Source organism: Ovis canadensis, chromosome 8 (genome assembly GCF_042477335.2).
Source record: "Ovis canadensis isolate MfBH-ARS-UI-01 breed Bighorn chromosome 8, ARS-UI_OviCan_v2, whole genome shotgun sequence".
Taxonomy (NCBI): Eukaryota; Metazoa; Chordata; class Mammalia; order Artiodactyla; family Bovidae; genus Ovis; species Ovis canadensis.
In genome coordinates, this window is record NC_091252.1 from 10,509,602 (window position 1) to 10,631,497 (window position 121,896).

Consider the following 121,896-nt stretch of genomic DNA (forward strand, 5'->3'; position numbering starts at 1 on the left):
AAAAAAGGAGTTGTCTTGTTTTTCAGACTTGTATTTGTAGTGCTGAACAACTAAGAAAGAGTGGTGTTTTAAATTGCCTTTCCTTTTGTATTTTTTGGCGTATGTGTCTTAGTCTATTTGAGCTGCTATAATAGACTACCTACCATAGACTGGATGGTTTATAAGCAACAATTATTTCTCACAATTCTGGAGGCTGGGAAGTCCAAGATCAAGACTGGCTGATTTTGTGTCTGGTGAAAGCCTTCTTCCTGGTTCAGAGACAGCTGTCATTCCCCTGAGACCTCACATAGCTGAAGGGGAGAGGCAGCTCTCTGGAGTCTCTTTTCTAAAGACAATAATACCATGTATGGGCTCTTCCTCCATGACCTAATCACTTCCCAGGGGCCACCTCCAAACGCCATCACATTGGGGATTGTTTCAACATATGCATGTTGGTGGGAAGAGGACACAAACATTCAGTCTAGAGCAATATCTAAATCAATTTTAATCAACGCATAGTTCTTCTCTGGTGTGTGGCTATCAGATTTTTCTTAAGACATATAGTTGCAACATTCAGAGGAACTCATGTCTGGTACAAAAGAGAAAGGGAGAGGAGAAACAGTCCTGGAGAAGAAAGAAGGTTCTGGTTGTTGGTAAAGACAGAGAGAAGCCAGAGTCTTTCATTCATGTTAATTTACTTAGTTAACAGGACATTTACTAAGCCCCACAACGTACCAAGCATGAATCTTGATGAGGAGACAGAGATGAAAGCTTGATCCTGCTTGCAAAGAGCGCAAAACCTGGGGTAATGAGAATTAATACCAAAGTGTGATAAGTGATTTAAACAGAAGCCCTCTCAAAGTGTCACAGAGAAAACACATCTAATTCAGCATTGAGAATGAAGTGTATGGAGGGTTGGGAGGCTTAAAAGGCATCCAAGAGAAGATGTTGATACTTGACTGCTGTTGTTGTTCAGTCGCTAAGTGGTGTCTGACTCTTTGCGACCCCATGGACTATAGCCCACCAGGCTCCTCTGTCCATGTGATTTCCTAAGCAAGAATATTGGAGTGGGTTGCCATTTCCTTCTCTAGAGGATCTTCGGGACACAGGGATTGAAACTTCGTCTCCTGCATTGCAGGCAAATTCTTTACCATTGAGCCACTTGGAAAGCCCCTGATATTTGACTAGATCTTTTTAAAAATTTATTTTATATTATCTATTTTTGGCCACACTGCAAAGCTTATGGGATCTTGGTTCTCCAATCAGGGTTGAACCCAGGTCTTTGGCAGTGGAAGCACAGAGTCCTAACAACTGAACCATCAAGGAATTTCCTTGACATAGATTTTTTTTTTAAAAAACTGTAATTTAAATTTTTTTTTAATGAAATGTTTAAACATTGGTTGTCACCCAGATTTAACAAATAGTAATAAGGATGTCATTAATTTTCTACACTTTCCACTGTCTAAAATATTTCCTAAAACAAAAGCTTTTTTGCAATGAGATGCTATAAATGTTTTGGAGAGAGGTAACACTTGATGTATAAGCTCTAAATCTAAATAAATCATTTGGATCTGTAATCTCATCTGACCACCACTCCAGGCCCCAGCAGGACAAGTATTTGAAGGCTCATTTTGTAAATTAGGAAAGAAATGCACAGAGAGAGTAAGTTGATAGGAATAAATGCTCTAAGAACATATGATTTTATTAAAAACACATATTTGTCAATTTTCCTTCAGAAGCAGCATTAATGGTAGTGGCTCCTCAGCATGAAAAATCCATCAGAGGTATTTTTTTCCTTATTAAAGGAATCATAATAGTGACATTTATGGCATTTATAGCTGATGTGCTATAAGCAAGGTACATTTTGGAACATAAGCTTCTTAGAGCTGTGAGATTGAGATAATAATGTTCATTTCATGAGACAAGAAAATTGAGGCTCGTGGAGGCCTTGGCCACCAGTCACCACCCTCAGTGGCAGTTCTCTGGTCCTGGAGCCACATTCTTCTCACTCTACTATGTTGCTCATTTTTCACCAACTGGTGCCCAAGGTGTGTTTTCCAAGCTAGGTGGCTGAAGGAGCAGCAATCTGTGGCTCTGCCATCCCTAGCTTTGGGCTGTAAGACTTGTGCATCGTCGTGAATCCTAGGGTCTGTTTGCCTTGCAGCGGGTGCGTTCACACACTGCTGCTGCTTGTTAGTGATGTGCTTGTGAACAATTTTTTCTCTCTCCCTTGCTGGCATTTTTTCCACCCATTTTTCTTATTTCCACTACTCGTCAGTTTATGGCCCCGAAGCTGTCAGGACTCTGTCCGTCTTTCTTTTTATTTCTTTATATATGATTGCACTGGGTCTTCATTGCTGGCGTGGGCTTTCTCTAGCTGCAGCGAGCAGGTGCTATGCTCTAGTTTCGCTGTCTGGGGCCTCTCCTTGTGGTGGCTTCTCCTGTTGCAGAGCATGGGCTCCAGGCAGATGGGCTTCAGTAGTTGCAGCATGTGGGCTCAGTAGTTGTGGCCCACGGGCTTAGTTGATCCGCGGCATGTAGGATCTTCCCAGACCAGGGGGTCAAACCCATAATCCCCTGCATTGGCATGTGGATTCTCATCCACTGAACCACCAGGAAAGTCCGACATGTGGATTTTTAACCACTGGACCACCAGGAAAGTCTTCTGTCCATCTTTCTGATCTTTCTTCCAAATTCTTTGCACCAGCAGTTGGCCTAGGACACCCTGTCCTGTCTTCAACAGGGAAAAGCCGCCCTAAAAAGTTGCCATATCCCAGAGGAAAGTGTGGCTTCCTGAGCTGTTTCTTGGCAAAAGACTCTTGCTTGTCCAGCTTTGGGCCAGTCCCAGGGCCTGTGGGTTCCAGGAGAGGTGATGAAAGGCTATGACAAACACAGGCCCTGGCAGATGGCGCACGTGCTGCCCGCTTGAGAAGGCAGTGTGCTAGCAGTTCTGCCCTGAGATGCTGCTGCTGTACAGCCCCTGCCTCACCTGCTGGGTGAGGCCTTCACAAGTACCAGCATCTTCAAGGACCTTTACCCCCCACCCACCCAGTCCACTGGGAGTTGCCAATTTGAAACTACTGAAAGGCTCTAAGTGGAATCCAGAAGAATTAGGTAAAAATAATTCTTGAAAAGCATCCTGATGGAGGAGCCTGGCCCCAGAGAAGGCTACAACACTGGATCCAAGGGTTGGCTCTGATATTGGGATGTTACAGAAAACTCTGACTCAGTCTGATTTAAATAAAAAGGAAATGTATTATTTTTCAAGACTAGAAGTAGGATGATCTCCAGTCCCTGTGTGATGTCACTAAGGAGCCTGAGTTCTTTCCGTCTCCCCTCTCCCATCATCTTCAGGGTTGGTGACATCCTATCATCAATCCTGCTATTTCCCCTCATGTCTCCAAGATGCTTCTCACTAAGGCTGCCAGGTGATCAGAGCTAGAGGCTTCCCTCGTCATCACCAGTAGGTGGAAATCTCTCCCAACTATGGATCATAAATCTTCTGCTTTAGTCTCATCAACCCAACTTAGGTCTCCAGTCTGGTCTTAATATGGGTTGCCACAAGAAGGCCGTGTTGATGGGGTCAGTTCAGTTCAGTCACTCAGTCGTGTCTGATTCTGTGACCCCATGGACCACAGCATGCCAGGCCTCCCTGTCCATCACCAACTCCCAGAGTTTACCCAAACTCATGCCCATTGAGTCAGTGATGCCATCCAACCATCTCAACTTCTGTCATCCCCTTCTCCTGCCTTCAGTCTTTCCCACCATCAAGGTCTTTTCCAATGAGTCAGTTCTTCACATCAGGTGGCCAAAGTATTGGAGTTTCAGCTTCAACATCAGTCCTTCCAATGAACACTCAGGACTGATCTCCTTTAGGATGGACTGGTTGGATCTCCTTGCATTCCAAGGGACTCTCGAGTGTCTTCCCCAACACCACAGTTCAAAAGCATCAATTCTTTGGCACTCAGCTTTCTTTCTATGGGGTCGCACAGAGTCGGACATGACTGAAGCAACTTAGCAGCAGCAGCAGCAGCAGCAGCAGCAGCAGCTTTCTTTATAGTCCAACTCTCACATCCATACATGACTGCTGGAAAAACCATAGCCTTGACTAGACAGACCTCAGACCTACCTAATTCAAAATGGAAGATACTAGGTACATGTGGCTACTGAGCACTTGAAATGTGCCCAGTCTGTATCAAGAGAGGCTCTAAGCTGGGAGGGATTGGGGGCAGGAGGAAAAGGGGATGACAGAGGATGAGAGGGCTGGATGACATCACCGACTCAATGGATGTGAGTTTGAGTGAACTCCGGGAGATGGTGATGCACAGGGAGGCCTGGCATGCTGCGATTCATGGGGTCGCAAAGAGTCGGACACAGCTGAGCGACTGAACTGAACTGAACTGATTGGATCATAGAAAAAGCAAGAGAAGTCCAGAAAAAACAGCTGCTTCGCTGACTATGGTATAACCTTAGTCTGTATGGATCACAACAAACTGTATAAAAATTCTTAAAGAGATGGGAATACCAGACCACCTGAGAAACCTATGTGTGGGTGAAGAAGCCACAATTAGAACCAGGGATGGAACAATGAACTGGTTCCAAATGGGAAAGGAGTGCGTCAAGGTTGCATATTGTCACCTTACTTATTTAACTTATATGCAGAGTACATCATGAGAAATGCCATACTAGATGAAGCACAAACTGGAATCAAGATTGCAGGGATGAAGAAGAATAACCTCAGATGTGCAGATGACACCATCCTTATGGCAGAAAGCGAAAAGGAGCTAAAGAGCCTCTTGATGAAAGTGAAAGAGGAGAGTTAAAAGTGACTTAAAACTCAACATTCAAAAAACGAAGATCATGGCATCCGGTCCCATCACTTTATGTCAAATAGATGGGGAAACAATGGAAACAAGGAGAGACTTTTTTTGGGGGGTTCCAAAATCACTGCAGATGGTGACTGAAGCCATGAAACTTTTCCTTGGGAGAGAAGTTATGACCAACCTAGACAGCATTTTAAAAAGCAGAGATATTACTTTGCTGACAAAGGCCCATCTAGCCAAAGCTATGGTTTTTCCAGTAGTAATATGGATGTGAGAGTTGGACCATAAAGAAAGCTGAGCACTGAAGAATTGATGGTTTTGAACTGAGGTGTTGGAGGAGACTCTTGACAATCAAACCTGTCAATGGTTAAGAAAATCAATCCTGAATATTCATTGGAAGGACTGATGCTGAAGCTGAAGCGCTAATACTTCGGCCACATGATTCAAAGACCTGACTCATGCTGGGAAAGATTGAAGTCAGGAGAAGGGGACAACAGAGGATGAGAAGGTTGGATGGCATCACTGACTCGATGGACATGAGTTTGGGTAAACTCCGGGAGTTAGTGATGGACAGGGAGGCCTGGTGTGCTGCAGTCCATGGGGTGGCAAAGAGTTGGAAATGACTGAGTGACTGAACTTCCAGAACTTCCAGAACTTCCAGAACTGGAGATGGAAAGATATCTGAATAAAATCATGGTTCTTTTACGAAGATGTCTTTTCTTTTTGAAATTTTACATAAATATGTATATAATATATCTATCTATGTATGTAGATATTTAGCAGAGAGGATGAATGAAGGACAAACAGTGTAGGGCTATACATTCAGGGAACTATTTATGGGAAAATGTGCTGTGCTATGTATTGTGGGGGAAAGAAATTGCTGATTGAGCAGGGGAGATAAGATATGTAGGCATGTGAGTGGTGCAGATAATAGCAACTGTATGATTTCAGACTTTGGAGAGTTTCTGTCTAGTGTGACAATGGAATGCCAGTGTGAGCTGGGCCTTGAGTAGATGGGGTTTCAAAAAAAGAAGGCAGTTGGGGAGAGTTACCTGGAGGGCATTCTAGGTGGAGGGAAAAGCACAGAGAGAATGCTGAGGCAGGGAAATATGAACTGGAATTTTAGTTTAGCTGAAACTGAGAGTTAAAGAGAAAGACTGGGTCACACTGCTTCAAAACTTACACTGCTGGGTAAATACTAGCACCAGATTTATTTTAGGATGTCTGGTGAAAACATCTGTTAGAGAGGTATGGGCAGCTCCAGAACATATATTTGCTAACACATCTTTAGCAAATGAGCTTAATTAAGCCACTTCAAATGTCTATTGCCCTTAGGAAGCATTCACAGGTCAGGTCTGCACAGCTTAGTGCTTGGATGTGTGGACTCTGGCACAGACCACCTGGGTTCTAATCCCACCTATACAATGTATTAGAGGTGAAATTGTGGACAATTTACTTCACCTCTCTTTGCCTCAGTTTCCCTATTTGTAAAATGTGAAAGATAACATTGTACTTAGTTCCTGAGGTTATTGTGAGGATTAAATGACTTAGATTAAATGAGTTCCTCTGAGCACTCAGCATGCACATAGTATGAGCTTGAGTTCATTAAAAGGGCGATTGGTTGAGTATTGTTGACTACACAGAACCAGGCAACTAGGAAGCTATTGCTAAAATAACTACTTTTTTCCAAATTTGTTTATAGATAAGTAATAGCTCTGTGTGGGCTTCCCAGGTGGTACTAATGGTAAAGAACCTGCCTGCCACAGGAGGTGTAAGAGATGCAGGTTTCATCCCGGGGAAGATTTCCTGCACGAGGGCATGGCAATCCACTCCAGTATTCTTGCTTAGAGAATTCCACGGAGACAGAAGCCTGGTGGGCTACTGTCCGAAGGGTTGCACAGAGTTGGACACGACTGAAGAGACTTAGTAGGCATGAACAATAGTTCTGTGTATATAAAGATAACGCACAAAGAACATCCCCAGGAAGAAATACCATTGTCAGGTCAGTCTGACACAGTCAGGCTAGTTCCACATTTCCTGCCACACTTGCTAACCCAGCTTTGCTGATGTCCACAGAAATTGTTGCAGAGTTTACAAATAAATCTCCAAGTATCCAACAAAAGCAGTGCAACACATACTAATTAGCTGTAAGAGCTCTTAATGAAGTAGGTGTCTTTTCAAAATGCAGCACTGAATTGGGCTTCCTTTTCTTTTAAAACTGTACCTCCACCTACTTCTCTCCCACCTTCTTTCCTTTTTTCTGGGTGTGAGAGGTAAGGAGTAGCTTCTGAAGTCAGATAAATTGCTCAGATCTCCTAAGGTGAACCTGGTTTGCCCCAGCTGGGTTTTCTGCCACTGTTTGGGTGACTCATTAATAGTATCCTTTTCCCTCTCAGAAGTCTGTTTTGCTTGCTTCTGTCTTGATTTTTATTTGTTATTTAAAGAGAAACCCAGGTTTCCCTTGTGGCTCAGCTGATAAAGAATCCACCTGCAATGCGGGAGACCTGGGTTCGATCCCTGGGTTGGGAAGATCCCCTGGAGAAGGGAAAGGCTATCCACTTCAGTATTCTGGCCTGGAGAATTCCATGGACTGTATAGTCCATGGGGTTGAAAAGAGTCAGACACAACTGAGCGACTTTCACTTAAAGAGAAAGTCTGTTTCTTAAGACAGTTTAAAGAGAACTCAGGAAGTAGAAATATGTTATTCAAATTGGTCAACTCAAAATTGTATGTATTTATATCACTGTAATCCATCAGACAATCTGGATATCCTTAGAATATTTGTTAAAAATATAGGTTGTTTGTACACATTGCAGTCCTGTCCAACTCCTTGTGACCCTATAGACTGTAGCCCACCAGGCTCCTCTGTCCATGGGATTCTCCAGGCAAGAATACTGGAGTTGATTGCTATGTCCTCCTCCAGGGGATCTTCCCTACCCAGGGATGGAACCTGATTCTCTTATGTCTCCTGCATTGGCAGACAGGTTCTTTACCACTAGCGCCACACCCATATATGTGTGTGTGTGTGTGTGTGTGTGTGTGTTAGTCACTCAGTCGTGTCTGACTCTTTTCAACCCCATGGACTTCAGCCCACCAGGCTCCTCTTATATATAAAACAATTGGGGATTTACATTCATTCTATAAAAAGACAAAAATGTATGGTTCATGTCAAGTATAATGTGGGTATTTCCCATTTTATTTTTATAGTTTTTAATTTTGTTGTTAACAATTTCCTATCCTTGTGAGATTCTGAGATGACCATTTTTTTTCAAGCTTTGTGGTAACTGCTAAAGTTCAACTTTGAACCGACCTATAAAATTTAGCATTTTAGCTCTCTATGACTCTTGTCTAACAGAGTGTGGCATAAATGAGATATTGACACCAGTGGAAACTTTCTGTGTGGGAATATTGAATGCCATTTGATCTTTCACTATGTTAAAAAGTTGGATCTTCCTGGACCATGTATCAAACCCACACCTCCTGCCTTGGCAGGTGGATTCTTCATCATTGATCCACCAGGGAAGCCCGATACATTCTTCCTAATTTTTTTCCATTATGGTTTATCACAGGGTAATGACTATAGTTTCCTGTGCTATGAGGTAGGAGGACCTTGTTGCTTATCCATTCTATATACACCAGTTTGTATCTGCTAATCCCAAACTCCCAATCCACCCCTCTCCCTTCCCTCACCCCCTTGGCAACCACCAGTTTATTCTGTTTCCTAGATAGGTTCATTTGTATCATATTTTAAATTTTATTTTACTTTTTGACCCAGTGGCATGGCTTGTAGGATCCAAGTTCCCCAACCAGGGATCTAACCTGCGCCCCCTGCAGTGGTAGGAGTTCTAACCACTGGACCTCCAGGAAATATCCCACGTGCCATATATAAGATTCCACATAGAAGTGATAGCATATGGTACTTATCTTTCCCTTTCTGACTTTTCTTCACTTAGTATGATAATCTCTAGTTACACTTAGAATTCTTGGTTTCGGATACTAAACCATAGAGAAATCGCAGAGAGGGACTCTTATATACTAGGGTATCTGAGAGGTGTTCTTGGAAGCTGGGAGGGAGATTTTAGGGGAGCAAGGTATGGATTGATATGGCAGCCTGGGCTTTTGGGCTGGCAGGAAGGCGTACTGGGAAGGGCGCAGGGTGCCGGTCCGCGGGGGTGGAACGCGGAAGAGATCCAAGCCCCCCCCGTCCCCCGCCCCCCGCCCCCTTCCTCCGCACTGCCCCCCGCCCCCTTCCTCCGCACTGCCCCCCCCCCCCGCCCCGGCCTCCCCGCCCCGGCCCTTCGCCCCAAAGCTCAGCACAGCTTCTGGGGCCTCCGGCTGTCCCCGGGCTAGCGAAGCCGGGGTGCTGCGGGCTGCAGCCCCTTGAGGTGCACCGGCGGCTGGGGATGGGAAAATATGAGCACGGCCGCCCCGGAGCCCTGCTGGAGCCGCCCCGGGATGCTCAGAGCGCCTGCCCAGGCCAGCAACGCTTTTCTTGCTGCGCATCGGCAAGCTGCCCGAGGGCAGAAATCGGGATATGAAACATCTACTGATTTTCGACTCTTGGCGGCAGCTGCCATGTTCCTCGAGAGTCACTGAGTCCCAGACAAGATACTCCAAGCTCAACACATTTGTAATAGACGACGGCTTTTTTTTTTTTTTTTTGCCAGAAAAGAGCTCCTCACCACCAGGCCCCGGGCCAGCTCCCTCCCCGAGACTGTGTTCCCGCCTTAGGGCAAGTTCTTCCCTTCGAGATCCGAGCCTTCACCCTGCGCCTGGACGCTGAGGTTGTGATTGGGGTTCTTGTGCCTGTTTCAGGATAGTTTTTGGTGGGTGAAGAGAACATGAGGGTTCTGCCCACCTCCCCGGGGAGACAGGAGTAGATTTGCGGGGGGGGGGGGGGGGGCGGGTCTCCAGGCCTCTTTCTCCCGCCACGATGACCCTGGCTTTTGGGAATACCGTCCCATGACTACTGTGGGTTTTACGAAGTATCATCAGTGGACAGTAATCTGAAAAGTTAGTTCTGCATTTTAGGCTAAAAGAGAAAAGTGTAACAGTCACTTTTTTTTGGTAAGCGCCCGGAGTGCCCGGAACCCAATTCTGAGGCCCCGCTGTGACTTTCCATTGTTGGCGCGGCCCGCGCCCGCGGGCGGCGGGGCTGAGTCATTCCGAATTCTTCTCTTTGTGTTTTCGCTCCGCGAGCGCGGGGATGGCTGCTCTAAGAGTCATCTTCTTTGCTCAGACAAAAGAAATTTAGCCTTTGATGGTTCTGATTCACGAGTCAGCTAAAATATGAGTCAAACTCCAGTTTCCTAAGAGCTGGAAATGACTGCTCCGCCCCACCCTAAGGAGGAGCGCCCACAGTTCTTGTTTCGCCACCCAGTGGCTCAAATCTGGAGCACTTCTTTGGTGTCCAGGGCAAACCGATCTGCGCGCAGTTAAGTGGTTTTCAAGGCAGTGAAACTACAGAGGAGTCCAAGCTTCTGAAGAGAGGTGTGTGTGTGTGTGTGTGTGTGTGTCCAAGCTTCTGAAGAGAGGTGTGTGTGCGTGTGTATGTGTGTGTCCAAGCTTCTGAAGAGAGGTGTGTGTGCGTGTGTATGTGTGTGTCCAAGCTTCTGAAGAGAGGTGTGTGTGTGTGTCCAAGCTTCTGAAGAGAGGTGTGTGTGTGTGTCCAAGCTTCTGAAGAGAGGTGTGTGTGTGTGTCCAAGCTTCTGAAGAGAGGTGTGTGTGTGTGTGTGTGTCCAAGCTTCTGAAGAGAGGTGTGTGTGTGTGTCCAAGCTTCTGAAGAGAGGTGTGTGTGTGTGTGTGTCCAAGCTTCTGAAGAGAGGTGTGTGTGTGTGTGTGTGTCCAAGCTTCTGAAGAGAGGTGTGTGTGTGTGTCCAAGCTTCTGAAGAGAGGTGTGTGTGTGTGTGTTCGCGCGCGCGTGCATGCTTCAATAATCAGTTCTTTAAAAATATAAAACTGTTACAGTGAAACTGGTGGACATTATCCCGGGATATGGAGCAAAGAAGATACCTAAACTGAATGGCAGCCTCCACGGTATCCTGTTTTTTTTTTTTTGGCAAGTAAATATGGGTCATTTGGCATGGCCTGTGGCTGACAGGAATATCAACAAGGGCCACTTTGTAGGCCACAGAAACCACTTTACGCCCAGGGTGAGGTGTAATGTTTGAAAGTGGTGACGCTGGTGGCGGCGGGGTGGGGGTGGGGAAGACATGGAACTTTCCAGCCGAGAGCTCCAGTGCCAGCGTCTCTGAGTTTGGCGTTGGAAAGACAGGGGATCAGTTCCGGGGCTGACACTGAGGCTTTGTTTTTGTTTTTCTTTTAAAACTATGTTTTTTTTCCTGATTAAACAATCAATTTTTATTTTCAAAAATTTTAAATAAAAATGCTCAAAGGAGGAAAAAAAATAATTACCTGTCCAGAAATAACCTCTGTTAACATTTTGGTGTGTGTTCAGATTTTTTCTTTCCTATGCCTATTTTATTGAAACAAAAATGGAATTGCTATATTCAACAGAAATGAAAATATATGCCCCCCGAACCACCATGCATGAATGTTCATAGCAACATTATTCCTAACTGCTAAAAAGTGGAAAGAATTCAGCTGATGACTAGATAACCAAAAAGTGATCTATCCATTTAATGGAATATTATTTGGGACTGAAAAGAATGAAATGTGGATGCATGCTGCACCGTGGATGAACTTTGAAAACATTATGCTAAAAAGAAGCCAGACACACAGACAGCACTTAGAGACAGAAACTAGATTAGTGGCTGGCAGGGACTGGAGCTGGGGGAGATGGAGTTTCCTTTTGGGCTAATGAAATGTTTTGGAATTAAATGTGTGATGGGCACACAAGCTCTGTAATGTACTAACAACTCTTGAACTGTACACTTTAAAAAAGATGAATTTTATGGTGTGTGAATTGTATCTCAGAAAGCTGTTATTAAACAAAAGTAAATGGAATCACACTATACCTCATATTATGAACATTTACCTAATATTCCAAAAGACTACTCTTCTGTAATATTTCTATTTTTAATTATCAAAGTAATGCACAGTTATTTTTTTTTTTTAATTAAAGAATGCAGAAGAGTGAACAGAGGAAAGGGAAGTATTTCTCCCTTGGCCCATCTTCAACAGCTTCAGAGTACCTGCTTAAAAGTTACTTTTATCTAATACTCTTCTGTTTATAGGACCTTAGGTTCAGGGCAAGCCCATTGTTTTTATTTTTAATTTTTTCTCTCTAATTCTGCTTTCATTTTCCTCCCCTGTGTCACCACTCACTCTGCGATCCTTACATGTTCTACATTATGCAAGTATCTCTGGAAAATATCACATTTTGGTATGGGTTTTTAATGTTTGGAAGTGGTTATTGTGCACTTATGCACACTTTCTGAGGTCTCTGCATGTTCTTGGGTGATGTTATTCCTCAGTAAAAGTCACCACATTTTATTTCTCTATTTCCCTAATGAGGCACACCTGGCTCACCTCCAGCTCTGTCGCAAGGAACAGTGTGGTGTATAGGTTCCCTTCAGGACTTGAGCAAGAATTACTCTGGTACAAATAACCTGATGTGGGGCAGTGTACTGGGGCAAAGGACATATTCTTATTTAATTTAAATGCAATCATTTTGCTTTCTGGAATGGATACACCAGTTTATATTCCCTTCTCCCTGTGGACAGTAATTTCTCCTCACATCCTTTGCCAACACTTAATGGCATCAAACTTTCTAATTTTTATTAATTTGATGGTTTGGAAGGAATATCTTAATTTGCATTTCTTTTCTGTTTCTATGATTACAAGGGAATTCATTAATTAGAAAAATAATCTATTTCTTTATTTTTAGACGTATTTGTTTCATTTTGGGCTGCACTGGGTCTTCGCTGCTGCTCAAGGGCTTTCTCTAGTTGTGGCGATTGGGGGCTGCTCTCGGTTGCAGTGCATGGGCTTCTCATGTGGTGCTCCTCTTGTGAAACATGGACTCTAGGGCTCACAGGTTTCAGTATTTGCAACACTCAGGCTTAGTCGTTGTGGCACACTAGGGCTTGGTTGAATTCTCTGCAGTATGTGGAATCGTTCCTGACCAGGGATGGAACCTGTGTCCCCTGCATTGGCAGGAGGATTCTTATCCACTGTACCACCAGTGAAGTCTTTTATTTATTAAAAAAAAATATTTATTTGTTTGGCTGTGCTGGGTTAGCTGCTGCACTCAGGATTTTTAGTTGAACGCTTAGTTGCGGTATGTGGGATTGAGTTCCCTGACCAGGGATAGAACCCATGCCCCTGGCACCGGGGGTACAAAGTCTTAGCCACTGGACCACCTGGCTGGACCACTGGACCAGTCTCTGCAAGGGAATTTAATCAGCTCTTCATATACTTGTTTGACATCTTGTCTTCTATTAAGTGAATTGCCTATTCATTGCTCATTTTTCTGTTGGGTTTTCTCACTTTTTCTTGTTGATCTGTAGGAGCTCTTTGAATATTCTAGATATTAATCTCTTCTATGGACAAGATGTTGCAGTCTCCTCTACTCCATTATCTGTTAACTTTGATTGGTATGTTTTGCTGAAAGAAGTACTTAATGTAGTGAAGACCATTTAATTTTACTCCTAGGGACTTCACTGGTGGTCCAGTAGCTAAGGCTCTATGCTTCCAATTCAGGGGGCCCAGGGTCAATCCTTGGTCGGGAAACTAGATCTCACATGTTGCAACTAAAGATTCTGCATGCCACAATTAAAAAGATCTCATGGGCCTCAACTAAAACCTAGCACAGCCAAAAAAATAAATGCTAAAAAAAGATAATTTTTCCCCTGTTCCTAAATGATAAAGATATTTTCCAGTATTTTTTTCTTTTCACTATATAATTTTATATTACTATTAACAGATCTTTTCGCATGTATATATCAACACATCCATAATTCATTTCTTAACAAAAATATAATAAGATAATGTGTTTTGTTAGGTAGCTCTTTTTCATCTTCAAACAAATTGTGGACATTTTCCTATGTCTCTGTTTCAGCATGCTTACTTTTTAATGGCTGCATAGTATTCTCTTATATGAATGTAGCATAACTTCTTTAATAATCTCCTGACTGATGAAAAACTGACAATACTCTAAAATATGCTTGGTGTTTGTTCAAGTACTTTTTAGGCTAGATTACCATAGGCAGACTTTCTGGTTTAATGAATATGTTTAATTTTGACTTACTACCAAATTACTCTCCAAAAATGTTGTAATGATTTGTATTTCCATTGACAGTGTTCAAACACGATTTGTTGTTGGAGTAGCTGTTATATAAATTAACTATTTTATTAGAGGCTGGCGATGTTTTCAGTGGTGTTGCTTCTGCTGGTTCTTTCAGCTCCTTTAGTCTCTAAGGCGGCTTCACTGCAAGGGAACCAGTGGTGGTGTGGTCCAGGTCGTGCCAGCCTCCGTTTTCATGTGTGAGCTGCAGCTTCCCTCTTCATCTTGGTTTCGCCACAGAAGGAGCAGGTGTCCTTGGTGTGCAGGCTGATTTTCTTCACTATCTTCCTGCAGGAGGGACTAGGTCAGCATTGTCCTGAACTGACAGTGGTCCTAACTTTCCTGGTACAGTTAGCCATATCACCTCAAACTAGGTCCAAGCCCAGGGGGGAACCAAGCATGATTTTTAAACATTAACTTAATTTTTATTTTATATTGGAGTGTGGTTGATTTACAATGTTGTGTTAGTTTCAGGTGTATAGAAAAGTGATTCAGTTGTACACATGCATATATCCATTCTTTCTCAGATTCTTTTCCCATATAGGTTATTAAAGAATAGTGAATCGAGTTTCTTGTGCTATATTGTAGGTTCTTGTTATCTATTTTATAGTAGTGTGCATTTGTTAATCTCAAATTCCTAATTTATTCCTCCCCCGCCACCTTTTGAAACCCTTTGGTAACCATAAGTTTATTTTCGAAGTCTGTGAGTCTGTTTCTGTTTTGTAAATAAGTTTATCTCTATCATTTTTTAAGTTCCAAATAGAAGCAGTATCATATGATGTTTGTCTTTGTCACTTAGTATGATGATTTCTAGGTCCATATATGTTGCTGCAAATGGTATTATTTCATTCTTTTTATGGCTGAGTAATATTCCATTGTTGACTTCCCTGGTGGCTCAGTGGTAAAGAATCCACCTGCAGCGAAGGAAATATGGGTTTGATCTCTGGGTTGGGAAGATCCCCTGGAGAAGGAAATGGCAACCCTCTCCAGTATTCTTGCCTGAGAAACCCCATGGACAGAGGAGTCCTATAGTCTGCGGGGTCACAAAAGAGTCAGTCATGACTTAGCAACTAAATAACAACAAAACCAATATTCCACTGGGTATATGTACCACATCTTTTTTCCCATTCTTCTGTTGATGGACATTTAGATTGCTTCCATGTCTTGGTTACTGTATACAGTGCTGCAATGAACATTGGGGGGCATGCATCTTTTCAAATTATGGTTTTCTCCAGATACATGTCCAGGAATAGGATTGCTGCTTCATTTGGTAGCTCTAGTTTCAGTTTTTTACGGAGCCTCCATACTGTTTTTCACAGTGGCTGTATGGCTGTACCAATTTGCATTCCCACCAGCAATTTAAGAGAGTTCTGTTTTCTCCACACCCTCTCCAGCACTTACTGCTCGTAAACTTTTTGACGATGGCCGTTCTGACTGGTGTGAGGTGACGCCTCATTGCAGTTTTGATCTGCATTTCTCTCATAATTAGTGATGTCGAGCACTTTGTCACGCGCTTTTCAACGGTCTATGTGTCCTCTTTGGAGAAACATCTATGTAGATCTTCAGCCCATTTTTGGACTGGCTTGTTTTTCTGATATTGAGCTGCATGCACTGTTTATACAAAATATACATTTTGGAGATTAAACCCCTGTTCGTTTCTTCATTTGCAAATATATTCTCCCATACTGAGGACTGTGTTTTCATTTTGTTCATGGTTTCCTTTGCTGTGCAAAAGCTTTTAAGTTTAATTAGGTCCCATTTGCTTATTTTTGTTTTTATTTTCATTATTCTAGGAGGTGAACTTAGGCAAACTGGGAGATGGTGAGGGACTGGGTTGCCTGGTGAGCTGTAGACCACGGGGTCGCAAAGAGTCGGACACTACTGGGTGACTGAATAACAAAGGTGGTGGGTTCAGAAAGATATTGATGTGATTTATGTCAGAGACTCTTCTGCCTATGTTTTCCTCTAAGAGTATTATAGTCTTTGGTCTTACATTTAGGTCTTTAATCCATTTTGAGTTTATTTTTGTATACGGTGTAAGACAATGTTCTAATTTCATTCTTTATAGGTAACTGTCTAGTTTTCCCAGCACCACTTATTGAAGAGACTTCAATATTCTTCAATATCATTCTTGTCTCCTTTGTCGTAGATTAATTGAGAATATGTGTATGGGCTTATTTGGGGGCTTCCTATTCTGTTCCATTGATCTATAAGTCTATGTTTGTGCCAATACCATACTGCTTTAGCTTAATAGCATAGCCTGAAGTCAGGGAGCCTGATTTCTCAAGTTTCTGTTTCTCTTTCTCAGGATTGCTTTGAGCTTCTCAGACATGGACGGCGGGCTCTAACCATCACCCATCTTTGCTGATAGCAGGAATGGTAGTTGCAGAGTCACTGTCGGTGTCCTTGGCTCCTCTGTTCCTCCCCCTTTTTAAATGTTTTCTATTTCAGGAATAGAAATAATGAATTATTATTTTTTTCCATAGAAGCAACTGAATCATATCAACATGCTTAGGTTTGTAGAAAACATCAAAAAGATTCATAGTGCTATAGAATGTGTAGCTATAGCTACACATCCGTTCATATCACACATGGAGCTGAGACAGTGATACAGAATTCCCAACTCGGTGTAATAGTTTGAGTCAGTGGGCTTATTTGGTTGAAGTTGGCACGGGGAGCCAAGATTGCTGGTGGGGTTCCTGTAAGCTGCAAAGACCTCTCCATTAACAGAGCATGTATCTTGGATCCCAGCTTTAACTAAGTCTTGTTGCCTGCATACTTGGGGGTATATCTGTGGATACTAAGTGAGGTAATCTATGTGACAGTGAAATACACATGCTGTCACCTATCGTATGCTGATGTAGCTGATGACCAAAAAGAGACCTCTGTGAATGCCCTGCGACTAATGACAGAACAACTCAAAGCACAGCCGACACCTAAAGTAGCTTTGTTGCAGGGGGAAAAAAAAGTGCATAATCACACATATTGGGCTTCACAGGTGGTGCTAGTGGTAAAGAATCTGCCTATCAATGCAGGAGACACAAGAGACACCAGTTTGATCCCAGGGTCGGGAAGATCCCCTTGAAGTGGGTATGGCAACCCATTCCAGTATTCTTGTCTGGAGAATCTCCATGGACAGAGAAGCCTGGCGGGCTACAGTCCTTAGGGTCGCAGAGTCAGACACGATGGAAGTGACTTAGCATGCACGCACATCATACATATTGTATGGGTAATTTATACAATATACCAATTGGAATTTGCTCTGACAGCATCCCAATACTTTTCACAAACAGTTCTTGAGCATTAAAAGGCTGTATATCCTATCTCGATCACTTTCAATCTCAGCCAAACTTCTGTGGGAAGCTCAAGTTTCAGGCTGTGGAGTGAAGGTGAAATTGTGAAATACTCAAAGTGAGGGGCTATCAATGGCTCTAATGCAACACGAGGCCAGTATGCACTTGATCCCCCAGAGGCAGTGCCCCTCGAAGGGCTAGCATATTTCAGTGGTTTCTGCTGAAGACAGCGTGACAGGAAGAGACTTAGCACAACATTTAGGACAGAAGGAGGATTCCCTGTCCCAAGCGCAGCCTATCCCAGCAGGGAGACTGTGAGAGGAAAGCGGTCACTTGACTACTTTTCTAGTTCCTCACCGAGAAGCACAGGACTGGCAGGGCTGGACGTCAGCTTCCTCCTCCCCCTACGTCAAGATAAAGTGAAAGTAAGCTGGCACTCGGAAAACTACTAGTGTTCTTCCCCATCAAGGCACACGGAAAAGGGTGGCAGGGAAAGGGGTTACATTTCGTTTGGTTTCAGTACTTCCTGTACTCAAAGCTTGCCATAGCAGAGCTCTAAGAAATTACTTTCTGTGTTACCCTCTTAAAGCACAAACTTTTATAACTGGTTTTCTTATGGTTGCTCTAAAAGAGGCATCTGAAAAGGTGTTGTGATCCACTTTACATTTCTATGACAAAGATTATTTATTTTTTAAACGGAAATTAGACGTTGACCTCATATCTAGTCATCTGAGGCAGTAACATGCTTTTCCTGAGAGGAAGAGGAACCAGGTCGTTTCCTATAGGGCTCTTCCTGCCTTTAACTTTAAATACTTGACCACTGTTTTCTGTTGGGGCAATTTTATTTAACAGTGATAAACTTCCCTCAGGGAAATAATTTACTTTGCAATAGGATCTAAATTCAAACATCTCTGATTTCTTGAAAATGAAACAAAGGCTGAAGCAGGAAGGACATTACAGTGGTTAACACAAACTGCTGACTCCAGCATTGCCTCTGTTTCCTTCGTAACTCGGCTTCCTGAGGTCAGCTGGCATGCTTGTTTGCCCTGGATTTGATTGTTAGGTGGATAGTGACAATCTCCCTAGAAGGTTTCCAAGGCTGGACCCCATTGAAGGAAACGGTTTGATAAATCAGGATGTGAACTTCCTGGGAGAAGGGGTTTGTTTTTGTCACACTGTGTTGCAGGTACAAGAACAAGCCCAGCACCTGATGAATGTGTGGAAAATACTTGCTGTATAGCTGGGAGAATTACTTTGCCTATATTGGGCTGAGCTATTCTCAAATACTTTCAAAACCATTCACCAATGACTGCCACTTACAACTTACTTTGAGGTTAGCATATCCTTTCTGTATTGAGTGTTATATTTATTCAGTTTATTTTTTGAGAAGAAAACAGTCTATTGAAAAAGTAATATATGAGTTAAAAAAATCAATACATGTAACAAAAATGTTATTCACTTGGTTATTTACCAAGTATTCCTTAAGCAGCTAAAATGTTGCTGTTCAGTCTCCCCAGCTCTTTAGGACCCCTGTGGTCTGCAGTACTGGGTAAAGGAATTGTTGGGTGGGCAGAGGGAAGTGGGGTGGGAGTGTTTCACCCTGTGGGAGCATCCTGGTTTGGGAGGTGGGATGTACTTGGACTAATAACCCAGCACAGGTGGGAAGTCAGGCAGAAGAGGTTCAGACTAAAGGCAGTGAGATTACTCGTCTATTCCAGGTGGAAACAAAAGCTGCAAAGCTCTTATTTGGGAGATGGCCAAAGAGATTAAAAAAAAAAAATTCCAGAGTCTTAAAAAGACTGGAATGGAAAATACAGGTGGTTAATTATAAACAGGGTTGAGGGTGAGGTGGGAGATGAGGGAGGAGGAAGAATAACAAATAACTTCAAGCCCGAGCCTCATGACAGGGAGATGAAACACTTAACAGGAGTGAGGATCGTGATGGGAATGGTTAGTTATTGGGGGAACGGGGATGGGGGAGTTAGGCTGGATTCTCAGGTGAAGTGAAGACAGCTCACTGGGGATGTCCATTAGGCAGTGGAAAGCCTGGTGGGGATTACACAGTAGCTTGAGTAACAGGTGTCTTGTTTTTTAAGTGATATTTTTATGTGACTAGGTTATACTATCGCTCGGAGAAGGAAATGGCAACCCACTCCAGTGTTCTTGCCTGGAGAATCCCAGGGACGGGGGAGCCTGGTGGGCTGCCGTCTATGGGGTCGCACAGAGTCGGACACGACTGAAGTGACTCAGCAGCAGCAGCAGCAGGTTATACTATCGCATTTCAAAAGGTGAAAATGAATCTCTTTTCCACCTCCCCACCCCGTAGACCATTTTTTTCTCTACAGAAGGAACTACTGTTTCTAGTCTCTTGAGTATCACTCTAGAAATATTTTATATATATGTGTATATATCTATCTGAAAGTGAAAAGTGAAAGTGTTAGTTGCTCAGTTGTGTTTGACTCTTTGGGACCCCATGGACTGTAGCCCGCCAGGCTCCTTTGTCCATGGGATTCTCCAGGTAAGAATACTGTATTGGGTTGCCATTTCCTTCTCCAGGGGATCTTTCTGACCCAGGGATCGAACCCAGGTCTCTTGCATTGCAGGCAGATTCTTTACTATCTGAGCTACCCTATCTGTCTGTCATCTATCTATTATTGTGCCAAGCAGCACTGCTTGCAGGATCTTAGTTTCCTAACCAAGGACTGAACCCCAGCCCCTGGCAGTGAAAGCACTGAGTTCTAACCACTGGACCATTTTTATGTCCCTGGGAGAGTTTGGTATTTTTAAAAGTATTTATTTGGTCAGGTCTTAGTTGGGGCACATGGGATCTTTGATCTTTGCTGGGACATGTGGGATCTAGTTCCCTGAGTAGGGATCGAACTCCGGCCCCTATCATTGTGAGTGCAGAGTCTTAGTCACTAGACCACCAGAGAAGTCCCTGGTATTTTTGCTTTTTAGAGGCTGGAGAAGGCTTTTGTGTGTCTTTGAGACAGAAGGGAAAGAACAAGAAGAGAGGTAGAGACTGAGGAAGCAAATTAAAGAGGAGTTACTGAAGCAAGGTCTAGTGGAGGTGGAGAAGATATAATCACTGATGCAAGCATATGTTTTAGTGGGAAGAGTGGACCCTTTTGAGAACAGGAAGGGCAGGCTGATGGCCGTAGGGTTTGTGATGCTGCGTTACTCAGAGGACCAAGTATCCTGCCCAGGTGGTGGTAGAGATGCATGCAGAGGTCGACCAGTGGTTTGAGGAAGATGGCAGAAAAGATGTAAAATAGCCACTGTGGGTACTAGAAGATATCACAGAACTGTCAGATCCCCCCCAAAAATCATTCCAAAAAGGTTTATTTTGATTTGTAAAAGAAATATCACCATAGCAACTTAAAGCTATTTACAGATTTAAAAATTAATTTACAGAATGTATACACATCATATTACATTAAATAGCTTTAGTTAAAATATTACAGGTAGTGTTGAACATACACAGTGAAACATAAATCAAGTTCTAAATCACATAAATGCCCTCAAAGCATGCTCAAAACCACTGGAAGATGGTCCAGGAAAAACTGGAAAAATAAGATTTAAGAAACCAACGCTAAAGATGATTACACCACCGGTTGCAGGTTATGTGAAGTAGAAGTCACTTTAACCTTGAACTGCAACCAGACACTTAGGTGTCAGACAGAAAAAAATGTTTTTTTTCTTTTTATATTTTAATTATTCTGGTGTAGCTCCTAGAACACAGGACTTGAAGATTTATACTCTGATCCATGTGAAGATAGGATCATCAAGGATGATGTTATATGTGGCTAATTAGGCATCACACTTTCTTTTGCAGGTTACATGCCAGGCAATACTCCAGTGTGCTGGGAAGGGAAGGGAGAGGGTGCATGGAAACCATGACTGTGGATCGCGCTGTCCCTGTTGGCTCAGGGCTTCATCCACACATTAACAGCCCCTGGGGAAGAATACTGTCCAAAGCCTTGGCGCTGACCCTGGTCTTGGATGCTGCCTAAGTGCTGGGCACTGTCCCTGAAGCCAGAGAGGGGACATGTGGCAGCTGCCTGGGCATGCTTCCCTCAGTGAAGTTGCCAGGCTGAATGATACAGTGGCTGCCAGCTCCGTGGAGAGGCTAAAGTTTGAGACCTACATGTCAGGGATTGCTGATGACAAATAATTTTTTGAGGAAGGTGTACAAAAACAGATGTTTAACAAGACCTGAGAATTATTATCCACCTTAATTAAGCAAAGGTATAGAAGGGTCTATTTCAGCTCATCTCTTTAGGTATGGTCTTATAAATAAATAGAACTCCCCTATTGCGGGTTGCCTGACTTGCAGCCAGATATGTGACCCTGAATTGTAAGTTCCAGCAAACGGGTTAATAATAATTAAAAATAGCTAATTTTGCTTATATGGCAACTAGTGACATTTCATGATTACAAGCCTTACAAATCTAATACAATTTTTCTAGTACAATTTTATCTTGTATATAGATTGCTTACACATTAAAATATCAAAGGCACTTTTAGGTTACATGATAAACAAAGATACATTAATAGAGACAGGATTATTTATTGGTTCCTTCAGTTTCTGTGTCCTTGGTGATCACTAATAGCCCAGTTTTGCACTTCACCTTTGGCGAATAGTGTGAAGAAAATGGCACCAAATACATTGATAGCAGCAGCGATGCAGAAAACAGTTTGCCATTCTCCAATAGTGTTCTGCAGAGAAAGAGAGGAAAAAGATGCAAATGCAAAAATATCTTGTATGTAGTTCACTTTTTAAAAAAGGTGGTGCCTCAAGACTGTTGTTACATAGCAGTAGCGTTATTCATAAAACCTGAACAACACAAATGTCCATCAACAGTGAACTTGTGGCATATGTATTCAATGGAATACTATACAGCAATGAGAATGAATGACCCACAACAGCATAGATACAGCTCACAAAATGTGAAGTCAAAAGAAGCCAAACACAAGAGTACTGAGTGATTCTATTGATATAAAGCCAATGAGACAAAGCTAATCTATGGTGTTAAGAAGTCAGGATAGTGGTTCCTCTTGGTGGGGGTGAAAGAGCTAGGAAGGGCTACCTGGCCACTGTGCAAGAGAGACAACGTTCTGTTTCTTGATTGGGTGGGTGCGGGTTACATGGATGTTTTAACTTTGTGAAGATTTGTCCTACTATGTACTTAGGATTTGTGCATTTTAAAAATGCATGTTATACTTCAAGAAAAAGTTTACTAAAAATAAAACATTGGTATGTCCTCGAATCACGTGTTACTAGGAAAGTATTAGTATTATGCCAGCATATCACCTCCTAAGTACTCACATGGAATGTGTTAGGGGCAGATCAAGTAAGGATGAGTTAAGATGGACTTTGAAGTTCAAGTTTGAGACCTGAATTAACAGATCCTGCAGGGCTCTTGAATGGCACACAACACACGATGTGGATGGCATTTATCAGTGGGAGATCAAAAAGATACAGCATGTAATCCAGTACAAAAACATCCAGTAGTTTAATCATTATGAATTATCACATTTTCAAGCAATAAAAATAATTTATGTAAAAAATATCCAGTAGTTATCTAAATCTCTGGGTCATGTGACTATCTTTAATAACCTTTTTTTTTTTTTTTTTGGATTTTCACAGTTTCAGTGTAACCAGAGTGCTACATTTGCAGCACTTAGAGAAGAAAAACAAAACAAGCAGCAGAACTGGCAATGAGGAAGAAAAAGGAAACCAGGAAGGTGGAAGCTGGCATGAAGTGATTTATTTAGGAAAAAAGGAAAAAGGAAAGGAGCACTCTGTGGTTAATTATGCTTATCTGAGATGAATGTATTTTGGTGAAAAAAATCTTAGAACTGCTTCTTAAATTTTAGGGATTATTTAGATATGGTTGCTAACAATGTGTTATCATCCTAGGGTAGAAGTCGGTCAGTAATTATAAATCAGAGAGACACGTTTAAGACAGTTTCTTAGGATTCCAAGACAAAGCTGCTCTGTGTGATCTACAGGATGAAATAACACTTCAGTGTTATCTGGAGGCAATGGGTGACTTAAAATCAATCAATAGTATCAGAAATTCACAAAGCTTCTAGTTTGCCTCTTCACAAAAAAATTCCACCAGTTTTTTGAGAATACTGTTTTGTCTGTAACAAAATTGAACCTCAGGCACGCTCTGACCTTTTATTTAATTCTTCTCCTTCTTAATTTTTGGCCATGTCACACAGCTTGTGGGATCTCAGCTTGCTGACTGAACCTGGGCCACAGCAGTGAGTGCCAAATCCTAACCACGGACTTCCAGGGAACTCCCTATTTCATTATTTATTTATGTTCTGACTCATTCCACAACATTTTTGTGGTTGTGCAGTAAACTTTAATTGTAAGTAATTACAATTGTAAAGGCAAATGTGCTTTTCCTTTTTGTAAAAAATAATGGCCTTTTGGACTTCCCTGGTGGCACAGTGGGTGAGAATCCGCCAGCCAATGCAGAGGACACAGGTTTGATCCCTGGTCTGGGAAGATTCCATGTGCTGCGGAGCAATTAAACCTCTGGGTCACAACTACTGGACTGGGTCCGAGCTCTAGAGCCCTGGAACTGCAACTGCTGAGCCCAGGTGCTGCAACTACCGAAGCTTGCACCTAGAGCCCATGCTCTGCAACAAGAGAAGCCACTGCAATGAGAAGCCCATACAACACAGTAAAGAGTAGCTGCTGCCTGCCACAACTAGCAAAAACCCACGCACAGTGATGAAGACCCAGCACAACCAAAAATAAATAAAAGTATTAAAAAAAATAGTAAATTACAAGAATGGCCTTCTAATAATATTAAACAAATGCTAAAACAACATATCTGAAATCCAGTTTATTTCCACTTTACAAACATTCAAGACTTGAATTCAGGAGTCAGTATCTTCCCAGCAGAAGTGCCAGGACTATTGAGAGTGTATGGAATTACTCATGATAGTGTGCTGACTTAGGTTCTTGTGTTGCCACAATGCTCCAGGAAGATAAGGCTAAACATCTGTGACCTGACCATGCTGAGACATTCCAACATTCCTTTCCATTAAGTGAGAGAAAATCATAACAAGGAGGCACAAATTCACTAGAGTAAGGAATTAGAAATGGTAGAGAGCGCCACCTGCAGTGAACACACACGTCTGAAGTCAGAGTATTTGGTAATAAGACAATTTGTAGGCATAGCCTGAAAATCCTAAGGATTGGATAGTGTTAATTTCATCACAGAGACACAAAATTAAGTCTATTTATAGAGATTTAAATAAGCCTCTTGAAGAATCCAATTTCACTAGTCCTTTAGATTTTCTTAAACAGTAGGAAAACTAGAGTTTGAAAGGGCCTTTGAGGTTGCTGAATTTGGTTTCTTATATAACTCAAGAGTCTCTGCTTAGTGGTCTGGCCTCAGGCGGCCTTCTGGCTTCAGGGCAGACCAGCCCCGGGTCCACGGTGTTTCCAGGGCAGTGCCTGGGCACTGGGGGCAGGGGTGGGGGGTGGGGATGGGCAGCCCCTCCCACACCCTGGCTCACCCCTCCAGTCTCTGTCCTCACAAACTGGTTGTTTCCTTCTCTGTGCCCACAGCACTCTACACACATCTTTTTCTGCCTTTGTCACACTGTACTTTTTTTTTTTTACATACAACCTTCAAATAATGAGCTTCTCAAATGTAGAATTTGCAATTTTGCCTTCGAATCCTTTGTATCTGTTACACAAATAAGCACTCAAGAAGTGCCAGTTGACATAGAGAATTGAGTATTGGCTAGATTGCTCTTTCCCCTTTTGATTCCCCCTCTTCTCCTGGTCACCTCTATCTCTCTCCTACCTCTTCTCTTCTCCATGTAACTCTGTGAACCTCTCTGGGTGTCCCTCACTGTGGAGAATCTTTTCATCATTAACCTAGATATTTTGTCATCGGTGCTGTATGGATGGAGAAGTCTTGAGGCTACTGTAAGAATAAGACTGAAAACCAGAGGCAGGAGGCTTAAGTCCAAAACCTGAGAACACCAGAGAACTTCTGACTCCAGGGAATATTAATTGATAAGATCTCATCCAAAAGCCTCCATACCTACACTGAAACAAAGCACCACCCAAGAGACAACAAATTCCAGAGCAAGACAAACCACACAAATTCTCCAGCAAAGTAGGAACATAGCCCTGAGCTTCAATATACAGGCTGTCCAAAGTCATATCAAACCCATAGACATCTCAAAACTCACTACTGGACACTTCATTGCACTCTAGAGAGAAAAATCCAGCTCCACCCACCAGAACACCAACACAAGCTTCACTAACCAGGAAACCTTGACAAGCCACTTGTCCAACCCCACCCACAGGGAGGAACCTCCACAATAAAGAGGACCACAAACTGCCAGAATACAGAAAAGGCAGATAAATACTCAGCAGGTAAAGTTCAGTTCAGTTGCTCAGTCGCGTCCGACTGTTTGGAACCCCATGAATCGTAGCACGCCAGGCCTCCCTGTCCATCAACAACTCCCAGAGTTTACTCAGACTCACGTCTATCGAGTCAGTGATGCCATTCCAGCTATCTTTCTGTTGTCCTCTTCTCCTCCTGCCCCCAGTGCCTCCCAGCACCAGAGTCTTTTCCAATGAGTCAACTCTTCACATGAGGTGGCCGAAGTACAGGAGTTTCAGCTTTAGCATCATTCCTTCCAAAGAACACCCAGGACTGATCTTCAGAATGGACAGGGTGGATCTCCTTGTAGTCCAAGGGACTCTCAAGAGTCTTCTCCAACACCACAGTTCAAAAGCATCAACTCCTTGGCGCTCAGTTTTCTTCACAGTCCAACTCTCACATCCATACGTGATCACTGGAAAAACCATAGCCTTGACTAGATGGACCTTTGTTGGCAAAGTAATGTCTCTGCTTTTCAATATACTATTTAGGTTGGTCATAACTTTTCTTCCAAGGAGTAACCGTCTTTTAATTTCATGGCTGCAGTCACCATCTGCAGTGATTTTTGGAGCCCCCCAAAATAATGTCTGACACTGTTTCCACTGTTTCCCCATCTATTTCCCATGAAGTAATGGGACCAGATGCTATGATCTTCGTTTTCTGACTGTTGAACTTTAAGCCAACTTCTTCACTCTCCTCTTTCACTTTCATCAAGAGGCTTTTTAGTTCCTCTTCATTTTCTGCCATAAGGGTGGTGTCATCTGCATATCTGAGGTTATTGATATTTCTCCCAGCAAACTTGATTCCAGCTTGTGCTTCTTCCAGGCCAGCATTTCTCATGATGTACTCTGCATGTAAGTTAAATAAGCAGGGTGACAATATACAGCCTTGACATACTCCTTTTCCTGTTTGGAACCAGTCTGTTTTCCATGTCCAGTTCTAACTGTTGCTTCCTGACCTGCATATAGGTTTCTCAAGAGGCAGGTCAGGTGATCTGGTATTCCCATCTCTTGAACAATTTTCCACAGTTTATTGTGATCCACAGTCAAAGGTTTTGGTATAGTCAACAAAGCAGAAATAGATGTTTTTCTGGAACTCTCTTGCTTTTTCGATGATCCAGTGGATGTTGGCAATTTGATCTCTGGTTCCTCTGCCTTTTCTAAAACCAGCTTGAGCATCTGGAAGTTCATGGTTCACGTATTGCTAAAGCCTGGATTGGAGAATTCTGAGCATTACTTTACTAGTGTGTAGGATGAGTGCAATTGTGCAGTAGTTTGAGCATTCTTTGGCATTGCCTTTCTTTGGGATTGGAATGAAAACTGACCTTTTCCAGTCCTGTGGCCACTGCTGAGTTTTCCAAATTTGCTGGCATATTGAGTGCAGCACTTTCACAGCATCATCTTTCAGAATTTGAAATAGCTCAACTGGAATTCCATCATCTCCACTAGCTTTGTTCGTAGTGATGCTTTCTAAGGCCCATTTGACTTCACATTCCAAGATGTCTGGCTCTAGGTGAGTGATCACACCATCGTAATTATCTTGGTCTTGAAGATCTTTTTTATACAGTTTTTCTGTGTATTCTTGCCACCTCATCTTAATATCTTCTGCTTCTGTTAGGTCCAGACCATTTCTGTCCTTTATCTAGCCCATCTTTGCATGAAATGTTCCCTTGGTATCGCTAATTTTCTTGAAGAGATCTCTAGTCTTTCCCATTCTGTTGTTTGCCTCTATTTCTTTGCATTGATCGCTGAGGAAGGCTTTCTTATCTCTTCTTGCTATTCTTTGGAACTCTGCATTCAGATGCTTATATCTTTCCTTTTCTCCTTTGCTTTTTGCTTCTCTTCTTTTCACAGCTATTTGTAAGGCCTCCCCAGACAGCCATTTTTGCTTTTTTGCATTTCTTTTCCATGGGAATGATCTTGATCCCTGTCTCCTGTACAATGTCACAAACCTCCGTCCCTAATTCATCAGGCACTCTACCTATCAGATCTAGTCCCTTAAATCTATTTCTCACTTCCACTCTGTAATCATAAGGGATTTGATTTAGGTCATACCTGGTCTAGCGGTTTTCCCTGTTTTCTTCAATTTGAGTCTGAATTTGGTAATAAGGAGTTCATGATCTGAGCCACAGTCCGCTTCTGGTCTTGTTTTTGTTGACTATATTGGGCTTCTCCATCTTTGGCTGCAAAGAATATAATCAATCTGATTTTGGTGTTGACCATCTGGTGACGTCCATGATAGAGTCTTCTCTTGTGTTGTTGGAAGAGGGTGTTTGCTATGACCAGTGCATTTTCTTGGCAAAACTCTATTAGTCTTTACCCTGCTTCATTCCGCATTCCAAGGCCAAATTTGCCTGTTACTCCAGGTGTTTCTTGACTTCCTACTTTTGCATTCCAGTCCCCTATAATGAAAAGGACATCTTTCTGGGGTGTTAGTTCTAAAAGGTCTTGTAGGTCTTCCTAGAACCGTTCAACTTCAGCTTCTTCAGCATTACTGGTTGGGGCATAGACTTGGATTACTGTGATATTGAATGGTTTGCCTTGGAAACGAACAGAGATCATTCTGTCATTTTTGAGACTGCATCCAAGTACCGCAGTTCAGACTCTTTTGTTGACCATGATGGCTACTTCATTTCTTCTAAGGGATTCCTGCCCACAGTAGTAGATATAATGGTCATCTGAGTTAAATTCACCCATTCAGTCCATTTTCGTTCGCTGATTCCTAGAATGTTGATGTTCACTCTTGCCATCTCCTGTTTTACCATTTCTAATTTATCGTGATTCATGGACCTGACATTCCAGGTTCCTATGCAATATTGCTCTTTACAGCATCGGACCTTGCTTCTATCACCAGTCACATCCACAACTGGGAATTATTTTTGCTTTGGCTCCATCCCTTCATTCTTTCTGGAGTTATTTCTCCACTGATCTCCAGTAGCATATTGGGCACTTATTGACCTGGGGAGTTCCTCTTTCAGTATGCTATCATTTTGCCTTTTCATACTGTTCATGGGGTTCTCAAGGCAAGAATACTGAAGTGGTTAGCCATTCCCTTCTCCAGTGGACCACATTCTGTCAACAGCTTTACAGACAAGCAAAAGCTGAGCGAATTCAGCACCACCAAACCAGCTCTTCAACAAATGCTAAAGGATCTTCTCTAGACAGTAAACACAGAAAGGATGTATAAACTCGAATCCAAAACAACAAAGTAAACGGCAACAGGATCATGCTTATCAACAATTACCTTAAATGTAAATGGGTTGAATGCTCCAATGAAAAGACAAAGACTGGCTGAATGGATGCAAAAATAAGACCCTTATACATGCTGTCTACAAAAGACCCAGCTCAAAACAAGGGACACATACAGACTGAAAGTGAAGGGCTGGAAAAAGATATTTCACACAAATGGAGACCAAAAGATAGCAGGGGTAGCAATACTCATATCAGATAAAATAGACTTTAAAACGAAGGCTGTGAAAAGGGATAAAGAAGGACACTACATAATGATCAAAGGATCCATCCAAGAAGAAGATAAAACAATTATAAATATATATGCACCCAACATAAGGGCACCACAATATGTAAGGCAAATGCTAACAAGTATGAAAGGGGAAATGAACAAAAACACAATAATAGTGGGAGACTTTAATACCCTATTCACACCTATGGATAGATCAACTAAACAGAAAATTAACAAGGAAGCACAAACTTTAAATGATACGATGGATCAGTTAGACCTAATTGATATCTATAGGACATTTCACCCCAAAACAATGAATTTCACCTTTTTCTCAAGTGCACATGGAACCTCTCTAGGATAGATCACATCCTGGGCCATAAATATTGCCTTGGTATATTAAAAAAAAAACCCTGAAATTATTCTAAGCATCTTTTCTGACCACAATGCAGTAAGATTAGATTTCAATTACAAGAAAAAAAAAACCCTACTAAAAATTCCAACATATGGAGGCTAAACAACATGCTTCTGAATAACCAACAAATCACAGAAGAAATAAAAAAAGAAATCAAAATATGCATAGAAATGAATGAAAATGAAAACACAACAACCCAAAATCTATGGGAAACTGTAAAAGCCATGCTAAGGGGAAGGTTCATAGCAATACAGGCTTACCTCAAGAAACAAGAAAAAAGTCAAATAAATAACCTAACTCTACACCTAAAACAACTAAAAAAGGAAGAAATGAAGAACTACAGGGTTAGTAGAAGGAAAGAAATCTTAAAAATTAGGGCAGAAATAAATGCAAAAGAAACAAAAGAGGCCATAGCAAAAATCAACAAAGCTAAAAGCTGGTTCTTGAGAAGATAAATAAAATAGACAAACTATTAGTCAAACTCATCAAGAAACAAAGGGAGAAGAATCAAATCAACAAAATTGGAAATGAAAATGGAGAAATCACAACAGACAACACAGAAATACAAAGGATCATAAGAGACTACTATCAGCAACTATATGCCAATAAAATGGACAACTTGGAAGAAATGGACAAATTCTTAGAAAAGTATAACTTTCCGAAACTGAACCAGGAAGAAATAGAAAATCTTAACAGACCCATCACAAGCATGGAAATTGAAACTGTAATCAGAAATCTTCCAGCAAACAAAAGCCCAGGACCAGAGAGCTTCACAGCTGAATTCTACCAAAAATTTCAAGAAGAGGTAACACCTATCCTACTCAAACTCTTCCAGAAAACTGCAGAGGCAGGTAAACTTCCTAACTCATTCTATGAGGCCACTATCACCCTAATACCAAAACCTGACAAAGATGCCCCCCCCCAAAAAAAAGAAAACTATAGGCCAATATCACTGATGAACATAGATGCAAAAATCCTTAACAAATTTCTAGCAAACAGAATCCAACAACATATTAAAACGATCATACATCATGACCAAGTGGGCTTTATCCCAGGGATGCAGTTCAGTTCAGTTCAGTCCCTCAGTTGTGTCCGATCCTTTGTGACCCTGTGAATTGCAGTACGCCAGGCCTCCCTGTCCATCAACAACTCCCAGAGTTTACTCAAACTCATGTCCATCAGGTCGGTGATGCCATCCAGCCATCTCATCCTTTGTCATCCCCTTCTCCTCCTGCCCCCAATCCCTCCCAGCATCAGAGTCTTTTCCAGTGAGTCAACTCTTTGCATGAGGTGGCCAAAGTACTGGAGTTTCAGCTTTAGCATCAGTGCTTCCAAAGAACACCCAGGACTGATCTCCTTTAGAATGGACTGGTTGGATTTCCTTGCAATCCAAGGGACTCTCAAGAGTTTTCTTCAACAACACAGTTCAAAAGCATCAATTCTTCAGTGCTCAGTTTTCTTCACAGTCCAACTCTCACATCCACACATGACCACAGGGATTCTTTAATATCCACAAATCAATCAATGTAATATACCACAGTAACAAATTGAAAGATAAAAACATATGATTATCTCAACAGATGCAGAGAAAGCCTTTGACAAAATTCAACATCCATTTATGATAAAAACCCTCCAGAAAGCAGGAATAGAAGGAACAGACCTCAACATAATAAAAGCTATATATGACAAACACACAGCAAACATTATCCTCAATGGTGAAAAATTGAAAGCATTTCCCCAAAGTCAGGAACAAGACAAGTTTGCCCACTCTCACCGCTACTATTCAACATAGTTTTGGAAGTTTTAGCCACAGCAATCAGAACAGAAAAAGAAATAAAAGGAATCCAGATTGGAAAAGAAGAAGTAAAACTCTCACTGTTTGCAGATGACATGATCCTATACATAGAAAACCCTAAAGACCTCACCAGAAAATTACTAGAGCTAATCAAGGAATACAGTAAAGTTGCAGGATATAAAATTAACACACAGAAATCCCTTGTATTTCTATATACTAACAATGAGAAAACAGAAAGAGAAATTAAGGCAACAATTCCATTCACCATTGCAACGAAAAGAATAAAATACTTAGGACTATATCTACCTAAAGAAACAAAAGACCTATATATAGGAAACTATAAAACAATGATGAAAGAAATCAAAGAGGACACTAATAGATGGAGAAATATACCATGTTCATGGATTGGAAGAATCAATATAGTGAAAATGAGTATACAACCCAAAGCAATCTACAGATTCAATGCAATGCCTATGAAGCTACCAATGGTATTTTTCACAGAACTAGAACAAATAATTTCACAATTTGTATGGAAATACAAAAACCCTCAAATAGCCAAAGCAATCTTGAGAAAGAAGAATGGAACTGGAGGAATCAACTCGCCTGACTTCAGGCTCTACTACAAAGCCACAGTCATCAAGACAGTATGGTACTGGCACAAAGACAGAAATATAGATCAATGGAACAAAATAGAAAGCCCAGAGATAAATCCATGCACCTATGGACACCTTATCTCTGACAAAGGAGGCAAGAATATACAATGGAGAAAAGATAATCTCTGTAACAAGTGGTGCTGGGAAAACTGGTCAGCCATTTGTAAAAGAATGAAACTAGAACACTTTCTAACACCATACACAAAAAAACCTCTAAATGGATTAAAGATCTAAATGTAAGACCAGAAACTATAAAACTCCTAGAGTAAAACATAGGCAAAACACTCTCTGACATAAATCACAGCAGGATCCTCTAAGACCCACCTCCCAGAGTAATGGAAATAAAAGCAAAAATAAACAAATGGGACCTAATTAAACTTAAAAGCTTTTGCAGAAGAAAGGAAACTATAAGCAAGGTGAAAAGACAGCCTTCAGGATGCGAGAAAATAATAGCAAAGGAAGCAACTGACAAAGAATTAATCTCAAAAATATACAAGCAACTCCTGCAGTTCAATTCCAGAAAAATAAACGACCCAATCAAAAAATGGGCCAAAGAACTAAACAGACATTTCTCCAAAGAAGACATACAGATGGCTAACAAACACATGAAAAGATGCTCAACATCATTCATTATCAGAGAAATGCAAATCAAAACCACAATGAGATACCATCTCACGCAGGTCAGAATGGCTGCTATCCAAAAGTCTAGTTGGAGAGGGTGTGGAGAAAAGGGAACCCTCTTACACTGTTCGTGGGAATGAAAACTAGTACAGCCACTACAGAGAACAGTGTGGAGATTCCTTAAAAAGCTGAAAATAGAACTGCCTTATGACCCAGCAATCCTGCTGCTGGGCATACACACCGAGAAAACCAGAATCGAAAGAGACATATGTACCCCAATGTTCATCACAGCACTGTTTATAATATCCAGGACATGGAAGCAACCTAGATGTCCACTGGCAGACGAATGGATAAGAAAGCTGTGGTACATATACACAACGGAATATTAAAAAGAGTACATTTGAATCAGTTCTAATGAGATGGATGAAATGAGCCTATTGTACAGAGTGAAGTAATTCAGAAAGAAAAACACCAATATAGTATACTAACACATATACATGGAATTTAGAAAGATGGTAATGATAACCCTATATGCGAGACAGCAAAAGAAACACAGATGTATAGAACAGTCTTTTGGACTCTGTGGGAGAAGGCGAGGGTGGGATGATTTGGGAGAATGGCACTGAAACATGTATATTATCATATGTGAAACAGACTGCCAGTCCAGGTTCGATGCATGAGACAAGGTGCTCAGGGCTGGTGCACTGGGATGACCCAGAGGTATGGGATGGGGAGGGAGGTGGGAGTGGGGTTCAGGATGGGGTACACATGTAAACCCATGGCTGATTCATGTCAATGTATGGCCAAAACCACTACAATATTGTAAAGTAATTAGCCTCCAATTAAAATAAATTTAAAAAATAAAAAATAAAATAGAAGAGAGGAAGAAAAAAAAAGAAGTTCCAGTTGAATATATGTTTGACTATTTCAGGGCTCACTAATTCAAGGTGGTGGTGGTTTAGTTGCTAAGTCATGTCTGACTCTTTTTAAAAAAATTTTTATTTATTTATTTATTTTGGCCTTGCTGGGTCTTTGTTGCTGCACGGACTCTCTGTAGTTGTGGTGAGCGGGGGCTACATTCTAGATGCAGGCCTCTCATTGTGGTGGCTTCTCTTGTTGTGGAACACAGGTTCCAGGTGCATGGACTTCAGTAGCTGTGGTGCACTGGCTTAGTTGCTCCGCAGCATGTGGGACTGTCCCAGACCAGGGATTGAACCCATGTCTCCTGCACTGGCAGGTGAGCTCTTTACCACTCGGCCGCCAGGGAAACCCTGTGTCTGACTCTTGGAACCTGATGGACTGTAATATGCCAGGCTCCTCTGTCCACGGGCTTTCCCAGGCAAGAATACCGGAGTGGGTTGCCATTTTCCTTTTCTAGGAGACCTTCCCAAACCAGGGATTGAACCCACATTGGACCTGTGTCTCCTACACTGCAGGTAGATTATTTACTGCTGAGCCACTAGGGAAGCCCACTAAGTCATAGGGCAGCCCATTCCACACAGTAACAGCTTTAAATAGAAAATTTGCTATTTATCTCCTCCTAACTTCTAAGCATCCCACTCCAGTACTCTTGCCTGGAAAATCCCATGGACGGAGGAGCCTGGTAGGCTGCAATGCATGGGGTCGCTGAGGCTCGGGCACGACTGAGCGACTTCACTTCACTTTCACAACTTCTATCTGCTTTTGTGGAACTGTTGAGAGAAGTCACCATCTTTTGAATATGTGAAGACAGCTATGCATGCCTGCTAAGTCACTTCAGTTGTGTCTGACTCTTTGTGATCCCATGTAGTCTGCCAGGCTCCTCTGTCCATGGGATTCTCCAGTCAAGAATACTGGAATGAGTTGCCACGGCCCTCCTCCAGGGGATCTTCCCAACTCAGGGATTGAACCTGTGTCTCCTGCACTGCAGGCAGATTCTGTACCACTGAGTCACCAGGGAAGCCCAAAGACATCTATACATTTTGCTAAATCTTCTGTTCTTCTAAATGTTCTTGATAATTTCAACTGTTTTTGTTCATTCACACATGATTCCTGATACCTTTGTGGTTCCACTTCTTGAATAATTCTACACTGCCAGATTTATTTGTTCAAACCAAAGATACAAGTCATGTATCTGCTATAATATCACAACTGTTAAGGACTTGTGCAGGTTCAGTTACAAGATTTTCATTTAACTTCGTTCTATTGTTCTGTCTAAAATTCAGAGTGTTCTTTGAAATATACTTTCCCATCTACTAAGGCATTTAGCTTTTCATTGCTGTAAATAACTGCACAAGAATAGGCATTCAGCATTTTCAATTCAGTTTAGTTCAGTCACTCAGTCATGTCCGACTCTTTGCGACCCCAGGAATTGCAGCATGACAGGCCTCCCTGTCCATCACCAACACCTGGAGGTCACTCAGACTCACATCCATCGAGTCAGTGATGCCATCCAGCCATCTCATCCTCTGTCATCCCCTTCTCCTCCTACCCCCAATCCCTTCCAGCATCAGAGTCTTTTCCAATGAGTCAACTCTTCACATGAGTTGGCCAAAGTACTGGAGTTTCAGCTTTAGCATCATTCCTTCCAAAGAACACCCAGGACTGATCTCCTTTAGAATGGACTGGTTGGATCTCCTTGCAGTCCAAGGGACTCTCAAGAGTCTTCTCCAACACCACAGTTCAAAAGCATCAATTCTTCGGTGCTCAGCTTTCTTCACAGTCCAACTTTCACATCCATACATGACCACTGGAAAAACCATAGCCTTGATTAGATGGACCTTTGTTGGCAAAGTAATATCTCTGCTTTTGAATATGCTGTCTAGGTTGGTCATAACTTTCCTTCCAAGGAGCAAGCATCTTTTAATTTCATGGCTGCAATCACCATCTGCAGTGATTTTGGAGCCCCCCAAAATAAAGTCTGACACTGTTTCCACTGTTTCCCCATCTATTTCCTATGAAGTGATGGGACCAGATGCCATGATCTTTGTTTCTGAATGTTGAGCTTTAAGCCAAGTGTTTCACCCTCCTCTTTCACTTTCATCAAGGTTTTCTAGTTCCTCTTCACTTTCTGCCATAAGGGTGGTGTCATCTGCATATCTGAAGTTATTGATATTTCTTCCGGCAATCTTGATTCCAGCTTGTGCTTCTTACAGTCCAGCGTTTCTCATGATGTACTCTGCATATAAGTTAAATAAGCAGGGTGACAATATACAGCCTTGACATACTCCTTTTCCTATTTGAAACCAGTCTGTTTTTCCATATTCAGTTCTAACTGTTGCTTCCTGACCTGCATATAGGTTTCTCAAGAGGCAGGTCAGGTGATCTGGTATTCCCATCTCTTGAACAATTTTCCACAGTTTATTGTGATCCACATAGTCAAAGGCTTTGGCTTAGTCAATAAAGCAGAAATAGATGTTTTTTCTGGAACTCTCTTGCTTTTTCCATGATCCAGCGGATGTTGGCAATTTGATCTCTGGTTCCTCTGCCTTTTCTAAAACCAGCTTGAACATCTGGAATTTCACGGTTCACGTATTGCTGAAGCCTGGCTTGGAGAATTCTGAGCATTACTTTACTAGCGTGTGAGATGAGTGCGGAAAATCCCATGGATGGAGGAGCCTGGTAGGCTGCAGTCCATGGGGTCGCTAAGTGTCGGACATGACTGAGCAACTTCACTTTCACTTTTCACTTTCATGCATTAGAGAAGGAAATAGCAACCTACTCCAGTGTTCTTGCCTGGAGAATCCCAGGGATGGGGGAGCCTGGTGGGCTGCCGTCTATGGAGTCGCACAGAGTCAGACAGGACTGAAGCAACTTAGCAGCAGCAGAGATGAGTGCAATTGTGCAGTAGTTTGAGCATTCTTTGGCATTGCCTTTCTTTGGGATTCAGCATTTTCAGCATTTTATCCTTAATTAAATATACTCAACTTTGATATAGATGTGCAGTTTCAAATGAACTGTTTAAACCTTTTTGGTTTATAAGTAAGTTATCTACTTACCTCAGGGGTAAGACTTCTGGCAATGATGGGCCCAATCATTCCAGGAATAGTGGCAAAGGTATTTGTGATGCCCAGGAGAATACCAGCATACCTGCAGAAACATTTTCATAGAGGTTTATTAATGTGTTACACAGGTGTTTTGGGAGGGTGGGAACTGAATTTGTCTGTACTCCCTGCAATGGAAGTGCAGAATCTTAACTACTGAACCACCAGGCAATTCCCTGTGTTACACATTTAAGTAGCTTCTGTCCATAGATAGCTACATTCCCATGCTGTACTCTTGTGAAATTTTATGTCTAAATGCAATGTCTTACTGAAATAGGACTAAATAGTTAGCTGCTGAAAACCTCGTATTTCAATAGTTCTAACATCATATAGAGGAACACAGCCACTGAAATGATCTCTTTTACAGTGAAATGGAGACGTGCTGAGATATGATTTTCATACAAGATGGTATCTAGATAGGAAGCTGCATGTATCTTAAAATTTTTGAAGTTAAAAAGAGAATTTGTTTCCTGATTACAAAATTTATGTCATTGTTAAAAATTTAAAATAAGAAAAATACTATGAAGAAAGTAAAATTATTTATAATCCTTCTATGTAGATACAATCAACAGTAACATTTTGGTAAATATCCTAATTTTTTCCTGTATATATTTTAATATATCTAATAACATAATATATTATTATAGAAATGGGATATCAAGCACAGTTTCACAACTTATTTGTTGAACTTATTACATGTCTTCCTGTAGCTAAATCCCTGCATATTGTCCCAGAAATAGACAAACTGAGTTTCATTTGAAACTGTGTGTAGATGACAAAAATTCCTATTGATAAAAATTCTTTTCAGAATCTTTATTGTCCTCAAAGCTGGTACTTCATGTTTTAAGAGGTAATCATTATCTAATTCAAGTTTGCTAATTTTAACCCCATAGTGTCCCTGAAAACTCATGTTTTATTCTCCTTTATTATTTCCAGTACAACATATATGCTAATTCAATACATGCTGACCAGAGAAATGGTGTGTGACCTGCAGTTGGTCAGGTCCCATGCCTGATCCTATGGGGCTCTGGCTGGACCGGCTGCTGGAGCTTTGTCCCCTGGAGACAAAGGGACAAAGTACCTTCTCCTGGGACTTGATTCCGAAGGATTATACAGTATGCAACATTTTGGATTACATGCTAGGGTTGCTGAACAGTATTCTAAGTTGTGTGTATTAACAGAAGAACTTGGGATTTTGTCTTGCAGATGGCCTTACAATTCTAAATTTTGTAGACTGAGGCATCATTTGATACAGTCCTATGTGGCTCAGATGGTAAAGCGTCTGCCTGCAATGCGGAAGACCCAGGTTTGATCCCTGGATTGAGAAGATCCGCTGAAAAAGGAAATGGCAATCCACTCCAGTACTCTTATTTGGAAAATCCCATGGAAGGAGGAGCGTGGTAGGCTACGGTCCATGGGGCTGCAAAGGGTCGGACATGACTGAGCGACTTCACTTTATCTCCCCTGTATTTCCTGTACACTGGTAGTATCTATGGGCTTCTTTGGTGGCTCAGACAGTAAAGAATCTGCTTGCAGTGCAGGAGACCCGGATTCAATCCCTGGGTCAGAAAGATTCCCTGGAGAAGGGAATGGCAGGCAACCCACTCCAGTATTCTTGCCTGGAGAATTCCATGGACAGCCTGGGAGACTACAGTCCATAGGGTCATGGCAGACTACAGACTTGAGATCCTAGAGGGTTCATTACATTTAGGTTTGATATTTTTAGCATGAAAACTCAATGGTGGTGGTAGAGTTAAACATTAGTTAATCAAGTAAATTAAATTACTTTTTATAAAACTCACCTGTGCTGTGTGCAGTGCTTAGTCACTCAGTTGTGTCCGACTCTTTGCGACCTCATGGACTGTAGCCCGCCAGCTTCCTCTGTCCATGGGGATTCTCCAGGTAAGAATACTGGAGTGGGTTGATATGCCCTCCTCCAGGGGATCTTCCCAACCCAGGGATCGAACCCAGGTCTCCCACATTGCAAAAGGATTCTTTAGTATCTGAGCCACAAGGGAAGCCCATGAATACTGGAGTGGGTAGCCTATCCCTTCTCCAGGGGATCTTTTCCACCCAGCAATTGAAACGGGGTCTCCTGCATTGCAGTTGGATTCTTTACCAGCTGAGCTACCAGGGAAGCCCAAAAGCCACCAAGTTACATGCAAAGGCCAATTAGAGATATTAAACTTTTTAATGAGATAATCAGTGATATTATAAAATAAAATTGTGGTCAAAATTAAAGAAGCTTGGTATTAATTAGACCACATAGTCTTATTTGGGATGATACTGTTTCTGTTAGGTTTAGGATCCTCAGTACCTCAGTTGCAGACCACTGATCTGAAATTCCTCACCCCATTTTAGACATGGAAAAGTGCCTGCTATGGACAGAATTGTGTCCTCCCCCAACCCATACTTCCAATGGGACTGTATTTGGAGACAGGGCTTTTAAGAAGCAAGTGAGGTTAAATGAGGTCATAAAGATAGGCTCCCAACCTAACAGGGTTGGTGGCCTTACCAGAAAAGGACGAAAGGCAGATTGCTCTCTCTGTTTCTGTGAGCTCCTATGGAGGAGAGGCCACGTGAAGACATAGTGAGAAGGTGGCTGTCTGCAAACCAGGAGGGCAGCCCTCACCAGAATACTACCCAGCAGGCACCCTGACCTCAGACTTCTAGCCTCCAGAATTGTGAGAAGATCAGGTTCTGTTTTTTAAGATACTCAGCCACATGGTATTTTTATGGCATCCTGAGTTGATCGACACAGTGCCTAAATAAAATATCCTGCTAAACCCAATTCAGTTATCTATAAACATCACAAAATTTTATGTTGAAAACCGTACACAGTGTACAACAACAAAACAAAAGAGCTCAGAACTTTCTGGCTTATGCCCTTTAGGGAGCAGATCTTAAATTAACCAACCTTGGCAGAACTTGTCCTTTTTTTTTTTTTTTTTAAAGCATTAACACCTTGGCAGTAGGAGGAAATGACTGCAGTGTTGCCAGGCCTTTTCAGTGACAGATATTAAGTGCAGATGAATGTTGTGAAATTCTAAATGTCAACACCAAGAAGCTCATTCAAGTATTTATATTACACTAGGCAAGAAAGGCCATGAAAGATTGATGAGAGCCTGGGGGAAAGAAACTGTTGTATGGACTCAGCCTGGATTCTGTGCTATTGGAGCCTTAGAATTCTGTGGGGTTAATAGTTAAAAATCTATTCAAATTCTTTGAAATCTGAGTAACAAAATTATCCATAGAAAATATATATCTTAGTCCACAGAAGAAAAGGTTTAGAAAATACCATGTCAATATATATTTACATGCTAACAGGACTGATTGCCTATTGAAAAACCTTATGCCAGGCAGGGTTCTAAGTAGTTTTTATATCTTATCCCACTTTAACAGTAAAATGAACCCCAAGAGGAAGGTTATCTTTACTCTATAGATAAGAAAGAAAGAAAGACTATAAAATGTTACTCAATTTGTCTGGTTCCAAATCAGTACTTAATACTGGAATGTTATAACCTATAATGCTGGGGCTTGTAGCAAAAATTTAAGCATGAGAAAACTGATCTTTCCTACATTGTGAATTCAATGATGACTGTTTTCAATAAGGCATTGTTACAGATATATAAAATATCCATCAACAGAGGAATGGATAAAGAAGGCATGGTACATATGTTTAATGGAATATTACTCAACCACAAGAAAGAAAGAAAGAATGCCATTTGCAGCAACATGGATGGGCATGTGGAATCTAAAAAAATGGTACAAATGAACTTATTTACAAAACAGAAATAGAATCACAGATGTAGAAAAGAGACATTGTTATCAGGAGGGGCAAGGAGGAGAAAGATAAACTGTGAGACTGGGGCTGACAAACATATACTACTATATATAAAAAAGATAACTGGTAAGGCTCTATTCCATAGCACAGGGAAGTCTACTCAATACTGTATAATGACCTACATGGGAAAATAATCTAAAAAAGAGGATATATGGATACGTATAATAGATTCATATACATATACAGCAAATTGATTCACTTTGCTGTCCAACTAATACAACATTGTAAGTCAACTGGACTCCAACATAAAGTAAAAAAAAAAACACTATAGTTTATTATTTTAACCTCCTTGAGGATAGAATCTGGGTGTGCCCAGGACACATACCACTTTGGTCAATAAATAATCTGTTGAATGCATTTTTAAAAATTATGTCTTATTTTCCCACAATTTATTGACTATTCTCAGAATCAGATGGAAAAGGATGAACTAAAATTGTTGATTATGAAAATACTCCTCAAATGTGTAAGAAATACATCACTCACCCTAATATCTTCTTTGGAACATAGTCGATTCTTATCACAGTTTCTAACCAATTATAATTCTAATGCATGAAGGAGATCCAAGAGTTCAAGCCATTTTAATAGTAAACACCAACTACTGCTGTCACTCACCCATCCATCCATTCACTTAACAAATAATTCTTAAATTTTATGTATTTATTTATGTTTGGCCGAGCTGGGTCTTCACTGCTGCGTGGCATTTCTCTGGCTGTGGCGAACAGGCACTATGCTTCACTGCAGCTCATGTGCTTCTCACTGCGGCGGCTCACTTAACAAAAAATTCCTAAGTATGTCATTTGTGTCCACCACTATAGAGCATCCTTGTGTCCAGTAATGAATTAAACATAGCTCCTGTTCTCAAGAAGCTTACAGTTTACTTAATGAGAAAGACTATGGGTCAAAAATGTAATACAACTTAGTCACCAGAATAATGGGCTTCCCACGTGGCTCAGGAGTATGTCAAGGCTGTATATTGTCACTCTGCTTATTTAACTTATATGTGGAGTACATCATGAGAAATGCCAGACTGGATGAAGCACAAGCTGGAATCAAGATTGCTGGAAGAAATATCAATAACCTCAGATATGCAGATGACACCACCCTCACGGCAGAAAGCAAAGAGGAACTAAAGAGCCTCTTGATGAAAGTGAAAGAGGAGAGTGAAAAAGTTGGCTTAAACCCAACATTCAAAAAACAAAGATCATGGCATCTGGTCCCATCACTTCATGGGAAATAGATGGGGAAACAATGGAAACAGTGACACACTTTATTGTCTTGGGCTCCAAAATCACTGCAGATGGTGACTGCAGCCATGAAATTAAAAGATACTTGCTTCTTGGAAGAAAAGCTATGCCAAACGTAGACAGCATATTATAAAGCAGAGATATTACTTTGCCAACAAAAGTCTGTATAGTCAAAGCTATGGTTTTTCCAGTAGTCATGTTTGGATGTGAGAGTTGGACCATAAAGACTTGGACATAAAGCACCAAAGAATTGATGCTTTTGAACTGTGGTGTTGGAGAAGACTCTTGAGAGTCCCTTGGAATGCAAGGAGATCAAACCAGTCAATCCTAAAGGAAATCAGTCCTGAATATTCATTGGAAGGACTGATGCTGAAGCTGAAGCTCCAATACTTTGGCCACCTAATGTGAAGAGCTGACTCATTAGAAAAGACCTTGATGCTGGGAAATATTTAAGGTAGGAGGAGAAGGGGATGACAGAGGATGAGATGGTTGGATGGCATCACCAACTCAGTGGACATGAGTTTCAACAAGCTCCGAGAGACAGTGAAGGACAGGGAAGCCTGGTGTGCTGCAGTGCATGGGGTCTAAAAGAGTTGGACACGACTGAGCGACTAAACAACAACAACAGGTGGTTCAGTGGGTAAAGACTCTGCCTGCCAGTGCAGCAGATGCAAGGGATGTGGATTCTATCTCTGGGTTGGGAATATCCCCTGGAGGCGAGCATGGCAATCCACTCCAGTAGTATTCCTGCCTGGAGAATTTCATGGACAGAGGAGCCTGGCAGGCTACAGTCCATAGGGTCACAAAGAGTTGGACACAACTGAAGCGACTGAGCATGCATGCATCATCATGGGTATCTTCTTTACTTTTCAGGTCTAAACTACTGTCAAGTCACTTATATTGTACTTACAAAGATCTCAAACCTATCTATCTTTATATATCTCCTATCTCCATTCTAGGCCATCACCACCTCCTCCCTGGGTTACTGCAATAGCCTCCTAATTGGTTTTCTCTGCTTATATTTGTTCACACAAGAGTGACCTTAAAAGTGACCAAAGAAGGTCATTTCTTACTTGCTTTGGATACAATTTAAAATACTTACTATAGGCCCCTAATTACTCCCCAGTGGCTTTCTTCCCTGCATCTCAGCCACAAGTGACCTCTCAGTTAAGTGAAATATAGAGTTTTGGACTGAATGTCTATGCGCTTCCAAAATTCATATGTTAAAGTCTTGACCCTCAATGTGATTGCATTTGGAGACAGGCTGTTTACGAGGTGATAGAGGTTAAATGAGATCATAAGGAGCGGGACTCTAATCTGACAAAGCTGATGCCCTTATAAGAAGAGTGAGAAAAAAAAAATAAAAAAAAATAAAAAAAAAAGAAGAGTGAGAGACACCAGAGCTCTCTCTCTGCACACACCCATGCACACGTACCCAGGGAAAGGCCGTGCGAGCACAGGGCAAGAAGCTGGCCCTTCTGCAAACCAGGAAGAGTCCTCACCAGAAACCAAGGTGTCGGCACCTTGATGGGAATTCTAGCCTCTAGAACTGTAAAAAAATTTCTGTTGTTTAAGGTACTCAGTCTGTGTGTTTTATTCTGGCAGCCCAAGCAGACAGAGACACACACCAATTTCCTCTTCCTGCCATGTAAATTCTCCTGTCAAGAACACTACTTCCTTTTTGCCTAACTTCTTGCTTATCGTTGAGGCTTTAGCTTAAATAAGTATCAGTTCCTCAGAGAGACCTTCCCTTGCTCCCTGGTCTGCCTTATGCCCCCTATTATATTCTCTTACTTTCTCTTCAGAAAGTTAGTTTGTTTCTTTCATGTCCACCACCCTAGACTAAGGGTTCCACAGGCCAGAGCTGGGCTGTTTTGGCTGACACTTAGTAGGTAGGCACGTGATAAGTATTTGCTGAAAGAATGAATTATCATCATAACTTACTACAATTATTTTTTATTGTTTCTTTCCCAAACTAGACTGATTGCCTTGTGAGCAGGAGCTGGGTTTTATTTTCTATAGTGCCATGTGGAGGGCTGAATGTACAACTGGTACTATATAGACATTTGCTGTATGCACTAGAGGACTGGGCCAGCCCTGGGCCTCATGCTTGAAAACACAGGGATACAAAGGATCCTTTAGATCCCTGATGATCTAAAGACATAGATTCTGGTTCACTAAGTCTGGAGAGATTCCTGAGAATCTTCATTTTGCACAAGCTCTCATGTAATGATGCCAGTGGTCCATGGACCACAGTCTGCATAAAGAACACTCTAAATCTTTCCTAGTTCTAACTTTCTATGATAAAACTATACACTGTATAAACTATACACTGTATACACTGCACGTACAAACTATGCACTGTATACACTGCACGTACGAACTATGCACTGTATACACTGCATGTATAATCTATACACTGTAGTTTATCAAAACACTGTCACTCGTTTAACTTACTTCCAGGGAAATCCTTTCCAGATTCCTTTTCTAATCAATCGCATAAGGGAACATATTTCAGTCCTTTAATTATCGCTATGCCTTGAATCCTTTTCTGTAATGAGACTTAGTCTACTTTGTAAATACCACATCTGCCTCAAGTCCTGAGGAGAGATGTGTTTGGGCCTTCAGGCTCCTGCTTAGGCCCTTCCGCTGAAAAGGCTTCTCACACCTTCACTCCTTCCATGTCAATGGGCTCTTAATTATTTCAGTTATGCTTGTATCCGATCTTTCAAACTGTCACTATATTTAACAAGGTTTTCTTGAGGTTAATTTACTTTTCAAGTATTCTTCTCTTTCCTCACTATGTTAAGCTCCTTTAGTTTTTTTGTTAATTAAAAGAAATTTTTTTGGTTGCCCTGCATGGCATGTTGGAGCTTATTAACAGCTCCCTTAACAGGGACTGAACTTGTGCACCCTGCACTAGAAGTGAGGCGCCTTAACCACTGGACCACTGGGGAATTCTAAAACTCCTTTAGTTCTAAACTCAACAACATGTATACTTAACATTTTCTAGCTTGTAAAGTTCACAAAATTCTTCCCTTGTTTCTCATAAGAAAGAGCGTTAAAGCAAAGTGTTGATTGACACACAGTAAGGTCAATACACAAATAGTTTTCTAGAAAGGATTTTCTCATGATACTGAATACGAAAATCTGTTTTCCAGGCTTACCTGGTGGCTCAGTGGTAAAGAATCTGCCTGTCAACGCAGGAAACACGGGTTTGATCCCTGGTCCTGGAAGATCCCAGTACCGGGAAGCAACTAAGCCCGTGCACCCCAACTATTATGCCTGTGTTGTAAAGCCCAGGAGCTGCAACTACTGAAGCCCATGTGCCCAAGAGCTTTGTTCTGCAGCAAGAGAATCCATCACAACGAGAAGCCTGCACATCACAACTAGAGTCAGCCCCACTCACCACAATTCGAGGAAAGCCCACACAGCAACAAAGACCCAGCACAACCAAAAATAAATAAATAAAATAAAATAATAAAAGAAGAAAATCTACTTTCCTTCTTCCATGCATGTAATTGATTGACAGCACTGCCGATGGCCCTGCACAGTACTGCCGGGGGTCAACAGGACAGACTTGGGCCCTGAACCCTCAGAGGTGACAGCACCAGAGCTCTTGCTTGGCTATCTTTTGTTTCAAATTGTTTCTTGGCCCAATATCCAAGTGTCACTTGTTTGTTTCCTCGGTTCCCCACTGTTAAGGGTATGTAGATGGAAGCTCCTATTTTTTTGAGTATGATCATGTACATCAACCACTCAACAACTATGGACTGGGAGTGCTTCTCCTTGTGCAGCAGTTGTGATATGGATATAAAAGATGTCTCAGTCTGAGAAAGCTCCCAAAGAGATTAGGGCAAGAAAAAGAGAACAGTTACATTCAGAAATAATTACAAATTAAGCTATGAACATGGAATGTCAGGTACATGAATCAAGGCAAATTGGAAGTGGTCAAACAAGAGATGGCAAGAGTGAACGTCGACATTCTAGGAATCAGCAAACTAAAATGGACTGGAATGGGTGAATTTAACTCAGATGACCATTATATCTACTACTGTGGGCAAGAATCCCTTAGAAGAAATGGAGTAGCCATCATGGTCAACAAAAGAGTCCGAAATGCAGTACTTGGATGCAATCTCAAAAACGACAGAATGATCTCTGTTCGTTTCCAAGGCAAACCATTCAATATCACAGTAATCCAAGTCTATGCCCCAACCAGTAATGCTGAAGAAGCTGAAGTTGAACGGTTCTAGGAAGACCTACAAGACCTTTTAGAACTAACACCCCAGAAAGATGTCCTTTTCATTATAGGGGACTGGAATGCAAAAGTAGGAAGTCAAGAAACACCTGGAGTAACAGGCAAATTTGGCCTTGGAATGCGGAATGAAGCAGGGCAAAGACTAATAGAGTTTTGCCAAGAAAATGCACTGGTCATAGCAAACACCCTCTTCCAACAACACAAGAGAAGACTCTACACATGGACATCACCAGATGATCAACACCGAAATCAGATTGATTATATTCTTTGCCAAATATGGAGAAGCTCTATACAGTCAACAAAAACAAGACCAGGAGCTGACTGTGGCTCAGATCATGAACTTCTTATTACCAAATTCAGACTCAAATTGAAGAAAACAGGGAAAACCGCTAGACCATTCAGGTATGACCTAAATCAAATCCCCTATGATTACAGAGTGAAGTGAGAAATAGATTTAAGGGCCTAGATCTGATAGAGTGCCTGGAATGAGGTTTGTGACATTGTACAGGAGACAGGGATCAAAATCAACCCCATTGAAAAGAAATGCAAAAAAGCAAAATGGCTGTCTGGGGAGCCCTTACAAATAGCTGTGAAAAGAAGAGAGGTGAAAAGTGAAGGAGAAAAGGAAAGATAAAAGCATCTGAATGCAGAGTTCCAAAGAATAGCAAGAAGAGATAAGAAAGCCTTCCGCAGAGATCAATGCAAAGAAATAGAGGCAAACAACAGAATGGGAGAGACTAGAGATCTCTTCAAGAAAATTAGAGATACCAAGGGAACATTTCATGCAAAGATGGGCTCGATAAAGGACAGAAATGGTATGGTCCTAACAGAAGCAGAAGATATTAAGAAGAGGTGGCAAGAATACACAGAAGAACTGTCCAAAAATATCTTCATGACCCAGATAATCACGATGGTGTGATCACTCATCTAGAGCCAGACATCCTGGAATGTGAAGTCAAGTGGGCCGTAGAAAGCATCACTAAGAACAAAGCTAGTGGAGGTGATGGAATTCCTACTGAGCTATTTCAAATCCTGAAAGATGATGCTGTGAAAGTGCTGCACTCAATATGTCAGCAAATTTGGAAAACTCAGCAGTGGCCACAGGACTGGAAAAGGTCAGTTTTCATTCCAATCCCAAAGAAAGGCAATGCCAAAGAATGCTCAAACTACTGCACAGTTGCACTCATCTCACATGCTAGTAAAGTAATGCTCAAAATTCTCCAAGCCAGGCTTCAGCAATATGTGAACCATGAACTTCCAGATGTTCAAGCTGGTTTTAGAAAAGGCAGAGGAACCAGAGATCAAATTGCCAACATCCGCTGGATCATGGAAAAAGCAAGAGAGTTCCAGCAAAACATCTATTTCTGCTTTATTGACTATACCAAAGCCTTTGACTATGTGGATCACAATAAACTGTGGAAAATTGTTCAAGAGATGGGAATACCAGACCACCTGACCTGCCTCTTGAGAAATCTGTATGCAGGTCAGGAAGCAACAGTTAGAACTGGACATGGAACAACAGACTGGTTCCAAATAGGAAAAGGAGTATGTCAAGGCTGTATATTGTCACCTTGCTTATTTAACTTCTATGCAGAGTACATCATGAGAAACGCTGGGCTGGAAGAAGCACAAGCTGGAATCAAGATTGCCGGGAGAAATATCAATAACCTCAGATATGCAGATGACACCACCCTTATGGCAGAAAGTGAAGAGGAACTAAAAAGCCTCCTGATGAAATTGAAAGAGGAGAGTGAAAAAGTTGGCTTAAGCTCAACATTCAGAAAACGAAGATCGTGGCATCCGGTCCCATCACTTCATGGGTAATAGATGGGGAAACATTAGAAACAGCATCAGACTTTATTTTTGGGGGCTCCAAAATCACTGCAGATGGTGACTGCAGCCATGAAATTAAAAGACGCTTACTCTTTGGAAGAAACGTTATGACCAACCTAGATAGCACATTCAAAAGCAGAGATGTTACTTTGCCAACTAAGGTCCGTCTAGTCAAGGCTATGGTTTTTCCAGTTGTCATGTATGGATGTGAGAGTTGGACTGTGAAGAAGGCTGAGCGCTGAAGAATTGATGCTTTTGAACTGTGGTGTTGGAGAAGACTCTTGAGAGTCCCTTGGACTGCAAGGAGATCCAACCAGTCCGTTCTGAAGGAGATCAGCCCTGGGATTTCTTTGGAAGGAATGATGCTTAAGCTGAAACTCCAGTACTTTGGCCACCTCATGCGAAGAGCTGACTCATTGGAATTAAGACTCTGATGCTGGGAGGGATTGGGGGCAGGAGAAGAAGGGGACGACAGAGGATGAGATGGGTGGATGGCATCACTGACTCGATGGACGTGAGTCTGAGTGAACTCCGGGAGTTGGTGACAGACAGGGAGGCCTGGCGAGCTGCGATTCATGGGGTCGGAAAAAGTCGGACACGACTGAGCCACTGAACTGAACTGAAACTATGATATCCAGCATAAAATTATAAACTGAGAAAACAAAGAGAAAAAAAAAGCACAAAGGTCTGGAGAGGCTTAATGAAGAACTAGGATGTGAGCTGGGAGGATTCATATGGATGGGGAGGAAAGGAAACGGACAAGAGGCTGAGAATGAATCCCAGTGGAAGGCATTGTGGAACACCAGACAGGACTCTGCCTGGAGCTAGGCACACAAAGACTCTGATCCTGCGGCGCCTTCTTGGACTTCTTATACAAAACAAGAAACTAGATTATTTAGAAGTATTTATTGATGGGATGGGAGACTGAGGATTAATAGGAGTAGGAAGATTCTGAGGTAGTTTAGGTGTGAAAAATTGGGTGTAGGGGGTAGGAGACTACTTGTCTTTCCTCTAAAAATAAATTCATATTCATTATTTTTAAAACATGAAGTGTACCAAATCCTCTGGGTTAAAATATTCACACAGTCCCCCCATCTACCTTGTGTCAACTGGCACAAAAGAAGTCTAGAAGAATGTGTCCCAAAGAATAGTTCCAGAGAAATAGCTATTTAAAGAATTTTGGGCTTAAAAGTAGGATCCTAGGGGAAGTTTTGGCTCTATCACTTATTAGCTGAGTGATACAAGATGAGTCACTTGACCTCTCTGAATCTGAGTTTTCTCAGTCATAAAATAGGTCATGAATGCCTTTCTCAAAGGGATGCTTTAAGAATCAAACAAGATAATGTTTGTGAAGATGGTTTATATGCTATCAAGTACTAAACAAATATATTTGCACATAGGTAAGATCATAATTGGACAAACAACTTGGTCTGGTCTTGGGCATTCATCCAACCAACCAAATGCTCACCATGGGCCAAGCTCCATGGTGAGCCCTGAGAACGTTAAGACTCTGAAGAACTCTGCCTTCACAAAGGTCCTATTCTAGCTGGGCGGTGTATGTAATGTTTTTACAGAGGTGATGATAGTTAAACGTTTAAATTTAAAAACAACTTCAAGCTTTAATTATTATGTAAACCGAAACTTTGTTTAAGGATTTAAGTCAGTCTTATGGCAGTCAAATTCATGGACACAAGAAAATAGTAGAAGGGGGCAGTTGCCAGGGATTGGGGGTGAGGGAGGAAGAATGGGAGTTAGTGTTTAATGGGTCCAGGGTTTCAGCTTGGGAAAATAAAAAAGAGTTCTGGAACACGCTTCTCTGGTGGTTCTGTGGTAAAGAATCTGCCTGCCAATGCAGGAGATGTGTGTTTGAGTCCTGGTCCAGGAAGATCCCATGTGCCTCGCTTGGGGCAGTTGAGTCTTTGTGCCACAACTACTGAGCCAGCAGACACCATAGAGCCCTTGTTCCACAAGAGAAGCCAATGCAACGAGAAGCCAGCACACTGCAGCCAGAGAGCAGAACTTGCTCTCCCCAACTAGAACAAAGCCTGAGCAGCAATGAAGAACCAGCATAACTAAATAAAGAAACAAATATTTTTAAAAAATAAGAAAAAAAAAGAGTTCTTGAATGGATCACGTTGATGGTTGCACGACAGTGTCAATGGATGCACTTAATGAAGGGATAATTAGGAAATACGCGACGGACGTGCACACTCTGTTATACTTAAAATGGATAACCAACAAGGACCTACTCTGAGGCACAAGAACTCTGTTCAATGTTATTTGGAAGCCTGGGTAGGAGGGGGTTTTGGGGGAGAATGGATACATGCATATATTTGGCTGAGTGCCTTTGCTCTTCACCTGAAACTTTCACGACATGTTTAATTGGCTATATCCCAATACAAAATTAAAAGTTAAAAAATAAATAAACAAATAAAAATACATTAGAACTTCTACAATATTTTAAAAATGGTATCAATAGTAAAGTTTATGTTATGCATAATTCACTACAATTAATGATTAATAATGATTAAATAATGATTAGTAATTTAAATAATAACTTAAAGTTACTCTGAACCAATCTTAAATCAGTACTCACGAAGGAGCAATGTCCAGATGGTTGATGCTAAATCCAGAAGAGCAAAAGCCTCCCAGGGTTGTTGATATGGTTAGGAATGCAACAGCCAAGGAATAATCACAGCCTATAAATCCTGCGGCAACCAGGAATATCGCAGGTCCAATCATCCCTGGAGTTAAAACGTTATAGAAAGAAAAAAAAAACAAGCCCCAGCATTAGTCTTCGCTTGCTCTTTAATATAGCATAAATCTGAGATTTGATATTACTGCCACCTACTGTAGAAACATTGTACTGCCTGGAAGATTCAGCTTCAATTATAGTTTCATAAATAAAGGAAATCAGTCCTGAATATTCATTGGAAGGACTGATGCTGAAGCTGAAACTCCAATACTTTGGCCACCTGATGCGAAGAACCGACTCATGTGAAAAGACCCTGATGCTGGGAAAGATTGAAGGCGGGAGGAGAAGGGGACGACAGAGGATGAGATGGTTGGATGACATCACTGACTCAATGCACATGAGTTTCAGCATGCTCCAGGAGTTGGTGACGGACAGGGAAGCCTGGCATGCTGCAGTCCATGGGGTCGCAAAGAGTCAGACACGACTGACTGAGTGACTGAACTGAACTGAACTGAAATAAAAAGTGCTGGAAAATATATGGAATTAATGCAACTATTATAAAAGTTAAAAAATCTCTTCATGCAATGTATTAAATTTACATGTGACCAGGACTCAGCTAAAGTTCTACAATGTTTGAGAAAAGAGCAAGAGAATGACTAAAACACATGGTTCCAGAGAGAGGCAACAGTGGATACAGAATATGATTTAAAATTCACATTACCGAAGGAGGTAAACTAAATAATAAACTTTGTTAGATAAGGTTAGAAAAATACTCCATCTAGGTTTTGACAACTGAAAGTGGTACACGGAGTTTATTATAGGCAGTTAAGCATAACATAAAAATAATATAGGAAGGAGCGTAACGAGCAGCTGCTGTGTTTTCTGTGCCTATAGCAGGACCATCCAGCAACTCTGTGATGATGGAAATGCTGTATTTGTAGATACTGCAATCAAGGAACTTATTAGTTGTCTTACATCGTTTTAAAATTCACTTTTCTTAAATCAGAGTCTGAAACATGATTATTTACGGTTCCTTTGAGTTCTTTGATTTATGGGTCCTCATTTGCTATAATGATGCTAGTATATATTTTTGATTGAAATTTAAAATAGAAAAGGGATGGAGACTTTCCCACTTTCTTTGCAAACAGAGTTGAAAACAAAATGATTTACAAAAATTCTGGGGAAGATATTTAGCAAAGCAAGCCATTTTTTTTTATAGCTGTAAGAGTATGGTAGAGATAACAGGATATTATAAATCTTAATCCTCAAAACGCATCATTCAAAAGGAACCATCTTATACAGACATGTACTACGTGTGCTAAAATATATTGTTTTGATACGTGAACAAATAACTAATATTATCACTTTTACTTTGCCTTTCAATGTAAACACAGTAAATAATTGCAAACCAAAACAACATGATTCATTTTTACGTACCTATAACGCTAAAAACTCTTCGAACCCACAGAGTTGAAAAATTCCATCTTGCCCTTAAATTGTCAGCAGCTTGACCCGACAGGATCATACATAACCAACAACCTAAATAAGGGACTGCAGATAAAAACCCATTCTGGAAGGAATAAGAAGATCCAAGATTAATTATGGAGGGAAAAAGAACCAAAATAACACACACACACACACACACACACACGCACAAACACACACACACACACACCCCTACCACCACATGAAAGCAAATACATAGCAGTATTCTGCTAATTTTTATATAATACAGTAAATAAGTTCAGTTTTTAGAAGGATTCTGGGATTCAGCTCAATGCAGTCCCAAAGAGCCTGTCTTACAGGGAACCAGAGCTCCCCATAGTCTAATTTGCTTAGGGTGATCTTGAATGCTATTTTGGGATTTGGGCTCTAGCTTCAGTGAGAGGATGTATTCCTATTAGCCTAGGGCTTTCTCCCACAGGACAGTCTTTATTTATTTATTTATAAAACATTTTTAAATTACAAAATAAAATTCAGAGAAAATCACATAAGTCAAATGCACAGCTTAATGAATTATTTTAAAGTGAGCACCATCCAGATGCTGTTAGAAACTGCTCTCTTCCGGCTTCTTGCTTGAGGATGCCCAGACCTACTTCAACTGCATCAGTGCCGGGCGCTGATGAAGGTGAAGTGACAGAAGAGGAGCCCAGGGCTGCTGGTGCCCCATCCGCCCCAGCCCTCCGCCCCTATCCAGGGTGACGAGGATACATGGAAGAAGTAGATGAGGAGTTTCTCATCAGACTTTGTCCTCTCTGTATTGTGTCCCTGTGACTCTCCTGGCAGTGGCCCTGGCCCAGCTCCCTCTGCTGATGTCTAGTGGTTTTAGTTCTGTCCTTCTGTCTAAGGCAGAATACAAGGGCCTCAAGCTCTATTCTTTTCCACGTCTGACATGGGGTTTGAATGTTGCGTGTTGTGTTTTTTATTTTGTTCTGAAATTAAAGTATGCAACATAAAGAAGCAGTTTAAAAAAACAGTGCCTGAAAAAAAAAATAAACAAACAGTGCCTGAAAAAAAAATTAAAACACAGTGACTGGAGCACTCGCACGTGCTTCGAGCAGAGGACAAATGTGCTGGGCGACACAGAGAGCTCTATTTTCCCCCTCGTCTCTTCCTCTACAACACCACCTAAACAAATGAAAAAACCATGAGATAGGAAACGGAATGTCTCATGGAAATGTGTTATTCATTCTGATTTGACTGCTTTTCAGGAAATCACCCATTCTGTAAAATGAAGAAAGCAAACTCAAAGAAAGTTTTCCTTTCTTCTATGCGGTTTTCCTTTAAGCACAACCTGAGGTGCCAAGCCGAAATGGCCCATTTCTGATAAAAACAAAGGTTTTTCAGAAACAGACACAGACTTAAGACAAGGACCTTATGGTAGCTGGGGATGGGGGGAAGATGGGTGTAAGGGATAGTTAGGGAGTCTGGGATGGACATGTACACTCTACTGCAGTTAAAATGGATAACCAACAGGGACCTACTGTACAGCACAGGGAACTCTGTTCAACGTTATGTGGCAGTCTGGATAGAAGGGAAGTTTGGGGGAGAATAGATACATGTATATGTTTGGCTGAGTTCCTTTGCTGTTCACCTGAAACTATCACAAGATTGTCTGTTAATTGGTTATACCCCAGTACAAAGTAAAAAGTTAAAAAGAGAACACTTTAGTCTGAGAGAGATGGGTATACCTGTTAGAGATGTACAAACACAAAAAAGGTAGAAAGATATTTTATCACTGATATTAAAATCTGGTAATAATAATTGTTTTTCCAAGAAGAACAATTATTATTATTCTTATATTTTGATTTGTTCTGTAGTTGGTTCTGGATTTTTGTTTCTTTTTTCTCTGTTGCTATAGTTGTTGATTTTATTATTTTATTATTACCATTATTATTATCACTAATTATTTATTATTAACTATTTTATTATTACTATGAACTCTCTTTAATCTTTTGAGAAATATTTATTTACTTTTTAATTTATTAATATTATTTTAACTGGAGGATAATTACTTTACAATATTGTGATGGTTTTTGCCACAGTTCAACATGAATCGGCCATAGGTATACATGTGGCCACCCCATCCTGGTAATAATATTATCTAATAAATAAATTCTATTTGTCTAATAAATAAATCCCATCTATCGAATAAATACATTCCATCTAGTAAATCTGGCAATAATTCTATCTAAGTATACTAATGGAATGGATCAGTAAAATTTGTTAATATTTTAAATTTAAGTGTACTTAAGAAAATATTTAATTTTTTATCACAATTTGTGATCTATTTTCAGATGTTGTATGCTTCTAGTTCCACTGCTTTGGTTGAATATTTTTCTTTTTTCTGGTATTGAGTAATTTCTTCTTTAAATTTATTCCATTTAGAATTCTGCATAGTGGGGGACTTCCCTGGTGGTTCAGTGGCTAATACTCCAGCTCCCAATGTAAGGAGCCCGGGGTTCAATCACTGGTCAGGGAACTAGATCCCACATGCCACAGCTAAGAGTTCACATGCTGCAACTAAGACCCAGTTCAGCCAAATAAATAAGTAATTTAAGTAAGAGATACTAAAAAAGAATTCTGCAGAGTGGGACCACATCTGTTGTTTGTGGCAGAACCTTACACAGGAATAACTATAACAAATAGAGAAGAGAGTTTTCTGATCTTGGCCTTGTCCTCTGCTGGGCTTAGACCAACAATCACTAGTTACTTTTTCCACTTAAAATTGCAGTGGTAAAAACTCCCCTGACAACCTTAAACTGCTAAAATCTTCAACATTTATACCACATATATACGTCCATGTGTGTCTTCCATAGTTATTAACCATTCTGTTCAAGGATATAGTCCCTTGTATTTATTTATTTAAAAAATTGATTCCAAAATGTTAATATTCAAAATAGGCCAACAGATACTGCTTCGATTCTCACTGAGTTGTAAGAAATAGGGACACTAGGAAAAAATGAGGAAAAAGTAAAAATGATGATAATTAACAAAACTAAACATATAACAAAGCAAGCTTATAACAAATGATCAGATCTTTAAACTTTTAAATTAATGAGATTATAATTTTAAATACAATGCATCTCAAATCAAGCTTTATTTTGAACACAGCTGTTTCATGAATGTAGTATGCTGACTTTTCAAGGAAAAACACATTGAAAAAAGAAGCTTCTATATAACAAGAGAATTATTTTCAAACTCTATTCACATTTCTTTTAATTTTGATTCAAAAAATGCCTTTTTTTGTTTGTTTTGTTTTGGTATGAAAATGTCAAGAAAAAAGATTCTAGTTTTTTTTTTTTTTTAAGATTCTAGTTTTAAAGTCTCTCATTACAGAACTAAAAGAAATTAATGAAAAATAAATGAAGGCAATTAAGTACATATACTAATTACCAGTCAGCTATTGATACTGCATTCTTTTTATAGTTCTCCTGGGAAACTTTCAAAAAGAAGCATCAAGTGGAATGATCCTTAAATTTGCATGCAATTTGTCATTACGGTAGGAGACTACAGTCAAACTCTATTAACAGAAAGCTTAGGAAAAATGAGGTTGCTTGCAACAAATCCATCCCAAGCTATGGGTAAAGCCTCAGTTCAGTTTAACTTCTGTTAACGCAATTGGTGGATATATTTCAGTATAATGGATTTTGTTTTTCAAAAGTAGCTGGAGGAGTTCTTCACAGCTTAGCCATCTAGGTGAAGTTTAAGGTTTGGTCCACGTGGCCAAACGTTTTCAGTATGCTTTGGAAGTGAGGTGACTGAAAGGTTCATTTTAACAGTGTTGATAGCTTTAGGTCCATGTAACCATTGCAGTTGTGCAGTCAGCCTTACTATCTTTACATTCACCACTGCTACTTTTTCTTCCAGTGTTTCCACTCTGCCTCAGTAATAGTTCTTAGGGGAATATACCGTATTTTATTTATCTGCTCATCAGCTGACACCATTTGGGTTGTTTCCCCCTCTTGGTTATTATGAACAATGATGTTATAAGCTTTTGTGTGCATGTCCATGTCTTTGCGTGCACATATGTCTTTAGGTCTCTTGGGTATAGACTCAGGAATGGAATTATTGGGTCATAATAACTTCATGTTTAACTTTTGGATGAACTGCCAAACTGTTTTCCGTGGCAGCTACACTTCACATCCTACCAGCAATGTATGAGGGATCTGCTTCCTCTGCATCCTTACCAACACTTGTTATTTCCTGCTTATTTTTTTTATTCTAATAGGCGTGAAGTGGCATCTCATTATGGTTTTGAGTTCCATTTCTGTATTGAGTAATAGTGTTGAGCATCTTTACATGGGCTTATTGGTCATTTTCATATTTTCTTTGGAGAAATGTCTATTTAAATCCTTTGCTCATTAAAAAAACTGGGTTACTTATCTTTTGATTATTGAGTTGTATAAATTCTTTACATATTTGGAATACTTAATCCTTATCAAGTATATGATTTGCAAACATTTTCTCCCATTCAGTGGGTGTTCATTCTTGATGATATCCTTTGAGGCACAAAAGCTTTTAATTCTGAAGCCCAACTTATCAGTTTTTTCTTTTGGTCATGGGTGCTTTTGGGGTCATATGTGAGAAGTTGTTGTCCAGTGCCAGGTCACAAAGATGTACACTTCTAAGAGTTTTATCATTTTAACTCTTAACGTTTATGCCTTTGATTCATCTTTCATTTGAAGACAAAAAACACTACCAAGTTTTCTTACAAATTATGCCTCTTTCTCTTTATGCTTTTCTTCAATTTCTTTAGAGACAAAATCCATCAACACAGAAATAATAGGAATTGTCTCCATTTGATGAGATCAGAAGGAACTGACAGTTTTGGGGAGATCTGTCTTATACAGCTTTACAACTACAGCTCTGCCAATGCCTGGACAGCACTACAGAGCAACCTCTGTACAATCATCTTGTGTCTTCCAACACCCCACTAGGCTGCCAGCAGAGTCCTGCCCCCATCCCTTTTACAAGGGAATACAGTATCACCTGCAGGGCTATGCTGGTGGCTCAGACGGTAAAGAATCTGTCTGTAATGCAGGAGACCAGGGTTCGATCCCTGGGTCAGGGAAGATCCCCTGGAGGAGGGCATGGCAACCCACTCCAGTATTCTTACCTGGAGAATTCCATGGACAGAGGAGCCTGGTGGGCTACAGTCCATAGGGTCACAAAGAGTCAGACATGACTGAGCGACTAACATACACACACACACAGAGTACCACCTGTATTTGTCATCTGAGATCCTGGCATGTTACTGGGCACTAGTAAGGTCTTCACAGTTAAAGGGGATACTAGCCAAGATACCCTGAATCAAGAGTTAACACACATAGAGCAAAGGAACAAGCAAGGCTAAAAAGAGAAGTCCTTAGAATTTAGTATACCAAAGTAAAATGGAAGATGCAAAATAACTGAGTTTCATATAGATAGGAACAAATTCTGTATATTCTCTATAAGAAGTAGATGCTTATTTTTTCTTACCTCTTGAATATTGAACCTTAGGACTTCCTTCATGTAAGTAGGCAATAAGGTCAACAAAGTATAAAAAGTCCAGTTGTAAGAAAAATGTGCAACGACAATAGCCCAAAGTGGCAGTGATTTCAGCATAGGTATCCACGGCACTGACTTCTGTGAAGAGAGCTAGAAAACAAACAAACACCAGGCGTAACTGGGATAAGCTATAGCTATGTTTGGGCTTCCCTGATAGCTCAGCTGGTAAAGAATCTACCTGCAATGCAAGAGACCCCAGTTTGATCCCTGGGTCGGGAAGATCCCCCAGAGAAGGGATAGGCTATCCACTCCAGTATTCTTGGGCTTCTCTGGTGGCTCAGATGGTAAAGAATCTGCTCGCAATGCGGGAGATCTGGGTTTGATACCTGGGTCAGGAAGATCCCTTGGAGAAGGGCATGGCAACCCACTCCAATATTCTTGCCTGGAGAATCCCCGCAGGCAGAGGAGCCTGGTGGGCTACAGTCCATGGGGTCTCAAAGGGTTGGACACAACTAAGTACAGCAGAGGACAGCTATGTTTAAATCTGTATCTTATCAGCTAAAATTTCATCTGAACACATTATCAATCTTGGCTAGTAAATCTTAGATTTCTGAAACAACTCTTTAAAAATATTAAATAGCAATAGAAACTCCATGATTCAGATTAGAAGAAAAAACACAAATGTAATCTTAGAGCTCAAAGGTCAAACTAAAAATGCCTTATAAGTGTCAGAAGTCCCCTGAAGTATTAATTTCTCCACCTTAAAAAGAGAGGACAGTTTAATAATCAAATTCAGAGGCTGACATAAGGGCCAAGGTAAGAGACTGGAAGTCCTATTAGAATTCATATTTCATTCTCCAATCTTTATTCAATTACAGTAATTTATAAGAACTGTGCAATAAAAGGTTTTTTATGTAGCCATCTGGAGTAATGGTCTTCAAAGCAGGGTATAAACATTCCAGGGGTAGCAAGATGATCCTCCACGGTGTGGAAAGGCATACTAGATCTATCTATACTCACTATACTCATTTTAAAACAAGAAATTAAGCTGTATTAATATTTAACAAATAGGTTGGCCCTGGAATGTGTCAGATAATCACATACTGTCTGATTTCCCCCAATCAAAAGGGGTTTAATGGCGTTCTTACTTGTTGGTCTGCCCTTGGTGTAGTATCACAGCACACTTTAGTTTATACCTGCCTTTCTTTTTTTAAAATATAAATTTATTTATTTTAATTGGAGGTTAATTACTTTACAATATTGCATTGGTTTTGCCATACATCAACATGAATCCACTACAGGTATACACGTGTTCCCCATCCTGAACCCCCCTCCCTCCTCCCTCCCCATATATCTGCCTTTCAAAATGGATTTATAGGTTTCATTAGCCAGTTTTAATGAAAACAAATCTACAGAATTAACAAGGACTTCCCTGGTGGTTTAGTGGTTAAGCATCCACCTGCCAGTCCAGTGACTTGGGTTTGATGCCTGGCCAGGGAAGATTCTGCAGGCTGCAGGGCGGCTAAGCCCATTTGCCACAACTACTGAGCCCACACACCTAGAGCTCGTGCTCTGCAACGAGAGAAGCCACCGCAATGAGAAGCCTGTGCACCACACCTAGAGAGCAGTGCCTGCTGGCCACAACTGGAGAAAGTGCACACGTACCAAGAAGACTCAGCGAGGACAAAGAAAAAGTCTTCAAAAGATTCATCTGGAGAAGGTAAACAGAAATCTAATAACATAAGCACGAGTGAATGCTTATGTTAAAGAAAGAAAATAGTAGAGTTGACACTTTTCTTCATGAGCCCTTTGTCAGCTACCACACCAAACAAAATGATGGCAGGCTCATCAATACTCCATATTCAAACACACTATTCCTATTAAACAATGTATTATTATTAATTTTGAAGTGACAAAAGGCTTTCCCTATTAAAATTCAAAATTTATGTATATATTGTTTATTTCATCTTACCCATCCTTTAAAGAGTCTGTCTTTATGCAAATTTTATAATGTAGGAAAGTACAGAAATGCATACAGATAACCATAAAAATATCCATGTGCTCAGACTGTTATCCCCCACATTGTATTTTTTAAAAATATATTTATTTACTTGGCTGTACCAGGTCTTAGTTGCGGCACTTGGGGTCTTCATTTGTGGCAATGTGGCTCAGTTCCCTGAGCAGGGATCGAACCTGGGCCTCCTGCATTTGGAGTACAGAGTCTTAGCCACTGGACCACCAGGTAAGTCCCCCTGCTTTACAGATGCATGATTAAGTAAAGTCGGGAGACCACTGGCCTGAGAAATCAGTTCCTGACATTTCTTGTATACTGAGACTCTGCTCTGTCTTCTTCACAAGCTGGAGCAATCTATGTTTCCACCTCTAGGGTGCACTATTACTTCAAAAAGGGGAAGAACCAGTATTAACCTTCTTGGGGCCTTTTTTTCTAGGGACTTTTGATCTGATTTGGTAGATATACTCTTGTGATTCCCCCCATGTATTAAAGATGTAGGGGATGTGGGGGAAGAGAAACAGAGGGGACAATTATTTTTATATAGCAGTGGTTCTTGATTCCATTTACACTTCAGAATCACCTTTGGCACTTCAAAATTACAGTTGGCTGTGTTCTACCCCAGACTTGCTGATTCAAAGCCAAAGTCAAACTTCTGAGTGGAGGACCAATGTGTATATTTTAAAAGGCTTCCCTGGTGATTCTACACAGCAGTGGTTCTCAAACTTTGCTTCACGTTAGAACAACCAGGCGAGCTAAAAAAACCCCAGAGCCAAACTCACACCTGAGACCAATTAAATCAGGTTGGGAGGTGGGTGGGAGATGGGTAGGAGGTAGGTGGCCATATTTTTGAAAGATCCTTGGATGATTTAAAAGTGTAGCAAGCTTTGGAATCCACTGTTGTAGTAATTGGGGCTTCCCCGGGTGGCAACTAGAGGTGAAGAATCCACCTGCCAATGTAGGAGATACAAGAGACTCCGGTTCTATTCCTGGGTTAAGAAGATCCTCTGAAGAAGGAAATGGCAACCTACTCAGCATTCTTGCCTGGAGAATCCCATGGACAGAGGAGCCAGAAGGGCTACAGTCCACGGGGTTGCAAAGAGTTGGACACGACTGAGCATAACACAGCAGCAGTTGTACTAATTAAAGAATTCTGCAACCTCCTCCCTGCTGCACTGCGCTCTATCACCCCTTGCTTGAAAATCTTAGGACAAAGAGGAAGGAAAAAACCAGTCTAGAGAATTTAGCATTTAAAGAAATTTGGAATATAGCTATTTTTACATGGCTTTGAAACTCACAAAAGAAATGAAATTATTCTTCTTTGTTGAAAAATATGAGCCTAAATGTATCTGATCTAAATAACCGAAATATATCTGATGTAAAATATGTAATAATTTTAAGACATGCTATGACTATGTATTTACACTTACTGATGGTGATGTTTTAGAAGAGTATAGGGCTCTGATAATAGCTTCTGTAGCTTTTCACCAGTATTTAGGCATAATCTTGCTTATATTAATACAAATGAAGGAAAACTGAAGCAAACTGAGCCATACCAGAATATTTTCACAGTCTAACAACTGAATTTTCTATAATTTGAGTTTTTTGGAGAATCACTCAACCATGACCAGCTATACATGGAGAGTGATGTCAGCAAGATGGCCAAATAATATGCCCGTTATTGGTATCCACTGTCTCCCACCCCCAACAACAATCTGGGATCCATCCACAGACAAAAGTGCTTTTCTGGGGGCAGTGGGATCTACAAACATATGCCAAGGGACCCGGTAAGAGTTTTGCATGTCTGTGCATTGGGTAAAAGACATAAGGATCTTGGTCCCAGCTATGAACCCTGAAGTAACTTGTCAACCAGCTTCAGCCTTTCTTGGCTGTGGTCTGGGAAGCCTTGGAAAATATTGACTTAGATTGTTAGCTTTAGACAAGGAAATCCCGACATTCGTGACAACACATATGGACCGTGAGGGCATTATGCTAAGTGAAATAAGATATACAGAGAAAGACAAATACCATATAACTTACAAGCGGAAGAGAGACCAAGCTCTGAAGCAAGGGAAGCCACCACAATGAGCAGCCTGTACAATGCAACGAAGAGTAGCCCCCATTCGCCACAACCGGAGAAAGCCTGCATGCCACAACGAAGACCCAGTGCAGCCAAAAATTAAATAGATACATAAGTTAAAAAATTAAAAAGTCAAAACTCATGGAAACAGAGAATCAAATGGTAGTGGCCAGGGGCTGGAGAGAGGGGGAAACTCATCTTCCAGCTACAAGATGAGCAGCTGCTAAGGTCTAATGTCAGCATGGCGACAATAGCTAGCACTACTCTATCACGTACTTGAAAGCTGCTAAGTAGATCTTACGTGTTCTCACTACAAAAAAGAAACAGTAGTCCACTGAGATGCTGCAGGTGTGACTAACCCCACTGTGGGCATCATTTTGTTACACGTGCATGTGTGTGTTAGTGGCTCAGTTGTGTCCGACTCTTTGCGACACCACAGACGGTAGCCCACCAGTTTCCTTTGGAATTCTCCAGGCAAGAATACTGGAATGGGTTGCTGTTCCTTTCTCCAGTTTTGTAATGAAGTATATCAAATCATCATGGTGTACATCTTAAACATACATAATGTTAATTATATCTTAAAAAAGCTGGGTAGGGGGAAAGACCAGTTGTAGGCCAAACATATAAGCTTGACATGTAGCAGGATCTCAGTAGCTATTTATCACATGAATATGAAGCCCACAGAGTCAGGAATTTGGAAATAAGAATATAATATGTAAATGTTAGTGTTCATTTGTAAACTGAGTATAAAATAACAGCTTTCTTTTCTCTGAATGAGAATTATGAAATCAATTTATAGTATTTCCACATTATAAGTTATATTTAAAGGGGGAAAACCCTTCATTTATAAAACATTCAAATTAATGATGAATTTTTAAATGTTTCTAGGAGAAACTACCCAATTAGCTGTGGCAGACATTAAAAAAATCCTTCAGGATTTTAAGAGAGCCCTGTCTAATAGAACTTCTTATGGTGACAGAAATGCTCTATATCTACACTGCCCAATTTGGTAAACATAGCCCTATTAAGCCTTTGCAATATGGCTAGTGTGACTGAGGAAATGAATTTTTAATTAAATTAATCTAAATTAAAATTTAATAACCACAAGTGTTGGTGGCTACCATAATGGACAACAAAAGTTGAAGGTAAGATCTTAATAAAGTACAAAACAGCTTTTTCTGATGTTCTAGAGAAGAAATTATTCTTTTGCTATTATCAGAGGTGACTTGTCAATCACGCAGGGTCACACACTCTCCTGGTTTCCCTATACTTAAATGTTGGCAAAGCACATTACAAAAGTTCTTAGCAGAGCTCCACATTCTTCTAAAATGCCACTGCTGATGAATGAAAATATACTGGAAAGGAAATTTTTCAGTTGTTCAGAGCATCTGCCCAGTCAATATTTTGAGAGCAAATTCTTTAAGATATTTGAGTAAGGGAATTGCTGAAGGAATAACCAATGAGATCTTGAATCTTGTATAGAGAATGTATCATTAAATAAGTAATAATAGCTCAAACAGCTTTTTAAAATACCAGTTGAAGCACAGAAGTACAGAACAAAAATGTATTTGTTGTCAAATGTGCAAAATCTTCTAGACTATAGGAAGGGTAAGGTCAATCAATAATATTTGAGTATCTTTTATGTGCAACTTCACACAAAAAAATGGTTTCCTGTCAAATGTAAGAAAAAACAAATTGGTTTAGAAAAAGCTGCATGAAACACATGTTCTAAGTTAGGGCAACTAAATATCTCAAGCCAAAGCCCTTATTTGCTTCATAAGACTGCAAAATTGTATACTCTTTCAAAAAGGTAGAAGAGAAGTAAAACAGTTTTAAAACATCCTGTTCTAAAGACTTAGTAAAGAAAAAAAAAAAAGAGCAAAAAAAAAAAAAACAGTACCAGATCTCTTGAGGAAAGAAAACGTCAATGGGTAAAGTGGTAATGTCTTAACAATTTATTAAAAATGAGACCGCTATATACTGTGTTCTTGGACTGGAAGAATTAATATTGTTAAAATGACCGTACTACCCAAACCGATGTACCAATTCAATGCAATCTCTATCAGAATAACAAGGGCATGCTACACAGAACTAGAACAAATAATTTAATAGCTTGTATGGAAACATAAAAGACCTCGAACAGCCAAAACAATCAAGAAAGAGAAACAGCTGGAGGAATATGCTTCCTGACTTCCAACTATACTATAAAGCTATAGTAATAGAAACTCAGTATGGTTCTGGCACAAAAGCAGACTCATAGATTGGTGAGACAGAATAGAAAGCCCAGAAATAAACCCAATTGACACTCATGGTTAATTGCTGCTGCTGCTGTTGCTGCTGCATCGCTTCAGTTGTGTCCGACTCTGTGTGACCTCACAGACGGCAGCCCACCAGGCTCCCCCATTCCTGGGATTGTCCAGGCAAGAGTACTGGAGTGGGTTGCCATTGCCTTCTCCAATGCACGAGGGTGAAAAGTGAAAGTGAAGTCGCTCTTACTCTATGACAAGAGAGAAAAGATAGTCTGCACAATGGAGAAAGACAGACTCTTCAATAAATGGTGCTGGGAAAACTGGACAGCTACATGTAAAGGAAAAAAATTAGAACATTCTCTACTCCATACACAAAAATAAACTAAAAATAGATTAAATATTTAAATGTAAGACTGAATAGAATAAAATTCCCAGAGGAAAGCATAGGGAGAATGCTTTTTGACAAAAATTGTAGCAATGATTTTGAATCTCTCTCCTAAAGTAAATAAAAGCAAAAATAAACAAACAGGATCTAATTAAACACAAAAGCTCTTTCACAGCAAAGGAAACCATCAACTAAACAAAAACAGTACCTACTGAATGGGAGAATATATTTGCAAATGATATCACTGACAAGGGGTTAATAGCCAACATATATACATACCTCATACAAGTCACCATAAAAAAATAAAGAATCTGATTAAAAAATAGGCAGAAGAACTGAACAGATATTTTTCCAAAGAGCAAATGCAGATGGCTAACAGGCACATTAGAAGAAGTTCAACATCACTAATCATCAGGGAAATGCAAATCAAAACCACAATGAGATGTTACCTCACATCTTTCAGAATCACTATCATCAAAAAGAACACAACAAATGTTGGAGATGATATGGAGAAAAGGAAACCCTTGTACACTGTTGGTGGGAATGTAAACTGATGCAGCTGCTGTGGAAAACAGTATGGAAGTTGTTTAAAAAAACTAAAAATAACGAAAAACAGAAGTTTAGATGACCATTGTATCTACTACTGTGGGCAAGAATCCCTTAAAAGAAATGGAGCAGCCCTCACTGTCAACAAAAGAGTCCAAAATGCAGTACTTGGGTGCAATCTCAAAAATGACAGAATGACCTCTGTTTGTTTCCAAGGCAAACCATTCAATATCACAGTAATCTCACTCTATGCTGTGACCAGTAATGCTGAAGAAGCTGAAGTTAAATGGTTCTACGAAAACCTACGAGACCTTCTAGAACTAACACCCCCCAAAATGTCCTTTTCCTCATAGGAGACTGGAATGCAAAAGTAGGAAGTCAACAGATACCTGGAGTAACAGGCGAATTTGGTCTTAGAGTACAAAATGAAGCAGGGCAAAGGCTAATAGAGTTTTGCCAAAAGAACGCACTGGTCATAGCAAACAACCTCTTCCAACAACACATGAGAAGACTCTACACATGGATATCTCCAGATGGTCAATACTGAAATCAGATTGATTATATTCTTTGCAGCCAAAGATGGAGAAGCTCTATACAGTCAGCAAAAACAAGACTGGGAGCTGACTGTGGCTTAGATCAAGAACTCCTTATTGCTAAATTCAGATTTAAACTGAAGAAAGTAGGGAAAATGACTAGACCATTCAGGTATGACCTAAGTCAAATACCTTACAATTATATGGCAGAAGTGACAAATAGATTCAAGGGATGAGATCTGATAGACAGAGTGCCTGAAGAACTATGGATCAAGGTTCATGACATTGTATGGGAGGCAGTGATCAAGACCATCCCCAAGAAAAAGAAATGCAAAAAGGCAAAATGGTTGTCTGGGGAAGTCTTACAAATAGCTGAGAAAAGAAAAGAAGCTAAAGGCAAAGGAGAAAAGGAAAGATATTCCCATTTGAATGTAGAGTTCCAAAGAATAGCAAGGAGAGATAAGAAAGCTTTTCTCAGTGACCAATGCAAAGAAATGGAGCGAAACAATAGAATGGGAAAGACCAGAGATCTCTTCCAGAAAATTATAGGCGCCAAGGGAATATTTCATGCAAAGATGGGCACAATAAAGAACAGAAACAGTATGGACCTAACAGAAGCAGAAGACATTAAGAAGAGGTGGCAAGAATACACAGAAGAACTGTACAAAAAAGATCTTCATGACCCAGATAACCATGATGGTGTGATCACTCACCTAGAGCCAGACATCTTGGAATGCAAAGTCAAAGTGGGCCTTATGAAGCATCACTATGAGCAAAGATTGTGGGGGTGATTGAATTCCAGGTGAGCTATTTCAAATCCTCAAAGATGATACTGTTAAAGTGCTGCACTCAATATGCCAACAAATTTGGAAAACTCAGCAGTGGCCCTAGAACTGGAAAAGATCAGTTTTCATTCCAACCCCAAAGAAAGGCAATGCCAAAGAATGTTCAAACTACCACACAATTGCACTCATCTCACATGCTGGCGAAGTAAAGCTCAAAATTCTCCAAGCCAGGCTTCAACAGTATGTGAACTGTGAACTTCCAGATGATCAAACTGGATTTAGAAAAGGCAGAGGAACCAGAGATCAAATTGCCAACATCCATTGGATCATTGAAAAAGTAAGAGAGTTCCAGAAAAACATCTACTTCTGCTTTATTGACTATGCTGAAGCCTTTGAGTGGATCACAACAAACTGTGGAAAATTCTTAAAGAGATGGGAATACCAGACCACCTTACCTGCCTCCTGAGAAATCTGTATGCAGGTCAAGAAGCAACAATTAGAACTGGACATGGAACAAGAGACTGGTTCCAGATTGGGAAAGGCTGTATATTGTCACTCTGCTTATTTAACTTATATGCAGAGTACATCATGAGAAACATTGGAGTGGAAGAAACACAAGCTGGAATCAAGATTGCTGGGAGGAATATCAATAACCTCAGATACGCAGATGACACCACCCTTATGGCAGAAAGCAAAGAAGAACTAAAGAACCTCTTGATGAAAGTGAAAGATGAGGAGAAGGGGGCGACAGAGGATGAGATAGTTGAATGGCATCACTGACTAGATGGACATGAGTTTTAGCAAGCTCCAGGAGTTGGTGATGGACAGGGAAGCCTGGCATGCTGCAGTCCGTGGGGTCACAGAGTTATTGAACTGAACTGAACTGGGAACTACCAAATGACCTAGCAATCCCACTGCTGGGTACGTACCTGAAAAAAAAAACAAACCTCCAATTGGAAAAGATATAGACATCCTAAGGTTTATAGCAGCATCATTTACAACTGCCAAGAAATTGAAGCAACCTAAGTGGCAATCAACAGGTGAATGGGTAAAGAAGACATGGTATATACACAATGGAATAGTACTAAGTTATAAAAAAAAGGAACAAAATTTTGCCATTTGCAGCAACATGGATGGACTTGGAGGGCATTATGCTAAGTGAAATAAATCAGACAGAGAAACACAAGGTATTACTTATTTATGGAATCTAAAAAATACAACAATTAGTGAAGATAACAAAAATGAAGCTGACTTACAGATACAGAGAAAAAACTAATAGCTACTAGCAGGGAGAGGGAAGGTGGGAGGGGCAATTTAGGGGCAGCGGGTAAAGAGGTCCAGTGAAGTGAAGTGAAAGTGAAAGTGAAGTCGCTCAGTCGTGTCGACTCTTTGCAACCACAGGGACCTATCAGGCTCCTCCGTCCATGGGATTTTCCAGGCAAGAGTGCTGGAGTGGATTGCCATTTCCTTCTCCAGGGGATCTTCCCAACCCAGGAATCGAACCCAGGTCTCCCACATTGCAGGCAGACGCTTTACCGTCTGAGCCATCAGGTATAAAATAAGCTACAAGGATGTATTATACAACATGGGGAATACAGCCGATATTTTATAACAAGTATAAATGCAGCATAGTCTTTAAAAATTGTGAATCACTGTTTTATAATAGGGCTTCCTTGGTGGCTCAGATGGTAAAGAATCTGCCTGCTATGCAGCAGACTTGTGTTTGATCCCTGGTTCAGGAAGATCCCCTGGAGAAGGGAATGGCAATCCGCTCCAACATATTTTCTTAAAGATTTATTTATTTACATTATTTTTTGGCCATGGTGGGTCTTTGCTGCACATGGGCTTTCTCTAGTTGTGCTGAGCTGGGCTACTCTCCAGTTGCGGTGTGTGGGCTTCTCATTGAGGTGGCTTCTCTTGCTGAGGAGTGCAGGCTCTAGGCACGCGGGCTGCAGTAGTTGCTGCTCAGTAGTTGTGGCGCATGGGCTTAGTTGCTCCCTGGCACGTGGGATCTTCCCAGACCAGGGATCAAACAATTGTTTTCCCATCTATTTGCCATGAACGGATGGGACCCGATGCCATGATCTTCGTTTTTTGAATGGTCAGCTTTAAGCCAGCTTTTCCACTCTCCTCTTTCACTTTCATCAAGAAGCTCTTTAGTTCTTTGCTTTCTGCCATAAGGGTGGTGTCATCTGTGTATCTGAGGTTATTGATATTTCTCCCGGCAATCTTGATTCCACCTTGTGCTTCATCCAGCCCAGCATTTCGCATGATGTACTCTGCATGTAAATTAAATAAGCAGGGTGACAATATACAGTCTTAACATACTCCTTTCTCAATTTGGAATCGGTCTGCTGTTCCATGTCCAGTTCTAACTGTTGCTTCTTGACCTGCATACAGATTTCTCAGGAGGCAGGCAGGTGGTCTGGTATTCCCATTTCTTGAATAATCTTCCACGTTTGTTGTGATCCACTCGGCCAAGAGGCATGTGAAATGAGTGCAACTGTGCGGCAGTTTGGACACTCTTTGGCATGGCACTTCTTTGGGACTGGAATGAAAACTGACCTTTTCCAGTCCTGTGGCCACTGTTGAGTTTTCCAAATTTGCTGGCCTACTGAGTGCAGCCCTTTAACAGCATCAAGCTTACAAATAGTTCATGGACTCCCAGTGCCTAAAGGGTAAAGTTTAAGCTCCTCAGTGGGACATACAGGATTCTCCATGATCAGGCTTCTGCCACTCTCTGCCTTTGCCTTTTACTTACATCAATACCTGATTCCTGGTGAGCGTCACTCTCTCTCCTCGGAATCTGCTTATACCACATCCTTGCCCAGGGATACCCACGCATCTCTCCCTTTCCCAGTGTGCCTAGTTAATGCCAACTTTTCTTTCAAGATTGCTCAGATGAAGCTTTTACCAGTAAGATAGAAACAAGCAGTGTCTGACTGCTCTCATCTGAGACGGTCTGCTTCTAACAGTTGGGCCACAGCACGCTCCCACTGACTATGATCCCTGGTCTGGGAAGATTCCATATGCTGCGGAGCAACTAAGCACATGTGCCACAACAACTGCGCCAGCCCTCTAGAGCCCATGCTCTGCAACAAGAGAAGCCACTGCAATGAGAAGCTCAGGCACCGCGATGAACAGTAGTCCCTGCTTGCCACAACTAGAGACAGCCCGCAGCCATGAAGGCCCGACACAGTCAAAACTAAATAAAATCTTTTTAAAAAATGATGGAATGAGACAGATAGACAACACCTTGATTACCTCTGAGCTCAGATGCAAACAAGAATGTATGAACCACACAAAAGAGCAAGACTCTCTCCTGGCTAATGTGACCGCTGCTTCTCTGCCAGTTACAGCCTCAGCCCCACCTAGATAAAAATTAGGATCCTCAGCCACAGAACCACTACTGCCTTCTCACAGCACCAATTCTGGAGCAAAACAGTGATTCTTTAAACCTTCCTCACAGGCAAGTAACTCAAGTCTAAACTGTAACAAGCTCCCTTCAGATCTCTCACTGAGATGCCCTTTAGTTCCTCATGGTGTGGTTTCTTCTTCTTTGCCACAAAGCAAGAAATCCCATGCTCACTTTGGCAGGACATACATTAAAAGTGGGACAATACAGAGAAGATTAGCATGGGCCCTACGCAAGGATGACATGCAAATTCATGTAATGCTCCATATTAAAAAAGAAAGAAAAAAAGAAAGAAATCCCTTTGTTCAACTACAGGTATGTTGCTGACAGTCCTTGGCAGGAGAGTATCATCACCAGGCTGGCTGAGGACTCCTGCCTTCTTTGTACCAAAGATGTACTATGTAAGCTGTAGACAGCAGTGTTGGCCTGAAGTGCTGTCCATTCACATCTGTCTCCCTCTGGATATCATAGGTCCCACGGGAACCATGTCATTTCTTCTCTCTGATTATCAATTTTTTTCCCCCTCAGTACCTTACAAAGAGGGGCTTCCTTACTGGCTCAGATGGTAAAGAATCTGCCTGCAAAGCAGGAGACCTGGGTTTAAACCCTGGGTCAGGAAGATCCCCTAGAGAAGGGGCTGGCTGCCCACTCTAGTATTTTTGCCTGGAGAATCATAATGACAGAGGAGCCTGGCAGGCTACAGTCCAGGGGTCGACTGAGTGACTAAGCACACACACACACCTGACAAAGAACCTAGGACATAGTAAGCTCTCAAAAAATGTTTAAGGAATGAATGAAGTACAGCAGATCCCAAACATCTATTGGATCTGGGATTAAAAGTGGAGCTTCATGTAACAAAGTATTTTATGACATTTTCAACTACAATGTCATCTGGTTTAAGAAGCTCTGGGAAACCTAATTCTCTTAATTCCTCTTGCTTCTGAATATTTCAATTTCTGAAGCATATGGAAAAACAGATTAACCTTAGGCTTGGATAATGGACAGATTCAGGCACCTTTCTCTTTAAAAAAAAATCTAAATAAACTAAAAAGTTTCATAAGTTAGTGAGGATAATGGTAAAAATGAAATTTTAGAAGAAGCAAGTTATTAATAATCAACGCGGAGAAAACATACCAAGTTTTTTTAAAAACTGGAAGCATAATTGACTTACAATATTATATTAGTTCCTCGTGTACAAAAGAACAATTCAAAATTCAATACAAACCTATTACACAATGTTGACTTATGTTCCCCAAGCTGTACAGTAAGTACATCCTTGTTACTTATTTATTTTATACCCAGTACTTTGTACTTCTTAATCCCCTTCAACTACCTTGCCTGGCCCCCACTCCCCCTTCTCCCTCTCTAACCACTAGTTGGTTCTCTGTATCCATGAGCCTGTTTCTGTTTAATATTTGTTCACTTGTTTTATTTTTCAGATTCCACATATAAATGAAAAGACACAGTATTTGTCTTTTTCAATCTGACTTATTTCACTAAAGCAAAATACCGTCCAGATCCATCCATGTGTTGTAAATGGCAAAATTTCATTCTTTTTTATGACCAAGTAATATTCTACTGTATATATAAATACATTACATTTTATGTGGCAAGATCCATTTACAGTGCATTAACTATTTTAACCTGTTCCTCAGTGGGGGGAAATGGGTATTCATTTAATTAATATCTGAGAGCACAGGGAGATCTCAAAGTAACTTTATTACATCAGTGGTACCTTCTAAATTTCTGCCAGCTTTTGGTGAAGACCAAGGGATGCCATATTTCTTAAAATTCAGCAGCTTACAGAGACCTTTGTAGTGAATTATAAAACTTAAAAAGAAACGTGAAAGAGTAAATGTTTAATTATTACCTGGTTTGCTATATATGGAGAAGCAATGGCACCCCACTCCAGTACTCTTGTCTGGAAAATCCCATGGAGGGAGGAGCCTGGTAGGCTGCAGTCGGTGGGGTCGCTAGGAGTTGGACAAGACTGAGCAACTTCACTTTCCCTTTTCACTTTCATGCATTGGAGAAGGAAATGGCAATCCACTCCAGTGTTCTTGCCTGGAGAATCCAAGGGACGGAGGAGCCTGGTGGGCTGTCGTCTCTAGGGTTGCACAGAGTCGGACACGACTGAAGCGACTTAGCAGCAGTAGCAGTTGCTATTTATAAAAATTGAACCCTGTGATATACAGGGTGGGCCCAGTGAGCTGAGACAAGCACACACAAGTCCCGCGATGCCGAGAGTGAGGCCGGGAGCCCAGACAAGCACACACAAGTCCTGCGATGCTGAGAGTGAGGCCGGGGAGCCCAGACAAGCACACACAAGCCCCGTGAAGCAGAGGCCGGGCACAGGGAGCCGAGGCAAGAGCACACAAGCCCCGCAATGCAGAGGATGGGCCCGGGGAGCCCAGACAAGCGCACACAAGTCCCGCGACGCAGAGGCCGGACCTGGGGAGCTGAGACAAGCGCACACAAGCCCTGTGATGCAGAGGCTGGGACTATGAAGCTGAGACAAGCGTACATGAGCCCACAACACAGGGGGTGAGTTCCGGGGGCTGAGGGAAGCCCACAGAAGTCTCCATGACACAGAGGGCACAGTTGGGGAGCCAAGGAAAAATCCACACAAACCCCTACCCAGCAAGCTTTGGCTAGCAGTGCAGGGCGGGACAGGGGAACAGAAGCATAGCAATGATCCCGGGGACAGTTGGGGGCTGGCGACAGTGGAGATATGCTGGGAGGGCCACTTTGAAGCAGCTGTGGAAATAGATGTGTCTAACACTGCCAGGGCCAGAAGGGCTGCCCAAACACATACTGGACCCATAGAGACTACTGGACACTGCACCGCCCTTCAGAGAGATGAGGTCAGCTCCATCAGCCAGGGCACATCACAAGCTCCCCCAGCCAGGAAAACATCGCAGGACGCTAACCCGACCCCACCCACGGGGCAGACCACAACCAAGAAGAAGTGCGACCTTGAGAACCTTTTTGTTTTTTTGTTTTTTCTTATAAGTCACCCTGCTTACTCCCCCTATATAGTCTCGCCTTCACATTATCCTTTTGCAGTGCTGTGGAATTTTCCTTTTTGTTTTTCTTGTTAAAAAACGTAATTCATTTTCAAGATTTTTTGTTTGTTTGTTTTTAAGATTTTTTTTCTTTTTCACCCTTTTTTTTTTTTGAATGAGTTTTTAAATTTTGTTTTTGACATATTCAACTGCTTTGCCTACCATTCTATACTGGCTATAGCTATTCCTGACTATACAGAGATCTTTTCCAAATACATCTATTTATCTTTGCTTTTCTATTTTTTCTTTTCTCTCTTTTTTACCCTCTTTTCCATCCCCTCTTTTTCTCTTTTCCTTCTCTTCTCCTCTTTTTTCCCTTTTTCTATTCTCCTTTTTTTTCTTTCACTCTTTCTTTTCTCACCAAGTAAGTTAAATTGTTGAGCTCTCTTTGCTATATTCCCCAGTTGGCACTCTGCTTGTGCTCAGTTTTCCAGATTGAGCATTCGCTAGCTCTGCCTTTTAATTAATTGATATCACTTTTGGTTTTCCTTGTTCACCAAGTCAATCTCCTGTACTCTTTTCTTTAGAATACTGTATGTGTGCAAGTGTGTGTTTATGTCCCATTATTTCTGTAATTACCTGCTTGATCTCCTCCCACTAGAACACAGACACAAGTCACCCCTAACAAGAAGTCAACACAAACCACCCGTCCAATCTTGCCCTCCAAGGGCAAAAACCAAAAGGAATAAGGATTACAACCCTAAGGCCTGAGAAAAGGATACATCAAGTGGGGCAAGTTAGGGAAAAAAAAAAAAAAGATGACAAGACAGAGAAATACAGCACAAATGAAAGAACAAAGTAGAAACTCACAAGACCAAATAAATGAAGAGGAAATAAGCAATTTACCTGAAAGAGAATTCAGAATAATGATAGTAAAGATGCTCCAAAGACTTGAAAATAGAATGGAGAAAAATGCAAGAAACATTTAACATAGTTAATACAATCACCAAGGACACAGAAGAAATAAAGAATAAGCAAACAGAGATGAGTAACACAATTACAGAAATTAAAAATACTCTAGAAGGAACCAAGAGCAGAAAAACTGAGGCAGAGGAAGAGATAAGTAAGCTGGAATATAGAATGGTGGAAATAACTGCTGAGGAGCAGAATAAAGGGAAAAGAATAAAGAGAATTGAGGATAACCTCAGAGATCTTTAGGACAATATTAAATGCACCAACATTTGAGTTACAGAAGTTTCAAAGGAAGAAAAAAAAAAGGCACCGAGAAAATTTTTGAAGAAATTATAATTGAAAACTTCCCCAACATGGGAAAGGAAATAGTCAATCAAGTCCAGGAAGTGCAGAGAGTCCCTCACAGGATAAACCCAAGGAGAAACACATCAAGACACATATTAATCAAGCTAACAGAGATTAAACACAATGAAAGAATATTAAAAGCAGCAAGGGAAAAGGAACAAGTAACATACAAGGGAAAGCCTATATGATTAACAGCGGATCTTACAGTGGAAACTCTGCAGGCCAGAAGGGAATGGCAGGATATATTTAAAGTATTGAAAGAAAAATCTACAACCAAGATTACCATAACTGGCAAAGATCTCATTCTAAATTGATGGAGAAATCAAAAGCTTTACAGATAAGCAGAAGTTAAGAGAATTTAGCATCACCAAACCAGTTTTGCAATAAATACTAAAGGGACTTATACAGCCAGTAAACACAAGAGAAATGAAAGACCTACAAAAACAAATCCAAAACAATCAAGAAAATGCCAATAGGAATATATATATTGTGGATTAAATGCACCTCCCAAAAGATACAGACTGACTGAATGGATACAAAAATAAGACACACATATATGCTACCTACAAGAGACCCACTTCAGACCTAGAGGCACATACAGACTGAAAATAAAAGGATGGAAAAAGATATTCCATGTGAATGGAAACCAAAAGAAATCTGGAGTGGCAATCCTTATTTCAGGCAACATAGATTTTAAAATAAAGAATATTATAAGAGACAAAGAAGGACACTACATAATGATCAACGGATCAATCCAAGAAGAAGACATAACAATTGTAAATATTTATGTACTCAACACAGGAGCACCACAATACATAAGGCAAACACTAACAGGCATAAGAGGGGAAATAGACGGTAACACAATAATAGTAGGGGACTTTAACACCCCAGTTACACCAATGGACAGATTATCAAAACAGAGAATCAATACGGAAACACAAACCTTAAATGAAACATTAGACCAAATGGACCTAATTGATATCTTCAGGACTTTCCATCCAAATGCAGAAGAATATACTTTCTTCTCAAGTGCACATGGAACATTCTTCAATAGACCACATCTTGGGTCACAAATCAAACCTCAGCAAATTTAAGAAAGTTGAAATCGTATCAAGAATCTTCTCTGACCACAACTCTATAAGACTAGATATTAACTACAGGGGAAAATTGCGAAAAACACAAACTCATGGAGATTAAATAATACATTACTAAATAATGAAGATGTTACTGAAGAAATAAGTAGGGAAATCAAATGATTCCTAGAAACAAATGACAACAAAAACACGATGACCCCAAACCTATGGGATTCAGCAAAAGCAGTTCTAAGAGGGAAGTTTATAGCAATATAGTCCTACCTCAAGAAACAAGAAAAGCACTGAATAGACAGCCTAACTCTACATCTAATGCAGCTGGAAAAAGAACAAAAAAAGTTAATAGAAGGAAATAAATCATAAAGATCAGAGCAGAAATAAATGAAAAAGAAATGAAGGAAACAACAGCAAAGGTGAATAAAACTAAAAGCTGGTTCTTTGAGAAGATAAACAAAATTGACAACCACTAGCCAGACTCATCAAGAAATAGAGAAAAATCAAATCAACAAAATTAGAAATGAAAAAGGAAAGGTTACAACAGACAACACAGAAATACAAAGGACCATAAGAGAATATTATAAGCAACTACAGGCTAATAAAATGGAAAACCTAGAGGAAATAGATTCTTAGGAAAGTTCAACAGGAAGAAACAGAAGTTATAAACAAGCAAAGTACAAACACTGAAATCGAAATGGTGATGAAAAATCTCTCCCAAAACAAAAGCCCAGGGCCAGATGGCTTCACAGAATTCTATCAAACATTTAGAGAAGAGCTAATGCTTACTTTTCTGAAACTCTTCCAAAAAATTGCAGAGGAAGGAACACTTCCAAACTCATTCTATGAGGCCACAATCACTCTGATACCAAAACTAGGTAAAGACAACACAAAAAAGGAAAACTACAGGCCAGTATCACTGATGAACATAGATGCAAAAATCCTCAACAAAATTCTAGCAAACAGAATGCAACAACACATTAAAAAGCTCATACACCATGACCAAGTTGGGTTTATCCCAGGAATGCAAAGATTCTTCAGTATACACAAATCAATCAGTGTGATACACCATATTAACAAGTTGAAGGATAAAAACCATATGATCACCTAAATAGATGCAGGAAAAGCCTTTGACAAAATTGAGCACCCATTTATGATAAGAGCACTTCACAAAATGGGCATACAATGAACCTACCACAACATAGTAAAGGCCAAATATGATTAAGCCCACAGCAAACGCTGTTCTCAATTGAACAGTGAAAAACTAAAAGCATTCCCTCTAAGTTCAGGAACACGACAACGGTGTCCACTCTCACCACTGTTATTCAACATAGTTTTGGAAGTCTTAGCTATGGCAATTAGAGAAGAAAAAGAAATAAAAGGAATCCAGATTGGAAAATAAGTAAAACTCTTACTGTTTGCAGATGACATGATACTACACATATAAAATCCAAAAGAAACTATCAGAAAATCACTAGAGCTAATTAGCAAATTCAGCAAAGTTGCAGAATACCAGGTCAATACACAGAAATCACTTGCATTCCTATATACTACCAATGAAAAATCAGAAAGAGCAATTAAGGAATCAATCCCATTCACCACTACAACAAAAAGAATACAATATCTAGGAATAAACCCACCTAAGGAGACAAAAGATGTGCATATGGAAAATCACAAGACACTGATGAAAGAAATAAAAGGTGACATAAACAGATGGAGAGATATTCCATGTTCCTGGGTAGGAAGAATCAACATTGTGAAAATGACTATACTACCTAATGGAATCTACAGATTCAATGTGATCCCTTTCAAATTACCAATGGCATTTTTCATAGAACTAGAACAAAAAATTTCACAATTCATATGGAAACACAAAAGACTGAACAGCCAAAGCAGTCTTGAGAAAGAAGAATGGAGCTGGAGGAATTAAGCTTCCTGACTTCAGACTATACTACAAAGCTACAGTCATCAAGACAGAATGATACTGGAACAAAAGCAGAAATACAGACCCATGGAACAAAATAGAGCACCCAGAGATAAACCCACGCACCTATGGGTACCTTATTTTTGACAAAGGAGGCAGAATATACAATGGGGCAAAGATAGCCTCTTTAATAAGTGGTGCTGGGAAAACTGGAGAGCTATGTGCAAAAACAGAAATTAGAACACTTCCTAACACCATACACAAAGATAAAATCAAAATGGATTAAAGACCTAAATGTAAGACCCAAAACTATAAAACTCTTAGAGGTAAATATAGGCAGAACACTAGATGACATAAACCAAAGCAAGATCTTCTATGATCCACCTCTTGCTGCTGCTGCTGCTGCTAAGTCACTTCAGTCGTGTCCGACTCTGTGCGACCCCATAGACGGCAGCCTACCAGGCTCCCCCATCTGTGGGATTCTCCAGGCAAGAACACTGGAGTGGGTTGCTATTTCCTTCTCCAATGCAGTAAAGTGAAAAGTGAAGGTGAAGTTGCCCTGTTGTGTCTGACGCTTAGCGACCCCATGGACTGCAGTCTACCAGGCTCCTCCATCCATGGGATTTTCCAGGCAAGAGTACTGGAGTGGGGTGCCATTGCCTTCTCCATGACCCACCTCTTAGAGTAATGGGAATAAAAACAAAAATAAACAAGTGGAACCTAATTAAACTTAAAAGCTTTTGCACAGCAAAGGAAACTACAAAGTTAAAAGACAACCCTCAGAATTGGAGAAAAGAATAGCAAAGGAAACAACTGACAAAGAATTAATTTCCAAAATATGCAAGTAGCTCAATACCAGAAAAACAAACAATCCAGTCAAAAACTGGGAAAAAGACCTAAACAGACATTTTTCCAAAGAAGACATACAGGCGGCTAACACATGAAAAGATGTTCAACATTGCTCATTATTAGAGAAATGCAAATCAAAACTACAATGAGATACCACCTCACACCAGTCAGAATGGCCATCATCAAAAAGTCTGTAATCAATGTAAATTGATTACAGCCACTATGGAAGATGGTACAGAGATTCCTTAAAAAACTAGGAATAATACCACCATATGACCTAGCAGTTCCACTGCTAGGCATATACCCTGGGGAAACCAAAATTGAAACAGACACATGCACCCCAATGTTCATCGCAGCACTATGCACAATAGCTAGTACATGGAAGAAACCTAGATGTCCGTTGATAGACGAATGGATAAAGAAGCTGTGGTACCTACATATAATTGAATACTACTCAGCCATAAAAAGGAACACATTAGAGTCAGTTCCTAGATGAACCTAGAGCCTATTATACAGAGTAAAGAAAGGAAGGAAGAGAAATATAAATATCACATACTGATGCATATATATGGAATCTAAAAAGATGGTACTGATGAATTTATTTTCAGGACAGCAATGGACAAACAGACAGAGAACAGACCCATGGACACAAGGGGAGGTGAGGAGGGAGAAGGTGAGATGTATAGAGAGAAACGTGGAAATTCACAACACCACATGTAAAATAGACAGCTAATGGGAATTTGCTCTATGACTCAGGGAACTCAAACAGGGGCTCTGTGACAACCTAGAGAGGTGGGATGGGGAGGGAGATGGGAGGGAGGTTTGGGCGGGAAGAGACATGGGTTGTACCTATGGCTGAATCTTGTTGATGTATGACAGAAAACCACAAAATACTGTAAAGCCATTATCCTTCAATTAAAAAAATTTTTTAAAAAAAGAAGAAAATAGATGACCAACAAGGACCTACTGTATAGCACAGGGAACTATATTCAATATCTTGTAGTAACCTACAATAAAATCTGGAAGTATATATAAAACTGAATCATTCTGCTCTACACCTGAAACATAACACTGTAAATCAACTATAACAACAACAACAAATCACTGACTCTTATTACTGTAAAATAGAACAGAATAAAAGAACAATCATACCAGCTTGGTGGGGGGTGGGGAACTGAAAATATCAATAATAATAACTTGATGGGGAATGAAAATTTTATATGAAATATTTTATGTTCTTTAAACCAAGAAAGTGATTATGAAGCCATTAATAATGCTAAAGAAAAGACTGTGTATTTTAATTTTTGCTAATGTTTTCAGGTTCTTCTTTTATTCCCACTAAAAGACAAATATTTTATCTCTAGGGCTTGAGAATTTACTGTATTAAATTATGACAGATTTGATTTCTGATTTGCTACTGTGCTCAATTAAGTGAAGCAAATCTTACTTTAGTGCATATAAATTTTTTATAAAGGTCTACTCTAGAGGAGCAAATTATATAGCACAGCAAATGTGCTGTCCTTGTTAAATCACACTCATTTATTTATTTATTTTTTTTTTTTAATTTTGTGTTATATTGAAGTTTAATTTTTCATACTATTTATAGCTGATAATATTTATATTATTCACAATCCATTTGTTGATGGGAATTATGATAAAATAAATAACTTTCCAAGTTTCGGATTGAAATATAATCCAATATCCACTGTTCCCCCTTATATTAATACTTAACTTTTTAGAAGCATAATTTGGCTCAAAATAATAAAATAGTCTTATTAAATTCATATAGTGGCTTTTCTTAATATACATTAGTTCTTAACTATTTGTTTTTTTTTTTTTTTTTTTTTTAATTTTAAAATCTTTAATTCTTACATGCGTTCCCAAACATGACCCCCCCTCCCACCTCCCTCCCCACAACATCTCTCTGGGTCATCCCCATGTACCAGCCCCAAGCATGCTGCACCCTACGTCAGACATGGACTGGCGATTCACTTCTTACATGATAGTATACATGTTAGAATTCCCATTCTCCCAAATCATCCCACCCTCTCCCTCTCCCTCTGAGACCAAAAGTCCGTTATACCCATCTGTGTCTTTTTTCCTGACTTGCATACAGGGTCGTCATTGCCATCTTCCTAAATTCCATATATATGTGTTAGTATACTGTATTGGTAATCACACTCATTTAAAATACAAAAAAACACACTCGTTTCCTAACAACAAACATTTAGAATGTTGCTGTCTTAAGATTCCTTTTGTAGATAACACATATTATTTTCCACTAAGAAGAAAGACAAAGAAAGTCACTTGAAAATCATTACTCTAGAAGATTTAAAATGAAAAGATTTCATTTTCATTTCAAGTTTCATAGATTTAAACTAGAAAGAATTAAAATATCTTGGGCAAAACAGTACTTTGTATATTAATTTGCCTAGAGTGTGCACAACAGAAATATTCATTAAAAAGTTGGTATCTTAAACCTGAAAAAAAAAGTTTCTGAAATTATTTTTGAGATGTGCCAAAGTTCATACCTGATTTTTTAATGATGAAAGAATATACTCCTTTTCATAGGGAGTGATTGTCTTGTGAGTTTCTGGTGTATCACTAACTAAGCAGATCCATAAAATAAACCAGATGATTCCAACAATGCCTTAAAATTGAAAAATAATAGTTAAATGAAATCAGAATGCACCAATGCAGCAATTTACTTATGTCTTGAAAAAAATTATGTAATTATAAACTTCACCACAATATGTGTAGCATTGTCACCACACAAATCTTTTTTTTGTTGTTGTTATGAGAACTTTTAAGATCTATTCTTTTGGCAACTTTCAAGTATGCACTACAATATCACTGTGCAATACATTACAAACCTAGTCTTATTTATTTTATAATGGGAATTTTGCACCTAAAGCGAACAACTTTTGACCACATGACTGCCTAACGGGGTCTACCAGACAAAATCTTTAAAAAACTAAATGTCTACAATCTATTATTTCCACAGGTATCTGCTTTTGTTTATTTGTTTTGATTGCAAACATATTTCCCAAATAAATGTTTAGGTGCAATCTTCTTTATTAAAAATGTGTATCACCCTGCTATTGAGATTGAGGAATGAAAGGCCCTGGGGCTAAACAAACAAACAAAAAAGATTAAAACTACCAAGTGAGAGTATCCTACTTTGCTTGAGAAGAAATATTTCAAAATTTACATTTTTATAATAAGTGACATAGCAATTTTTGTAGTAAGTGTAGCATTTAAGTCCTGGATTCAACAGCACTTTCTATTGAACAAATATTCCAAAATTAACAGCAAGTTACAGCTTAGCCAGATCATTTTAACCACATGAACTTGAAAAACAGGTTATCAGTAAGTGTTTCAGGGCTTTGTGGTTTAGGAAATGGTTACTTCAGTGAGTTGGCATACACATATTTTAACCAATTATTAAACCTCTATTACATTTCAGACCTCTCACACCATAATTTAGGTTACATTTTGAATAAACTTACCAAAGAAATAGAAGACATAAGTCCAATTCATATAGTAGCAAATTACTCCAGAAAGAGGAAGAGAAACTACTGTCCCAAGTTGTGCTCCTAGAACAACAAAACTTTGTGAACTTTGGAGATAAATGAACGAACAGGGGACAGGTTTACTGCTTAAGAAGGTGGATAATAGATTATGAGGAAAAGAGTGATCAGCTCCCATAGGTGGGGCTTCCCTGGTGGTCTAGGGGTTAAGAATTCGTCTGCAGATGAAGGGGTCACTGGTTTGATCCTTGGCCCTAGAAGATTCCACATGATGCAGAGCAACTAAGCCCATGCACCACAGCTACTGAGTACACAAGCTTCAACTGCTGAGGACCGTGGGCCTAGAACCCGTGCTCTGCAACAAGAGAAGGCACCACAGTGAGAAGCCTGTGCACTGCAGCCCCACTCACTGTAACCAGAGAAAGCCCACGTGCAGCAGTGAAGCCTCAGTGCAGCAATAAATACATGAATTAAAAATAAAATCTCATAGGAGCTGAGTTTGTCGTTTAGTCACTAAGTTATGTCCGACTCTTTTGTGACCCCACGGACTGCAGTCCGCCATGTAGGCTCCTCTGTCCACTAGATTTCCCAGGCAAGAATACTAAAGCAAGTTACCATTTCCTTCTCCAGAGGATCTTACTGACCCAGGGATAGAACTCCATTCCTACACTGGCAGGCAGGTTCCTTACCACTGAGCCTCCAGGGAAGCCAGAGGAGTTGAGTTAGTCACATGTAAATACAAATAATCCATTCTCTTAAGGGATCATTTACTAGAAAACTCATCATATGTAAAATAGATACATTAATATATAGTTACATTAGTTACAATTATATAGCTATTGCTGAATTAGAAGGCATCAATCAACTGAAGACCTATTATAACATGAGCTAGTAAATGCCACATTACTAGTAAATGTGTTAGAAAGCCAAGTGTTTGGGGGAAAGGCTCAAAGATGATCTCTAAACATAACCTACTGCAGCAAATCTGATGGAAAATGAACAAAGCTTTAAGTAATCTAATTTGCTCCAAATAACATACATTTGTATCAGATAAATAAGTACTAAAACTCATTTTAGTATTTAGTATTTAGTACAAACAGAAGACACCTTAGTAGGTATAGTGTAAGCTAAAAGAATCAGACATTGTTTCTGGTCTCAAGTTTTAGTCTTATAGAGTAAGTAAATATAAACAAATAATTATTACATGTTAGAAAGTGTTGAGTATCACAGAGCAATATGAAAGTTCAAAGGTAGGACAGATAACCTCTGACCTCTAGAGGTCAGGAAAAGATGTTAAGAGGTAGTGGTGGGACTTTGAAAAGATGACCAATGTCTGGTCCCATAAGAAAGAAGATAGAGAGGTAGAGGTAACAGGGTGAGTAGGAATGAAAGCAGGAAAGGGGCAAGTGGGATTGGGAACTTCAGCTGGTGAAGGAAAGGAAAAGAAAGGCTAGAGAAACAGGTTGAACCGTTGTTGAATATCTGCTCCCTGCCAGGCACTATGTGCCAGGGGCTAGGCTGGCTAAAATGAAGTGGTAATGACCACAAAGACTCTTGACCCCTCATTTGAGCTCAGACTTTATTTAATAGGCAAAATCACAGATAGTGCCTCTTCTTGAACTTCTTATCAGATTTTTTACATCGATCTCCACACAGCTGTAAGAATCTTCTTAAAAGAAAAAGAAAAGGAACCTTCTTAAAATGTACATGAGATCATATCTCTCACGCAAAATATTTCCCCATTGCCTTTTGGAGAAGAAAAACCCTGTGACCTGTAGGCCTTCATGTAATCTGGCTCTTGTCTATTTCTCTAAACCCATCCCACTCCAGTACTCTTGCCTGGAAAATCCCATGGAGGGAGGAGCCTGGAAGGCTGCAGTCCAAGGGGTCTCAGGGTCGGACAGGACTGAGCGACTTCCCTTTCACTTTTCACTTTCATACATTGGAGAAGGAAATGGCAACCCACTCCAGTGTTCTTGCCTGGAGAATCCCAGGGACGGGGGAGCCTGGTGGGCTGCCGTCTATAGGGTCGCACAGAGTTGGACAGGGCTTAAGTGACTTAGCAGCAGCAGACACCTACAGTGTTTCTCATTGCTTTGAAACTATGTTACTTCCTGCCTGTCAGTCCTGTACATGTTGTTCTGATTGGCTGGAATGCTTTCCTTTTTTGCTCTTTGCATGACTGGTTCATCTCATTCTTTAGATTTTAGCTTAAAAGCCACTGCAAGAGAGGTCTTTCTCAACCACTATATTTAAAAGCAGTCAGATTAAAAGTTTTCATTCCTCCAGTGAGCTGGAGAAATTATAATTCACATATAAAGCTCATGCTATCTTACCTATAGATCAAATGACAGAAAATAATGCATAGGGGAAAAAAAAAAGTGTCTGAAGGGAGGGATTGGAAGTCATGACATGTTTATGAGATGATCAAACCAGAAATCACAATTTAAGGACACAAGTATTCAATTTTCCAGCTTTTGGGGGATTTTGTTCTGTTAAAGCATTCTCTATACCAACATCTAAAAAGGCAACATGGTTTGAAATAAAGGATGGCAGATGGAGAAAACAACAATAGTCAATTATGCCACATTGCTATATGCTAGTGAGCCAAGGAAAACCATTAATAACTAAGTTGTATCCTCAAAACTTTATTTTTCCCCAAAGGAAACACTTGACATTACATGACTCTGGTGTATACCTTTCCCCCAAGGTTGATGTATAAATAACAAACTGTAGCAAAAATCTTTATAAAAATGGTTATCTCACCTGCATATGAAATACTCAGAAGCTTGCTTCTTTCAAGAGGGGGAGCCCATGAAGACCACATGGCATGCATGGCTGGATATGTGACACCCTGAGAAGGGAAAAAGGCATTTCTGATGAAATACAAAGTAGTTTCGTTAATGTTTTAAATTCAGTTGAATATTTTGTTGCAAGAAAAATTTCTGGATAAGACTCAAACCAGAATTACGTTTCGTGGAGTGACATGCCTTTACAGTGTTGAGTGAAAATACCTCATAGTGAAGTACTTTAAAAATCTGAACAAAGATTTGTGGATTCTGTCAACTGGTTTGAGGACTGCAAGGTAAGGGTTATAAAAAATATAAAAGAATGTATTCAATGATGATATAAAGGGATTCCTCTCAATGTTAACTTTACTTATCTACTTTAAATAAAGTTAACATTGAGAGGAATCCCTTTATATCACCATTCAATACATTATATATATATGTGTATATATATATATATATATATATATATATATATATTTTTTTTTTTTTTTTTAAGGGCTTCCCTGGTGGCTCAGAGGTTAAAGCGTCTGCCTGGAATGAGGGAGAATCAGGTTCGATCCCTGGGTTGGGAAGATCCCCTGGAGAAGGAAATGGCAACCCACTCCAGTACTCTTGCCTGGAAAATCCCATGGATGGAGGAGCCTGGTAGGCTACAGTCCATGGGGTCGCAAAGAGTTGGACACAACTGAGCGACTTCACTTTCTTTCACTTTATTTAAGGCTTGAATGAAATGGAAATGTAACCAATACATAACTTAAACATACTGATCTAATACTGTGGGATACTAGAAGAAAATTCAAATTCATTCTTATTAACAGGAAAAATGGTCCTACCAAAAAACACTCAATTAGAGTGTTTATGGTATTTTTTTTTTAAGTTTTCTGGTCATAATTAGCCTAGTAAATGCCAATTAGTGGAAGGGCAAGATAGGAGTAGGGGATTAAGAGCTATTAATACAAACTACTAGGTATAAAATAAATAAGCTGTCAGGAAATTATACATCACAGGGAATATAATATTTTATAAACGTTACAAATGGAGTATCAGTTCAGTTCAGTTCAGTCGCTCAGTCATGTCCAACTCTTTGCAACCCCATGAATCTCAACACGCCAGGCCTCCCTGTCCTTCACCAACTCCCAGAGTTTACTCAAACTCACGTCCATCGAGTCAGTGATGCCATCCAGCCATCTCATCCTCTGTCGTCCCCTTCTCCTCCTGCCCCCAATCCCTCCCAGCATCAGAGTCTTTGCCAATGAGTCAACTCTTCGCATGAGGTGGCCAGAGTACTGGAGCTTCAACTTTAGCATTATTCCTTCCAAAGAAATCCCAGGGCTGATCTCCTTCAGAATGGATTGGTTGGATCTCCTTGCAGTCCAAGGGGCTCTCAAGAGTCTTCTCCAACTCCACAGTTCAAAAGCATCAATTCTTCAGCACTCAGCCTTTTTCACAGTCCAACTCTCACATCCATACATGGCCACTGGAAAAACCATAGCCTTGACTACACGGACCTTAGTCGGCAAAGTAATGTCCCTGCTTTTGAATATGCTATCTAGGCTGGTCATAACTTTTCTTCCAAGGACTAAGCGTCTTTGAATTTCATGGCTGCAATCACCATCTGCAGTGATTTTGGAGCCCCCCAAAATAAAGTCTGACACTGTTTCCACTGTTTCCCCATCTATTTCCCATGAAGTGATGGGACCGGATGCCATGATCTTCGTTTTCTGAATGCTGAGCTTTAAGCCAACTGTTTCACTCTCCTCTTTCACTTTCATCAAGAAGCTTTTTAGTTCCTCTTCACTTTCTGCCATAAGGGTGGTGTCATCTGCATATCTGAGGTGATTGATATTTCTCCTGGCAATCTTGATTCCAGCTTGTGTTTCTTCCAGCCCAGCATTTCTCATGACATACTCTGCATATAAGTTAAATAAGCAGGCTGACAATATACAGCCTTGACGTACTCCTTTTCCTCTTTGGAACCAGTCTGTTGTTCCATGTCCAGTTCTAACTGTTGCTTCCTGACCTGCATACAGATTTCTTAAGAGGCAGGTCAGGTGGTCTGGTATTCCCGTCTCTCTCAGGATTTTCCACAGTTTACTGTTTGAATCACTATGTTGTACGTCTGAGATTTACATAATATTGTACATCTGTTACACCTTGACTGAAAAAAATACCAATTACTGATAATGGAGAAGTAACAGAACGGTGAAAGCAGGGAGGTCCATAGAGACTTGGGAGAGGAAGAGATGCTACAGGGAACAGGAAGGAATGGACTCTGGTAGATTCAAAGTGGTAGATTCACTGCTCTCCTTGGCCATTCACTAGCTGTTGTAGCCTCAGAAAGATTAGTTAACCTCTTAGAACTTCCATGTCTTTATCTGTAAAACAGGTATTTTACTTATATAAGGAGAAGAGGAACCTGGTATTAGGGGGCTAGTTTTATTTTGTAATCAAGAAGAGTTTATTTGGTACACCTCTATTTGATAAGGATCATTCAGGTGAGTGACCAAAGCTTAAATGCAAATAGCACTTGGCAATTTCCTAAGTTTTCTAGCTATTACTATATGACTGGATTTTACTACTCCAGTCAGTGTTTTTCCTACACAGATATAAAGGGATTCCTCTCAGTGTTAACTTTATTCATCTACTTTATTTAAGGCCTGAATGAGACTAATACTTTTTCACTTCCTTATCTCCTCAGCAGGAGGGAGCAGGGGGAGCTGTGAAGTGTCCCCTACAAAATGTTTTCTCTGGTCTTTGAGCAAAGCTTCTAACTTTGGAGTGCTTCCACTGGAGAGCTCATCAACCACAAACAAAAATCTACTCACGTTATTTTATGGTTTAATCAGTTTTTAGTTAAAAAATAAACCCTTATCATCTTTCAGTGTCATTTCTTGGGGCTCATGTTCATACCAAAGAATGATATCTTTAAGAAGATAAGAAAGTGAGAAGGGGTAAGAAGAAAAATAAAAGAGAAAAAAGCATACCTCTCCTAGCCCTTCCAGTGCCCTGAGTGCAACGAGGGCTCCGACTCCGAAATCTGCAGCGAGGGGAGTGAACAGGGTGAAGATAGCTGTAGCAAAGATCCCGAATCCTAGCAACAGCTTCCCCCCACTTCTGCTGGCAACATATCCTCCAGGAATTTGTGTGATGATGTAGCCATAGAAAAAAGATCCGAGAATCCATCCTTGAGTTTCTGCATCCCACCGGTACTTTTTACCCTATAAAGAATAGGAAAACAAAAAAAAGTCTTTTATGGCTAAGTAACATTCCTTCGTGTTCATGTACCACAGCTTCATCCATTCATCTGTCGGTGGACTTGGACGTTTCCTCCAAGTCTGGCTGCTGTAAATAGCGCTACAGAGAACACGGGGTGCACATGTCTTTTAGAACTGCGGTTTTCTCAGGGTATATGCCCAGTAGTGGGATTGCTGGGTCATATGGTAGTTTTAGTCCTCTTTTTTTTTTTTTTTTTAAGGAATACTCCACACTCTTCTCCACAATGGCTACATCAGTTTACATTCCCACTAACAGTGCCTGAGGTTTCTACCTAGAGCCCGTTATACAGAGTGAAGTAAGTCAGAAAGAGAAAAACAATTAACATATATATATGGGAACTAGAAAAACAGTACTGATGAAACTAGTAGAGGATGGATTTCTGGACACAGCAGGGGAAAGTGAGGGTGGGAATGAATGGAGGAGGTAGCATTGACATATATACACACTCGTGTAAAATAAACAGTTAGTGAGAAGTCGCTACAGAACACAGGGAGCCCACCCTGGCACTCTGTGATGACCTAGAGGGGGTGGGATGGGGGGAAGTGAGGGAGGCTACAGATATATATATAATTATGACTAATTTCCATTGTTGTACAGCAGAAACCAACAGAACATTGTAAAGAAAATTTCCACCAAATAAAAAATTTAAAAAAAACCCAGCCTTTTAACATCTTGATAAAATGGCTCCTTTCTCTTATTGGCATGTGAGTACATATAAATGTAATTTTGAACCACTGTTCTTTTTTTTCCTGTTCGTTTGTTTTTTGGCTGTGAGGCCTGTGAGATCTTAGTGTCCCGACCAGGGACTGAACCCAGGCCATACCAGTGAAAGCACCAAGCCCTAACCACTGGACTACCAGGAAATTCCCCAGAACCACTGATGGAGGCTGAAGAACATGCAGACTTCCTCTTGGGGGGGGTGAGTCAATGTGATACAGACATGCAGTTTCTAGGAGTGAACGGAAAATCACTGAAAGTCATAATGTGCAGGCATGCTTGCTATTTTATAAAACTAGATGATGGGATGAATTGTAGATGTTTTGTGACAAAGGAGGCTCAAAAAAGGCAGAGTTGATCCAGAAAGTTACTGATCAGGATACTTCAGAGGCTAAGCCAGGCTTTAGAGCTAGGGCTGGGTTCAAGGCCCGCTCTGTTACTTACTGGATTTGTAATCTGGGAAGATTAAATGGAAAAGGCACATAAAATAAGGCCTGACACATACTAAGTAACCACTTAATGTTAGCTACTAGCATGCAAAAATATAATGTCTCCTCATTTCAGAGCAAGCACTTAAACAAAGATACAGAGCAGTACAACAGAGCAAGAATTTAAACCAAGCCAGAAACTTCATGTGAGTAGGAAAGGTCTTTTAACTAGCAGCAACACACAGTAAGGTGAATATGAAGATTTAAAAATTTTATTAGTTTATATTTTTGGTTGTGCTGGGTCTTTGTTGCTATGCATGGGCTTTCTCTCATTGCATCGAGCGGGGACTACTCTCTAGCTGCGGTGCGTGGACTTCTCATTGCAGTGACTTCTCTTACTGCAGAGCACAGGCTCAGGAGTTGTGGCCCACGGGCTTATTTGCTCCATGGCATGTAGAATCTTCCAGGACAAACGATCGAACCTGTGTCCTGCACTGGCAGGCAGATCCCTATCCACTGTACCACCAGGGAAGTCCAAATACGAAGATTTGACAACTGGGTATCTGAATCTTTAGTACACGTAGCCATGTAACCTAACCCATGTGTTAAGAACCATTCAGGATTTCTTTTTACTGTGCATATAAGGCAGATAGGTGGCTCAGATGCTAAAGAATCTGCCTGCAATGTAGGAGACCTCGGTTTGATCCCTGGGTCAGGAAGATCCCCTGGAGAAAGGAATGGCTACCCATCCCTGTATTCTGGCCTGGAGAATTCCATGGACAGAGGAGCCTGGTGGGCTAGAGTCCATGGGATTGCAAAGAGTCGGACACGATTAGTGACTAAAACTTTTCAAGTAGTTGAATTATCAGACAGAATTTGTGGAAAGGAGAAATACAAAGCAAACCCATAATTATGTTTGTTTACAGTACCATTCTGTAGCTTCTCTGAAATTCCAGGGCTTCATGAAGTATCTGGCAGTTACAGGTTGAGGTAGGGAAAGTGGGTGATATGTACCCTTAACATGTATTCAGTAGCATTATCAAAGTCCAATGTAAAGATTTTTGATGTCATTATTTTCGTACATGTGCTTGTTTGGGGGCAGAAACCCTCTTCCCTGTTTGAGGAGAGGGAAGTCTTCTCATCTGTAAATGGCAGAGAAGACTCACCTAACATGGGATCTGGCTCCTTGATAAGCACTGAAGATGGAGAAAAATATGCTTATAAAAAGACACCAGCTTGTCCCCCCTGTATTGTCTCCATGCAAAACAAAACATTTAATATGTGTAAAACTCAATTCTGAACAAATGATGAACAAGCACTCATCAATACCACTAGAATACGAGGGGGGCAAAATGATCTAAGTAGCTTAGGTGAGACATGTTATAGATTTTTGAAAAGAAATTGATGAATTCTTATTTTTCACCCTTGTAGTTGAGATTGTTTAAATTCTCCTGCAACAGAGGGCTTCCTTGGTGGATCAGTGGTAAAGAATCAGCCAGACAATGCAGGAGACACATGCTTGATCCCTGACCTATGAAGATCCCCCATAACGTGGAACAACTAAGCCCAAGCACCACAACTACTGAGCCTGTACTCTAGAGTCTGGGGAACTGCAACTACTGAGCCCACGTGCCACAGCTACTGAAGCCCGTGGACCCTAGAGCCCTTGTTCTGCAATAAGAGAAGCCACCGCAATGAGAAGCCTGCTCACCGCAACTAGAGAGGAGCCCCCACTTGCAGCAAGGAGAGAAAAGTCTACGCGGCAACCAAGACCCAGCGTAGCCAAAAATAAATAAATAAAATTTAAAAAGTTCTCCTGCAACAGGAACCTTTTAAAGAGTACAGCTATTAAATATTGTTCCCATAAAAACTATTTAGCAACATCTAAAACAATCTAATTTCCCAGTATGCCAGACAGGTTTTTCTAAATTCTCTTCAAGGATGGCATGTTTATGGAGGAAACTCAAAAGTTACTTTTCAAACAGATCAGGGTGCAGTGGTAGCAGCTAACCAGTCACTGGGAAAACACAAAAGAAAATCATTCAGGGTTTACATGAAGAAAGAATCTGTGTTTCTGTAGGACGTACAAATTCAATGTTTTTCAATATGTTTACCTGGAATTATTTCATGATTAAGATCATCTGTTTGAAAAAACAGCACTCACCGTTTGGTTGTGAAGAACTTTTATGGGAGCAGAATGCTCTGCACACTCGTAGGACGTTCTATTATCTTTGGCAGTTGTGTTTGAATCCACCATGTCCACTAGTGCAACGCTCAGATTCACCCGTAATGAATAGAGAACGAAGAAACCAAAAAAGGACAAAAATGCTAGGTTGTAACGAGCAGAGCAGCATACTGGAGCTGAAATAAAGACTTGGGGTAAAACTTCCATGAAAAGAATAACTTAGATCATATTGTCCAAATCATTAAAAAGGTCACTTCTTAGATGTACACAAGTTCGTAAATTATGAATATTTTTCTGAGAATACTATCAGATGAAGTATACCTAAAAGCATGTATCAAGGAGAATTTGTTCTGGTATCTGTAGCTTTGATAAACATTTAACATATGAGAGCCTGAACTGTAAGATGGTTTCTTAAAACATGGAGGCATCAGTTTTATTAACTTTGCTCAGAAAAATCTGCATTCTGGAGTCAAACTGAAGCTGACAATCCCTGTCAGCTGACAAGATACGAGAAACACAGTTAAAGGGGTTTAATGGCGTTGGTATTGCTGAAAAACCATCTCAAACACGGCCAAAAGTCCTTGAGTATTCAGCATACCGTGTACATTACTAACTATGGGTTAGTAGTCATCTCTCATCATAAACATATCTCAGCATAAAACACTTTCTGCTAAGGCCAGGGCATGAACCCCCTTCCCCTCTCTCTGCCCCCCACACACCACGATCGATTTCTTACCTTGAAAACCATCCTCAGAGGCTGGGTTTGAATTAGAAGCCATGATTAATACTCAAGCCTTTCTTGAACTAGATGTATTTAAGAATCCAGAAGCAAACTTGCAGAATCTATGACAGTTGCAGCCCCTGTGACAGTTGCTCAGCTGGTCTCGCTTAAAGGGCCCGTGGTAAAAAGCACAGCAAGAGAACGCACCACACACACACACACACACACAAGGAAAGGCGGAGTGGGTGGGAGAAGCCTGTTAAAGGAAGATCATATGACAGGAGGAGTTTGACCTATTTTTTTCCCTCTGATTATAGGTGTATGCACTACTGTCTCTGCTTTTCTTCTTTTATTGAGTGGCAGAACTGGCGGGGAGATAAGAGTTCAGGAAGCTAAATTAAGGGTGACTGACCCCAAGTGACAATGACAAAGTGGCGAATCCAGGGTTTTACACCATAAGTTCGACCAACAGAGTGTTTTTAAAGATATGAAAATCTATTTCAATCACTAATGATAAGTTAAATACATACATACATTTATATATACATAAAAGCATATATGTGTGCTTTTATTTGGCAGTGATATATTAGCATTGTATGCGGATATATAAATACAATACATACATACACACACACATATGCCTGTTGTTCCCTACTCAGGAATCCTGGTATATTCATTGACCTAGCTTTGCACAAGGATATATTTTTCAGAGTACAATTGTCTTGGTTCAGATTCAGATTCAATTCAGATTGAAGCCTTAATGAAGACAGAACAACTGCATTTAGGTGTATGTTAACATACTGTAATCCACTCACTCCTCTGTAGGCACTCATACACTTAACACCTGCTATCAATTTTAGCTTTGTGAAAGATTGACATCTTTTAACAGAGAATTTTTCATTTGGCATTCTTGATTTCTTTCTCCAGAGTAGAGCTGGTGTTCGAACTGTGGTGCTACCTGCCACAGTCCAATCCAGACCTGTGGAAACTATAAAGTTTCATTCACACTGCCTCTCTCACCTGAACCTACATACTCTTGCTCTCCACCCCACGAAAATTGGCAGCCGTTTAGTTAAGGACAGTTTGCAAACTACAAGGCATGGTTTTTTGTTTTTTTTTTAATTAAGCCTTTTATTTTGTATTGGGGTATAGCCCTATTAACAATGTTGTTAAAGTTTCAGGTGGGCAGCAAAGGGATTTAGCCACACATATACATGTATCCATTTTCCCCTAAACTCCCCTGCCATCCAAGCTGCCACATAACATTGAGCAGAGTTCCCTGTGCTATATATTAGGTCTTTGTTGGTTATCCATTTTAAACATAGCAGTGTGTACATGTCCATCCCAAACTCCCTGACTATCCCTTCCCCCATCCTTGGTGCCAAAAGCTTGGGAAGTGGAGAAAAAGCGAGTAAAACGATTTTAAATTACCAGCGCAATTACTTGAAAATCTGACCTAGTAGTTATGGATCAGGCAGTTTTAACCTCAGGAGGCACATTCAATAATCATAAAAGAAAATGCCAACACAGAAGTCACAAAGTGACTATATGATTTTGAGGTTTTAAGAAATATTACCAAAAAAATGGTTCCTAGTTTTAAAAAAATGGTTGTTGATTAGAAATCAGTTGGAAACATTTTATTTCAAGAAAGAATGGCAAGAAAAAAGGAACGTACGGTGACAGAGCAAAATGTACCCGTGAATGTGGCCAGTGTGTGAAACTGGTCCAAGGAAAGTGCGCTTGCATGACAATGAGAGAGTACATTCACTGGGCACCCGCCACACAGAAATCAAATTCAAAGTAAAACCATGCTTGCATAACGAGCGGAGCACCCATCAAAACAAACAGCAGCTTCTAAAAGATGGTTTCAACTTAGGAATGTGAAGTAGGTGTAGTTGAAAGAACACAGGCTGATTTAGATCAAAGCAGACCTGCTGATCAGAGAAGGCGATGGCACCCCACTCCAGCACTCCTGCCTGAAGAATCCCACGCCGGAGGAGCCTGGTGGGCTGCAGTCCATGGGGTCGCTGAGGGTCGGACACGACTGAGCAACTTCACTTTCACTTTTCACTTTCATGCACTGGAGAAGGCAATGGCACCCCACTCTAGCACTCTTGCCTGGCAAATCCCATGGACGGAGGAGCCTGGTAGGCTGCAGTCCATGGGGTCGCTGAGGGTTGGACACGACTGAGCAACTTCACTTTCACTTTTCACTTTCATGCACTGGAGAAGGAAATGGCAACCCACTCCAGTGTTTTTGTCTGGAGAATCCCAGGGACGGGGGAGCCTGGTGGGCTGCCGTCTGTGGGGTCGCACAGAGTCAGACACAACTGACCTGCTGATGGAATCTCAGCTCTGATCTTCACTGGCGGTGTGTCTTGGGGAAAGGCAGCTAACAGTTTCCATTATGAGGTTTCTCAGCTGCCAAACGAGGTGACCACCATCCACCTCACTGGGTTGTGTGTAGATTAGATGAAGTACTGAAGGGCAGGGAGTAAAAGAGAATCCTTTCCCATTTACCCTGGAGAAAGTCATACCGATGAGATACAGTGCTACAATACACGTGTGTAACACGGGACAAAAGAGGGACGTAAACATGCTGTGTGTGGGGTAGGCGATGGTCAAGGAAGACCTCTGGGAGAAAGAACACCTAACAGTGAATCTTCATCCTTAAGCAAGAAGCTACGGGCAGGCTAGAGGAGGGAGAGTGATACAAACAAAGGCAGGGCAAGCACAGTGTGGAAACAAGAGTGAGCACCAAAGGGGCAGGAAGACATCTGGCCCTGGGCTTTTGTTCGTTGAAAGATTTCTGATCACAGATGTCCACTGATAGATGAATGAATATTGAAGATGTGGTCCATATATACAATGGAATATTAGTCATAAAGGGGAATGAATTTGAGTCAGTTGTAGGGAGGTGGCTGAACCTAGAATCCGTTATACAGAGTGAAGTATGTCTTGGGCTCCAAAATCACCACAGATGGTGACTGCAGCCATGGAATTAAAAGACGCTTGATCCTTGGAAGGAAAGCTATGACAATCCTCAGTTCAGTTCAGTTCAGTCACTCAGTCATGTCCGACTCTTTGCGACCCCATGATCCGTAGCACGCCAGGCCTCCCTGTCCATCACCAACTCCCAGAGTTCACTTAAACTCACTTCCATCGAGTCAGTGATGCCATCCACCCATCTCATCCTGGGTCGTCCCCTTCTCCTCCTGCGCTCAATCCCTCCAAGCATCAGAGTCTTTTCCAATGAGTCAACTCTTCGCATGAGGTGGCCAAAGTACTGGAGCTTCAGCTTTAGCATCATTCCTTCCAAAGAAATCCCAAGGCTGATCTCCTTCAGAATGGACTGGTTGGATTTCCTTGCAGTCCAAGGGACTCTCAAGAGTCTTCTCCAACTCCACAGTTCAAAAGCATCAATTCTTCAAAAGCATCAAAGCTTTCTTCACAGTCCAACTCTCACATCCATACATGACCACTGGAAAAACCATAGCCTTGACTAAACGGACCTTTGTTGGCAAAGTAATGTCTCTGCTTTTGAATATGCTATCTAGGTTGGTCATAACTTTCCTTCCAAGGAGTAAGCGTCTTTTAATTTCATGGCTGTAGTCACCATCTGCAGTGATTTTGGAGCCCAAAAAGATAAAGTCTGACACTGTTTCTACTGTTTCCCCATCTATTTCCCATGAAGTGATGGGACCAGATGCCATAATCTTTGTTTTCTGAATGTTGAGCTTTAAGCCAACATTTTCACTCTCCTCTTTCACTTTCATCAAGAGGCTTTTTAGTTCCTCTTCACTTTCTGCCATAAGGATGGTATCATCTGCATATCTGAGATTATTGATATTTCTCCCGGCAATCTTGATTCCAGCTTGTGCTTCATCCAGTCTAGCGTTTCTCATGATGTACTCTGCATATAAGTTAAATAAGCAGGGTGACAATATACAGCCTCGACGTACTCCTTTTCCTATTTGGAACCAGTCTGTTGTTCCATGTCTGGTTCTAACTGTTGCTTCCTGAACTGCATATAGGTTTCTCAAGAGGCAGGTCAGGTGGTCTGGTATTCTCATCTCTTTCAGAATTTTCCACAGTTTATTGTGATCCACACAGCCAAAGGCTTTGGCATAGTCAATAAAGCAGAAATAGATGTTTTTCTGGAACTCTTGTTTTTTCAATGATCAAGTGGATGTTGGCAATTTGATCTCTGGTTCCTCTGCCTTTTCTAAATCCAGCTTGAACATCTGGAAGTTCATGGTTCACGTATTGCTTAAACCTAGCTTGGAGTATTTTGAGCATTACTTTCTAGCATGTGAAGGCAAACCACTTCAGTATTCTTGCCTTGAGAACCCCATGAACAGTATGAAAAGGCAAAATGATAGGATACCGAAAGAGGGACACCCCAGGTCAGTAGGTGCCCAATATGCTACTGGAGATCAGTGGAGAAATAACTCCAGAAAGAATGAAGGGATGGAGCCAAAGCAAAAACAATACCCAGTTGTAGATGTGACTGGTGATAGAAGCAAGGTCCAATCCTGTAAAGAGCAATATTGCATAGGAACCTGGAATGTTAGGTCCATGAATTAAGGCAAATGGGAAGTGGTCAAACAGGAGATGGCAAGAGTGAACATCGACATTTTAGGAATCAACGAACTAAAATGGTCTGGAATGGGTGAATTTAACTCAGAAAGTGAAGAGGAGCTGAAAAGCCTCCTGATGAAAGTGAAAGAGGAGAGTGAAAAAGTTGGCTTAAAGCTCAACATTCAGAAAACGAAGATCATGTCATCTGGTCCCATCACTTCATGGGAAATAGATGGGGAAACAGTAGAAACAGTGTCAGATTTTATTTTTTGGGGCTCCAAAATCACTGCAGATGGTGACTACAGCCATGAAATTAAAAGACGCTTACTCCTTGGAAGAAAAGTTATGACCAACCTAATAGCATATTCAAAAGCAGAGACATTACTTTGCTGACTAAGTCTGTCTAGTCAAGGCTATGGTTTTTCCAGTGGTCATGTATGGATGTGAGAGTTGGACTGTGAAGAAGGCTGAATGGTGAAGAATTGATGCTTTTGAACTGTGGAGTTGGAGAAGACTCTTGAGAGTCCCTTGGACTGCAAGGAGATCCAACCAGTCCATTCTGAAGGAGATCAGCCCTGGGATTTCTTTGGAAGGAATGATGCTAAAGCTGAAGCTCCAGTACTTTGGCCACCTCATGCAAAGAGTTGACTCATTGGAAAAGACTCTGATGCTGGGAGGGATTGGTGGCAGGAGGAGAAGGGGACAACCCAGGATGAGATGGGTGGATGGCATCACGGACTCGATGGACGTGAGTCTGAGTAAACTCGGGGAGATGGTGATGGACAGGGAAGCCTGGCGTGCTGCGATTGCTGGGGTCGCAAAGAGTCGGACACGACTGAGCGACTGAAATGAACCGAACTGAACTGAACTGAACCATTACACCTCCCACCATGGACTGCACGGATATCAAACCAGTCAACCCTAAAGGAAATCAACCCTGCATATTCCTTGGAAGGGCTGAAGCATCAGTTAGATAGCAAGTGTTGGACAGCAAAGGGTAGGAAGGGTTAGATAGCATCACTGACTCAGCAGACATGAATTTGAACAAACTCTGGCAGATAGTGAAGGATAGAGGAGCCTGGTGTGCTGTCGTCCACGGAGTCACAAAGAGTCACACATGACTTAGCGACCGAACAACAAGGTCAGAAAGAGGAAGAAACTATATCATATTTTAACTCATATATACGGAATCTAGAAAAATAGTACTGATGACCCTATTAAAAGGGAAGAAACGGAGACACTGATGTAGAGAATGAACTTATGGACACAACAGGGGAAGGAGAGGGCAGGATGAATACAACGACTTGAGAAAATAGCGTTGATGGATATACAGTACCGTGTGGAAGACAGATAGCTAGTGGGAAACTGAAGACAGATAGCTAGTGGGAAATTGCTATATAGCAGAGGAAGCCCAGCATGGCATTCTGTAATGACCTGGAGAAATGGGACAGGAAGGGGGAGGGAGGCTCAAGAGGGAGGGGATACATATATATATATACATATATATATATGACTGATTTGCATTGTTGTAATGGCAGAAACCAATACAACATTGTAAAACAATCATCCTCCAATTAAAAAAAATAAAATTAAAACTAAATTAATTTTTTAAAAAGGAGCAGGAAACAGCAGATGACCTGATGGGGCTGGACTATGATGCTGCAGTAACTGAATGGAACACTGGTTTCTTAATTTAATGACAAAAACAATAGGCAATAATTATTGAGCTCAATGTGCTCAGTATCAGTCTAAGCATTTTAGATCATGGTTTTAAGGATTAACTGAGGTGGCACATATAAAATATTTACAACACACATAATATGCTTCAATTACTGTGAACTGTTATTATTATAATGCTTTCTCTGGATATTAGGAATTGAGGTAATTAGGGCTTCCCAGGTGGCTCAGTGGGTAAAGAATCAGTGTGAAGTGCAGGAGACACAGGAGATGTGGGTTCAATCCCTGGGTCAAGAAGATTCCCTGGAGGAGGGCATAGCAACCCACTCCAGTATTCTTGCCTAGAGAATCCCATGGACAGAGGAGCCTGGAGAGCTACAGTCCATAGGGTGGCAAAGAGTTGGACATGACTGAAGCAACTGAGCATGCATGTATGTTAGGGATCCAGGTTATTTCTCATTTTTGAGAAATTAAGAGTTGAAAAAAGAAGCTATTGAAGAGAGTCGGGGTGTGAAGTTCCCGGTGAAACAGACAGAACTGCTGAGTGAATGAATATCCACCCAAAATTGGGGTGAGCAATCTGCCCTTGTGTTTCACCTTGAAGCACAACTTGCCTGTAAGCAGATAGCTCACACTGAGATGGATGCAGTGACAAAGCAAGAGGGCAAAGGAGTTTAGAGTACAAGCAAGAACATAAAGTGCTGGAGTATGATTCTGACTCAAGAAGCAAGTAAAATGGAGAGGGCTAATGCTCAGTGAAAGCAGGAGCTTTTCGGCTGTGTTGTTCACCGCTGTCCACCTTCAATGCCTAGAGCAGTGTCTGCAAGAGTTGGCATACAAATATTTAGGAGGCTTAAAAGTAGAGAGTGTGGCTTCCCCAGTGGCTTGGCTGGTAAAGAACTCACCTGCCAATTCAGGAGACACAGCAGACACAGGTTTGATCCCCGGGTTGGGAAGATCCCCTGGAGGAGGAAACGGTAACTCACTCCAGTATTCTTGCCTGGAAAATTCCATGGATAGAAGAGCCTGGTGGGCTACAGTCCATGGGGTCACAAAGAGTCGGGCACGACTGAGCAAGCATGAAAAAGTCGAGAGGTGTATCTTTTAAACAACTATTGGCTTACTTATTTTTGGCTGTTCTGGGTCTTTTACTGCTGCACGTAGGCTTTCTCTAGTTGCGGGGAGTGGGGGCTATCTTTCATGTGGTGCATCGGCTTCTCACTGAGGTAGCTCCTTTTGTTGTGGAGCACGGGCTCTAGAGAACAGGCTCAGTAGTTGCGCTGCACTGGCCTAGTTGCCCCGAGGCATGTGGAATCTTCCTGGAGCAGGAATCTAACCCATGCCCCCTGCCTTGGCAAGCAGTCTTACTGGTCCACAAGGGAAGTCCCAAAGGGTGTTTCTTAATGGAAGTTCACAGTTCTACCTATGAAGTTGGTACCTACCTTGACAATGGATAAAACAGACACACCTTCTCTCTACTTCTGGACCCGTGTGGAATCTTCCATAAAAATAAATGAGGAGTCAGTGGGTGGAAAGTTCAGATGGAATGAGAGAGAGGTCAAAGTGGAGCAGTTACACAGGCAGGAAGGGAGGAATTCTAGTTGTGGTTAAGGCAGTTATGGGAGCTGGCGAAGTCCAAGGGTGACTAAGGAGGGAAGGAAGTCGTCAGACACGTTTGAGTCTGAGAACTTGAGGCGCTACGTGTGAGAAGTCACTCGAGATAACAGTGGGGAATTAGAACGGAGAAGATGGATGTGTGTCAGGCGGGAAAGCCTGCGGAGAAGCGAAGGGCTGGGCAGTGGGCAGAGAGGAGACCATGCTGGGGAAAGTGGTCCAGCCAAACGGCCCTGAGAGTGGAGGGGTGATGGTCTGGGAGCATCAGTGTGGAGTATGAAGCGACCCCACCAATTGCTGTAAGACAACAGCAGTGAGGGGTGGGAGTAGAGCGCCCAGGAGGCCAGGCTTCTGTTGGAGTAAGGAGGTGCCTGAGGTGCGTGCAGGCTCGTAAAAACCTGAGAATCCCCGGCCTCCATTCGCGGTGGGAGGGTTTGACACTGGGGACGAGCGGGCCTGGCTGAGGAGCAGGGACGTACTGAGTGGCGGTGAGGGGCTAAGACTGAGGTGGAAAATTCATGGTCAAGGGCACTGACCTATGCAAAGACGGTGACTTTCTCTAGAGGAGGGGGCTTGGATGGGGCCCCTTGGCCAGGGAACTGCATTAAAAAAGAGTTCTTATCTAAATGGCTAAAGTAAGTTTTGCTTTTAAAAGGGGTAAATATTTAACTAATGTTAGCCTGTCTTGGGCTTCCCTGGTGGCTAAGATGGTAAAGAATCTGCCTATGATACAGGAGAACCAGGTTCAGTCTCTGGGTCAGGAAGATCCCCTGGAAAAGAGAATGGCAACCTACTCCAGTGTTCTTGCCTGAAGAATTCCATGGTCAGAGAAGCCTGGCAAGTCCATGGGTTGGACTTGCCAAGACAGTTGGACATGACTGAGCAACTAACACACACACACACACACACACAGAGCCTGTCTTATGGGTAACCCACTCCTGATAAATCCTTATTTATTTCTAGTTCCCAAATTAATATCCATTTACATGAAAACAAATTCCGTTAAAATGGACTCAGTTAATTTTTTTACTGTTAGGCATTGAATATATTAATTTTTAAAATATATGCAACAATATTAAATGTATCTGCCTGGAGAATTTCATGGACAGAGGAGCCTGGTGGGCTGCAGCCCATGGGGTCTCAAAGAGTCGGATACAACTGAGTGACCAACACACAACGTTAAATGTAGGCCTTGTTTAACTCTATACTCTGTAAGAGAAAAATAAAAAACCGCTAAAACGGACTCAGTTACTTTAATATGTTAACACTGATCATCACAACATGACCCAAGGCCACTTCCCTTCATCCTGCAATATGGCTGCTATCTATGAGCACTGCATACCTTACATTTAAGACTGTAATTGCACACAAGTTCTATTTATGTGTACTATACAAAGCTTATATAACTGAACCTGAATGTAACCATCTGCCTCTTGTCCCAAAAGAATAGTAGAGGCAAAAAAACAAAACAAAACGATAACAAAATGAAATAAAGCAGAGGATGTGCCATTTTAAGCTAGAAAATCAAGTTCCAATAGAGTGTTACATGAAGAATGGGGCTCTTTTTTTTTTGGTGCAGCTGCTCTGAGGAATGCAAAATCCAAACAATTTTAATTGATGCTAATAATAGTAATTAACGTTTACTGTATGCTAAACTCTATTCCAAGCACTTTCTATTAGCTTACTTAATCCTCACAATAGCCCTATGAGTTAGGTATATTATTTTTCTCTGATTTACAGGCACAGAGAGGTTAGGTTAGGTAGTGAAACTAGCATTGGCAATTAGGCACCCTGCCTCCAGATCCACGTTCTGCTTTTAAACACAAAGAAATGTCGAAGGAGATCTACAACTGACTTTTCCTAACATGAATGAACATATTTTTGGCGCAAACAGTATTCTGAAAGTCCATTTAATCAAATACAAGACACATTTCATTCATACAAAAATAAACCTTCAACTGGTGAGAAGTGTGAGGAATGGAAATTTTATGTGTGTGACTAATTCTCTTCCTCCCTCCTATCTAGATTAAGCAGAAAAATCTATACATTCCTGTGGTTTATCAGCATTGAGCCTTCATTCCCCCCCACCACTTAAAAACTTAAAAACACTTAAAAACATATTAATAATTGATCTGATTTACAAGTTGTATTATTTTCAAGTGTATAGCAAAGTGAATCTGTTATACATATACATATATCCACTCTTTTTTAGATTCTTTCCCCATATAGGTCATTACAGAATATTGAGTAGAGTTCCTTGTGCTATTCAGCAGGTCCTTATAGTTACCTATTTTATATACAGTAGTGTGTATATGTCAATCTCAATCGTCCAATTTATGCCTCCCTCATTACATCTTGGTAACTGTAAATTTGTTTTCTACATCTGTATCTCTATTTCTGTTTTGTAGATAAGTTCCTTTGTATCCCCCTTTTTTAGATTCCACATATAAGCAATATAATATGATATTTGTCTTTCTCTACCTGACTTACTTCACTCAGTGTGACAGTCTCTAGATTAGAGGAATCAGGCTCCCTGACTTTAGAATACAAAGCTACAGTATTCAAGACAGAATACTGGCAGAAAAACAGAAATATAGACCAATGGAGCAGGATAGAAAGTAGAGATAAACCCAGGCACCTACGGTCACCTACTCTGTGAAAAAGGAAGCAAGAATCCACAATGGAGAAAGACAGTCTCTTCAATAAGTGGTGCCGGGAAGACTGGACAACTACATGTAGAAGAATGAAATTATTACACTTCTGAACACCACACACAAAAATAAATTCAAAATGGACTGAAGGCTTAAATGTAAGACTAGGCACTATACAACTCTTAGAGGAAAACATGCACCGAACATACTTTGACATAAATTTCAGCAAGATCTTTTTTGATACACTTCCTAGAGTAAATGAAAATAAAAATCAAACATAAACAAACGGGGCTAATTAAACTTAAACTTTCCTTTTGCATGGCAAAGGAAATCATAACCAAAGTGAAAAGACAAACCTCAAAATGGGAGAAGAGATCTGGAAATGAAGCAACCAACAAGGAATTCAGTGCAGTTCAGTTCAGTTGCTCAGTCATGTCCGACTCTGCGACCCCATGAATCGCAGCACGCCAGGCCTCCCTGTCCATCACCAACTCCCAGAGTTCACTCAGACTCAAGTCTATCCAGTCGGTGATGCCATCCAGCCATCTCATCCTCTGTCGTCCCCTTCTCCTCCTGCCACCAATCCCTCCCAGCATCAGAGTCTTTTCCAATGAGTCAACTCTTCGCATGAGGTGGCCAAAGTACTGGAGTTTCAGCTTTAGCATCATTCCTTCCAAAGAACACCCAGGGCTGATCTCCTTTAGAATGGACTGGTTGGATCTCCTTGCAGTCCAAGAGACTCTCAAGAGTCTTCTCCAACACCACAGTTCAAAAGCATCAACTCCTTGGCGCTCAGCTTTCTTCACAGTCCAACTCTCACATCCATAAGTGACCACTGGAAAAACCATAGCCTTGACTAGATGGACCTTTGTTGGCAAAGTAATGTCTCTGCTTTTGAATATGCTATCTAGGTTGGTCATAACAAGGGATTAATCTCCTTTAAAATACATGAACAGCTCATGCAGCTCAGAAAAACAAAAAACAAATAAAAAATGGGCAGAAGACCTAAACAGACATTTCTCTGAAGACATACAGATGACTAGAAAGCACATGAGAAGATGTGTAACATCACTAATTATCAGCAAAATGCAAATCAAAACTACAATGAGGTATCACCTCATACCAGTCAGAATGGCCATCATCCAAAAGTCTGCAAACCATAAATGCTGGAGAGGGTGTGGAAAAAACGGAACCCTCCTAGACTGTTGGTGGGAATGCAAATTGATACAGTCACTATAGAGAACAATATGGAGATTCCTTAAAAAAACTAAGAGCTACCAATATTCCTACTCCTGGGCATATTATCTGGGGAAAATCATAATTCAAAAAGATACATGTACCCTCAGTGTTCATTGCAACACTTATACAATGTCCAGGACATTCAGGCAACCTAAATATTCATCAACAGAGGAATGGATACAGAAGATGTGATACACATATACAATGAAATATTACTCAGCCAGAGAAAAGAATGAAATAATGCCATCTACAGCAACACAATGTCTGCCATCACTTTGGCGTGCATCTCTGAAATCTAGCTGGCTATGTAAAAACAAATGCCTGAAAGGCAAACCAGTCAGGTTACGGAGAATTCTGTCATATTCTGTCAACCTGAGAGGTTCTTAACACTATAGAAATATACCTTAATTTTAGCTCTCTTAATAAAGAAGCACGACCTATAAAACAAGACCATGACCTCTTATCCATGATGGAATGAGTGGTGAACTTTCAAATTTGTGAAGTTAACAAAAATGATTAAGCATTTTGCAAATACGAATTTCTCAAATGTAACGCAAAGGTGGCAGTGTTGTGACAAGGAAGGAGGATGGGACTAAAATCTAGAACTCTGGTTAGACTTTAACACGGCTATAGCAATCTTTGGGAACTTAATCTCTTTGGCTGTTGGTTGTTTATATATAAAATGATGCCCACCAGATGGTAGTTTAGTCTCTAAGGTGTTTTAACTGATGTATAACATTATAACTAACATTTTATCAGCTTTTGTTATCTCCTCTGGTAAACAAAACTATACACATAGGCGTACAGAAGATACTGCTAATTTCATATAGGCTTGGTCCAAAACAAACATAAATGATAAGTAAAACATAAATGCTCAGTCACGCTGGACTCTTTGTGACCCCATGGACTGTAGTCTGCCAAGCTCCTCTGTCCACAGGGTTTTTCCAGGCAAGAATACTGGAGTGGGTTGCCATGTCCTCCTCCAGTGAATCTTCTCAACCCAGGGATCCAACCCAGGTCTCCCGCATTGTGGGTGGATTCTTTACCGTCTGAGACACCAGGGAAGCCCAAGAATACTGGAGTGGGTAGCCTATCCCTCTTCTAGGGGATCTTCCTGACCCAGAAATCGAACCAGGGTCTCCTGCATTGCAGGCAGAGCCTTTACCAACTGAGCTACCAGAGCAGTCCAAGAATACTGGAGTGGGTAGCCTATCCCTTCTCCAAGGGATCTTCCTGACCCAGGAACTGAACTGGGGTCTCCTGCATGGCAGGCGGATTCTTTACCCACTGAGCTACCAAAGGAAGCCCAAGACATATATAAACATACAGAAAGAGAGATTTTAAGGTCAGCTGAAGATTTACTCCTTCAGGCACCACTAAAAAGCTAATTCTGGATGAAAAGTTTTTTTTTTTTTTTAAACACCTACAATGTCTGAAATGTGCAAAGTAAACATACAGAACATAATTTAAATAAAAATATAACTAATAGTCATCTTGTTTCTTCTATTAGATGTACAGAAGCCAGGACCGGGGCACTACTGAGCTAGAAGATGAGGTAACACCTGGGGCCTCTTATAAAGCTGTTACGCCCATCTTCGTCTTTCCCATTGCTCCTCTCATGTCCTTGTCATAGCACGCCAGGCACAAAGCGTAATTTAAAATATTGTTGACTAATGCAACACCCTGTAACTTTTCTCTAAAACCCTTATATTTTAAGTAGCAAAAAATAACAATGTGTTGTGCTATTTTTATCTTCTTTTCCTCTCTTGTAGGTAATGTATAGAGTAAAAATAAGAGGGGAAATGGTTATAATAAAGACAGCCACCTCAAGGCATGAGGAACAGGGCTAAGATCTATACAAGAACACTCAACCCATGAATCAAGGAGGGATTGTTTTCAAATTTCATTTCCATCTCATTCCATTTCCCAAAAGGAATGAAAATTTTCTTTTTTAATCTAGTTTATTGAGGTATATTTTACACACAATAAAATGCTCCCATTTCAAGCGTACAATTTGGTGAATTTTGACAGATGTATACATCTTTGATCCCTAGTCAAGATGCAGAATTTTTCCATCACCCCAAAAAGTACCCTAGTGTCTCTGCAGGCAACTCCTTCCTGCCTGTAGCTTCCATGCAATCAATGATCTGCTTCCTGTTATCACAGATTAGTTTTGCTTGTTTAGAACCTCATACTGACCAAAAGATACATTAACATGGTAGTTTCCTTTGTGCCTGGGATTTAGCCATACCAGGAGTGTCAGCAGTTACTTTTTATCACTGAGTATGTGTGACTATACCCCAATTTGTTTACCTAGTCATTTGTTGATGGACTGATGGATAGGTTGTTTCCAGTTTTTAACTATGGATATTATGAATTAAAGCTGCTATAAGCATTGTTTGGTACTATGGTCATGCATGTTTAACTTTAAAATATTAACAGACTGCCAGTTTTCCAAAGTACTTGTACCATTTTATACTCTTACCAGCAAAATATGAGTTCTAGTTATTCCATATGTTTGCCAGTATTTGGTATCTTTGGCCAGTTTAACTTTAGTTATTTCAGTAAGCATGTAATGGTTCACTGCAGTTTTAATCTGCATTTCCTGACAACTACTCTGTTTAACATCTGAGCTAAAATTTGATTATATATATATTTATTTCCCAATTGCAATAGAACATAGTAGTTTCTAGGGAATATCTTTATGGCATTTATTTCTGTATTTCCACACTAGATTATTTCAGAGAAGAGGATTATAGAAATCTAATTCATATGTCATGAAAAAAGATCAGTTTATGGAACTAAGTCCAACTTCCAGATAAAACGCCAGTATGGTACAGTGCTTACCCTGAGCGTCCACAAAAATAAGCACCTAGTTGCCCGATGGAGCTATAATATTGCTACCTCTACTGCCACCATCTGGTAATGTTGAAAACAAACTTAAAAGGTTATACTGCTCTTGGTCAAGAAAAGTTGAATTTCTAATTCAGCTCTGTTTCTCAAGCATACATCTTTGAAACTACAGAATGCACGCAAAGTGATTTATTCTTTAGTTTTCATTTCTTTTAAAGAAGCATGATAGCAAAATATTTTAATTTTCCCAAATTCAGGGAAGATGCATTGTGAAGTATTATACATCCTTTTCTATTTGCTGCAAGGCTTTCGATAAATTACCTTAGCGCGCTCTATGGATAGCCTATCTTAAGCCTATCTGTGGATAGCCTACCCGTTTCCTAATTTATTAGACTGCTATGACTTCACTGTAGACAACTAACTATACGGGGGAAAAATGTATGCAGTAACTTTTACTGCACAATTTCAAGATATTCGCTGAGTTATCCAATAATTTCCCTCCGCATACGCAACAAAGTTAACCCCAGTCCTTTTTTTTTTTTTTATTTTGTCTCCACGCCCAAGGAGCTAGCTACCAGATCACATGCTGGAGGACCAGCAGCTGTGGCAAGGTGGCAGTGACAAGGAGGAAGAGTCCGCTTCTCCGTCCCGCCCTCCAGCCTTCAAATGCAGGTTTCCCCAGGGCGCTTTTTTCCTCGGGGTCCTCCGCTTCGCCCTCTGCCCATTCATTTCAAGGTTCTCTCCCCCAGTTCGTTCTTCCACAGGGTCCCCAGCTCAATACTACGGAAGATCGCCCGGCGCCCTGCGCCCGCGGCGCCCAGCAGGTCCGAGCCCGAGCCCGCCGGCTGCACCTGCGGAGACCCCTGGGGCTGCACCTGCCGAGGTCCTGCTGGAACCTCCGCCCAGCCCCGGCCTCCCGGCGCCGCTCGCCTCCCGGGCCCGGCAGCGGGCTTCTGGGCATCCGAGAAATCGGAGGCTTGAGGGGGGGCCCTCACCGGGCTCCCCGATCTCAGCCCCCGAGGGCTTGAGCGGCTCTGGACACCCTCCACCTTGGGACGGCCACCCGCCCGAAAACCCCCTGGATCGCGCCGCCACTCACCGGTTTCCGCCCGCGGGGCGCGCTGCAGGAGCGGTGTGCGGTCCGAGCCCTCCTCGCCGTCGCTCGGGGCTAAGTCCGAAACCGGGGACTTCATGATGCCTTCAGGGAGCTACGGCGCAAACCTGCTCCGCGGAAAAGAGAGCTCCAGCGGGACCGCCGAAGCCCCCCGCCCCCGGGCCGAGGCGGCCAGGCTGAGCTGGGCCGCTGGCACCGCCCCCAGTCTGACCCCACCCCGGCCACGTCAGTCACAGGCTCCGCCCCAGGGCGGCCGCGCAGGCTCCGCCCCCGCCGCCATCTTGAGGTCGGGCGTTTTGGCGGCCGGTGGGGCGGGGACGGCCGGGTTCTGAGGGTCAGGCTTGCTGAGGTGCGGCGGACGCCGAGTTGGGCCCGCGAGCTGTAGGCCCGCTGGGTCGCTGGTGTTCTAAAGACTAGTGTTACCGTCCCTTGCGCTCCCTGGTAAAGCTCAGAGAACAGCGGGGACTGGGAACCTTGAGGCGGAAGACAGGGGCTTAAATTGTGCATCATTAAGGAGAGAACTTGGAGAGGGTGGCTTGTATGTGACGTTCCGTTATAGTAGTAATTTGCCATGAAAGTGAAAGCCGCTCAGTCGTGTCCGACTCTTTGCGACCCTTTGGACTATCCAGTCCATGGAATTCTCCAGGCAAGAATACTGGAGTAGGTAGCCTTTTCCTTCTCCAGGGGGTCTTCCCAACCCAGGGGTCGAACCCAGGTCTCCCTCATTGCAGGCGGATTCTTTACCAGCTGAGCCACAAGGGAAAATTGCCATGGATATTAGCAACCCCAGTTCTTTCTGCCCATGACAGCATATTGTCGCTAGGATAGCTTTGAAGGTGGAAAACAGGCAATAGATACATTGATTCCTATGTAATTGCCTACTTTGCAGTCAAAATACCCAGTTATCAGCAGTTTCCTATAGTTCACCCTATGCAATCATCTGACATAGGTCTCCCCAGGTCTAATTCGAACAGGTTTTCCTGGCATTTGCTGACTCTAAGGGAGAAGCACTAGGAAAATGCACTATCTTGCCTTGGAGTGTGTGACCACCGGCAGTAATCCTGGGAACTGGAGATTAATGAGATATAAAGGTATAGCAGATGACCTTGTAGCGGGGAAGAAACTCACAAGTCAACAGTTGAGTCAGTCAGGTCAGGCACTTGGTGAGGTCCACGTGAGAAAAATGAGAGGGGTCACCTTTGTCCAGAGGGGAGGGTGGTAGTTACTAAAGGAATTCTTAACCTCTGCATGGGTAAAGGCTAGGAAGGTTATCACGTTAAAACTAGGATGAATCAGACCTACTTTCTGAAATTACGTAGGTTTTAAACTCTCTCAGGCTGATTCTGGCCTGTCAGAATTCTGTAGTGTTAGGAAGTTCACAGGTGGCTACACTTTGAATTGCAAGGTTATAAAGGACTTGAACCAGAAAGATTCCAACAAAAACTTAAAAGTTTTCAAACCACAAGACATCCTTAAAAAAAAAATACAAAACCCTACCGTTTTTATTTTAGAAGTTTTAAGTTTAAAGAAAAGTTGTGGAGATAATCCAGAGAGTTTTGCGTACCATTTGTCTTGTTTGACATATAGCTGGTATCTTAGGTTGGTATGATACATTGATAACAACTAATTAGCCATTGATGGGTTGTTGTTAATGGGAGTTCATACTTTATATTCAGATTTATTTAGCTTTTACCTAATATTCTTCTGTCCTAGGATTCCATCCAGAATGCCACATTATATTTAATCATTGTATCTCATGGGACTCCTGTAGACTGACAGTTTCTCAGACTTTCCTTGTTTTTGCGGACCTTGAAAGTTTTGTTGAGTACTGGTAGAATTTGTAGAAAGGCTCTCAATTTGGGTTTGTTGGATGCTTTTATTGTAATTAAACTGGAGTTAAGGGTTCTGAAGAAAGACCACAGAGGTAAAGTGCCATCGTCATCACATAATTTCAAGAGAATGTGCTGTCAGCATAGCTTATCATTAATGGTTATCACTTAATGGTGGTATTACACTTCATCACATGCTTGAGGTGGTGTTTGTCAGGTTTTTCCTTGTGTCAAATTCCTCTTTTCCCCCCTCCCATTCCGTCCTTTCTCTCAGTATGTGCGGCCTGAACTTGAGGGGTAGGTACTTTATGCTTCGTCTCTTTGAAGGACAGAATTCTTTTGTATGGGAAATGTGTCTGTTCTCCCCCGTTTGTTTATTTTATGTATACATATATTTAAAATCACTCATTTATTTAGTAAAATTGTTACTTTACTTTGGAGTATTGTTGATTGACAATGTTGGGTTAGTTTCACGTGTGCAGCAGAGTGATTCACTTATACATGTACATGCATCATTCTTTTTCGAATTCTTTCACCGTTTAGGTTATTCTAGTGTACTGAGAGTTCCCTGTGCTAGATGGTAGGCCCTTGTTCTTTTTTTTTTTTTTAAAGCTGTGCTGCACTGCTCATAGAATCTTAGTTTCCCAACCAGGAATTGAACTTGGGCCAAGGCAGTGAAAGCGAGGAATCTTAACTAATCACTGGACCGCCAGGTAATTCCCATGGTTATCTGTTTTAAATATAACAGCGTGTACATGTCAATCCCAGACTCCCAATCTATCCCTCCCCCACCCCCATATATTTGTTTATTCAGTCATTTATTTGTATTAATGTGGACTCATGGCTTTTTATCCTTTTGGGTTATAATTCAGCGCTTTGTCATTCATTTCATTGCTCAGATTGTTCCAGCTTTGGTAACTGAGTGCTCCTTTCAGTGGGCTCCTGTACCCCTTTTATATGTCCCTGCTGTATATTTTTTGAGCACTACCTTAGTTTCTGGTATTACAGGCTATTGCAGCTGATCCTGAATAGTCTCCACTCCTGCCATTTCTCCAAGGGCAGTGATATTAGAAACCAAGATGGGTGCTGGGTGTACATCTTGCTGTTGTCACTGATTCCAGGCCCAGAGGAGGTACTTTTTTTTGTTTCCTTTTATAATCTTCCCAAGAGAATATATATATTTTTAAAGTATAAGGTAACACCTTTTACTTCTTTGTATCTGGTATTCAATTCCTGCTCACTGCCATAAAAGATTGTTGTTGAGGTTATTTACTGGTTTTTTGATTGGTAATTCCTTCCTTTACCAGCACTCTAAACCAGTGCTGTTCAATAGAAATATTATGCAAGACATATATGTAATTTAACATTTTCTAGCAGCTACATTAAAAACTTAAGAAACAAAAAAGTAAAAAAAGATGAAATTATTTTATAATATACATTATTTAATCAAATCTATCAAAATTTTTGCAAATTCAATATCTAATCAATATAAAACACTTACTGAGGGACTTCCCTGGTAGTTCAGTGGTTAAGATTTTGCCTTTTAATGCAGGGGCTGGGGGTTTCTTAACTTCCTGGTTAGGAAGCTAAGATGGCACATGACTCCCCACATGACTCTGGACCAAAACATAATACAGAAACAACATTGTAACAGATTCAATAAAGACTTAAAAAATGATCCACATCAAAAACAGAAACCACTTAATGTTATATGTTGCATCCTTTGTTTTGGTTCTAAATCTTCAAAATGTGGTGTGTGTATTACACTTACAGCCCATCTTTATTAAGACTGGTCACATTTCAAATGTTTGATAACCACATGTGGCTTGGGCTGCCATTTTGGACAGCACAGTTGTAGACCATGTGAGGGCTTACTTTTCCCCCAAATTCTGTCTTTGCATGGAAAAAGAATGTCTTCTGATCAGTGCCTAGTTCAAAAGACTAGCTGTTTTCTTCCTCTATAAAATGGAGATAATAATAGAAACAACTATTATTGTTAACTTATTTTGTTATTATGAGAAATAAATAATGCATGCAAGTCATGGTATAGGATAGGTTGTTGTTTAGTCACTAAGTCATGTCCAACTCTTTTGCTACCTCATGGGTTGTAGCCCACTAGGCTCCCTGTCCATGGGATTTCCCAGGCAAGAATACTGGAGTGGTTGCCATTTCCTTCTCTAGAACATCTTCCCCACTCAGAGATTGAACCTGTGTCTCCTGCACTGGCAGGTGGATTCTTTACTGCCACCAGGGAAGCACTATATGATGGGGTAGTAAGTTTCAATATATGGTAGCTATTGTCATTTTTATTGTTAAATTTGTGTTGGAAATGAACCTCCCCATCTTAGGAACTCCCTTATTTATATACTTTGAAATGTAGTTTATTTACAGTGTCATGTTATTTTCTGGTGTACAGCAAAGTGACTCAGTTATACACACACACACACACACACACACACACACACACACACACACACACATTCTTTTTTATGTTCTTTTCCATTATGGCGTATTGCAGGATACTGAGTATAGTTACCTGTGCTATACAGTAAGACCTTATTGCTTACCTATTTTATGTATATTAGCTTGTATCTGCTAGTCCCAAACTCTCAGTTTATCCCTCTCCCATTCCCTTTCCCCTTTGGTAACCATAAGTTTTTTTTTTTTTCTATGTCTGGTAGTCTGTTTCTGTTTTATAAATAAGTTCCTTGGTGTCATATTTTAGATTCCACATATAAGTGATATCATATAACATTTGTTTTTCTCTTTCTAACTTACTTCACTTAGTATGATTATCTCTAGATCTATCCATGTTGTTGAAAATGGCTTTATTTCATTCTTTTTTTATAGCTGGGTAATGTTCCTTTGTATATATGTACCACATCTTTTTTTTAACTTTTTGTTTTGTATTGGGGTACAGATGATTAACAATGTGATTGTTTCAGGTGAAAGGTAAAGGGGCTCAGCTGTACATATACAGGTATCCATTCTCTTCCAAACTTCTCTTCCATCCAGGCTCCCACATACCACTGAGCAGAGTTCCATGTGCTATAGTCAGTAGATCTTTGTTGGTTATCCATTTTTCATACAGCACTGTGTACATGTCCATCCCAAACTCCCTAACTAACTCTTCCTCCCATCCTCCCTCCCTGGCAACTATTAAGTTTGTTCTCTAAGTCTGTAAGTCTGTTTTATAAATAAGTTCATTTGTATTGTTTCTTTTTAGATTTTACATATATGGGATTCCTAGGTGGCTCAGTGGGTAAAGAATCCCCCTGCAATGCAGAAGACAAAGGAGATGCAGATTTGATCCCTGGAGTGGGAAGATCCCCTGGAGGAGGCCATGGCAACCCACTCCAGTATTCTTGCCTGGAGAGTCCCATGACAGAGGAGCCTGGCGAGCTACAGTCCATAGAGTCACCAAGAATCAGACATGACTGAAGCAGCTGAGCATGCACACACATATAAGGGATGTCATACAATATTTCTCCTTCCCTGACTTACTTCATTCAGTATAACAATCTCTAGGTCCACCCACATTGCTGCAAATGGTACTATTTCATTCTTTTTAATGGCTGAGTAATATTCCAATGCCAATGGACATTTCGATTGCTTCCATGTCTTGACTCGGAGAAGGCAATGGCACCACACTCCAGTACTCTTGCCTGGAATATCCCATGGATGGAAGAGCCTGGTGGGCTGCAGTCCATGGGGTTGCTAAGAGTCAGACACGACTGAGTGACTTCACTTTCTCTTTTCACTTTCATTCATTGGAAAAGGAAATGGCAACCCACTCCAGTGTTCTTGCCTGGAGGATCCCGGGACGGGGGAGCCTGGTGGGCTGTCGTCTATGGGAGTTGGACACTACTGAAGCAACTTAGCAGTAGCAGTAGCGTGTCTTGACTATTGTTAATAGTGCTGCTATGAATATTGGGGTGCATGTATCTTTTAAAATTATGGTTTTCCCCAGATATATTCCCAGGAATGGGATTACTGGGTCATATGGTAGCTCTATTTTTAGTTTTTTAAGGAACCTCCATACGGCATCAATTTACATTCCCACTAACTGCACAGAAACTCCAATTTGATTTTTATTATACCTGTTTCAAAATACAAATCACTTTCTGTCCAGAATTATATGGATAGTAGCTGACTGTGCAGCTATTTTAGTTCCTTTCTGTAACTCTTGGTGTCCTAGGAACTGGCATCACGTCTCATTTATCTTTGTGAGCTGAGAAGTTCGTAACTCTCTTTCTTTCACTGTGTTTATCATATTTCACAGTGCTTTGCCATGTTGGCTTTGGTGAAACTACCAAGGTGAAATTTCAAGTAGATATGTGTATATAAGGTGTAAAAAACTCAATGGAGAGACAGATATTGGAACCACTAAATTTAGAAATAGTAAAACTGGTAAAGGAATTTTTGGATGAACAATGTCACCCTATAAAATCATCCTTTATCCCAAAATTTCCTCTAAAATAATTAATTATAATCCATAAATGATGATTATCAAGCTATAATGGTTATTGAGATACTTTATTCAGTGTCTTAATTAATTATTATTATTTTGCCACACTTGACAATTAATCATCTGAGAGTTTATTTCTTTGGGTTAATTTCATAATTCTTTGTCATTTTATGGTTTTGAATCTCTAGGATTTTGCAACTGTTTTCTTTAAATTGTATCACATTATTATATATTCCACCATTTTGGAGATCTTATCCTCATAGAATTCTATAAAGTTCAGTTCCACTGATCATTTTTTTTCTCAAATTATCTTTGTAACTTATATAGAGTGTTAGGCCAAATACTTGCCCAGATAATAGATTTTTGCAAAGGAGAGACACTAAAACTTTAGGTAGTACCAATCAGCCTGACTTCAAACAATGACCTAATGTAATTATTCAAGGAGGAGTGTTAAAATATTTTAAAAAGATAGGGTTTGTAGGAGAATTTCTATTGAGTATAAGGTTTCTCTCTACTCTAAGAATATTGATTTTCCTTATAATACTTCTTTTCTGACATCACAATTATTGAATTAAAACTTTATTACAAAGCTATAGTACTCAAAACAGTATGGTACTGGCATAAAAATGAAGACATAGACCTATGGAACAGAATTGAGAGCCCAGAAATAAACCCCCACTTATAAGGTCAACTAATATTTGACAGGGGTGTCAGTAATACTCAATGGGTCAAGGATAGCCATTTCAAAACTGGTGTTGTAAAAACTGGATAACTATATGCAGAAGAGTGAAATTGGACCCCTATCTTACATCATTTACAAAAATTAACTCAAAATGCATTAAAGACTTAAATGTGAGTCCTGAAACTGTAAAACCCCTTAGAAGAGAACATTGGCCTTGGCAATTATATTTTGGATATGACACCCAAAATATAAGCAACAACATAAAAAATAAACAGGTGGAGCTACATTAAAATAAAAAGCTTCTGCACAGCACAAGATATAGTCAGCAAAATAAAAAGAGTGGGAGAAAGCATTTGCAAACAACCTATTTGATAAAGGGTTAATATCCATAATAAGTAAAAGAACTCATACAACTCAATAGCATAAAACCAAACAGTCTGATTAAAAAATGGGTAAAGGACAGGAATGGTATGGACCTAACAGAAGCAGAAGATATTAAGAAGAGGTGGCAAGAATACACAGAAGAACAGTACAAAAAAGATCTTCACGACCAAGATAATCAGGATGGTATGATCACTCACCTTGAGCCAGACATCCTGGAATGTGAAGTCAAGTGGGCCTTAGAAAGCATCACTACGAACAAAGCTAGTGGAGGTGATGGAATTCCAGTTGAGCTCTTTCAAATCCTGAAAGATGATGCTGTGAAAGTGCTGCACTCAATATGCCAGCAAATTTGGAAAACTCAGCAGTGGCCACAGGACTGGAAAAGGTCAGTTTTCATTCCAATCCCAAAGAAAGGCAATGCCAAAGAATGCTCAAACTACTGCACAATTGCACTCATCCTACACACTAGTAAAGTAATGCTCAGAATTCTCCAAGCCAGGATGTACGTGACTTCTTCAGCAGTACGTGAACTGTGAACTTCCAGATGTTCAAGCTGGTTTTAGAAAAGGCAGAGGAACCAGAGATCAAATTGCCAACATTCGCTGGATCATGGAAAAAGCAAGAGAGTTCCAGAAAAACATCTATTTCTTGCCGGGGTCCAGCCCCGGTGGATCCAGGGTGATTCGAAGGTGGGGACGGAGTCGGCGTCTTTGGAAAAATACATATTTAATCACAGATATAGAGAGATTAGAAATGGATAGTGTAGTAGGAAGATCAGTGGAGAAAAAGAGGCTGAATAACTTGGATTACGTGGAATAACATCCATGCTCCAGATGGGAATTCAGCCAGAAAAACGGGAGCAAGAAAGAAGCGACATGGGGGAATCAGTCTTTCCGGAAACTGATCCGATTTCTTTATTTTTGGGTTTGCTTATATACCTTTTGTTACACATAGGGATGAATACAGAGTCACGTGGGGGTCAGCAGTCCTGACCTTTATCAAAATCAGGTGCTTCACATAAATGTATAAAAAAAAGGTCTTAGGGATATTATATCATCTTCTGGCCATGAGTGAGACCTGCTTACATTTTATGATCCTTTCTTTCTGATAACCAAAAAAACTTATTTCTTCCAAGGGTGTTTTTTCTTAAACCAGGCACCACCCTCCAAGTAAAGTTGCATTCCTATAGGGTGAGGGTGTAGTGAGTTACAATCAAGAGAGGAATTTATTCAACCCAAGGTTAACATGATTAGTCTTAAAGGTTAATACTTATTTCTCCTATATGCTTAAAGGTTAATACTTATTTCTTCCTATATGCTAGTTATATTCATTATAAGGGTAGGGAACATGGAGATTTAGCAGCAAACATCAACCCAACAAATGAAAATCCTTTCACCAATGCTCCCCTTAAGATCTATTTAGTCTTAAGATATGATAAAGTTACATTCTTACACAGCAAGGACACAGTGATATATAACAAAGTACAGTGATCAATTACAAAAGAGAAAATCCATTAACTCAAAAAGTCTAGTATTGCTAACATCAAAAACTACCATATTTCCTTTGCTATATTCCAAATACATTGATTAATATATTCCCAGGTGCCTAAGGATATGGAGGCCTGGCGGCAATCATTGACTCAACAAGAAGAGAAAGTCCTACGCTAATTAAGACTCTCAAAATACTCCAAAACTCTCTGTGCTGTTTATGGTTGAGAGGTAGTAAACAGTCATGTGCCTAGTGGCGGCAGTAAGGATAATCCTGTCACACAAGCTAGTCTGTCAGCAGAGAGGTTTGACCTGAGACATCCTTGTCCCACCCAGAGCAGGGAATTAGCAGCAATTATTGACACAACAAATGAAGAGACCCTTCACCAATATAATTCCTAACCAACTATACTAATAATTTTAACTCCCCCAAATAATTTGCCTTTAGTAAGTCTAAAACATCTTGTGCCTCTCAGGTTGGGAGGCTGCAAGCAATCACATGTGGCTGGACAAACCTATACAGGTGGGCTAGATAACCTTCAGAGGAGTCTGTAAGCTGAAACACTCCTGTCACGCCCAAGAATTTTTATTGCCTTGGAGCTGCACGTTTACTCCTTCTCCGAGAGAAACGGTTATGGGGGAGAGCCCCCCGTAAAGTCAGAGGTGTAGGTGAGAGCATAAAACAGACTCTGGTTTTGGGGTTAGATGCTCGGGAACAGGGGGTTTCCTGAGGCTTGATCACGCCTTTGCGTATGCCAAGCCTCCTTCCTCATGACCTTTGCCATGGGCGGAATTCCTCACGCTGGCCCCCGGCAATTTCTGCTTTATTGACTATGCCAGAGCCTTTGACTGTGTGGATCACAATAAACTGTGGAAAATTCTGAAAGAGATGGGAATACCAGACCACCTGACCTGCCTCTTGAGAAACCTATATGCAGGTCAGGAAGCAACAGTTAGAACTGTACATGGAACAACAGACTGTTTCCAAATAGGAAAAGGAGTACGTCAAGGCTGTATATTGTCACCCTGCTTATTTAACTTACATGCAGAGTACATCATGAGAAACGCTGGACTGGATGAAGCACAAGCTGGAATCAAGATTGCCGGGAGAAATATCAATAACCTCAAATATGCAGATGACACCACCCTTATGGCAGAAAGTGAAGAGGAACTAAAAAGTCTCTTGATGAAAGTGAAAGTGGAGAGTGGAAAAAGTTGGCTTAAAGCTCAACATTCAGGAAACGAAGATCATGGCATCTGGTCCCATCACTTCATGGGAAATAGATGGGGAAACAGTGGAAACAGTGTCAGACTTTATTTTTCTGGGCTCCAGAATCACTGCAGATGGTGACTGCAGCCATGAAATTAAAAGATGCTTACTCCTTGGATAAAAAGCTATGACCAACCTAGATAGCATATTGAAAAGCAGAGATATTTCTTTGTCAACAAAGGTCCGTCTAGTCAAGGCTATGGTTTTTCCTGTGGTCATGTATGGATGTGAGAGTTGAACTGTGAAGGAAGCTGAGCACCGAAGAATTGATGCTTTTGAACTGTGGTGTTGGAGAAGAGTCTTGAGAGTCCCTTGGACTGCAAGGAGATCCAGCCAGTCCATTCTAAAGGAGATCAGCCCTGGGTGTTCTTTGGAAGGAATGATGCTAAAGCTGAAACTCCAGTACTTTGGACACCTCATGCGAAGAATTGACTCATTGGAAAAGACTCTGATGCTGGGAGGGATTGGGGGCAGGAGGAGAAGGGGACGACAGAGGATGAGATGGCTGGATGGCATCACTGACTCGATGGATGTGAGTCTGATTGAACTCTGGGAGTTGGTGATGGACAGGGAGCCCTGGTGTGCTGCGATTCATGGGGTTGCAAAGAGTTGGACACGACTGAGCAACTGAACTGAACTGAAAGGATTTGAATTGACTTTTTTGCACAGAAGACATATATAGATACTGAAAAGATGCTCAACATCACTAATTACAGGGAAATGCAAATCAAAATCATGAGATATCACTTCATACCTGTTAGAAAGTCTGTTGTCAAAAAGACAAAAGATAACAGATGTTGGCAAAGCTGTTGATGTGAGTGTAAATTGCTGCATCCACTATGGAAAACAGTGTGGAAGTATCTCAAAAAGTTAGAACTAGAACTACCATATGATCCAGCAATTCCACTTCTGGATATATATATATATATCTTAAGGAAGTCAGGGTCTTAAAGAAAAGTTTGCACTCCCATGTTTACTGCAGGATTATTCACAAAAGCCAAGATATGGAAACAACCTAAGTGTCCATCAACAAATGAATGGATATAGGAAATACAATGGCATAGTATTCAGATAAGTAGAAAAGGAAATTTTGCCTTTTGTGAGAACATAGATGGACCTTGAGGACATGCTAGGTGAGACAAGTCAGACAGAGAAAGACAAATACTGTATTTTTTCACTTTTTATTTGAAATTTAAAAGCTGAAGTTGGAAATAGAAGATTGGTGGTTGCCAAGGGCTGGCGGTGGGGTGAGGAAAATGGAGAGATGTCAGTCGAAAGGTACAAATTCCCAGTTACAAGATAAATAAGTTCAAAGGGTCTAATGTATGTCATTGTGACTATAACTAACAGTACTGTACTGTATACTTGAAAGTTAAGAGAATAAATCTTAAATGTTATCAATACACACACACAGAGGCAATTATGTGAGGGGATGGAGATGTTAACTAACCTTGTGAAATAATTTTATAATATATACATGTGTTAAATCATCACACTGTACACCTTAAGCTTCATATATGTCAATTATTTCTACAGCTAAAGCTGGAAAAAATATTTCTCCTTTTCCCTGTTAAAGTATCATCTGCATGTACCTTAATGCTCTCTCTGCATAATACAGGTCTGATACTACTACTCCTTTAAAAAACCCTGTAATGTTAACTTATTCCCTGGGTCTTCACATCTTTTGATTGTGTACTACATCAATAAAAATTCTGAATATGGACCCAATTTGTATATTTTTCTTTGTAAATTACACATGAATATATATATATATATTCAATGAACACTCAAAATTAAAAAGGAGATGAGAAAATATAAATAGAGATAGATATTTTGATTTTTCCCTGAATCAGTTTGCATATGCTCTGCAGTGAGTGCCCCCCACTTTGGAGACTATTGTTTAGAAGATAAAATCTAAATACTTGGTGAAGCACACAAGACTGTTACTGATGGGCCGCATTTTCCTTCCACCTTCCACCACTTCTGCACCCGCTGGGTGCTATACACATTGGACTACACATCATGTTTTCTTTGTCTACTTCTTTTGTGCGTAGTGAGTTCTTATTTGTTTGTGGACTAAAATGTCACATTTCTTTCAAGATCTCTTGGCCACCTCTCCCTTTCTCATGCTCTTGTGTGTATTATTCATACATTTATATTAACACATTGTGCTATAACTAAGGCTGTTTATAGTGTGTGAGTCATTCCTTGAAGATAGGAACCTTGACTTACTTATCTTCCATTCCAGCTCTAAGCAGACAGAACAACTTAAGAAATATTTATGGAACCTCATATTATGCCAAGGACCTGACCTGGTTGCTATGAAAGTGTATGGATGAATAAACATGATTTTTGCCTCTAAGGAGTTTATAAATAAAATGTACCTAGAAGAAAATATTTCTTAATTACTGTGCAAGGGAAGTACAAATATTTCTCTAACAATTATGAATTAGAGGACTTTTTAAAATGTATATTTTCTAGAGAACCAGTGGTATATGATTAATGTATTCCAGAGGACAATAGATCATATTTTTAGAAAGGAATTTCAAAAATGAACAGTCTTTCCCATATCCTGTTTCCTTCATGCAGCTTTACTGACAGATGTTCTCAGACAATGATCAAAATGTAAACAAAGTAAGGTAGGTAAATGTGAATAGTTTTTTTGTCATGTCCAGCTGACAGCATCACTCAAGTATTTTTATAGCAGGGTTTAAATTTTCTTAGTGCTTTACAATCTAACATAACAATTGGGTAATTATTGTAATATACCCACAGATGCGTGGTTATTATAACCATTTAAAAGAGGGGAACTAATGCATGACAGTTGAATGAAGTAAATTGTCCAAGATCAGTGAGAGGCACTATGGCAATTTAGATTTATTGCCTTTTCTAGAATTCAGAGCCCCTAGGATGGTGGTGCTTCTTCATAATTTTCTTGATTTTCAACACCTCCTTCATTATCTTTGCATCTCAAAACTTTTGAGTACAATTTTGCTTACTCTTGGAAGTCATTTCAGTGATAGGTATATAATATGTGAAGTTAGTTGTTGACTATAAATTATATGAAACTTTCTTTGTCAGTTTCCTTTCTTTTATTTGCTATATAGATGCTGAAAAAGTAGTCACTTGAAAAAAAGACGTAAGTAATTTTGCCTCTGGAAAAATCCTGGAAAAGACTGATATGTAACATTTATTTACTTATTTTTATTTTTTTAAAATATAAATTTATTTATTTTAATTGGAGGTTAATTACTTTACAATATTGTATTGGTTTTGCCATACATCAACATGCATCCGCCACAGGTATACACGTGTTGCCCATCCTGAACCCCCACTCCCTCCTCCCTCCCCGTACTATCCCTCTGGGTCATCTCAGTGCACCAGCTCCAAGCATCCAATATCCTGCATTGAACCCGGACTGGCAATTCGTTTCATATATGATATTATACATGTTTCAATGCCATTCTTCCAAATCATCCCACCCTCTCCCTCTCCCACAGAGTCATTTAAATACATTGAAAAATTTAGAAGGTATGTTGTGGTTTTATCTCTTTGACTTTAGGGAATTTAAAATAAGTCAATTTTTGCAAATGTGAATTATCAGTGAAGCAGATAGTGAATCAGCTGGGAAAATCACATAAGTACCACAAGAATCAGAATGACCTTCAGAAATAAGCTGAAAGTGCATGTAAAGCAACTTAAAATTGAATGACTCAGGCAGATTAGAAGATTAAGGTTCAAATTTGTTTTTTTAACTAGTGTGTGAAACCACAGTGCTGTTGAGTCAGCTCTTCCTGACAATCCTTTTTGGTCAGAATTCTCTGTACATATACATTCATATTTTCTGACTAATGAGGGATATACTGGATTAGAAACTAATTGTTACTTTATAACAGGAAAAATAATCTGAGAAAATGGGATCTGGATATTAAAAAGTGGTCAGTTTGGTTCAGTCGCTCAGTCATGTCCGCCTCTTCGTGACCCCATGAACCGCAGCACACCAGGCCTCCCTGTCCATCACCAACTCCCAGAGTCCACCCAAACCCATGTCCATTGAGTCGGTGATGCCAACCAACCATCTCATCCTCTGTCGTCCCCTTCTCCTCTTGCCCTCAATCTTTCCCAGCATCAGGGTCTTTTCAAATGAGTCAGCTCTCCGCATCAGGTGGCCAAAGTATTGGAGTTTCAGCTTCAGCATCGGTCCCTCCAATGAACATCCAGGACTGATCTCCTTTAGGATGGACTGGTTGGACCTCCTTGCAGTCCAAGGGGCTCTCAAGACTCTTCTCCAACACCACAGTTCCAAAGCATCATTCTACTGTGCTCAGCTTCCTTTACAGTCCAACTCTCACATCCATACATGACTACTGGAAAAACCATAACCTTGACTAGACAGACCTTGTTGGCAAAGTAATGTCTCTTCTTTTTAATATGCTATCTAGATTGGTCATAACTTTCCTTCCAAGAAGTAAGTGTCTTTTAATCATGGCTGCAGTCACCATCTGCAGTGATTTTGGAGCCCAGAAAAATAAGCTCTGACACTGTTTGCACTGTTTCCCTATCTATTTGCCATGAAGCGATGGGACCGGATGCCATGATCTTCGTTTTCTGAATGCT

The 121,896-nt window shown here is 40.7% G+C and overlaps 1 protein-coding gene, 1 long non-coding RNA gene and 1 other non-coding gene across 8 annotated transcripts; 2 read left to right on the plus strand and 1 right to left on the minus strand.

The window, feature by feature from the left end:
* The first annotated feature begins 10,148 nt into the window (after positions 1-10,148).
* Positions 10,149-24,193, plus strand: LOC138444702 (uncharacterized). Its single transcript, XR_011258548.1, has 3 exons — positions 10,149-10,292; positions 10,770-10,838; positions 22,993-24,193. It is a non-coding gene; the product is annotated as an uncharacterized lncRNA (long non-coding RNA).
* Positions 13,978-107,405, minus strand: SLC17A5 (solute carrier family 17 member 5). 6 transcript variants are annotated; one of them, XM_069598011.1, is made up of 12 exons: positions 107,145-107,378; positions 98,594-98,650; positions 90,689-90,885; positions 87,088-87,321; positions 84,078-84,165; positions 81,291-81,377; positions 80,313-80,431; positions 57,589-57,747; positions 52,045-52,177; positions 50,509-50,656; positions 36,689-36,779; positions 13,978-16,491 (listed from the first exon to the last, which is right to left on the minus strand). In XM_069598011.1, exons 1-12 carry the CDS (start codon positions 107,236-107,238, stop codon positions 16,441-16,443), a joined length of 1,458 nt encoding a protein of 485 aa, XP_069454112.1. In that variant the 5' UTR covers positions 107,239-107,378; the 3' UTR covers positions 13,978-16,440. The 6 variants fall into 6 exon arrangements, with proteins under 6 accessions (XP_069454112.1, XP_069454113.1, XP_069454110.1 ...); XM_069598009.1 differs by lacking the exon at positions 13,978-16,491 and adding an exon at positions 20,668-22,061 and having other exon boundaries at positions 107,145-107,405; XM_069598014.1 differs by lacking the exon at positions 13,978-16,491 and adding an exon at positions 20,668-22,061 and having other exon boundaries at positions 98,594-98,688.
* LOC138445470 (U6 spliceosomal RNA) lies at positions 69,770-69,874 on the plus strand. The gene has a single exon (XR_011258903.1). It is a non-coding gene; the product is annotated as a U6 spliceosomal RNA (small nuclear RNA).
* Positions 107,406-121,896: the final 14,491 nt, after the last annotated feature.

Coding starts and splice junctions, on each gene's coding strand:
- SLC17A5 (XM_069598009.1), bottom strand. CDS start 107,238: ATGAAGTCCCCGGTTTCGGACTTAGCCCCGAGCGACGGCGAGGAGGGC. Junction 98,651..107,144: donor CGCCCCGCGGGCGGAAACCG/GTGAGTGGCGGC, acceptor TTCCTCCTCCAG/GGGATCTTCCCAACCCGGGG. Junction 50,657..52,044: donor AAGAGTTTTTAGCGTTATAG/GTACGTAAAAAT, acceptor TTTTAACTCCAG/GGATGATTGGACCTGCGATA.